This window comes from Lethenteron reissneri, chromosome 36, assembly GCF_015708825.2.
Source record: "Lethenteron reissneri isolate LAM-NWPU_2019-01 chromosome 36, ASM1570882v1, whole genome shotgun sequence".
Taxonomy (NCBI): Eukaryota; Metazoa; Chordata; class Hyperoartia; order Petromyzontiformes; family Petromyzontidae; genus Lethenteron; species Lethenteron reissneri.
The window spans coordinates 1,382,969-1,499,786 of record NC_083814.1 but is presented as its reverse complement, the minus strand read 5'-3'; the positions used below and the strand labels follow the sequence as shown (position 1 = coordinate 1,499,786).

Genomic DNA, 116,818 nt, shown 5'->3' with positions numbered 1-116,818 from the left:
TCTCGCGTGATCTTGTCGTGCAGTGTGAGCGTGTGGGTGCGCTGTGTGCACAGTGGTTCGCCACGTGAGTGAGCGCTGCGCGGAGCTGAGCGCGCGGGTTGCGTGTGGGAACGCGTGTGGTACTGTGTGTGCGTAAGCTCGCGGCGTGCGTAATCGGCGTACCCCAGGTGCGCGATTGTAACGTGAGCGGCCAGCGCGGCGCAGAGAAGCGCAAGAGTGAGTGCCGTACAGAGCTGTGTGTGTGGGTGTGCGCATACGTAATTAACCATGCCTGCTACGCGGACCCGCGGTGGAGTGGAACCCTCGGGCGACGGCTCCCACACCATGGGTGAGGAACTTAGCAGCGGTTCGCTTAGCAGCGGGGGGGCGATTGATGATGCTAGCCCGGCCGTTAGCATTATCGAGGGAGGGATTTCGGGGGCTAGCGACCCCCACAAAAGCCCTACTACGTGTTAAAAATGAACGCATAAATGCCGAGACGAACTACTCTTTTCGGAAACACTTCCAGATAATGTAGTGCATGTTGAACTGTTTTTGCACCATACGTAGCCAACCGTGCTAATCGAGGAAGGACAACAAACTAAAAACAGAACATTAAGTAATATTTTCGGGCCCATAGGGAGAGAAGTCGTGTGTTAGAGGTGCTTCCATTTATAACCATACTTTAATAATCAACAAAAAGGTATATCTTGTGTAAAGATAAACTTACATTGGTTAGATTAATGGCACGGCCTGTTGCACTTCAGGAGAGACGAGACACCATGCATTGTATCAAGTTCCAGTCTATGCTCCCTCTCCCTGCGAGCTGCTTTTTGCACTCCTCCGTCCCTCTATCAACCCAGCTCCGGCACAAATCAGAGGTTGAAACAGCCAATGTGGACCGCTACGGCACGGGAAAAGAAGACCACTCACTCGCTCGCTTACTCTTGGAATACTGAGAGAGAGGGAGAGTCCCTAATTGGCGTAAGCGTCTCATTGACGGTCTGCTGCCTCTCTTACACTCCTCTGTTGAAACAGCTGTGGTCTCCAGTGGTGCGACGAGCCCGGGCACGTCTGCAGGGACCTCTTTTCCCCCGCTGGTTTTGTACTCCCAGAATCCTTGAACGGTCTGCTGCTTCTCAAACATATGTAGTAAAATCCAGGTGACTACGGGGAGAACATGCAAACTCCAAATATACAGGCATACGGGGTCGGGATCAAAGCCACAACCTCCTGTATACCAGGCAAGGTAGTTAACATCTCGCCACAATGGCACCTCGATGAGCATGTCATTCGTCCGTGAGTATGCTAAGCAAACGTAAAACTTTTGCTACTGATTCCAACGCATACTTGTCTTCCTTCGTGAAGAGCAATTTCCTGGAATGCCAATTGATTTGCTTCCTAAGGGCAAGATTTAGAGTATTCTGCTTCTTTTCTTCTACTGCCTCGTGCTTTGAGAAACGTTTCTCTTTATACAAATGAATGTATGGGCCTCAGGGAGGGTGATGGAGTCACCCACAAGTTTCAGTGATAGTTCAGCCAACTCACTTAAGGTACCTCTCATTGCTGAATCGAACATGGCTGATAATGATCATAAATCAAGCCCGGTGTTCAAACGCGGGCCTGCCTTGCCCCACCATATGTCGGCAATCATTGTAACGTGAGAGCGACAGGGCTGCAACCCCACAGGAGTACGGCCAGGGGCGGTTTCTTCATTAGGGCGATTGGGCGACGCACCACCAATCTCATTCAACCACAGAATCATGCTAGCCGTTACTGTGCCTCTGGATATAGTCCAATCAGCGTCATGTCACGTTCTGTGGAGTACCGCCTCTTTTTGGGCGATTTCACTCCGGCTGAGAATCGCCCAGTGTTCCCATAGACTTACATTCAAAGATGTTTTTTTTCGAACGACGGGCGCTGCAATGCATTCTCTATGGCTTCCGGGAGGGCTCGCACTAACGTGCTTACGTCATCATACGTAAGCACGTTTCAGTCAACAATATTACTTGTCGCCACCTAGTGGAATCTTTAATAAAAGAAACTGAGTGGATTGTAATAATATTGAGTATAGAAACAAACAAGATGTATTGTAATAGTCACTTTATTTTTCATTAATATTAAAGAAGTGAAGTTGCCTTTACATGCTTAAGCTGTTAATTTATCCATTGCATGGGTGGACCTTATCCTTATCAATCATCCAGACATTTGCCCCCCCTGAGAGATTTTGCAGGAGCCGCCACTGAGTACGGCCATCTGGGCCAGACAGAGTACACTGCCTCACCCCAGGAGACCGTGTGCACAACGCTCCGGACAATTCTTTATGGAGGTTTTTTTATGTGAGTGAAAACCCAACGATCGCCGGGTATACAATACCAGGGACGACATTCGCATAGAGGCCACGGAGTGACTGGCGACTGAGACAAAATCACCTGGCATGCATCCGAACTCACGAGACCCCAGAAGCTAAGCGTGGTTTGAACCGTGGTGGTGCCTGAATGGACGACCACCAATGCGCACAAGGTTGTCATAGGTGGCCCTGGCTCGTTGTGGAGGGCAATTCAACAATAGTAACATATATAATGTCCTTTCTATACTCCTACGTCGATGCTCGCTGCCTTCAACCCACAAATCACCAGTGTGGTGAAGTATGGCCAAATGACCCCACGACCGGCAATACGTAGGGAGGCCCTAATCCAGAAGTCGAGTTACTGAAGGGCCGTTCATGTTGATCACTGCCGGCTGCAAGTGGAATGTTCGCCCACGTGCGCTGAGTACTGCCCTTGCAGTGCATCCGTTCACACGTGCAGTGACTCCTGCGCAGTTTCAAAGTTTAATTCGTTTAGCCATCTGTGACAAAAAAGAGAGCTTCATAAGCTCATCGGATTCCTCCGAGTCCAAAATAAAGATTCTCATTCTGAAATTAAGAGGCGAGGGAAAGCCCTCATTTTGCCAGTGACCTCAAGTCACCAAAACGGCAAAAAAGGAATACGCAAAGTGTTGTGTACTTCACAAAAAGTGTACTTGTGTGCTGTTCACAAGCTTTGCTTTGGATAATTCATCACTGTTCGGGAAAACCCTTCGCCCACTCTTAGGACTGCGTGTCAGAGGGGTTGCACTACTCTCTGAGGGATCCCAATGTATTCTTCATATCGTGACAAAACACCGAAAACCCAATTGCAATAATATTTGGGGGTGAATACAACAACAACAAATAATGGACGAAAACATTCCTTTTGGGATTGTTGTTTCCCACTTGGGAAAACCCAGGGAGACACCACACAGACAAAGAGGCAACGCTCAACAATCCACACAGATACGTCGGGAAACCAAAGTGCGCAAAGAAGCGATCTCACAACACCCGATTGATTGCTCGGCTGCGATGGGATTTTATGTAGTGAATGCTTTTACACGTTACTTTCACACAGAGTACCATTAACACCAAATAAATATATAATTAAATACATTAATATGTATGTCGATGTTATATCGTGAGTGGATGTCAGCCCAACGTAGCCACAATGCAACGTGACAGCCTCCAGCACGTGCAGGGCAACCACCAGTGCTGCCCGGCATGCCCTGACGGACATCACAGCCGATGGTGCGTCACGGGATGATTACCCACCGCCAAACCAGGCTGTACACTCCACGTGCCGAACCAGGATTCGTCAGGGTCTGCTTCAACCCAAGTAGACGGCTACCTTAACTCGTGCGCGAACAGATTTTGTCGCTATCTCATTGCACACAAAGTGCTTGGCCACAAATGAACCGCAATGCCTCGACGATCTCGTCAAGGAGCATAAACCATCATCACGCGAACTCCGCTCATCCTCGCAGCAGCAGCAGCAGCGGCGGCTTTTGGCTAAGCCATCGAACAAAGGCGGTGGTCACCGCATCGCACAGCGCTTTTATGTGTGCTTCTGCGGCCGTCTGGAACGCTCTTCCGATATTAGGAAGCCCTGGAGCTATGCACTTTTAAATCTAAATGTAAACTCATTTCTTTATAACTGCTTTTTGTGTTTAGTTTGTTGTCCTTCCCCCACACCTCCGATTAGCACGATTAGCTATGGACGGTGCAAAAGAAGTCCAACTCACATCTCAGCAGTGATCATCATTTGAGTAACCGATCACATGGGAAGGGCTGCGACACTGGTAGCAGAGGCAGTAGTCCGAGATGATTCATCATCGATTGTTGGGTTCCAACACGTCATGTTCTGGCCAAATCTGTAGCATTACAAAAAGCATCCACCACCTGACACAGTCACACAAATTAAAATAAATTGTCATGTACTTTCTGTACTCCTACGTCTATGTTCGCTACCTTCAACCCACAACAACCAGCGTAAGTTTAAGACAAATGGTCACGATAAAATGTATCTATTTGAGTTTGTATATGCTGTAAAGGTATTGCTAAATTAGGTTGTGAGAATCATTGTTCAACTTACCGCTGAGTTGAAACAACGGTAATTGTTGTATTGCTAAATGCTTGTACAAGTTGACAATTTAAATTATTTGGCTGTCAGATCATTATCATGATCTGGCCTGGCCCAAGAATAATTTATGAAATATTGGTGTCATGTTGCGCGAGCAGTGCGACTCCGCGTATTAGAGAAGGGCCCACAGAAGTGGATATCGCAGAGCTACCTCTGAGGTTCCCTGAAGTGACACCTGAAGTGACACCTGAAGTGACACCTGAAGTGATACCTGAAGTGACACCTGAAGTGACACCTAAAGGTCACATCTGGTCCACACGGTATAGGGCAGCACGTTCGCACTCACTCTGTTATAATGAGCACTGTCTGTTGCACGACAGGCAAATGAAGGGCAACACCACATTTTAAGTAATTTTTTTGGCGTGCAGTCATTGGATGGACCCGGCAGAATCCATCAACTCGCACGACGCGTAAGAGCCCAGTTTAACGACATCGGCGAAAGCCAGGCTCTCAGCGCTGCCGAGTCAGCGGCCTGACCTCTCAGCCACCCTGGTGCCTCACTATCGGGGAGGCTTTCAGGGTAAAGAGTGAAGTCTGCCTGGCCGTTGCGCAACTCGCGCCGACGCAACTTGGGGTCTGTTACGTTTGCGAAACGCCCTCGGTAAGCGCCACGGGGTAAAGCAGCCCGACCACACGACGCTCAGACTACAGAAGCCATTGGATGGGGAACAAATTAAACCTTTTTTTTATTACACGATTTTATTTAACTCACTCTGTTGTTGTCGTTGTTATATCCTCAAATCTTGCAACTCAATTTTAACCAACTTTCCAATGTGGTATCGACTGCAAACTTGGTATACTTATGTCATACGGATGATAATACTATATTCTATAATTTAAAAAAAATTAACAATATTTTTTTAATGTTATGTTTCGGCGTGGGTCTAATTGTCCACGGTCAACTGACGTTGGCTGTAAATCACCACGGTCCCTCACGTTATGGCAAGCTTCGGGGCCACTTCCTGGAGTCGTGGAGTTCTTCCATTACTAGTACGGTACATCTTCTTGGTTCTTTCGGTAAAGTCACGTAGAAGGGAAATAATAAAATAATAAAAATAAAACATAACAAAATAATTGTATTATGTTTTATATAAAACTAGCGGAAGTACCCGGCTTTGCCCGGGTAAAAAATATATTTCTTAAAAACCTTACAGATGTAGGGCTGTTACAGAGGGGCTGTATGTGTAGGGCTGTATGCATAGGATCACACGGGTAACAAACACAGTGGGCGGGGCTCCGTGAGTACACGGGGAGGTGCCCGAAACGACGTCCGCACCGGGCGGCCTGGGGGGCTGCCCGGGGGGGTTGTGATCCTCCGGGGGGTATAAATGGGGATGAGCCGGAGAGCTCGGGGTTCAGTTTAGAGTAAAAGGGGGAAGACAGAAGATCGACTAGCTAGAGCCCTGGACTCCCCTGGGACGCCGCCCTTGTCAGGGCCGCGCAGGACCGAGCCAGTGGCGTGGTCCCGTGAACCAGAGTTAGTACTCTGGGACTCCGGGTACCGTAGCCCGACTGACCAGTGTCGGGCCAGATAGCCTCCCCTAGCCCGTTAGTGGAGGACTAGGAGGTAGGTCAGGGGTAGCTAGTAGAGTATTCCGAGCTATCCGGGTGAGGGGGCCGATAGACCCCTCTAGTATTGTATGTCCGCAGTGTGACTACTTGTACGAATAAATACGTGTGCCCAACAACGGTGTCCAAGCGTCATCAACGGTACTTCACATATATATACACAGATACTAAGGTATTGTCAAAGCCCGATGGGCTGGTTGTACATTTCTCCACCAACAAATATATAAGAGGCTTTCACAAGTCCAAAAAGTTGTAGAAAGTGTGGGGTAAATAGTTGATGTCAAAATGTTTCCGAAAATTGTGGTCTCCCCCCCCCCCCCCTCAAAAAATATCTTTACCCCTCGTAGGTATATATACTAACAACACCTTACATACAACAGAGGAAGTGGTATCTATTGACTCTGTAGTAGTATCTACTGACTGTACCGTAGTATCTACTGAGCCATGTGTAGCTACTGACTGTGTAGTAGTATTTAGTGACTGTAATAACTACTGACCATAGTAGTATTTACTGGGCCTACAGTAGTATCTACCGACTATATACTCGTAACGACTAACTGTATAGTATCTGCTCACTCTATAGTGTATCCACTGACTATAGTAGTAACTACAAAATCTATAGCAGTATCTACTCACTCTATAATAGTATCTACTGACTCTAGTAGCTACTCACCGTAGCAGTATGTACTGACTGTATAGTAGTATATACTGACTGTAGCAGTATTGACTGACTGTAGTGGTATATACTGACTGTTTTAGTATTTACTATAGCGGTATCTACCAACTCAATAGCAGTATCTACTATCACTACAGCAGTGTATACCGACTGAGGTCGTACCTGCTATCACTACAGCAGTGCATACTGCTGTGTTGGTACCTGCTATGATTACAGCAGTGCATACTGCTGTGGTGGTATCTGCTATGATGAGAGGAGTACATATTGTGGTGGTGGTACCTGGTATGATAACAGCAGTGCATATTGACTGTACTCATCATTCACCCTCACCATTCACCACTCACAACTCACCCTTACCACTCATCCTCACCACTCACCACTCCCACTCACTATTCACCATTCACCCTCACAACTCACCACTCACCAACCTCCCTCACCAATCTCCATCACCACTCACCCTCACCACTCACCCTCACCACTCACCCTCACCACTCACCAATCACCACTCACCCTCACCACTCACTCTCACCACTCACCCTCACCACTCACCGTCACAACCACCACTCACCCTCACCACTCAACTTCACCCTCACTACTCACCATTCATCCTCACCAATCACCACTGACCAATCACCATTCACCACTCTCCAATAACGCTCACCACTCAACCTCACCACTCACCCTCAAAACTAACCACTCTCACCACTCACCCTCACCACTCAGCACTCACCCTCACCACTCACCCTCACCACTCACGCTCACCACTCACCCCTCACCGCTCACCACTCACCCATCACCACTCACAACCGCCACTCACCCTCACCACTCATCCTCACCACTCACCCTCACAACAACCACTCACCCTCACCACTCACCCTGACCACTCATCCTCACCAATCACACCCTCACCAATCACCACTCACCCGCACTGCTCACCCTCACCACTCACGCTCACCCTCACCACTCACCCCTCACTAATCACCACTCATAACCGCCACTCACCCTCACCACTCACCCTCAACACTCACCCTCACCACTCACCGTCACCACTCACCCTCACTACTCACCACTAATCCTCACCAATCACACCCTCAACAATCACCACTCACCCTCACCACTCACCACCCTCACCACTCACTCTCACCACTCACCACTCACCCTCACAACAACCACTCACCCTCACCGCTCAGCACTCACCCTCACTACTCACCCTCACCACTCATCCTCACCAATCACACCCTCACCAATCACCACTCACCCTCACCACTTGCCACTCACCCTCACCATTCACCCTCACCACTCTCCCTCACCACTCTCCCTCACCACTCACCAGTCACGCTCACCACTCACCCTCACTACTCACCACTCACCCTCAACACTCACCCTCACCTCTCACCACTCACCCTCACCACTCACCCTCACCACTCACCCTGACCACTCACCATTCATCCTCACCAATCACACCCTCACCAATCACCACTCACCCTCACTGCTCACCCTCACTGCTCACCCTCACCACTCACCATTCACCACTCACGCTCACCCTCACCACACACCCCTCACTAATCACCACTCACAACCGCCACTCACCCTCACCACTCACCCCTCATCCTCACCAATCACACCCTCAAAAATCACCACTCACCCTCACCACTCACGCTCAACACTCTCCCTCACCACTCATGCTCACCACTAACCCTCACCACTCACCCTCACCACTCACTAATCACCTCTCACAACCGTCACTCACCCTCACCACTCACCCTCACAACAACCACTCACCCTACCTACTCATCCTCACCAATCGCACCCTCACCAATCACCACTCACCCTCACTGCTCACCCTCACCGCTCACTACTCAACCTCACCCTCACCACTCACGCTCACCCTCACCACTCACCCCTCACGAATCACCACTCACAACTGCCACTCACCCTCCCCACTCACCCTCACCACTCACCCTCACCAATCACCACTCACCCTCACCACTCACCCTCACCATTCACCCTCACCACTCACCCTCACCATTCACCCTCACCACTTTCCCTCACCACTCTCCCTCACCACTCACCCTCACCACTCACCAGTCACGCTCAACACACACCCTCACTACTCACCACTCACCCTCAACACTCACCCTCACCGCTCACCACTCACCCTCAACACTCACCCTCACCGCTCACCACTCACCCTCACCACTCACCCTGACCACTCACCACTCATCCTCACCAATCACACCCTCACCAATCACCACTCACCCTCACTGCTCACCCTCACCGCTCACCCTCACCACTCACCCTCACCACTCACCCTCACCACTCACCACTCATCCTCACCAATCACACCCTCACCAATCACCACTCACCCTCACTGCTCACCCTCACTGCTCACCCTCACCACTCACCACTCACCCTCACCACTCACCCTGACCACTCATCCTCACCAATCACACCCTCACCAATCACCACTCACCCTCACTGCTCACCCTCACTGCTCACCCTCACCACTCACCCTCACCACTCACGCTCACCCTCACCACACACCCCTCACTAATCACCACTCACAACCGCCACTCACCACTCACCCTCACCACTCACTAATCCTCTCTCACAACCGTCACTCACCCTCACCACTCACTCTTACCACTCACCCTCATCACTCACCCTCACCACTCATCCTCACAACAACCACTCACCCTCACTACTCATCCTCATCAATCGCACCCTCACCAATCACCACTCACCCTCACCACTCACCCTCACCATTCACCCTCACCACTCACCCTCACCATTCACCCTCACCACTCACCCTCACCATTCACCCTCACCACTTTCCCTCACCACTCTCCCTCACCACTCACCCTCACCACTCACCAGTCACGCTCAACACACACCCTCACTACTCACCACTCACCCTCAACACTCACCCTCACCGCTCACCACTCACCCTCAACACTCACCCTCACCGCTCACCACTCACCCTCACCACTCACCCTGACCACTCACCACTCATCCTCACCAATCACACCCTCACCAATCACAACTCACCCTCACTGCTCACCCTCACCGCTCACCCTCACCACTCACCCTCACCACTCACGCTCACCCTCACCACTCACCACTCACAACCGCCACTCACCCTCACCACTCACCACTCACCCTCACCACTCACCCCTCACTAATCACCACTAACCCTCACCACTCACCCTCACCACTCACTAATCACCTCTCACAACCGTCACTCACCCTCACCACTCACTCTTACCACTCACCCTCACCACTCACCCTCACAACAACCACTCACCCTCACAACAACCACTCACCCTCACTACTCACCCTCACCACTCATCCTCACCAATCACACCCTCACCAATCACCACTCACGCTCACTGCTCGCCACTCAACCTCACCACTCACGCTCACCCTCACCACTCACCCCTCACTAATCACCACTAACAACCGCCACTCACCCTCCCCACTCACCCTCACCAATCACCACTCACCCTCACCACTTACCACTCACCCTCACCACTCACTACTCACCCTCACCACTCTCCCTCACCACTCTCACTCACCACTCTCCCTCACCACTCTCCCTCACCACTCACCCTCACCAATCACCACTCACCCTCACCACTTACCACTCACCCTCACCACTCACTACTCTCCCTCACCACTCTCTCTCACCACTCTCCCTCACCACTCTCCCTCACCAGTCACGCTCACCACTCACCACTCACGCTCACCACTCACCCTCACTACTCACCCTAACCACTCACCACTCACCCTCAACACTCACCCTCACCGCTCACCACTCACCCTCACCCTGACCACTCACCACTCATCCTCACCAATCACACCCTCACCAATCACCACTCACCCTCACTGCTCACCCTCACCGCTCACCCTCACCACTCACCCTCACTACTCATCACTCACCCTCACCACTCACGCTCACCCTCACCACTCACCCCTCACTAATCACCACTCACAACCGCCACTCACCCTCACCACTCACCACTCACCCTCACCACTCACCCTCACTACTCACCACTCATCCTCACCAATCACACCCTCAACAATCACCACTCACCCTCACCACTCACGCTCAACACTCACCCTCACCACTCATGCTCACCACTAACCCTCACCACTCACCCTCACCACTCACTAATCACCTCTCACAACCGTCACTCACCCTCACCACTCACTCTTACCACTCACCCTCACCCTCACAACAACCACTCACCCTCACAACAACCACTCACCCTCACTACTCACCCTCACCACTCATCCTCACCAATCACACCCTCACCAATCACCACTCACCCTCACTGCTCACCACTCAACCTCACCACTCACGCTCACCCTCACCACTCACCCCTCACTAATCACCACTAACAACGGCCACTCACCCTCCCCACTCATCCTCACCACTCACCCTCACCACTCACCCTCACCACTTACCACTCACCCTCACCACTTACCACTCACCCTCACCACTTACCACTCACCCTCACCACTTACCACTCACCACTTACCACTCACCCTCACCACTCACCCTCACCACTCACCACTCTCCCTCACCACTCTCCCTCACCAGTCACGCTCACCACTCACGCTCACCACTCACCCTCACTACTCACCCTAACCACTCACCACTCTCCCTCACCACTCTCCACTCACCACTCACGCTCACCACTCACCCTCACTACTCACCCTAACCACTCACCACTCACCCTCAACACTCACCCTCACCACCACCACTCACCCTATTCCCCTCGATATACCCAGCGTTGCCCGGGGGAAAAATACATTTAAAATCTTCTGAAAACTTTAAAACAAAACATATCAATGAAAATACAACTGCGTAATTAAAATTATAAACCAGACCGCGCCAAGAATCGATTCTCTGAATTGCGAAAAGGAATCGAAGGTTGTAGATTCATTTAGAATCGCCTTAGTTCCGTTTAATATAAGTTGGTTATAGAGTTGATATAAACTGCTATGAATGGGAAATATCCGGCGTTGACCGGGGCTAAAATATAATTAAAAACTCCTGAAAACTTTAAAACATAACATAACAATGAAAATAAAACTCTGCAATTAAAAATGGAAACCTATGCGCCAGGAATCGATTCTTTGAATCGCGCAAAGGAATCATCGAAGGTTGTATATTCCTTTAGGATCGCCCTTAACATTTCCGACACACACATTCACACATTTAGCTTTTACATTTAACATACAAAACGTCAGCATGTACTGCTGTCATCATTGGCAAAAAATGTATACACCCTCAACACTCTCCCTCACTCATCATCACCACTCACCCTCTCCACTCACTATCACTCACCACTCACTATCACTGACCACTCACCACTCACCCTCACCACTTACCCTCACAACTCACCCTCACCACTTACCCTCACAACTCACCCTCACCACTATTCCTCACTACTTACCCTCACCACTCTCCCTCACCAATAACCAATCACCCTCAAGCATACTTGGCGACACGTAAGTAAGTTTTTAAAACGGGAATAGGGTGAGTGGTGGAGGTGAGGGTGAGTGTTGAGGGTGAGTGGTTAGGGTGAGTAGTGAGGGTGCGTGGTGAGCGTGACTGGTGAGGGAGAGTGGTGAGGGAGAGTGGTGAGGGTGAGTGGTGAGGGTGAGTGGTGATTGGGGAGGGTGAGTGGTGATTGGTGAGAGTGAGTAGTGAGGGTAAGTGGTTGTTATGAGGGTGAATCGTTGTTGTGAGGGTGAGTGGTGAGGGTGAGTGGTAAGAGTGAGTGGTGAGGGTGAGTGACGGTTGTGAGAGGTGATTAGTGAGTGATGAGGGTTAGTGGTGAGCATGAGTGGTGAGGGTGAGTGTTGAGCGTGAGTGGTGAGGGTGAGTGGTGATTGTTGAGGGTGTGATTGGTGAGGATGAGTGGTGAGTGGTCAGGGTGAGTGGTGAGGGTGAGTGGTGAGCGGTGAGGGTGAGTGTTGAGGGTGAGTGGTGAGTGGTTAGGGTGAGTAGTGAGGGTGAGTGGTGAGCGTGAGTGGTGAGCGTGAGTGGTGAGGGAGAGTGGTGAGGGAGAGTGGTGAGGGAGAGTGGTGAGGGAGAGTGGTGAGGGAGAGTAGTAAGTGGTGAGGGTGAGTGGTAAGTGGTGAGGGTGAGTGGTGATTGGTGAGGGTGAGTGGTGATTGGTGAGGGAGAGTGGTGAGGGTGAGTAATGAGTGGTGAGGGTGAGTGGTGAGGGTGAGTGGTGATTGGTGAGGGTGAGTGGTGAGGGTGAGTGGGGAGGGTGAGTGGCGGTTGTTAGTGGTGATTAGTGAGGGGTGAGTGGTGAGGGTGAGCGTGAGTGGTGAGGTTGAGTGGTGAGCAGTGAGGGTGAGTGGTGATTGGTGAGGGTGTGATTGGTGAGGATGAGTGGTGAGGGTGAGTAGTGAGGGTGAGTGGTTGTTGTGAGGGTGAGTGGTGAGGGTGAGTGGTAAGAGTGAGTGGTGAGGGTGAGTGATGGTTGTGAGAGGTGATTAGTGAGTGGTGAGGGTGAGTGGTGAGGGTTAGTGGTGAGCATGAGTGGTGAGGGTGAGTGTTGAGCGTGAGTGGTGAGGGTGAGTGGTGATTGTTGAGGGTGTGATTGGTGAGGATGAGTGGTGAGTAGTGAGGGTGAGTGGTGAGGGTGAGTGGTGAGTGGTGAGGGTGAGTGACGGTTGTGAGTGGTGATTATTGATGGGTGAGTGGTGAGGGTGAGCGTGAGTGGTTAGGGTGAGTGGTGAGGGTGAGCGGTGAGGGTGAGCAGTGATGGTGAGTGGTGATTGGTGAGGGTGTGATTGGTGAGGATGAGTGGTGAGTGGTCAGGGTGAGTGGTGAGGGTGAGTGGTGAGCGGTGAGGGTGAGTGTTGAGGGTGAGTGGTGAGTGGTTAGGGTGAGTAGTGAGGGTGAGTGGTGAGCGTGAGTGGTGAGCGTGACTGGTGAGGGAGAGTGGTGAGGGAGAGTGGTGAGGGAGAGTGGTGAGGGAGAGTAGTGAGTGGTGAGGGTGAGTGGTAAGTGGTGAGGGTGAGTGGTAAGTGGTGAGGGTGAGTGGTGATTGGTGAGGGTGAGTGGTGAGGGAGAGTGGTGAGGGAGAGTGGTGAGGGAGAGTGGTGAGGGTGAGTGGTGAGGGTGAGTGGTGATTGGTGAGGGTGAGTGGTGAGGGTGAGTGGGGAGGGTGAGTGGCGGTTGTTAGTGGTGATTAGTGAGGGGTGAGTGGTGAGGGTGAGCGTGAGTGGTGAGGTTGCGTGGTGAGCAGTGAGGGTGAGTGGTGATTGGTGAGGGTGTGATTGGTGAGGATGAGTGGTGAGGGTGAGTAGTGAGGGTGAGTGGTTGTTGTGAGGGTGAGTGGTTGTTGTGAGGGTGAGTGGTGAGGGTTAGTGGCAAGAGTGAGTGGTGATTAGTGAGGGGTGAGTGGTGAGGGTGAGCGTGAGTGATGAGGGTGAGTGGTGAGGGTGAGCAGTGAGGGTGAGTGGTGATTGGTGAGGGTGTGATTGGGGAGGATGAGTGGTGAGTGGTCAGGGTGAGTGGTGAGTGGTGAGCGGTGAGGGTGAGTGTTGAGGGTGAGTGGTGAGGATGAGTGTTGAGGGTGAGTGGTGAGTAGTGAGGGTGAGTGGTGAGCGTGACTGGTGAGTGGTGAGGGTGAATGGTGAGGGTGAGTGGTGAGGGTGAATGGTGAGGGTGAGTGGTGAGGGTGAGTGGTGATTGTTGAGGGTGAGTGGTGAGGGTGAGTGGGGAGGGTGAGTGGCAGTTGTGAGTGGTGATTAGTGAGGGGTGAGTGGTGAGGGTGAGTGTGAGTGGTGAGGGTGAGGTTGAGTGGGGAGCGGTGAGGGTAAGCAGTGAGGGTGAGTGGTGATTGGTGAGGGTGCGATTGGTGAGGATGAGTAGTGAGGGTGAGTGGTTGTTGTGAGGGTGAGTGGTGAGGGTGAGTGATGAGGGTGAGTGGTAAGAGTGAGTGGTGAGGGTGAGTGACGGTTGTGAGAGGTGATTAGTGAGTGGTGAGGGTGAGTGGTGAGGGTTAGTGGTGAGCATGAGTGGTGAGGGTGAGTATTGAGCGTGAGTGGTGAGGGTGAGTGGTGATTGTTGAGGGTGTGATTGGTGAGGATGAGGGGTAGTGGTGAGGGTGAGTGGCGGTTGTGAGTTGGATGGGTGAGTGGTGAGCGGTGAGGGGTGAGTGGTGAGGGTGAGTGGTGAGGGTGAGTGGTGAGGGTGAGTGGTGAGCAGTGAGTGGTGAGAGAGTGGTTAGTTTTGAGGGTGAGTGGTGAGGTTGAGTGGTGAGGGTTAGTGGAGAGTGGTGAGTGGTGATTGGTCAGTGGTGATTGGTGAGGATGAATGGTGAGTAGTGAGGGTGAAGTTGAGTGGTGAGGGTGAGTGGTGGTTGTGATGGTGAGTGGTGAGGGTGAGTGGTGAGGCTGAATGGTGAGGGTGATTGGTGAGAGTGAGTGGTGAGTGGTGAGGGAGAGTGGTGAGTGAGAGTGGTGAGGGTTAGTGGTGAGGGTTAGTGGTGAGAGTGAGTGGTGAGGGTGAGTGGTGATTGGTGAGTGGTGAGGGTGAGTGGTGAGGGTGAGTGGTGAGGGAGATTGGTGAGGGAGGTTGGTGAGTGGTGAGTTGTGAGGGTGAATGGTGAATAGTGAGTGGGAGTGGTGAGTGGTGAGGATGAGTGGTAAGGGTGAGTTGTGAGCGGTGAATGGTGAGGGTGAATGATGAGTACAGTCAATATGCACTGCTGTTATCATACCAGGTACCACCACCACAATATGTACTCCTCTCATCATAGCAGATACCACCACAGCAGTATGCACTGCTGTAATCATAGCAGGTACCAACACAGCAGTATGCACTGCTGTAATCATAGCAGGTACCAACACAGCAGTATGCACTGCTGTAGTGATAGCAGGTACGACCTCAGTCGGTATACACTGCTGTAGTGATAGTAGATACTGCTATCGAGTTGGTAGATACCGCTATAGTAAATACTAAAACAGTCAGTATATACCACTACAGTCAGTCAATACTGCTACAGTCAGTACATACTGCTACGGTGAGTAGCTACTAGAGTCAGTAGATACTATTATAGAGTGAGTAGATACTGCTATAGATTTTGTAGTTACTACTATAGTCAGTGGATACAACTATAGAGTCAGCAGATACTAGACAGTTAGTCGTTACGAGTATATAGTCGGTAGATACTACTGTAGGCCCAGTAAATACTACTATGGTCAGTAGTTATTACAGTCACTAAATACTACTACACAGTCAGTAGCTACTACTGGCTCAGTAGATACTACGGTACAGTCAGTAGATACTACTACAGAGTCAATAGATACCACTTCCTCTGTTGTATGTAAGGTGTTGTTAGTATATATACCTACGAGGGGTAAAGATATTTTTTGAGGGGGGGGGAGACCACAATTTTCGGAAACATTTTGACATCAACTATTTACCCCACACTTTCTACAACTTTTTGGACTTGTGAAAGCCTCTTATATGTTTGTTGGTGGAGAAATGTACAAACAGCCCACCGGGCTTTGACAATACCTTAGTATCTGTGTATATATATGTAAGGTTTTTAAGAAATATATTTTTCACCCGGGCAAAGCCGGGTACTTCCGCTAGTTTTATATAATTTTGAGGCATAATCAATTAGAAAATAACACTTACTACCCAGGAACAAAAATCGTGTTACATAGTGTATAATCACGAGCAGGTGATGTCACTCTACATGGAGCACCTTCCCCCCTAATTAATAATCATGAGCAGGTGACGTCACTCCACATCGAACAGCCCCCTCATTAATATAATCATTATAAGGTGACGTCCTCCAAATGGACACCCCCCCCCCCCATTCATATCAATTAGCGGCTGACGTTACTCCACATGGGGGCCGAGGCGCCTCCTCCCCCCTCCTCGGCGTCAACTTACAACCCTCACTACAAAGGCAGAACCCTCACGTCATCACGCGATCTCCGTAACGCTGTTGAAACATCAAAGTAAAAAGGACGTCATGATGAACAAGAAATTATAACCTTAAAATGAAATAGGTCCGTGTCACCGCGCCCTTACAAATTGCACACGAATCGATGCAATGACTATCACGTCGCGGTTTGCTTTTCGCTTGCAAGCTTCAGATTTATTGCAATTCACCCGTCCGTGGACGGGCAAAAGCCAATTTATGAATAATATTGGTCGCGAAAGCCGACGTGTTAAACTGAATGGAGCTGTTGCGCTGATTCAAGACATCATATCGACTGCTTAGCACCTGAGCCTGGCAGAGTTCGTCGCTCCATACGAGGCAGTCGCCGGGGGTCGAGACGAAGAGGTCGAGAGAGACGAAGGGGTCGAGACTAAGGGCATTGGCAGCCAGAGTAGGGCACCACTCCCGAGAGGATGTCCGCTCGCTCCAGAGGTGGAGCGACGAAATCGATTCGTGTGCAAGTGCGCTGGGCGGATTGATGCACCGCAGGACCGTGGGTGGCGATGTCACGGGGAGGTCTTCATCTAGCAGTGGGTTGATCATGGCCGCTGCTGCTGATGACGATGTAAATGAAATGGATACCACCAGGGAGATGATCCTGCGGATGCCGGTCGCTCCCTCCCTCAATCGTGGCATCGCGTAGGGCACTGACTACAGTGAGTGACTCCTCAGTTCATTTAAACACATTTGGTTCAAGGCCTTTGACCAAATCAATCGAAATTCACCCATGCATCTCGGTCACATTCTCTCGGACACTAAGCAGGGATTGAGCCTGAGAAGTGCTTGCATAGGTGAACACCACGCGCAGAAAAGTATGCTGTGGGCTACTGGAGCGGGCGGCTACGTTGTGTGCAGAGGACAATGAATCAAAACATGTAATTGTACTGCACTCCCATCCCACTGGACATCTGTGATAAAGAGCTTCATTAGCTCATCGGATTCCTCCTGCAGTCTAAATAAAGTTTCTGATTCTGATAAAGATTCTGATACCCCTCACGGCCCGCAGCCGGGCAGGGATGTCGTCATCCAGCAGTGGATTGACAGAAATGGCTGTGCACGCACGTGTACATACATTTACATAGACACGAGGCACAAAGACCCCCACATGTAGCCTTTAACAGACTATTGTGACAAGTGCTGTTAGCGAACACCTATGAAGGCTGGCAAAGCACATGAGGGGGTGGGTCGCCAACACCACACCCGGCCGCCTTTGTCTCCATAGTGACGATGTTTATACATCGCACCAGGCACTCACTTGAGGCTGAGTCGACCGAGGGGGCGGGGGGGGGCAGGACCGGTTCAGACAATCGTCACTGCTCTTGGCCGTGAGCGGGAGTCGATCTCGGGCCGCCGGATTCGTAGCGCAGCGCGAGCCACTGCCACCACGTGTGTGAGTGAGTGTGTGCGCGTCTCACACACTCACTCACACACGTGCGCTTTGTTGGAGACGCCGATGAATGCAAATCCGCTTTAATCAGAATGGCAAACAGGCTGGGGAGCCAGCGGCTTACCCCGCTGGCCGGGCTCGAGATAACAATCTCACAGATAACAATCTCACAGATAACAATCTCGGGGGCTCCGCAGCGTGTGGATAAAGAGAGCCAGGAGCCGGCCCGACAACAAGACTGACCGCCGGCAGGGAGACAATGGCCAACTTAGCAGATGATAATGATAAATAATTATTGACGGCCGTTCATCAAATTTCGGTGACGAATAAAAACATCGGGAAATTCGCCTAAACGTCTCCGAGTATTAATGTATACTCGTTACGTTTAAGGCGGTGGCGATGTGAACGAGTGTGTTGAATGTACAGTAGTACCCCGGAGATCGAACTTAATTCGTTCCAGAAGGCCATTCCAACACCGATTTGTTCGAACACCGAATAAATTTCCCCCATAACAATTAATGTGAATGACATTAATTAGTTCCAGACACAAGAAATATCTCATTATAAAGAATGTTTACACGACGTTTACAGTAATTACATGCATAAAATCATACAAAAAACAAGAAACACAATAAATAAATGGAATAAATGAATAAATATATGGAATAAATTAAATAAATGAACATTGAACTTCACTTTACCTGTAGTAAGAAGAGTTGATGGCTTGAGTGGAAGGTGGTGAGGAGGAGGAGGTGGTAAAACCTTTGTCAGGGCAAGCGTCATGCACGCTGGCCAAACGCGTCTCAGCCGTACAGGTTCTTTCAAGTCGCGATTGCCCGTTCGACCTCCGAATTTCGTTCGGTTTCCGGGGCAAATAATGTTCAGAAATGTCGTTCGAACACCGATTTGTTCGAGTTCTGGTGCGTTGGATCTCCGAGGTTCTACTGTATTCGCGAATTGTGCTTTATCGCAACAACTCCCGACTCGGCATCGCCGACTGTTTGGGGTTGTTTGACCATTCTTCACCATCACGGTCAGCGCGTTTTGGCGACCACGGTGCGTGGGGCGCCAATTGATCACCAGGTCTCATCTATCGGCCATCGTTTCTCCTTCTCGCGATGATGTGTCCTGCCCAAGTCGACTTATCTTAAGAAGGCAACGTGATGTCTCTATCCTTGCGTCTCCAGCTCACCGCTCTCTCTCTTTCCAGTGACACCGCGGTCACGGATGCGTGGGCTCCCCCCACCTTTGGCCAATGCTCTCCTTTTACGCACTTTGAAGAACAGGACGCCCAATGCCACGAAATGCCGCCTATTACATAAACATGAACGTGTGGTGCCACGACCGCGGAGCAACTCCGCAAGCGCCGCGATTGTCCACTTTCCCCCACCCTGAGCACACGCACACACGCACGCAGCACTTGCACCCATGTAGTGTCCTGGCGGATTGCCTGGCATACATCGGGTTTTAATCTGAAGGGCCCCAAGAAGGAAAGTCCCACGGTTTCTCGGTGCCAGGAGATTGGGGACTCCTACAGCCGTTCAGCCGTCCAGACCAACTCCCACCCACTAGCAGCGTCCGTGAGACGCTAGCAAGTGCCGCTATGAGTCGACCCTAGGCAGAGCCCTCTCTGGTCGCCGTCCCTCCGACTCCCACCACGTCTGTGTGACACAGTGAGCGCGTCTGTGAGGTGAGTAATAGAATGGTGATACACATAAGGGATTGGGTAGTAATAGGTTAGGTGCTACTCGTAGAATATTTGCTCCGGGCCATACAGGTTTTTCTTTAAACGCGCCGTTAATAAACTTTAGTATGGAGTATCGGTGCAGTGTGATTTGTGTGTGTGCGGGTGCAACCTCGGCGTGGTGCTGGTAATTGGAGTGTGTGTGCGAAGCACGCGCGTGGATTAAAACACAGACGGCCGCCCACGCGCCCGCGCCCGAGCAGCACGTGCCGCGCGGGTACTAGGGCGGGGGCGGGCTGCGTTAGACCCGCTCGCCGGCGCGCGCGCGTGTTAATGCGCACGTGTTTATGCGCGCGTGCGCGTGAAACGAGCGCCTGCAGGAGAGCGCGCGTTCACGCCACCGCGTTCGTTTGTTGTTGTTGTCGTCGTGAGGTGGTGCACGCGGGAGTGTGCGGGATAACCCCGGGCGGTGGTGAGCCAGCCAGTGAGCGATATCCCTCAGAGAGGGCGCTGGCGCGGGGGGGGCGATCACCCGATCGGGGGGGGGGGGGGGGCCGGCGAGAGGCGACCGACGAGGGGGAGGAGGGAGTGGAGGGGGCGGACATCGCGCCCCGCCCACCCAGCGGGGGCGGGCGTCGGCACGATCGATGCATGATCAAACAACTCCCAGGCCTTCGTGCAGGAGTGGATTTACAAAGGGTTGTGGCTTATCGTTGTGTGTTTCATTGTTTGTAGCAAGTTCAGAATATCAGAATATGTATTTATACTGGATGAATCCGATGAGCTATGAAGCTCTTTTTCGCCGATGTCCAGTAGGGGTGCAGGGTAAGAACGTTACAGCAACAAACGGCACAAACACAAAGTACAAATCACCCAAACTCAAACAAATACAACTAAACCATCCCCATCCTAGCAGGCAAAGCCCAATGAGGTATGAACTTATTTTTCAGATGCAACCTGGCCACAAATGATAGCTCAACAAAGTGGCCCACCATTTGGGCATTTATAACACCAAAATAATCTCAATAATAGATTCGAAGCTTTCGTGACTGCAGTAATTACTCTTTGGTTCTTTCGGTAAAGTCACGTAGAAATAAATAAAATTAAATAATAATATAATACGACGTTTCGATTGCAACACAAGCAACCATCATCAGGTACAAATTAATGCGAAAACAAACATAGTAAATATAATGCAATACAACTCAATTAAACTCCGATTGCTACTGCGCAGGCCCATTGTGATGTTAAGTTGGTCTCATTCGGGGAGACCCCTACTTTTTGTTGTTTCTACGGATGATTTACTAATGAATGACCATGCGACGTGGAAAACCACGTGATTCCCCAATCGCTTGCATTGCTAAAACCCTTGCGATTGAACACACGCTCGTCTTGTAAGCGTGTATCTTATTACATCTGAACAGGTTGAGAATACGTACACAAACATACAAAACTTTTCTCAGGTATATAACTTTCCTCAACCATCACTAACTGCAATGGCGGAGCCAGGATTTTTAAGTACGGGGGGCAACCCCTCCATCAATGAAAAATTTAGTTGTTAGTAAGGAAGGACTTGTCCCTTGCTTTTTATTCGACGCATGTGCGGCGATGGCGCAGCCATCGATCGAGGGTCTAATTCAAACCGCGTTGTGTGATCGGCATCACGCTCGCTGAAGGTGAATGCCTTCAGGGAAGTCGTGTACTGCACACGCAACTGCGTACAATCCTGAGTCTCTTATAACTGCTTTGCCGTTACTTATTAATATGCTACACAGTGGCAGTGGGGGTCGCAAAATGCCGATTTATGACTAATAAACCACAATGATCCGATCGAAATTAGGGATTTCGATCGGATCATTGGGGGGGGGGGGGGGACACGTGCCACAAATTACTGCTGGGTGAGGGCCACCCACGCCATGCGGGCTGCGTGGGTGATTTCATCATACTTCACCAAGCTGTCTAAAACTACTTTTAATTTTACCAGGTAAAGCCCACTGAGCTACACAGCTTTTTCAGAAGCGACCTGGCCACAAATGATAGCTCAGCGAAGCGGCTTATCTTGTGAAAATGTATAGCAGCCGAACAACTGTTAAACGCATGTTGATTCTAAATGTTGATGAGAAAAAGCAGAGGACCCTTATACAAAATCCACATGACCATAGGGAAACCCTTTACAAACTCCAAATGTACAGGTGTCAGGGTCTGATTCGAACCCACGTTCCCCTGCATACCAGGCGAGGTAGTTAACATCTCGCTGGTCAGGCGGGTTGACGAATGCAGGGAGCGTAGACGTGGGAGCATCGACGTACAGGGCAATGGGTTTGCTGCTCTGCTCTCTGCTGCCCACCACGTATCCCCGCGGCTTATAACAAACACCGCGCTGCGCAAGGTGGTCACCTATCCGAGCCGGGCTCCAGCCCGCTCAGCTCCTGAGATGTCGAGATTGGGCACATCCCGGCTGATTTGGTCACAGGCCCACAGCAAGCACCAGCGCACGTTTACACCCCGTACATCGCGAACACTGCCTCACAACAGGGAGGAATATATAGACAAAGACAGGCTGACGTTTCAAGCAATGACCCTTCTTCAGAGCAGATGGATTGACTTAAAGTATCACTTTGAGTGTCATCATGCCGTCAAGAAAACAGCATAACAAGCACCACGCATCATCATCATCAACACGATCCATGGGGCAGATAGTCCGTATGTACCCACTGCACATGTCGTCATTTATTTCCACTTTCCTCTCTCTTGTACCAATATGCTCCAGTAGCAGTGGCCGCATCTCTCTAGCACCAATCTCTGATGCCGCAATCAACCCATTCTCTGTTCGCTCTTCCACTCTTTCCGGTTCCTTCCATTTTCCTGAACATCACCACGCATCAGTTGTAAATACATTGTCAACTGAGGAGGAACTCACTCGCCAGTTCCGAAACCCCAACATGTCTGTGCACTTGATTATAATGCGGCACGCTGAGCGAGGCACATCCATAGCTGGACATGGCGCCCTCTCGCGGGACAACATCGCATTGGGGCACGTCTGTCAACTGGGTTGCACGTGCCAGCTCGCAGCACCACCGCACCCAGCCGATGCATTGTCACGCGGTCTCCCGTCCACCACCACCACCCAAGAGATTCCACCCCAGAATTATCGCCCATACCCATGGATGAGCCCAAGTAGCAACGAAACTCCCATCGCTACCACCGGCTCCCAATCTAATCCAGGATCAATCTCAAGGTCGCACTCGCTATCCTCAACATCCTCCATGGACTCAGCCCTGCCTCCATCTGCCCCCTCTCATCTCACTCTACTCCATTCTCTCTCTCCTGCTACTGCCCTCTCATCTCACTCTACTCCACTCTCTCTCCCACTACTCCCTCTCTTCTCACTCTACTCCACTCTCTCTACTACTACTGCCCTCTCATCTCACTCTACTCCACACTCTCTACTACTCCCCTCTCATCTCACTCTACTCCCCTCCACGCACACTCCTACCTCTCATCTGACTCACAGTCTCCTACCTCTCCCCGCTCATCTCACTTAACTAGCATCCATGCACTTTCCCAATCAGCGTTCACTCAGTGGGAGGTCGTCTCCTGACAACCCCGGTCTGGAACTCTTCCCTCAGCCATTCGTGCTGTCAAACCCTGCCCCTGTTGACATCCAGGCTCAATACTTTCTCCTCCTCCTCTGCCCTTACCCGACTGCCTCACTCTCGCTATGAAACACATTTTCCCACTGTTCCTCCAGTGTCTTGAGATGTGACCACTCATAGAAACGATATATAAATCCAAATTGCATTGCATTGCTGCCGTGAAATATTCTGGTATATGGTGGAGTTGATCATGTCAAGCCTCTGGGCCTTCATTCCACAAACTATATTGGTCCTGAAATTTTTACTTTAAACTTTCGTGACTGCAGGAATTCATTTTCTTTGGTTCTTTCGGTAAAGTCACGTAGATAGAAAAAATTAAAATAATAAAAATACCACGACGTTTCGATCGCAACACAAGCGGTTGTCATCAGGAAAAGAATATCGATTGGTCCTGATTTATGTATGCTTGCTCTTCCACCTTGTCAGTAAACTTCACTCAAGTTTATATTTTTGGAAAAGTAATTCCATCAATTTAATCTGCAGAGTTATTGGCGATATTGCGCCGGGCGAAATTAAACTTCGACCACGGTAGCCACTGTGGAAGCAGAAGACGCCTCGAAGTTTGTGGAGGACTTTCGAGCACACATCTTTCAGAATGGAGGTGAAAAAGCGTCGGCGTGACTTTCGCGAAAATGGCTCTCCAAGCCCACTTGGTGATCTCCTCAGAGACTACGCCCCCCCCCCAATAAACGATTGTCGTAATGCCAATGTTGGTGGAAAGTTGTCGCAGTTTTAGAGTTCACCTGAGTTCCACTCGAACTTTGCCCCATTTTGCAAATTCTGCGGAGCAGAGGAACGTGTTGCTCCGATGGTGGAATGAGCACCCACTCTGTTGGGAAGTCAACAGCGGTTGTCATTTAGAGACTCGCCCCCCCCGCCCGTCATAGGAATGTGGAATTTCAAACACTGGCTCAGGTTTTCAAACAGGTGAGCACTGCCTGAATACTCATTTGAGCAGGACATCGTTTTGAATGGTGGAAATGTTTTATTATTGTCACCATTCCCGCATCTCCGATTAACATGGTTGGCTACGTATGGTGCCAAATAAGTTCCACATACATACATTATTTACAGCCCTTCATCAATCACCTGCTGGGTGAAGGCTTTCCCACGCCGTGCCACTTGTGGAGGTTGTTTGACCATACTTCACCATGCTGGTCAGTGCAGGTCGACAAAAGAGGGAATGGCAGAAATGGCTCTTGTATAATAAAAGTGGCACCAGGCCGTCGTTCTGCCAAGGCGTTTAGGAATGACAGACAAAAAACTCTACTGGAATTTGACTTATTACCTTTATTCGGCCTTGCATATCAAAGTCGATGATTATAAAGTAGAAAGAACACCGCGGTAGTGCAGCACAGAACGGTCCTCACCCAACACATTTCCAGGAAATCGTTTTTCCTCAAATGTAATGTAAAAGGCACCTCAGGAACAGCAAATGAATCGTAAAATGTGCATTCCCTACCCACACACAGGTTACCCTTGCACCGATTACCTCCAAGAACCTATCCAAACTGTAGTCATATCAAAGTAGTCAGCAGAAATGATTGTGGTATGAACATTTTCTTATTTTAAAGGGATTAAGCGAGAGTTTAGAATAATGCTCTTTGGTTCTTCAAATCAAGATTTCAGGGTTAAAAAACAGTAAAACGCATCCGCAGTTCCATTATTCTCGACGTCTGATGTCTACACGGTGGTCCCACCAAATTACAATTCATCTCACTGGCTCTTAGTTGCGCCAAAAAAGTCACAGATATACAATTAGGAAAAATGTACCAGTTATCTATGTTTTGGTGCAGAAAATAATAGTAATAATAAACCTCAGCAAATTGTGTTTTCATTGTTCCCGATTACATGTTAACGTGTAACATGTGTACATGGTAATGTGTAAATACGTGTACATGTTAACGTGTAACATGTGTACATGGTAACATGTAACACGTGTACATGGCAGTGTGTAACATGTGTACATGTTAACGTGTAACATGTGTACATGGCAGTGTGTAACATGTGTACATGTTAACGTGTAACATGTGTACATGGCAGTGTGTAACATGTGTACATGTTAACGTGTAACATGTGTACATGGCAGTGTGTAACATGTGTACATGTTAACGTGTAACATGTGTACATGGTAGTGTGTAACACGTGTACAATGCCACAATACAATGTCCATTATTGTGGCGCCTTGCATTCTACGTCTGTTGAACTTCTTTCACGCCGTACACAGCCAACCGTTGCTAATCGGAGGTGCAGGGGAAGAACAACTAAATAGACTCGATGACTAGATTGGAACGATATTGTATATTCTAAATATGTAAATAAATAACATCGATAAAGAAGTGTTTCTTACGATACGACTATTATGGATGGGCCAGAGAGCTACATGCTTGCCTATGTGTTGTGAAGAAGGGTCATTGCCTGAAACGTCACCTATGACGTGTTATTGACGAATACGCTGAGTTATGTTGTTGTTATTTGAGCGTGTGCACCACTGCCAATACAGTCTTACCAGATCAATTGTTCACTGCGCAGGGGACTTGCCATCTCCTGCCGAGGATGTTTACTTTACAGGTCTTTAGGCTGTCATTTCCTTTTTTTATGGAGACCTAACAGTGAGGAGAGTTGTTTTGTGCAGTAGCATTGTAACGAAGACCACACATCATATATTGAGTCAATTTAATCGACCACTTGCACAGCAATATCACATTTCCGTGAATATAGTGTCCATTAATACTCAAACGAGCATTGATTGGTGCTCATTTCTATTGGCCGCACTGAGCAAAGGGTAACACTCTGGCCATGGAGTCCATTAGGGAAGCCGACATTTCGTGAGAGACATCAAAGGGCTAAAGCCATATACCTGGAAAACGTCAGACTTAAAAACAATCATGTAAAACAACACCTTCATCATCGGTTATGTTCATCCTTTCAAATGATAAACTGAGAAGAGGTTTTCCCCCTTTTTCTGTCAACAAAACAGGTGTTAAGATGTTAAAACACCAAACTGAAACCTTTTACAAGGAATCATGTCTGCATTAACCACAATACTTGTGGTCAGAATGCAAAAAAACTCTAATACAACTCTAATAATATTTGCATTGTCTTTGAACCTGATTGGTCCACACCAGCGACAACGCACTATCAGAGTAATTCAGGCATGGTTCCTTGTAAAAAGGTTTCAGTTTGGTGTTTTAACCTCTTAACAGCTGTTTTGTTGTCAGAAAAAAGGGGAAAACCTCTTCTCATATTTTGGTACTGGCAAAGGAGGTCCTAGGATAAATGATAAACTGTCAAAATCATTAAAACATCAGTTTGTTCCTCTTATTTTTCCAATCGGCTCTTTCTCCGACACCTCTCTTCTTTTGATTCATGACACCTTGAGACTGGGAAAGGTGCCTCATGAGTGCAAATTGCAATTATTTTTTTATTATATTATTGACTTAAAGCTTTCGTGACTGCAGGAATTCATATTCTTGGGTCTTTCGGTAAAGTCACGTAGATAGGTTCAAAGAAAATAACAAAACCTATCTACGTGACTTCACCAATAATATTATTATATTACCTTATTGGAATTTATATAGTGCCTTAATCAAGGCGGTAAACAAGCAATTCTCAATTTGTACATTTAAACGGCATGATGAGATGCGCTGAGTTGATGAGGATAGCAGTGCATGGTGAATATGATGATGCTTGAAACAAACGGTGATTAAAAGAGTGGTTCATGATGATGAGCGAGTGTCATGCTGAATGCATAGGGAAGTTGGGAAGAGGGATAGAGTTACCGATGGGGAAGGGAGTTTGGGTAAGCGAGGGAAAATCAGCGAGTGAGTTTTAAGGAACGAACGATAAATAGATGGTGAGGCTGATTGTTTGACACGTCAGGTCAGCTTGTTCCAGTGTAAAGAGGCCAGAAGCGAGAAAGAAGGGGATGGTGATTGGGGACGAGGAGGAGGGGGAACGGACAGAGACAGAGCTGGGATTGTGAACGGAGAGGACGAGAAGGAAAGTCGAGCGAGATGAGAGAAACGAAAGATATGTAAACTAGGGTGAGGAATTTGAAAGCCGGTGTAGCTGAACGAGGAGAGGTGGTGTGTGGGAGTGGTAGGGGGTGATTAAAGATGATCCGGGCAGCAGCATTTTGGATTTGTTGAAGTGGTTTCATTGCATAGGAGGGAAGACCGAGCGCGAGGGAGTTGCACTAATCGAGTGGAGTGAAAATGAGGGAGTGAGTTCAAAGTTTTGCGGCCGTAGTTGAAAAACCTTCGTCAGCTCCACTTTCCGGCCAATGATACCCGGCTTGTGATTCACAGTGATGTGGGGCCCTCTCGTAACATCAGCACACGCACAGACAAGTGCAGTTCTCATCCCGCTTATTCACAACACAAATACATTGATGAATGTAGGGCCCACGGCCTCTACATATTGGTGACTCCTCTTACCCATAAAAGCATAAATTGGATGCCGATAATAGGAAAAAAAAACTATTTTGGGCCACGCATAATATTGTGGAAAAGGCATTCACTGCATTCGTGAAAGTTCGGCAGTTACAGATATTTTAAAAGAAATTTAAGTTGTAAATCCACCACTTCTGACAAAAAGTATGGCGCGAGACATTTCCCCAATATGAGACCCCTACTGCAAATTGAATTCAAACGTGTTTTTAAAAAGTGATCAGCAGTTGAGTTTTCTACTTAAAATGAGAAAATAAATTCCAACAGCAACAACAACCTTCACAAAGGGGTGATGTACCCTTACAGGTCTTCTGTGTGGAAGTGTTTTATAAAAGGCTCCTCTTGGTCTGCATTCTGCATGAGGTTAAAGTAGAAATGAATTGTCTGTTTATAGTTGTGTAACGAGATCCTCTCATTCACCCCGTGATACCTGCAAATACAAAATATCACATCACGTCAAGAAAATGTCTACGTGATCCATTCACCGTTCATAGCTGTAGGGTACCGAGAACATTTACCAACAATTGAGCTTAATTTAAATATACAATCATAAACATTATCATTTGCAGCCTTTTGTCAATAGACAGTTGGATCAGGCGGCCCCCCCGAGCCGAGTCGGACGTGGAGGTCGCTTGACCATACTTCACCATGACAGTCAGCGAGCGAGAGCGTGGTGGGACCCAGGACTGGGTCAGCTCTCGCTCGCCACCGATGTTAGCCGTTGGATTCGGAGCGCGAGGTGTGAACCACCGCGGCACCACCACGACGACCCTCGCAAGCATCCCCACTAAACAGGCTGACGTACATGAAGGGCCATTGCCGGGCGCCATTTCGGACAATGACCCTTCTTCATGTGCTATGAAGAAAAGGCAATAGCTTGAAACGTCGGAAATTATATTTTAAAAATAAACCATCATTTTAAAGCAGTGTTGTTGACGAATGTGTTGAGTTTTTTTGTCAATTGTGCTTGTGCATCGCTACCAGCGCAGCATTACCAAATCACTTGTTTCAGCTATTCTAAGATATATTATAGTGTGAGTCTGATTCTTTCAGGCCACCAAAAAAACTGCTGGATCACAGTTTTCTGTGGGTGGTCTTGAATTCTATTAAAGCAGACGCAACAACAACCACCTTCCGCAGAGAATCCAGATGACAACAATATGGCCATCGTCAGCATAGGCATCATAAGCTCTATCTTCCGTGACTGCAGGAATCCATACTCTTTGGTTCTTTCGGTAAAGTCACGTAGGTATAAAAATAAAACAAAAAATAATATAGCACGACGTTTCGATCGCAACACAAGCGGTCGTCCTCAGGCGGAAAAAATTATCCAGCAGTGGAACTGCTGAACCAGGAAGAGCTGCTACAACAAGGTTATATATGTGGCGAAGGGCAAGCAGGCGGGGTCTGAGTTGGAAAGGAATTCCATCCCCGCACGCAAGCACATCTGTCGTGTTAATGGGGGAGGTTAGGGAGAGGGAGGTTAGGGAGAGAGAGATTAGGGAGAGAGATTAGCATGAGCTCTACGTTCACAGAAGAAGTGTTTCCCGTTACCTTGGAATATCCTCCAGTTTACTCCAAATTGGTGTGAACCTGTAGAGAGCGCTGGTCAGCTTCTGATAGTGCCTGGTATCCGTGTTGGCAATACAGAGTCCTGGCAGAGCAGAGTTGGTACAAACACATGGCCATGTCAGACTGGGGTCTTAACGTTGCTGCTGTGTTATAATTGTGGCATTATCGTCCGTGGACCTGGTTTCACTGCAGAGGGTTCGAGTTCACTCGTTATACTGCGATCAAATTTCCTAGAACTTACAAAACCCACCAAAATGTTATTTTAAAAAATAATAGCTCGGCTATCAGCTGCAATAATGACACACTAACAGAGGATGGCACTCAAGCCCAACACTTGAAGCTACAACTAAACTTAATTTTGGAGCTTTCGTGACTGCAGGAATTATTCTTTGGTTCTTTCAGTAAAGTCACGTATAAAGATAAAATAATAAATTAAATAATAGCATACTACGACGTTTCGATTGCAACACAAGCAATCATCATCAGGTATAAAAGAAATAGCAACAAAAATCTAACCAGAAAACTATAGACAGACATATAAGCAGGCAGACATCATAAAGATACACAGAGAGAGAACACGTATCGGCACAAAGAGAGAGGTCGTCTCTGTGACGGGGCCTTAAATATAGAGAGGGGGCAGAGAAAAAATTAGCATGTCAATGAGTGGACAACAACGTGGTACGGTACGCAAGCTTGAAAATTAGGAGAAAGACACACTAAAATTAAATAACCTAGTAAAATATCGAAATGTAATGTAATGCAATTACATTACATTTCGATATTTTGGTGTGTCTTTCTCCTAATTTTCAAGCTTGCGTACCGTACCACGTTGTTGTCCACTCATTGACATGCTAATTTTTTCTCTGCCCCCTCTCTATATTTAAGGCCCCGTCACAGAGACGACCTCTCTCTTTGTGCCGATACGTGTTCTCTCTCTGTGTATCTTTATGATGTCTGCCTGCTTATATGTCTGTCTATAGTTTTCTGGTTAGATTTTTGTTGCTATTTCTTTTATACCTGATGATGATTGCTTGTGTTGCAATCGAAACGTCGTAATATGCTATTATTTAATTTATTATTTTATCTTTATACGTGACTTTACCGAAAGAACCAAAGAATACAACTAAACTTTTTTTTATTTTACCAGGTAAGGCCCACTGACCTAAAGAGCTCTTTTCAGAAGTGACCTGCCACCTATAATTGCTCGACGAAGTGGCTTATCACGTGAAAATTCATAGTAGCCAAATGCTATAAATGCGTGTTGATTCTAAATGTAGATACAAAAAACCAGAGGCCTCAGAGAAAAATCCACACGACCACAGGGAAAACATGCAAACTCCAATTATACCTACGATTTCCTGTATACCAGGCGAGGTAGTTAACATATCGCTACCGTGGCACCCTACACGACTTCCCAGGCTCGGGCCATTAGGATTTAGCCCCACAATATTATATAGAATTAAAGGCTACACAGGGTCTACAGCGGGATCTACAGGGTCTTCATACATTGCCAAAGAGTCCCAAAGGCAAAGGATTACTGCGGACCAGATCTGCACATGGCTCCCCTCGTCAGCCACGCACGTGTCACATTCCTTGCTGGCAATTGCACACGCCGCTCGGAATAAAGAGGGTGGGCAAAATTCACCGGTGTATAGCCCTTTGGACACTCAACAAAACTGTAGATTCAATAAAACATCAATCGCACAAATTGGAACAACAAAAACTAGAAACTAAAATATGAATTACTAATTATATTTGCAATAAATAAGAATTAAAATCAAGCATCTAGATTGAAAACTAATTTATTTCGAACTGCTTTTTCTGTTTAGTTTGTTGTCCTTCCCGCACCTCCGATTAGCATGGTTGACTACGTACAGTGTGAAAGAAGTTCCACATATCGTACATAATTTGGAGGTCCTTTCTGACCCCCATATAAAAAAATATATAGTTTGTCTCGGCATCGATGAGTTCCTCCAGTAATCTGCCATTTCCAGCTCTGATCACGCAATGGGGGGTGGGGGGGGGGGGTGGCGAAAGACGAATTGCGACATCGCTCAGGTGTCGATGACAATGGCGTGCTCACCCGGGGCGCTGACGATGTCTGGGAAGGTGTCCGTGATGCTTTTGCTGATTGTCCAGTAGCCAGTGGCAGACTCGTCAAACGGGCTGATCGGCAGGGGCTCCATAGGAGGAGAGGACCTCCAGCTCCACTCGGTCGTCGGCGATGATCTCCTCGGTCAAGCGCAGCACCTGGCGGGAACACAATGTGACCACGGCACTCGCCAACCCGTGCAGCAGAGAGCAGCAAGTCCACAGCCTCTGCACGACACTGCTGCAGGAGACGGTGATCCCATAACCCACGTGACGGCAAGAAGAACCAATGAAAGTTGGGTCTATATAAGAGATGAGTGAAAGAGCTGGAGCATAGACCGTAAGACAGAGATAGACACCAAAGTATGTCGGGCACATTTATAGGCGTGATAGGGAAAGCCTGAAGAGAAGCTATTGATGTTTGGAATTAGGTGAAAGAAAAAGGGAACAGAAGAGGTTGACAGACTAAGATGGACAGTTAGACGGTGTACAGCCTATTCTTCTAGAACACAGTAGTTGCGTTCCCGAAGAACATCGCGTTATAATAAATCTATAATATAGGGTAAAGCACAGTCCGTGATAACACGTGAGATGTGTACGCAGGCTCAACAAAGACTGAGGCACGTGGAAGCATTCAGCAGCATCCCGCCTCGAGTCATTTTACGCCGAGGCATCCGTACAACCACTTATTCCTACTCGCGCGACGTAGTTATGTTCACTCAATCGTGTTATATCCAATTCGCGTTATAGGAGAACAGACTGTAACAGTGTTCTAGAAAAAGCCCAAAATCACAGAGTGGAGCAGCTTCATCCATTGATGAGCAGGAGAGAGACCAGCATAAGTACAATATATAGAGAGGGCCGGCGTGCCACACATGGGCGGGGGGGGGGGGGAACACGGGGAAGCAACGCCAACCCCAAACTGGATACCTTTATTAATTTATTTTCAGTAGTTTACAATTGAAACTAAAACTAAATTAATTATATGCACCCGCGATTCCTAATGTGAGGGATAAAGTTAACACCTGCCACCCCCACCCGTCCAAATATAGAAGTGAAACTCTGCCTGTGGTGCCGCATGCAGACTCACCTCGCTCACCGACTGAGCCGGGTGGATGCGGTAGTTGACGGTGGCCTCGGCGAGCGGCGCCACCACGTTCGGCTGCGGTAGAGGAACGCACGGCAGCCGGCTCAGGGTGAGGCAAAAGGGTTTCGTGCACGAGGTTCTTCAACGACGTTTTCCTGGCCGGCCTCACAATAAACCTTGCGTGCGATCGCGGGCCGTGTGACGGCACATCAGAATCTTTGGAATCAAGATCTTTATTTAGTGCTGGAAGAATCCGATGAGCTATGACGCTCTTTTTCACAGATGTCCAGCAGGGGCAGGTCCGCAAGTATGGGCGGGCAAGCACATCATGGCATCAACATAACGTCCGCACACAGACTCCTATTTTTATCTGAACCGCGTATTTACACGTCTCACATCTCTCCCTTGCCTTCATCTCACTTCTGTTCATCCCTATTTCTACGGCTCTCGCATCTCTCTCTCTCTCTTTCTCATGTATCTCTTTCTCATCTAATCTGTCTTTTTATTTTTCGCAGTCATATATCTCAGCGGGCCACTCCAAGAGCTTTCGCAGGCCAAGTCTGGTCCGCAGGCAGCTCATTGAAGGACTCCGCACAAAGGCTTCGGCTTGCTTCTGCCTCTGCCTTTCCGAACAGGAACATCAAATTAGAAACCCCAGTTCAGAAACTGTGAATTCCCTAAGGAATGACGATCACATGACATAAAACCACAATCCCCAGTGCGGCTGCATTCAACAGCCAAACATGAGACATGGTAATTGTCACGGTGATATGATTGATCATAACACATACAGGAAATCATTGATACTAGACATCTGTAAAAAAATTGCTTGAAAGCTCATCGGATTCCTCCAGTATAAATAGATCAATATTCAGATGTTTGTGTGGAATGGGCCCCACTTGTGGTTGCTCGGTGTTCCCTGTTGTGACTGACGTGATTCCACACAACTACAGAAAGTTCCACAGAGTTCACATTCCCCTATACATTGTTTACACACCTACTGAGAGAGGCTATTCTTTTTAAACGATGTTTTTATTTGACCAGATACGGCTCACTGAACTGCTACGTAACTCTCTGTCAGAAGCGACCTAGCCACAAATGAGAGCTCAACGAGGTGGCTCATCATCACGTGGACATTTATAGCAGCCGAATTCTCGAAACGCATGTTTATAATTGTGGAGGGAAAAAACAGAAAACCTCGAAAAAAATCCACACGACCACGTGGAGAACATTCAAACTCCAAATATACAGGCGTCAGGGTCGGGATCGAACCCATAACCTCCTGTACATCAGGCGATGGATGGAGCGGCAGTGCAGTGGTTGGCACAGTGCACAATGCACCCGGTGACCCGAATTTGATTCTTGGCCACGGCTAACATCAGTGTCGAGTGATATCTGAAGAGGTCCTGGACTCTGACCCTTCCACTAACCAGCACTGATCAGCTTGGTGAAGTATGGTCAAATAGCCCCCATGGCTGGCAAGGCTTTTGGAACACTTGAATTCAGCAGTGGGTTCAGGAAGGGCTGACATAATTAAACCTATGATTGTTTTATTACTGTCCTTAACTTATACCGTACAGTACTTGGAGAACATAGCAAGCATTTTACCTTGACACCTGCGTGGAATTCAGTCACTGCAGTTGTGGTCCTGATTAGGGCATTGGTGGTTGGCTTCTGACCCAGCACCCTAAGAGCATAAAGCGAGACATTGAAAGGACATTTGAAATGTAACGATGTTTAGCTCAAGCGGTTATTCAAGGAGTGCTGCGGTGGCTCGGAGATGTTAACTGCCTCGTCTGGTATACAGGAGGTCGTGCATTTTATCCTGACCCTGACGCCTGCTGCATATTTGGAGTTTGCATGTTCGCCCCGTGGTCACGCGGATTTTTCTCCGGGTGTTCTGGTTTTTTCCCTCCACATTTAGAAACATATGTTTAGAGTAAATAACAAGGTATATGGCCCAAGTTGCCTTCCCTCTGTTGGAGTCAATAAAATGGGTTCCACCCTCTGGACAGTCAACAAAGGCCGTCCTATGGAGACACCGCCTCTTACAAGCTGAATCGCGTTTGTTTTGGAAAATTTCACTACCGAAAAAAAAACTGAAAACCGAGGAAAAAACCCACCCACGTGAGGGAGATACAATCAACATTTCCATCTCCTGGTCACCAAGCACTCTCACACCTACAACATCTGGCAAACTAAGTATGTAAGTATGTACAGTGAGGGAAAAAAATATTTGATCCCCTGCTGATTTTGTACGTTTGTCCACTGACAAATAAATTATCAGTCTATAATTTTAATGGTAGGTTTATTTGAACAGTGAGAGACAGAATAACAACAACAAAATCCAGAAAAACGCATGTCAAAAATGTTATAAATTGATTTGCATTTTAATGAGGTAAATAAGTATTTGACCCCCTCTCAATCAGAAAGATTTCTGGCTCCCAGGTGTCTTTTATACAGGTAACAAACTGAGATTAGGAGCACACTCTTAAAAGGAGTGCTCCTAATCTCAGCTTGTTACCTGTATAAAAGACACCTGTTCACAGAATCAATCAATCAATCAGATTCCAAACTCTCCACCATGGCCAAGACCAAAGAGCTCTCCAAGGATGTCAGGGACAAGATTGTAGACCTACACAAGGCTGGAATGGGCTACAAGACCATCGCCAAGCAGCTTGGTGAGAAGGTGGCAACAGTTGGTGCGATTATTCGCAAATGGAAGAAACAAAAAAGAACTGTCAATCTCCCTCGGCCTGGGGCTCCATGCAAGATCTCACCTCGTGGAGTTGCAATGATCATGAGAACGGTGAGGAATCAGCCTAGAACTACACGGGAGGATCTTGTCAATGGTCTCAAGGCAGCTGGGACCATAGTCACCAAGAAAACAGTTGGTAACACACTACGCCGTGAAGGACTGAAATCCTGCAGCGCCCGCAAGGTCCCCCTGCTCAAGAAAGTACATATACATGCCCGTCTGAAGTTTGCCAATGAACATCTGAATGATTCAGAGGACAACTGGGTGAAAGTGTTGTGGTCAGATGAGACCAAAATGAGCTCTTTGGCATCAACTCAACTCGCCGTGTTTGGAGGAGGAGGAATGCTGCCTATGACCCCAAGAACATCATCCCCACCGTCAAACATGGAGGTGGAAACATTATGCTTTGGGAGTGTCTTTCTGCTAAGGGGACAGGACAACTTCACCGCATCAAAGGGACGATGAACGGGGCCATGTACCATCAAATATTGGGTGAGAACCTCCTTCCCTCAGCCGGGGCATTGAAAATGGGTCGTGGATGGGTATTCCAGCATGACAATGACCCAAAACACACGGCCAAGGCAACAAAGGAGTGGCTCAAGAAGAAGCACATTAAGGTCCTGGAGTGGCCTAGCCAGTCTCCAGACCTTAATCCCATAGAAAATCTGTGGAGGGAGCTGAAGGTTCGAGTTGCCAAACGTCAGCCTCAAAACCTTAATGACTTGGAGAAGATCTGCAAAGAGGAGTGGGACAAAATCCCTCCTAAGATGTGTGCAAACCTGGTGGCCAACTACAAGAAACATCTGACCTCTGTGATTGCCAACAAGGGTTTTGCCACCAAGTACTAAGTCATGTTTTGCAGAGGGGTCAAATACTTATTTCCCTCATTCAAATGCAAATCAATTTATAACATTTTTGACATGCGTTTTTCTGGATTTTGTTGTTGTTATTCTGTCTCTCACTGTTCAAATGAACCTACAATTCAAATTATAGACTGATCATTTCTTTGTCAGTGGGCAAACGTACAAAATCAGCAGGGAATCAAATACGTTTTTCCCTCACTGTAAGTACTTACTTAAGTAGGGAAGTATTTACCTACTTAGCTTAAGAAATATGACACGATCAGACGCATTTAGATCTTTCAGGATTAATGGTTTCATTATTATTAAATATGAAATGCATTCTCCTCTTACGCAAGGCGATCTATTCAGGGGCCAAGTGCCAATGTCGAGGTCTGCTGGCCACGACGAGGGGCTTCTGGAGAAGAATCCATTAACTGGCAATGAAGTTTTATTACTTTAGGAAACGGCAATGCGATCACCACCAAAGTAATCTTCACAAAGCCAACAGTGAACTGAATCGAAGCATTAAAAACAAAACGAACTATTATCACTCCACTCGAACAAATGTTTTGCATTGAAAGGTACTGCCGGTTGATGGACAGTGCGGCAGTTTATGGGGAAAGGTGACATCACCGTGTGTCGCAGTGTACATAACGGTCGAGTTGTCATCGATCTGCAAGTTTTTTTTATAAACTTTTTTCTACATAAGACACTCAGTCCTCATTTGCACACATGCACCTTTGTATAAAGGCCTCACAATGTTAACGTTGAAGCTACAAAGAACTAGATATTTTTTTTGTTTTACCAGGTAAGGCCCACTGAGCTATAGAGTTATTTTTCAAAAGTGACCTGGCCACAATTGATAGCTCAACGAAGTGGCTTATCGCACTGAAATGTATAGCAGCCAAATACTCTGAACGCGCGTTGATTATAAATTCGAGGGAAAAATCAGAGGGCCCGGAGAAAAATCCACACGATCACTGGGATCAGAATCGAACCCATGACCTCCTGCATACCAGACAAAGTAGTTAACATCTCACCAACATGATGCCCTAAAGTGAGCACCGACTTTGATCTCCCTGTTATGGCCCTGCTTACCAGCTGAAAATCGGGCCAAAGAGCCAAAGGTTGGACGTCACCACTCGCATCGGAAAGTTGAACTGCAGCAACAACAAACAAAACAACCTTCATGTGAATCGGAGGGAAACATCAGTTTGCGGAACACCGCGGTAAAAGTTCCATTCCATTTCTAATCAGGAATTACCATCAAGCATGCTCATCAGCATCAACACAAAAGTACTGAAAAGGATAGAAAACTGTTGCTCGACAGTAGTGTCTTGATTTATTTGCTGATAAATAATATAAAGTGGTTAGCGAATTGCGGTATGTACCCGGCCACCCAAGGTCGATTTCCGGCAACGGCCAACACCCACTGAGTTTTACCGAAACTGGTCCGGGCCCTCCACCTCCTGTTCAGCCACCCGCACAAACCAGCATTGAGGCCAGAACTGGTCCTGGCCTCAGTTAACCCACCTGCAATATGGGTGCTGGCACTCAAAATTCAAGTTTGTCATTTTCAAGGTCACACCTTCTGGTTTTGTTTATTTCCCTTTTGAAACTGAAGCCAATGCGAGTTTAGAAACGATCTCTCAAAATTTACAACAATGCATTACAGTCAATACACGCATAGTCAAAGTAGAGGCATATATGCAGAGAAAAAGAGGGGCGAGTCCTGAGCAACACGCAAACAAGTAAATTAGAACGGCATTTTCAGCTGTGGACTTTTACAATGAAAGTAACAAATTGAGAGGAGGGTGTGATCCCACAAACCTGAAGCTTCACTTTTCCACACGCATATTGAAGTGGCAATCCTAACCCACACCGATCGACGCTGGTGAAATGTTGTCAAATATAACCACCACATCAAAAATGGCCTTACCTCAAACCGTGAATTGATAAGTAGCTGTAAAGATTGAATTCACGAGAAAAAATGAACATGTCGGCGGGCACAATGAAGAACCAGCTTCAAATATGTGTGTGAATATCCCCTTTAGGAAAAGCTTTATTCATATAATGTATCAAATGTTCTTTTTTGTAAAATAACAGCATTGCAACAGCACAATGCGTTTAGAGAAGATAACAAAAGTGCAATCAGTAACAGCATCAGGACGGGATGTGAACCGATTAGGTTTGTCTCACTGGAGACGATTGCAAGCGTGTGGGTAATGCACTGACTCACTATAGTCTGAACAGCTGTGCGTCTAATTTCCTTTGTTTATGGCGTGAGTGAGAGGCTGGCTTGCACGACTGATGCGATTGTTATAGGGCAATTGAGGGTATGGCTGCATCCTCCCGTGTGGCAATGAGGTTAATGCTTGACTCACAGTTGTAAGGTTGTGAGTTGAAATCCCGGTCAGTAGATTTTAAAATATTTTTGTTGCTTTGCTTTTCTACTATTGTTTTACAATTTTTTTTGTTCTATCGGTCTCAATGTAACACGTGTAGATATTTTACAAATTATTTGTATAAATAGTAAATAACAGATACTTATTCTAAATGATTACTACATGCACAAGTCGATGCCTGTATCTTTTATAGTGATAATTATATACATTTTAATCAATGTATTGTTACATAGCTATTAGTCAGCCCCTCATCCCCATTAAATATTTTACACATTTAGTACCCCTTTGTGGGAAGTAAATTGTCGTCTTATGGACAGAATGGAGGAAACACTGGCTCAATGGAGTTGGTGCTAAATGAAAATCTTTATTTATTTTTATTCATCCTGGAGGAATGGGGGTGGTGGGAAGAACCCAAGCCCGCTGTTCACACGCTGATGGGTCTTTGTCCCCAATTTACGACCGAAATGTTGTGATGTTGCTATCGTGAACACCTGGACATACAGGGCCCTTCGGCTTTGTAGGTGGTGGAACTTCCTTTTTGTCAAGGACACTTAATTTTGCCATGGGTGAATAGGTATAGCGTTTGACAGACATACCCAGCCCACCCAATCTCGTCAAATCTGAGCATGGTTACATCCGAACGGTACTTTGAACGGGGACCAACATGCCAAAGAGCTTGCTGTGTTACGTGGTAAAGAGCAGAGGCAAGTGCAGCAACATCCGTTGTTGTACTACACTTATATACTCCCATATCTGTGCTCGCTGCCTTCACCAACCCGCACTTAACCAGCGTGGTGAAGTATGGCCAAATAACCCCCATGACACACGGTGTGGGGAGGCCCCAATCAGGCAGTGGACTGACAATAGGTTTGAAGAACAGCTTGTTGGGAAATTGGAGACATTTTCGTTTTTTAAAGGCAGTCATGAGCATTAAAACAGTGGCTATCTCTTGTTTACAGCCCTGAGCCAGTGGTGGAAATTCCATATTCCTATCACGGGGACAAGTCCCTCCATAGGACAACCACTGCTGACTTCCCCACAAAGTGGTTACTCAATTTGGCAACCCTGTTGGAGTGATGTGCTGAGTCAATAAAACCCGCAACCCAGAACCGAACTCGCGATCTTTCGATTGCGAGCCGCTCACTCCACCTCACTCCATCGGTGAGCCAGCGCGGCCAGATTAATAACTTGTGCAAAATGTTTGCATTTCCATTGACACATTCACTGCTGTCTCTGACACAATCGAGCAATGATCGCAGAAAGTGAGAAAGGAATTGTGAGTTGCGTCATCTGGGCATGTCAGGGTCCCATGGTCCAACATTATCATCCTCAGTTTAACACATTGGCTGTCGCGACTAATGTCGATAATAGAGGATTTTTTGGGGGGTTAGATCGCGTAAATATAAATGCGTCATTAAACCCGCCACCACCCGACACAGGCAATTTGTAAGGTTTGTCACGTAAACAAAACATGCCAATTTGTTACTTGTTCAGCACACCGGTGTGTTGGAGAGTAAACCCACAACGTTTACAATTCGAGTACGACGTTTCGCCAGTAATTACAACCAAACTCATCATGCGACAGCCATCCTACATGTGCTGAAACATGTCGATTGTAAACGGAGTGACTCGCCTTCATGCTGAACATGGACAAATCAAGGCACGGTATTTAAAGTCCAGTATAGAGTGAACTTTCAAACATATATATAATGGCGTTGGGTGGGAGGGGATGGGGGGTGTTGCCAGAAAAGACAATACTCACGAATGGAAAACATGTATAAATTAGGCGAACACGTGAAGTGCGCCACCTGTGTTAATTGCTTCTTATTTTTGCCCATGTGTTTGCTAGCACGTTTGCATGAATCACACTGACCCGAAATGAGTTAGGAGCAGCTTAATCATTAAACCAGCATGCTGGCCAAATATTTATTTAGTTATGTTGCAAGCGCAGCTAATCCGCCCATGTATAATCAGAGCTAGCTACGAGTCGTAAGAATATAGGGTACGGGGAGAGGAAGTTGGGTGAGGCAGGTGTCGGACCGGACACCACACAGAGAGGGGATGGGTGTCATTTGTTGGCTCAAAGGTGGTTTCTGACAATCTCCTATTCGAAAACAGGTACAAATATGTAAGAATAATAGGTGTAATCTTGATTTGAAGCTTTCGTGACTGCAGGAATCCATTCTTTGGTTCTTTCGATAAAGTCACGTAGGTAGAAAATTATTAATAGATCACGACGTTTCGATCGCAGCACAAGGGAACGTCTTCAGGTGAGAGAGAGAAAGATACTGAAACAAGGTCTTACGTAGGCCTGAGATGGGTGCAGCCTCAGGGTAAGTGGGTCTTACCTGGTAAAACAAAAATATAATAGGAAATATGAGCAGAGACTGCATTTCTGCCAAAACATACGTAAGAGCTACTGTTTGACAGCAAGAGATAAACAAGCCCCATTGTAAAAAAAGACACGTGTTATTGTTAAAAAATTATGATAATCATTGGATCAAGGATGGCAGTGAATACAAGCCAAGTGTATTGCCTACATCATGAGGTATGTATTTGTTTGTATTGCACATTAGTGTTCCTGTGTGTGTGTGGTTTATATACGCTGTTGTGAAGCCACTTCTGACATGGGTACATTAAAACAAACGTGTAAGTGAGAAGGGCTTCAGAGTACCTGTGATGAGAGGTATTCAAAGAGTGCTCTTTCTGGTCCAGAGCCAAACTGCTGAGGCAAGGGGTTGCTCTCCAGGCTAGAATGCAAAACATCATGAGTAAGACAAAACTTAACTTATAACGGGAAATAACCTTGAGTTTCTCACAATAAATTTGACCCTCTTCTTTTTTATTCTTTCGGCAAAGTCACGTAGAAGGGAAATAATAAATAAAACAGGTGTCAAGATGTTAAAACACCAGACAGAATCCTTATTCAAGGATTCCTGTCTGCATTAACCACACGTACTTGTGGTGAACATGCAAACAAAAAACATGCTCTGATAAATATATGCATTGTCTTTGAAACGTATTGGTCCACACAAAAGACAGCTTTCTTTAGAGCCTAGTCTCAAAGTGTTCGACCAGAGAACGCCAAAAGGCAAATAGTACAAAGACAATGCCACTATCAGGGCATTTATACCTCGGGGTGAGCAGCTACAATATGGGACCTTCCATATGAAACTAAAGGTTTTGAAACTAAAGGTTTCATATGGAAGGTCTCATATTGTAGCTGCTCACCCCGAGGTACTCAGAACTCAGAAGGCTGGGCTGCTATACTAAATGTGTAGAAGTGGGCTCAGTGAGCTGACTTCTATAACACCGTGCTACTGCCCTCTCATTCTCTGTTCGGGAACTCCACACGTGTCCCATATGGGGTCGAGTGAAGGCAAAAGTCGTGAGCACCCTGCGCTGTGAACCCAGGAGCTCTGTGCTTCACTTGTGGCCACAATTAACATCAGCCACACCTTTCACATCCTACGTCCCATTCGGGCTGTGGGTGTTACTTAAACCATACCTCACCACGATGGTCAACTCTGAGTTAGTTAAGGTGGTAGCATAGATATGGTAATATGGAAATACATTACAACAATTAGGGTTAACAAAATCGGACACATTCTTGGCGATGTCACGAGTTTTAGGCACGGAACAGGAAGGTCCTTTTCCAGATGTGAAGGCGGTGGCCCCAGAATGATTAATTCATGCGCTATGAAGAAGGGCAATTGCCCAAAACATCGCCTTTTATAATTTTTTGCTTTTAAGTCCACAATGTAATTGACAATTGCGTTGAAATTGTGATTTCTGATTTTACACCAGTGCCAACATATCATCACTGAACAATGTTTTTACATCTTGACCAAAATATCCCACTTTGGTTAAGATCCAACACTTACGAAGCAAAAATTATGGGATAATTCAAAACAGAAGTAGCGGAGCATACACTCAAGGCCAGGCAGGTGCCCCTGCTATTTTGAATCCAGGCACTGTGGTGCTGCTGAAATCAGACGATATCTATTTGTAAGCGGCATATTAACATATCCGCGGTACACCGGTGTATGGTATAAAAAAAGCTATTTTTTTGCAATCATTATTTATTTTCCAGTCATCCGCAACCCCGGTCACAAAATCTTGCGGGGTGGCAGTCCGTGAAAATCAGTTCTCGCGAGATCAAAGCAGTCGGAACATTAATGTTTATACGAGCAGCTGAACACGAAGCTTCACAGTCTGGTACCATATAGCAGCACCCAGTCTGATCACGACTGGTTGCTCCGTGTTCCAAAGGCAGATTTGACTCGTGCCCTCGACTTGGTCGGATGGTTCCTCAGTTAATTACCGGAATAAATTCTTGGCGGACGGTGGCATCAAAAGATTACGACTCGTGGTGTCACATGTTCGAATGGGAAAGCAGCTGCTGAATCTAAGGCAACTTCTGATGGAGAGTCTGCAGTTCACTCAAGGGCAACAGGGACATCATCAGACTGTTTGTGAGGACCGGTGTGTTATGCTGCACCGGTGTACCGCCAATATGTCCATATGGACTACAGCGTCATGTGGCCTGCAGTGCGAGTCTTGTGGCCTGTAGACTGCAAAGCGCCCACACCCCACCCGCCATGCTCTCATGCTGTGAAAACTATCAAATGTTGTTTGTAAAGTGTTCAACTGATGCTAGTATGGGCTATGCTAAATACATACATATATGTGTGGGAAATTATTTGTGAATCAGATCCATGCCCTGAATCATAATTAATATAATCACCGGGGAGTGAGTTAAAACAATCCTAATGTTCAAGCTTGCGTACTTTACCACGCGTCGTCGTACTCATTGACATGTTAATTTTTTCTCTAGCCCCTCCCTCTCTCCGCTCCCGCCCCCCTCTGTCTATTTAAGGCCTCGCCACAGAGACGATCTCCCTCTCTGTGCCTATGTGTTACTCTCTCTCTATGTATCTTGGTGATATCTGTCTGCTTATATGTCTGTCTATAGTTTTCTGGTTAGATTTTTGTTGCTATTTCATTTATACCTGATGATGATTGCTTGTGTTGCAATCGAAACGTCGTATGCTATTATTTAATTTTTTATTTTATCTTTATACGTGACTTTACCGAAAGAACCAAAGAGTGATGATAAACTCATCAGACACAAATGTGAGTGCAAGCTGGGAACTAGTAAAATCAGTAGTACACAAAAGGAGATTTCTCAACAAGACAAGGTGCGATAGTGAGCATTAGCTCGGTCATCCCATCATGCCTCGCATAACACGACATTACTGTACTGCGTATGGACTGCACACAGCCTTGCTTTATACAACCGACTCTCATATTAGGGCCAAAATTGTGGCCATGTTATTTTATACAAAGGCAGGACAATGAGACAACTGTTTACCACGTTGTTCCTTGTTAGGAATCATCAGTACATTTCATGAGTACAGACATCGTTGCCTGGCTACCACCTCGTGCCACGGAGGCTTTGTGTGGGCCTCCCTCCCCTCCCTGGTCACTGTGGGGACAGTTTGGCAAGAAGGGTAACACCCCCCCCCCACTCACCGCGTGATGGCAGAGGAGAGGATGCCGATGGAACTCTCCCGGGCGGGCATAGAGGAGTGGCCCGTCTCTGTGCGCACACGCAGCCTCAGCATGAGCGAGCCCTTCTCCGACACACCCACCCTGCGAGCAGCACGCAGCTAGTCAGAACCACCAAATTCAGGATTTGCCTCGAGGACGTTACTCGGTTAAATGAGGGACGCATCGAGACACGTCTAGAAGTGTCCTGTTTGAGCAGGACACTTCGCTACAAGGCTACGATGGCTGGGTATGTCGCTAGAAGAGATGAAGGTAGGTGGTCGAGACTAATAGAGTGGTGGTCACGGGAAGGAAAGCGCTTCAGACTGTGTACAATAAAATCAGCTCATGTGCTAGATGGATTGTAGCTTCACAGGACTCTTAAGGGATGGTGACATCTTGGGGAAGCTCCCATCCAGCAGTGGATTGATCATGGCTGCTGCTGCTGATGATACTGATGGACAAGGTTGGAATTTCGCGAGGATTTCAATGTGAGTGGAGCTTGCTGTTGGGGGTTATGGCAGTCTTTACAGATGGACTGCATTCCAGATTCATGGAAGGTTACAGTGCTAATGTACTGGTAATGTACAAACTTATCACAGAATTGCTTAGCAGCTCCCACATGATCTATTTCGTGACTCACACGGCCACTGGTATCTGCAGGCCTGGCACGACCCCATCCAAGATGACCATTCCCTCATCCAGCAGGAAGTCCAACTTGACTCCACGGGATTCCAGTAGCTTTGCAATATTTCGTGCACCTTTGTCTCCCCCGATCTGTCACACAGATATGTTGAACAAAGGGGCAGCCACTCAAGAGGAACGCAGTACAAAATAAGTCATGTAAAGATGAATGAGTCAGCAATTCAAATCAAATCGTACGTTCACAATACGATCCTTGAATTATTATTTCTGCAGTGTGCAGCCCCTTGTCAATCCACGCTGGATAAAGTTCTCCCTCATGCTGTGTCATCATGAGAGTTGTTTGACCATACTCCACCACAGTGATCAATACGTATTCGTGAAGGAGGCGGCCCACTGCACTCGAAGTTGAATTGTGTTTGTAGGAATCAATTATTCAATATTCATTAAAACGTAATTAATGATAATGGGGCGAACAAGGCTGCATGAATAATGCAGAACGCATTCAAAAGGAAAGAAGTGAGGTAACACATTAATCGATCACTGAATCAAATCACCACCAGCATCGTGGACGAGGTAGAATCACGATGTGTGTGTGTGAGCTGTCAACGAAGACTGACACGCACTGCCACGGCGACCCTCTCCATCAAACGCCTGCTCTGCCGCACTAAACGGCGCTACAATGAGGAGCTGCTGTTTGTGCGTACGGCTCCTCCCAAGAGATGCTCACTGCTCATCAGCAAAGACGAGATGAGCCTGTTTGATCTGGATACGCTTCTAAATAAGGCAGACCCTGCAGCGCTGGAACGTCACCGCAGCCAGTTTCTCCCATGTCCCTGCACATAGCCACCGACGCTCCCCGGGCATGACTCATGCCTACATTTGTCCAGTGTCACCCTCTCACAGTCCTGTTCAGCCTGTGCCAACCTCTCGTTCCACTCTAGCAACTCGCCACAGTCCCGCCAAATCGTGTACAGTACATGTCAATTCACTGCCGGATGAGAGCCCTCCTTCTCATGCAGTGCAGGTCGCGGTGGGGGAGAGGTTTACTTGACCATACTTCACCGCTCTGGTGAAGGTGGAAAGGGTAGACGTGGAAGCATAGATGTACTCTACAGCTGCACTTCCCTCTGTTGTTCAGCACATAGAGCCGCATCTTATAACAACCTGCCATGTGTGCATGGTGATCGCCCATCCCAGCAATATCCAGGTTAAAAAAAACCTGCTTAGCTTTCGAGATCGAGTGCATTTCAGATGACTGGATCATACGTGCCATCTCCTTCACATGGCAAAAGTAGCAGCAAATAAGCACTGATGTTATTGCTTGCTCAGAGATATTTTTTTCCTCAGTATGTAGACATTTGAAATTGTTTGAAAAAAAATCACACCGATTAACCCCTAAAAAAAAAGGAAATGCCCATGTATGCAATTCTTATGCATCACGGAGTATGAAATACTCTACAACAGGCGTTAGAGAAAACTCTTGCTGGAGAGTCTTCCGTACCTCCGATGAGCATGGTTGGCTATGTACGGTGCGACAGAAGTTCAACATACATAGAAACACTGATAATACTGTACCCTGATTCACATAAAGAATGCCTCAAATGCACAATACAGGCCAGCATGAGTCCTCCTCACCTCTTCATCGTGTCCAATGCCAATGTAGAAGGTCCTCTGTGGGACAAACCCACGCTGCAGAAGAAGCTCCAACGCCTCCAGAATGGCCTGTACACACGTTTCTAAATTATTTCGTTTAACCAGGTGAAAACTCAAGAAAGTCTCATTGGCAGAGTGACTTAGCGCTTTAGTCTGACAGTAGGGGGCGATGTTTGCTATGTATAAACCCAATTGAGTAATTTGTGGATAACTAAAAAATGTGGACCCTGATAACAACATAAAACACCATCATACACCATCATGCCATAACCATCAAATAGCCAAAAAGCATCCCATTGCATAACCACCATGCTACCAACAGTACTAATTCATGAAAAGTTCAAGCATATAAGCAGAATCCATTGTTTGTCTCCACATGTAAACTTCATTTTACTTTTATTTTTTATTTTACCAGGTAAGGCCCCACTGAGCTCTGTAGCTCTTTCCAGAAGCGACCTGGCCACAAATGATAGCCCAATGAAGTGGCTTATCGTGTGGAAATGTATAGCAGCCAAATACTCAAAACGTAGCATTTGTTTGAACAAGCAAACTCTGGACAGAATTTGAATTTCTGGGTCTCATCAGCAGTCACGATTGTGAAAGAAGATAGCACTGGGAAAGCCAATAAATTGAGCGATGGACAACAACGTATTCAGAGTTATATGTGGTAACACAGAACAAAGTTCTGCTTACACTTGTTTTTTGCTGAAGAAGTTCAAACAAAATTCAATTCACTTAAAAAGGACAATACAATTCTTGGATTTGGGGTTGGCCTTTACACTTGTATATTAAGGCAATTTTTTTATAATTTTCACAAACCCATATCTTAACACTTCAGGTGATCATAAAACACTTGCACAATACCACGCCTATTTCTCAGACTAATACACAGATATTAACAATCCTTTGGAACTAAAATGTTCCACCAAGAATGTTCCACCAATGTACAACACACACAGCTGCATGTATATATTAAGCATACAATGACATCACCATTCATGGGTTATTCTATATGGTTATTATACACCCTTGTGCATGCAATGTTATTTGGTTGTCCTAGAAACGTGTTGTGATTTTATATTCACGTGTGCTACTACAGTACATACGAATTAATCACAGACCCAAACTCACATAGACATCCACAGACTCACGTAAAACGTATTGTGATTCTGAGTTCATGGATTGGTTCTATTACGTGTGTAACGGGTTCGAATTAGGTGCACACACACACAGCTTGGAGGCAACACTATTGATGAGAACAGTAAGTAATATAACACTGTACATAAGGTGGTGACCACCTTCCTCAACTCACTAGCACTATGGAACACTTTACAGCGTGGCCAAGAAAACAAAGGACTGCCCGGTCATGGACGACGACCAGGGACTTGAGGACCAATGATGGCGTCTTCACTTCGGGGGTGAACAGCCCCGCTCTCTGTTCACACCCGCTTATAACCGCTCCGGCGTGGCCGGCTCCGCAAAGCATGCGATGCATCGGCACAGCATGCGATGCATCGCATGCTGTGCTATAGCCGGCCTCCCATAGCAACCCACCCGGTGCTGTCCACGATGTAGGGACATCGCACGCCACGGCCCTCTCGGGCCGGCACCATACAGCGACATCCCCGATGTCACTACACATGTGCAGTACTCTGCACAGAAGCCCATAGACTCACACAGAGATTCACAGACTCACATGTAACGTGTTGTGTGATTTAAAGTTTGTGTGTGTAGTGCTTTGTTCAATTTTGATTTTTTCTTCCCCCAGTGTTTCGAGCCTGTTTTATACCACGCGATGTCAAATAATTTAATAAAAGATGACGGTGTCTTACCATGAGACTGTGCTTGTCATCTATGGTCCCTCGGCCGTAGATGTAGCCTTGGCGAATCTCTCCAGAAAAGGGCGGTACATCCCATCCTTCATGAGAAATTGTACAAACTGTTAAGTAATTTAATGGCATCGAGTGAGTTGTTGAATAGCGCGTCTACTGTGCAGAAGCTTAACATGTTAATCTTGATTGATGGGTGATGTATTCCCCCAGTGACGCCTTGAACCCAAGCACACCTACAAAATGTACTGGCAGTCCAAGAATAAAGCAATGCTTCGTCCAGATAGCAGCCTATAGAGTATTTAATGGCAGACAATTAACCAGAACTGCTTACGGATATAAACACACCACACCGTAATGCAATTATTTAAAATATACCCTGCTACCTGTGCTCCGACAATAACTTCAACACAGTATTCGTGTACACATATTTTGTTTTCAATGGCAAATTGTCACAAAAAAACCTACAGCTGTACAGTAATCTGTGTGAAGTTATTTGTTTGTATTTGGCAGGCATATAGGGGTAAATTATAAACGCAGTGCAAGCTGTGCCATGATTCTATCTTCAGATCAAAGCACGTGATAATGGATGGACGCTTAACTAACACACGTAACATGCGCCATTGACGACGGGGCATGCGTGGGATTGTTTCACAGGAGGAGTGCCGGGGGAGGGGGCTGCTGGCAGGATGCAGATTGAAGCAGCCCTTGCCAATGTGCCCCGAACAATATCATCACGTGTCCCTGTTGCGCTGCAACATCTCAAGAGCACCGATGTGGGCAATTTAAGTTTATTTTGTTTTCCATAATTTGTTGGGAGAATTTTAACATCAAATAATTTGGTAAATGTTAACTCCTCTCAAATGATCTGGCGGACACCAGTCATCGCCAGACCTGCTTGTTGCGTAACAGGTGAACATTCTGCTCCGTGGGAAATTCCAAAGTCACTTTGGTCTTGAGATCACCCTTACCCCGCGGTTCAAACCACCGTAGTTTTTAACAACGAGAAGCCACATCCTCATGTAAATACTGCACGTGATAAAAACTGTTTTGCTTGCAGGAAAACAAAGGTCCGCACATTATGAGTCTTGCAGATTGCAATAAACACAGGCCATATTCCCAGCCAACTAAATATGCAAACACCTCCCAAGGCTGCAAACGTGCTTTGTTAGCAGGCTAGCCTGATGCTCTAGTCGTGGACTAACTGCCTCCAAAATCAAAGTTTGCCACTTTAAACCCACACCCTATTCGTTGAGAATGAGCCTCACATATTTTTGGTGTATAGCAAACCCTTGTTCGACACATATGGGGCTCTGGCCTTGCCGAATTATCCAATATTCCAAATTATGTACAATGGAACTCCTCAGTGCCACCTGCCCCCTATAAAAAATGTGTAATTTATTTTACCAAAAAAAATTTCGGCCTTTCTGGATGTCGTAAAAGGTGCTTGAATTTAAGTGAAACTCTTCACACATCATACGCATTGACACACCTGCATCAATTATATCCAAAACTTTGGATTTATCTCGCAGACTAAGGGATTTAAACATATATAGTGAGTCCAACTGAGTCGCAGACGTTACCCTTTAGAGGCAACACATTTATTGTAACACGTATATACAAATGAGTAACTGCCCCTTTACCAGATACAGCCTAGGGTGGTGACCACCCAGCTAACTACACTATACAGAGGAGTTACAGCTACGAAGGGTCGGACCCTCACTTGGGTCCCCGACCACGTGTTGATGCCTCGTAGGAAGTAGAGCTTCCAGCTTGTAGACGTAGAGCTTCCAGCTTGTAGACGTAGAGCTTCCAGCTTGTAGACGTAGAGCTTCCAGCTTGTAGAACGAAAAGACCCCGGTCCCTTCAGGGACCCACCTTATATCCTCCCGAGTCATGGCCGCTCCACCCTCGGCCCTGCCCACCTTCTCGAGCGTTCTAGCTCCCTCTCGATCTCCCTCGAGAGCTCTTCCTGGACACGTGATCACCCCCTAGCACCCGCCCCCCCCAGCCTGGGGCCTTCTCTGTGGACACTCCAGATCATGTGTCTACGGAGTCAACCAGAGTGCCATGGCCTGGGGCAACTCTGGCCCTTGGCTGACACTCTCCCGCTCCCCTTGTGAGAGCCCCACTACACGCTAAGCGTGGTGCCGACCTGACACAGCAACCCACACGGTGCTGTCCGCGACGTAAGTACATCACACGCCACGGCCCTCCTGGGCCCGTACCATACACATATTTAAAAGTCAAATATCAACAAATAAATGAATTGCTTAGTATATGGCATTATTTAAACTCACCTTTAGTTATGCCACTTCTTTTTCACTTAGGGGCCATGGTTAATGGTAATAATGTACGTCATATAATTCAACGCAGACGGTAGAGGGGTAATGTGAGGAGGGGCTACATGTGAAGAGCGCTTTCAGTACCATAGTCTGGAGCGGGCACGACATCCAGATGGGCAGTCAGCATGTAGGGCGTCCGCCCACCATCAGCGCCACGCACCGTCAGCAGGTGGCTGAAGTTGGCCACAAGGTCGTGGGTCACCAGCTCTGACTCGAACACCACTGGGAATTCTGCAAAGTGAGAGCAGCATCCACAGTGACGAGATGGTAACTACCTTGCCTGGTATACAGGTCGTGTACATTTGGAGTTTGCATGTTCTCCCCATGGTTCGCGTGGATTTCTCTCCGGGACCTCTGCTTTTTCCCACATTTGGCTGTGATACATTTCAATGTGATACGCCACTTCGTTGAGCTATCATTTGTGGTCAGGTCACTTCTGAAAAAGAGCTGTATAGCTCAGTCGGCCTTACCTGGTAAAATATAAAAAAAATTGTTTCGTTTAGTTTACAGCGCTTTGTCAATCCACGCCGTGACAGTCGTGGAGGTTGTTTGACCTCAGGGATTTATTTAATCCGGGTCTGTCTGGGTCTGAAATCAGGATATATTTCCACTCTGTGCACACCACATCTCAGTATACCTATTGCTATGACTATGGCTACTAGTTAAACCCCACTTCCAGACATAACAGACACTTGGATAATTTTTAGTGAGAAATTAATCCATGACCATACTTCATTTTATGTTGGTCAGTGAGGGATTAGCGAAAGGAGGCCCAACATTGGTTCTTCAGTCACTCGACACTGATGTTAGCTGTAGCTGGGAATCGATCACAAGTCACTGGGTCCATAATTACGTTGCGAAAGAACTTGAAAAGACATTATTTTAAATGATCTTTAAGTAATAATGAATAGCTTTGTCAATCGGATGCTGGATGACAGCAAGGGGGCTGTTTGAAAATAATTCATCATGCTGGTTGGATTCACACTGGAACACTTTACTATAACCACGGTTACCATTTAAATTTGCCTTTCATGTTTAGTTGTCATGGCATTGACTAAACATTTCTTTAGACTGCCTATCACCTGGCTACTACATACAATAGAGTACCCGTAGTTTATCAAGTACAAACAAGAAATAGTAGCTATGACGCAATAATCAGTATATAGCATTTCGTAAGACGGGCCTACAAGGACAACATTTTCCATTGCATGCAATTTGTGCAAAATAAATGACTGGACTGGTTCAGTGCAGTTAACACTCATCCGCTGGCCTACGTTGTTCAATGAGACGCAGAGTGTGTGACACCCAGTAGTTATAAACCGTGATTCATATGACTTTAGATGAAAAGCTTTAGGCTCTATTGCTGTAAATTTGTTCAAGTGCAAAGTTTATTTTGTCTCGCTTAGTGAGAAATCAAAAGACCAAGTCTAGTTTGCAAGAGTGACGTTGGTCAATAAAATAACAAAAGCAAAATAAAGTACCGCAGTGAAGCATTGTAGCAATCAAAAGACAATTCTCGTGAGAAATATTGCACGCACATAAATTAATGTTCAAACTAAATATTCCCCTGCAACGCTAAGTTGAATGAACACCACCAAGCCCTTCCTCCCCTAACCTCCCCTAACCCAGCGCCCTTCCTCCCCTCGCCCAGCTTAAATATACGCTGCCAAGCTTGGTGGTGTTCATTCAGATGCTGTTCTTCACCTGAGGACGGCTACTTGCGTTGTGGCCGAAACGTCGTGAGAATTGTATTTTATTATGTTTATTTTTATTATCTTCTTGGTTCTTTCGGTAAAGTCACGTAGAAGGGAAGTAATAAAATAATAAAAATAAAACATAATAAAATAATTACTTTTCGTTGGTGCCACCTGACAATGACAAGGTGATACGCGTGAAATTTGAACCAGTCCACCCGCTTCCCCAATCTGCACCGACCAGCGTAAAGTTTAGTCAAACAACGATTGGGGAGGCTTTCATTCGACAGTAGATGGAGAAATAGATGTTTTTGACAAGTCGGCACACATCAGCCTCGTATCTACCAGGGGAAGCATTCAAAATATTTTCCCTGAATTGTATCTCGAATGTGCGTTCGGCATCATGTCATGGGATGCAGAATACATTTGGAAATCTCATAGAGCAGTGCAACACTTCGTGTCGGCAAAAGTCTCCCAGAACTACTGATTTCCCTTCTAGTGACCTCTGGTCCTCACTGTAGGTGGCAGCACTTTCCCAAACACCCTGCCAACTGACAGGAATGTTCACTGTATGTCAAATTGATATGCTGAACTGTCAAAGCGGGAATTCAGCTAAATTAAGTACATAGTCAAGATTAGCGGGTGTTTTTGTGAAGTTATTAGTCACCGGGTTGGGCCCATAAACTACACTCCAAAACCCAGTTAAATGATTCCAACCCTGACACCTGTACATTTGGAGTTTGAATATTCTCTCCATGGTCGCGTAAATTATTCTCAAGGTTCTCCGGTTTTTCCCTCCACGTTTATAGAAACATGCATTTAGAGTGTGTGAGGGGGATGAGTGGGTGTGTGAGGGGGGGTGAGTGGGTGTATGTGGGGGTTGAGTGGGTTTGTGAGGGGGGTGAGTGGGTACATTCGCGGGGTAAGTGAGTGGGTGTGTGAGGGGGGTTAGTGGGTGTATGTGGGGGGGTGAATGGGTGAGTGGGTGTGTAGAGGGGGGTGAGTGAGTCGGTGTATGTGGGGGAGTGAGTGAGTGGGTGTGTGTGTGTGGGGGTGAGTGAGTGAGTGGGTGTGTGAGGGGGGCGAGTGGGTGTGTGAGGGGGGTGAGTGGGTGTGTGAGGGAGGTGGGTGAGTGGGTGCGTGTGGGGTGTGAGTGGGTGTGTGAGGGGGGTCAGTGGGTGGGTGTGTGAGGGGGGTTAGTGAGTGGGTGTGTGAGGGGGGTGAGTGGGTGTGTGAGGGGGGTGGGTGAGTGGGTGTGTGGGGGGGGTGAGTGGGTGTGTGTGGGGTGAGTGGGTGCGTGTGGGGGGTGAGTGAGTGGGTGTGTGAGGGGGGTGAGTGGGTGTGTGAGGGGGGTGGGTGAGTGGGTGTATGTGGGGGGGGTGAATGGGTGAGTGGGTGTGTGAGGGGGGTGAGTGAGTCGGTGTATGTGGGGGGGTGAGTGAGTGGGTGTGTGTGTGTGGGGGGTGAGTGAGTGGGTGTGTGTGTGGGGGGTGAGTGATTGGGTGTGTGAGGGGGGTGAGTGAGTGGGTGTGTGAGGGGGGTGAGTGGGTGTGTGAGGGGGGTGGGTGAGTGGGTGTGGTAAGTGGGTGTGTGTGGGGGGGTGAGTGCCTGTGGGGGGGGTGAGTGGGTGTGTGTGGGGGGGTGAGTGGGGGCGTGTGGGGGGTGAGTGGGTGTGCGAGGAGGGTTAGTGAGTGGGTGGGTGAGGGAGGTGGGTGAGTGGGTGTGTGTGGGGGGTGAGTGAGTGGTTCGTGTGGAGGTGAGTGAGTGGGTATGTGTGGGGGGTGAGTGAGTGGGTGCGTGTGGAGGTGAGTGAGTGGGTACGTTCAGGGGATAAGTGAGTGGGTGTCTGAGGGGGGTGAGTGGGTGTATGTGGGGGGTGAGTGGGTGAATGTGGGGGTTGAGTGGGTGCGTGTGGGGGATGAGTGAGTGGCTGTGTGAGGGGGGTTGTTGTATATACAGTATAGGCCTTTTTCCAAAAATGTTATATTAAGAATGATTCTGCCTATTTTTTTAAATAATCGATTGGGGTCAGCATAGGGCACGAAAGGGTGAGGCACATCCCCACCCCTCACACCCCAGCTGCCTTGCCACATAAAAGCAACTGGAGGGAAGAGGTCATCTACAAAGCCATTAAATAATAAAACCTCGGGGCAAAGGGAGGTTCATATGAATCTGGGAAATCTCCACGGGTCAAAGGACCATAAGACACGACCTCCACGGACGTTTTGGACAGGTTCCCAAACAAGTCCTCCAGACCCCACTGGCAACTGGAAAAACAGCCTGGTCTCACATCGAAACTTGCTGACACAGCCTTTACACCACCACAGTCGGCTCTCCACGGACGGTGAGTGCCACAGGGCAAACGGACATTACAATGGGCGTTTTTTTTTAAAACGGTAAAAGTTCGAAAATTAGCGACAAGAATAAATCGACATTATAGGACTGCCAGTGCACTCTCAGATTAAGAACCAGAGTAGCAATCTACATTAGTGGCTCTTATTATTACTTATTTTATTTTACCCTTATTCACCACATATATTGCTTCTTATTGCATCTTTCTATCTACGTGACTTTACCGAAATAACCAAATAATATGAATTCCAGCAGTCACGAAAGCTTAAGTCAAAACATAGGTTAAATCTCCAACCTCAGGATATCAAAATATAACTCGAGAATAAGAAGCATGGATCCCTGGCGACACAGACGGAGAACACAATTGAATAAAACCCTCGGAATACCTGTGGTAACAACTATGGTACATCACAAATCTTGGTTAAACATAAACCCAATAATAATTATGAAGTATTAGACCTATATGACGCCAACACCATGTGAGACTAGGCTCTAAGAAAAGCTGTCTCGGGTGTGGACCCCTCAATTTCAAGGACAGTGCATACATTATCAGAGTTGTGTTTTTGTTTGCATTCCGACCGCAGGTATTGTCGGTCAATGCAAACATGACTCCTTGTAAAAAAAGGTGTCAGTTCTGTTGCCAGATAAAAGGGTAAAAAAACAATTATCATATTTTGCTACTGGCAAAGGAGGTTCCAATGGAATATAACAGGTGTTAAATAGTATAAAACACCAAACTGAAACCTTTCACAAGGAATCAAGTCTGCATTAACCACAATGCTTGTGGTCAGAATGCAAACAAAAAACATACTCTGATAATATATGCATTGTCCTTTAAACTGCTTTAACATCTTAGCACCTGTTTTGCTTGCCAGAAAAAAGAGGAAAACCCTATTATCATATTTCGGTACTGGCAATGTATTCATTTGCATAATTACACTAAATAGCATAATTTCGAAAAATTACAAATGTTTTAATGTTCATTAAATAAAAAATATTCTTAAAGACCTAATATTACACGCTTTTATTTAACTCACTCTGTTGTATCCTCAACTCTGTCTGTTGTCGTATCCTCAACTCTTGTAACTCAATTTTAACCCACTTCCCAATGTCGTATCGACTGCAAACTTGGTATACGGATGTCATACTGATAACAATACCATATTCTATCATTTAAAATAATATATATATTTTTAAGCTATTTTTATATCTTATGTTTCGGCGTGGGTCTAATTGTCCACGCTCAACCGACGTTGGCTGTAAATCACCACAGTCCCTTACGTTATGGCAAGCCTCGGGGCCACTTCCTGGAGTCGTGGAGTTCTTCCATTACTCATTAAAGCGTGTTTAAAAAACAAGTATTTTGTTAATATTACTTATATACAACAACAACACACAGGGTGAGTGGGTGGGCCCATGTGCTGCACGTCGTCACCCTCGCGCAGCAGGCTGCCGAACCGCAGCAGCGCCACCTCGTCCAGCGCGCCGGGACCCTCTCGGGAGGAGACCGTGGGCACGCGCACGGCCGCGCGCAGCCTGTCGCGCGCGCGCGCCTCGCGCCTCCCGGCAAGCGGCTCGAGCGCGAGGCGCGGGGCGCGCGCGGCCCGGCCGAGGCGGCTCTCCCCGCCCGGCGCGCGCGCTCCTGCCGCCTCCCGCAGGAGCGCGCGCGCCACCACGAGCGCGGCGAGCAGCGCGGCGCTCGCGGCGAGCAGCGTGGCGAGCAGAGTCCGAGCGCGGCCCATGGCGGCAGCAGCAGCAGCAGCCGGTCACGGTGGAGCGGGGAGGGTTGTTGGTGGTGGTGGGGCCTGCGGCGGGTCGCCCCGGCGGAGGGTGTGGGGGGGGGGCAGCAACAAGTCACGGACGGGGTAGGGGTGGGTGGTGGCCGCTGCAAGGTCACTCCTCGAGTGAACTCGCCAATCGCCCGCGATCTAACCCCAAAAACCTCTAGAATGGATAATGGTCGCGAAAGCCGACGTGTTAAACTGATAGTTTTAACTGGTAAAGGGACTGGAACCCTTAACTCTCGGCGTGTTGACGAGGAGGGTGTCCGCTAAGCGCGTGTCACCGGTGGGGCATGAGGGTCAGCACTTTTCAAACCGAGAACAAAATCCAGATTTTCACAAACGCATTTGTTAATACACTGCTGGAGTCCTCCCTTATGCCGTGTGCGGTGTGGGGGTTCATCTGACCAGACTTCACGGTTATTGGTGTGGGATGGTGAAGGCGGGGGGGGTGGCATGGAAGTACAGTACAATAATGGATTTAGCTTAACTGCCCACAACGTTGACCCACAATCTATCACATCTGTTATTACACACGGGGGTCATGCACCAAGCATTATGCAAGCTCAGCTCGGCTTAGTATCCAAGATTGGGCTCATTCTGGGTGAACAAAAAAACTTTTATTTATTTATTATATCGCTCTTTGTAAAGAAACGTCCTGGCCACAAATGATAGCTCAACGAAGTGCCTTATCGTGTGGGAATTTATAACTGCCAAATCCTCTTAATGTATGATTCTAAATGTGGAGGGGAAAACCAGAGGACCCAGAGAAAAATCCACGCGACCACGGGGAGAGAGGCATGCAAACTAAATATACAGCAGGCGTCAGGGTCGGGATGGAACCCACAACCTCCTGTATACCAGGCAAGGTAGTTAACATCTTGGCACCGTGATGCCCGAGTAGTGGTTACAAAACGAGTTAGTTCCCTGGATAATTGATTTAAAAATGACTTCACCCCACAGTGGATTAACACAAGGGGCTGTAAAGTTATCCATTTCCAAGCAGTGATAACGCTTGCGCAAGTAGTGATGAGATAGTTGGTGCAGGCATCACGCATCTCACAACCTGCAGCATTTGTAATAAATAAAAATTCAGTTGCTTATATGAATCGTAAAATGTACTAGTAAAACCGTATTACCATACAATCACCATGCAATTAAACATGCATATATCGGTTTTGGAATTATAACACCAACAAATGACACCACAATGCCACAAAACGAAATAAGTGTTTAACCTGGTGAGAGTTGGCCGAGCAGGAGACAGTGGCCGAAGCAGCCCTGTCTGTCGGGTTGGCAGTCCGCTTCTGCCACGTGCAGAGCCAGTGCGGACTAAGTGAGGTGCGGGAGTTTGGACTTCGGACTGCCCTTTAGGCAGTGCCGCCCTTCAGATATTGCGGAACAAAGATCAGAATCCAAGGAGAACACGCGGTGTTGGGCCACTGCATGCTGTTGGCATGGCACCGCTACCCACATCTATTACATTTCCATGACCCGCAGATCCCGAGTTGACCCCCCCAGTACCATTGTGTACGTGGTTTTAGTCAGCTGGAGTTGGCTGCCAGAGCCCAAATTCTCAGGGTCCGATTTTCCTTCACGGGCCTACCTGAATTTCCTCCGTCGATGGTGAGATCTTAACTACATCGCATGGTATACAGGAGGTCATGGTTCGATCTCGACCCTGGCGCCTGTATATTTGAAGTTTGCATGTTCACCCCATGGTCGCGTGGATTTTTCTCCTGGTCTTCCGGTTTTTCCCCTCCACATTTAGAAACATGCGTTTAGAGTATTCGGCTACTGTAAATTTCACGTGATAAGCCTTTCGTTGAGCTATCAATTGTGGCCAGATCGCTTCTGAAAAATGTCTATATAGTTCAGTGGGCCATACTTGGTAAAATAAAAATAGAAACATAAAATACAATGGTAGCCCGGAGATCGAACTTAATTCGTTCCAGAAGGCCATTCGAACACCGAATGAATTTTCCCCATAAGAATTAATGTAAATGACATTAATTGGTTCCAGACATGAGAAATCTCTCATTATAAAGCATTTTTACACGAAGTTTACAGTAATTACATGCATAAAATCATACAAAAAACAAGAAACAAATGAATGGAATAAATGAATAAATATATGGAATAAATTAAATAAATGAACATTGAACTTCACTTTACCTGCAGTAAGGAGAGTTGATGGTTTGAGTGGAAGGTGATAAGGAGGAGGTGGTAAAACCTTGTCTGGGCAAGCATCATGCACGCTGGCCATATATACGCGTCTCAGCAGTACAGGTTCTTTCAAGTCGCGATTGCCCGTTCGACCTCCGAATTTCGTTCAGTTTCCGGGGCAAAAAATGTTCGGAAATATCGTTCGAACACCGTTTTGTTCTAGTTCTTATGCGTTCGATCTCCGGTGTTTTACAGTATTTTAAATATTAATACTCTTTTGGGTCTTTCAGTAAAGCCACGTAGATAGAAAAATTATAAATAAAAATATTACGTTTCGATTGCAACACAAGCAATCGTCATCAGGTGAAAAAATATACAGTGTGGGAAAAAAGTATTTGATCCCCTGCTGATTTTGTACGTTTACCCACTGACAAAGAAATGATCAGTCTATAATTTTAATGGTAGGTTTATTTGAACAGTGAGAGACAGACTAACAACAACAAAAATGTTATAAATTGATTTGTATTTTAATGAGGGAAATAAGTATTTGACCCCCTCTCAATCAGAAAGATTTCTGGCTCCCAGGTGTCTTTTATACAGGTGTAGTAAGTTGCAGGAGGCTTGGACGACGTGGTTGGAGGCACACTTATTTATTAATACCAACTTGTGTACAGTAACGGGAATCATATTCTTAGGTTTTTTCGGTAAAGTCACGTAGGTAAAACATCAAAATTAATAAAAAATAAATAAAATAAAACAAAAATCACGACGTTTCGGAGGCAACACAAGTCTCCGTCATCAGGTGGGACCGTCACAGCCGGATTAGCTGCATCAAGTGAGGCAATGATTCAAGATATAAGCCCTTAAAAAGCAAGTTGAGGGGGAGGAGAGGGGGGGGGCTAATCAGAATGTGGTAGCCAATGAATGGAACGTATCGGGAGGGAGGGGGGGCGGGGCTCAAAGACGGCACGGAGTGCCAACGTACAACGCATCGGGAGGGGAGGGGGGGCGGGGCCAAAAGAATGCATGACGGCATGGGTGCTGTTGCTGTTGCACAACGCCAACGCATTGGACAGAGAGGGGGAGGGGAGGCCTGATACACATGATAGAAAAGAACGAAAATTCCCATGTTTATACCAATGCTGGCTGAACAATGAAGAGAGTACTGTTAAACACTGGGGATGTTGTTAATTGGTTCTTTACCCTTCTATCTGGCAACAAAACTGACACCTTTTTGCAAGGAGTCATGTTTGCATAGACCGCAATACCTGCAGTCATAAATACAAACAAAAGACATAACTCTGATAATGTTATGTCTTTTGTTTGTATTTATGACTGCAGGTATTGCGGTCTATGCAAACATGACTCCTTGCAAAAAGGTGTCAGTTTTGTTGCCAGATAGAAGGGTAAAGAACCAATTATCATATTTTTACTGGCAAATGAGGTCCCCATAGGGACTGGGGATGTTAACACTCGGTAAAGTAAAGTAAGATAGTGCCTATCAGATAAGATGGTCCAAAAAAGTGTAATTAAGTCTTTTTTGCGTGGTTGATAACATCTTTCCAATGATTACTAAGTTTGTATCCATCATCACGGTTGAAATTATGTCTGTGTTTGTATATTTGTATGGCTTCGTGTACAAACCTTTGATGGTTCTCTGCAAACCCCCCGGCTACGCACCCCCCCTGAATAAACACCCCATTCCGTAAAACCAACATATATACACGTACCCCGGACGCCCCCCCTCCTTCCGCAAGGGCCCCCCAATGGCAGACCTCACAAAAGTCTGCGCGTTTCGGCACGCGTTCTCGCGGCGGGCCCGTCACAAGGAGCCGCCCCTGCTCGCCCAGTGGCGGGTGTCGACAGTCCGGGTGTGAGAGTGTCCGGCTTCGCTGCTGAGTGACCCCCGACCCCCCCGGGAGGGGTTGGCGGTCGTGGGCACGTCACTCCTGGTGCACCTGGAGATAGAACAGTCGGTGTCAGGTTAGGCGAAAGCAGCGAAGCCGGGGAGTCGGCGGACCCCTCACACGTTTGGCCACGCGTGTGTGTGTGAGGAACACGGGGCGGTGCAATGAACGGTTTCAACCTGGAGGGGTGCACATACCACCGATGCTTCCCCCACTTGACGCGTACACATTGCGGTCGCAAGACCTGTATGACCTCCACGGGCCCCCGCCACGGCCACACCAGCTTCGACGAGGTCGCCAGTGGCACCTGGGGACAGTGCAACCATGCCCTGTCCCCCGGTTTCCATTGGAACACATGTGCCCGCCCCAGCCTAAGCCTCTCATTCGCCCTCTGGCGGAGTTCCGAATTTTGCACGGCCGCTTCCCGCGCCTCTGTTAATTTCCCGATGTTAAATTTAACATGGTCGGACAATTTAGAATTTGCCTGAGGCGCCGAGAGCTTCAGCTGAGTCGTCACAGGCGAGTTAGCCTAGCGGCCATACATTAAGAAGAAAGGTGAAAATCCAGTGGCCGCATGGGGAGCCATCCTGTAGGCTTGCAACACACCCGCAATGTGTAGGTCCCAATCGGTCTGGGATTCCGATACCTGCTGGGACAGCATGGACGTGATAGTCCGATGCAGCCGTTCCACCATCCCGTCAGTTTGTGGGTGATATGGGGAGGTCCGAATTTTCTCCGTACCCAAGAGGCCGCACACTTCGCGGAGGAGTTTCCCCAAAAAATTTTTACCCTGGTCAGTCAGAAGCCGTTCCGGAGCACCCTTGTCGAGGACGTAGCCCTGGACAAAGGCCTCCGCGACGGCTGCTGCCGACTGGTTGGCCAGGGGCCAGGCCATGGGCCATCTCGTGAAATATTCGACCCCTGTTAATAAGTACCTATTTCCCCTGGGTGTAGCGGGAAATGGCCCGAGAATATCCAGAGCAACGAGCTCATTAATCCGGGAAACCTTTATCGACTGCAGCGGAGGGTTGGACCCCCTCGCTGGTGGCTTCCGCTGCGCGCATTGAGTGCACGACCCCAGGAGATCCCCCACGTCCTTTGCCATGCCCGGCCAGAAGAAATCGAGCTGGAGCATGGCAAGCGTCTTGTGAGTCCCCAAGTGCAGGAGCCGCTCATGCGCAGCCCACACCACTTTATCCCTCAATGCTGAAGGCACCACCAGCCGTTGGCGGCGGGATTTCCCGTCCCAGTGCATTAAAAGCCCCTGGAACAACCCCCACGAGTCAACGTTCGCCGCCCCCTGACCAACCCCCCCGATGCGATGGCGCAACGCGAGGAGGGAGGTGTCCTCCATTTGGAGGCGTCCCCACTCCGCAACGGACAACCCCAGCAAGGAATCCCTCCCTTCTTGCTCGATAAGACCCGAAGTTGAAGGCGCATCGGCGGCGGCCACAAGGACCGAATCCGTGGTCACGTTCGGAGGCCTACAACGCCCCGAACCCAAGAAGCAAGCGCACTCTGAAGTGGGCGGCAACCGCGACAGAGCGTCAGCGTTCGTGTGGCGGACGCCCTTACGATATGTGGTGACAAAATCGTAGTCTTGGAGAATCTCCAACCATCGAGACAACTGTCCCGATAGTTGTTGAATCCGCAAGGCGTACTGCAGCACCGCATGATCTGTACGGACGGTGAACCGCCGACCGTACTGCTGAATGAAATAAACGATCGCCAATAGTTCACGACGGGTAACGCAGTACCGTTGTTCCGCCGGAGACAACACCCGACTACCGTAAGCCACCACATGCTCTATGCCACCAATGAGCTGCGACAGCACACCCCCAATGCCCGTGTTACTTGCGTCTGTATCGAGCAAGAAGGGTTGTGAGAAATCGGGATAATTCAACGGCGGAGCCCCCACCAGGGCATCCCGGAGGGAGCGAAAAACAGCCTCCTCCTCCGGTCCCCAACGAAACTTGACTCCCTTGCACGTCAAGGCATGCAAGGGTTTCGCGATCGTAGCGAAGTCAGCCACAAACCGTCGGTAGTAAGACGCGAACCCAATGAAACTCCTGACCTCCCCTACCGAGGTGGGAGTCGGCCAGGAGCTGACGCATTTCGTTTTGGCGGGATCAGGGGATATCCCCGAGCGTCCAACAATATGACCCAAATACCGCACGGATTCGCGGAGCAAATGGCACTTCTGTGGTTTAAATTTCAAATTGGCAGCCCGCATTTTGAGGAAAACAGCACGCAATCTCTGGAGGTGTTCATCGAATGTTTTGCTAAAGACGATGACATCGTCCAAGTAAATTAAACACAAATCTCATTGCAAGCCCGCCAAGACCAGTTCCATTAACCGCTGAAAAGTTGCCGGCGCGGAATGTAAGCCCATCGGCAAGCGGTTAAATTGGAAAAGGCCGTGCGGTGTACGGAAAGCAGTCTTAGGTTTAGATTCGTCATCCAGAGGAAGCTGCCAGAATCCAGAAAATAAATCCAGGGTGGAAAAGAATCGCGCCCCCGCCAAGGCATCAAGCGACTCATCCATTCGAGGAAGTGGGTACGTGTCGGCTACTGAAATTTTGTTCAACCGCCGAAAGTCGACACAAAACCGCAGTGAGCTGTCGTGTTTTTTCACCAAAACGATCGGTGCGCCCCACGGGCTGTTGGAAGGGGATATGATATCGGCGGCTAGCATGTCGTCAACGGCCGATTTGACATGATACTTTTCGGCAGGACTCAACCGAAAGGGATTTTGGCGGATTGGCGCGCTGTCACCCATGTCAATGTGGTGTCGCAGCAATTTAGTACAACCAATATAAAATTTGTGTTGACTAAAAACGTCGGCAAACTCTTTCAGGAGAACTCGCAGCCTCTCACGCTGTGAGTCGGACAGGTCCACTGATCCCGCGCAAAGCGCATCCAGCCATCCGTCATCACAGTCCGAATGCGGTCACGACGGAGGATCGGTGCTCACCTGACCCACGAGCGGTTCCTCATAGGGTGCCAGCATTGCATGTGCAAGCACGGTCCCTTGAGGAACCACGGCCGTTCGCGATCCCACATTAAGGACTGCAATGAAGGGGTCCCCATCCCCTTTCACCATGGTCTGAGCCGCTAGCAAATCGGGTCCATTGACCCCGGCTCGAGATGGTCCCAACAAGACCCCCCGATCCGCAACCCCCTCAGCAAACGTCCGACGCAACCTAAGAGGGACGAGCATCTGAGTTCCCGGGGGTACGCGTACAGTCCTTGCCACGAGCGCCTGCACGGTCGCAAATGCCCGACGCTCCGTGGCGGAGGAAGACAAAAACGTTACACGTCGGCCCGACGGGAGTTCGATGCACCCCTAGTCGATCAATATACGGATAGGCATTTTGGCCAAGAAATCCATCCCCAACAGGCACGGAACCACCAGCGAGGAGGAAACCAATACCGGCCCGGATAATTTGATGTCCCCAATGCAAATTTTGGCACGGATCTGCCCAATGATGCCCAGCGAGCACCCATTAGCAGCATAGCATGGCACGTCAATGGGGAGCAAAGGATGTCAATTAAAATCCGCACCTCAACCCCATCAATGTGACCGACCACGACCAACGACCCCGCCGACGCTGCAACGACACGATGGGCGAGCTCCGACCACTGGCCCGGTTGGAGCGCTCGCCGCATTTCAGAACATTCCGACGCAACGCCCGGCGATTTTCGAACCCTGTTTGTTTCAGGGAGTGAGTGTGTGACAGATGTGTGCACGGGCCAAACGTGTGAGGTGCCACGACTGGCCATATTTCTCTGCTGGAGCTTGGGTGGAGGCGGCGCGGCGTCCTGACAAGGTGTCGCCCCGCGCTGACGAGGAGCCCGGCATCCTGAAGCCACGTGGCCTTGAAGGCCATAATTGTAGCAGCGTGTGAGCGCCCCAGATGGCCTGGGCTGCTCCTGGCGGCTCGGTCCATTCCGAGCCTGTGGTCCCGCATATCTCCATTCCCCCCGCCGCTCCACCCCACAGACCTCCTCCGATGGGAGGGTGGGAGCCACCATGGCATGGCCGGCCACCCCCTTGGCGGCCTTGCGACTCAGGGACCGCAAGCCCCCGTGGATGTGGCGCGCAACCAGCAAGGAAGACATCTCTGTGTCGTCTTGAGCCAAGACAGCGACGTCCAGCTCGTCCGCGAGTAGCAACAGCTTTTCCGCCACCATAGCGTCCACTCCCTCCTCGTCCATCCGCAAAAAAGCTGCCTTTGCCAGGGCCAGGAGAGCCGTCCGGAAAGCCAGAGGCGATTCGTTGGCGCCCCGATGGCGATCGTGGAACAGCTGCCTGCAGTCCGAAGGTGGGCCGTAGACAGCGGACAGCAGCTGCAGCGCCAAGTGCAGCGTGGCGCGCTTTTCCTTAGGCGCCGAGGTGAGGGTAGCCAGGGCGTCGTTGTCCAGCATCGCCGGCAGCGCGCGTAGTGCTTTGCCGTCCGTCCAGTTCGCCATCTCCTGATGAGCGAGGAACCGTCTCTTGAAGCCACCCCAGTCCCCGTCCGCGTCCATGAACTCTTTGAGAGGCGGCAGTCGCTGCTGTAACGCGACGTCCATGGTTGTGGATCGCGCTCCGTCGTTCCCGGCACTCGGTACAGTGCGGGCGGGCTGCGCGTATGGCATCGCCAGTCGCTCCGTTGTTGACGCGCTGGCCAGTGTTGATGATGTCACGGCTTCTGCTTGGCCCTCGGCGGTCACCTGACGTGGGCCGGCCCCGCCCTCTGCTCCCACTGTAGCGATGGCGGGAAATTTGACTGCGAGCCGCGTCGGGGTGGCGGGAAACGGCACTGCGCATCAGCTGCCGTCGTCGTCCCGCGCAGCCTCTCCAGCCCCCAGCCGCGTGATCTCCAACGTGGCGGCCGCAGCGTAGAGCAGCTCCGCTACGCGGGAGTGAGCCAGCCGAAGTCCCTCGGCCGACGCACCCCACCCTTCCTGTCGTAGCGGCGCGGGTGTACTCGGCCCCGGCTGCTAGGATCCGACCTCGGTCATCTCTGGTGCCGAGCCGGCCGAAGTGTCCTCCATCTCCGGCTCCCTGGTACGCGTCGTCCCTCGTGTGTCCATTGTTGAACGATCACTTCTGACCCCAGATGTAGTAAGTTGCAGGAGGCTTGGATGACGTGGTTGGAGGCACACTTATTTATTAATACCAACTTGTGTACAGTAACGGGAATACACAGCACTTTAAGTGGTATCGTCCCCTTCACTCATCTAACAGGGAGACTCAGCGTCTAACCCCGCTAACCTACGCCCGAGTCCTCCACTACGGAGCTAGGGGAGGCTACCTATCACAGCCCTGGTCAAGCTGGGATCCCGGCACCCTGAGTCTCCAGACCGGCTCTTATAAGAACGTCAGTCTGGGCTCTCGGGGCCACGCCACCGGCTTGCCCTGGTCGGTCCTGACAAGGACAGCGAGCCAGGGGAGCTCTGGGGCCTATTCTAGCTGGTCTTCACTCTTCGCCGGTTAAAGCTTACACTCGACCTCGAGCCCTCCGGCTCACCACCTTTTATAGCACTCGGCCCCCGGGAGGGGCCCATGGGGGATGGAGGTGCGGACGTCGGTGTGAGCACCTCCTCTGTGTACGGCCCTAACCACGCCCCTTGTTTTTGTTACCCATCCGTGCCCATACATCTTTACAATTACACCTCTACACAGGTAACAAGCTGAGATTAGGAGCACTCTCTTTAAGAGTGTGCTCCTAATCTCAGCTTGTTACCTGTGTAATGGGTTCCGGAGACACTTGTAGAGGTAACTTCTTTATTACAATCCAACACTCCAACAGTCCTGATACTCTGTTACAGCCTAGGTACACAGCCTAGGTACACAGCCTAGATACACTACTCTGGCTACGCTCTGGAACTCGCCCTCACTTGTTGAGGTAACTTCTTTATTACAATCCAACACTCCAACAGTCCTGATACCCTGTTACAGCCTAGGTACACAGCCTAGGTACACAGCCTAGATACACTACTCTGGCTACGCTCTGGAACTCGCCCTCACAAGGACATAGAGCCGGGAGTTCCAGAGTCCCACCACTGGCCCTCACAGCGTCCCAGGATCCTCAGATGGCTGGTCTTGGGTCTTGAGTCTTGAGCTACAACTGGCCCTGATCGCCCAGGGAGTTCCCCTTTTATGCCTAGTCCCCAACGAGGGGTGGGGCCGTGTGCGCCCCCAAATATCCCATGGAGCAAACACAGCCCCTCCCCCCCCCGTTGGTGGCGCCAAGGGGCTTAAGCACCTGGGTCGCCCGGGAACCCAGCGCCTGGCGCCAAGGGGCTTAAGCGTCTGGGCCGCCTGGGAACCCAGCACCCGGCGCCAAGGGGCCCAAGCGCCTAGGCCGCCCAGGGTCCCAGAGCCCCCCAGCAGCCCCTCCCCTCCCATGTCACTACACCTGTATAAAAGACACCTGTTCACAGAAGCAATCAATCAATCAGATTCCAAACTCTCCACCATGGCCAAGACCAAAGAGCTCTCCAAGGATGTTACAGACAAGATTGTAGACCTACACAAGGCTGGAATGGGCTACAAGTCCATCGCCAAGCAGCTTGGTGAGAAGGTGACAACAGTTGGTGCGATTATTCGCAAATGGCAGAAACACAAAAAAACTGTCAATCTCCCTCGGCCTGGGGCTCCATGCAAGATCTCACCTCGTGGAGTTGCAATGATCATGAGAACAGTGAGGAATCAGCCCAGAACTAAACGGGAGGATCTTGTCAATGATCTCAAGGCAGCTGGGACCATAGTCACCAAGAAAACAGTTGGTAACACACTACGCCGTGAAGGACTGAAATCCTGCAGCGCCCGCAAGGTCCCCCTGCTCAAGAAAGCACATATACATGCCCGTCTGGAGTTTGCCAATGAACATCTGAATGATTCAGAGGACAACTGGGTGAAAGTGTTGTGGTCAGATGAGACCAAAATGGAGCTCTTTGGCATCAACTCAACTCGCTGTGTTTAGAGGAGGTGGAATGCTGCCTATGACCCCAAGAACACCATCCCCACCATCAAACATGGAGGTGGAACCATTATGCTTTGGGGGTGTTTTTCTGCTAAGAGGACAGGACAACTTCACCGCATCAAAGGGACGATGGACGGGGCCATGTACCGTCAAATATTGGGTGAGAACCTCCTTCCCTCAGCCAGAGCATTGAAAATGGGTCGTGGATGGGTATTCCAGCATGACAATGACCCAAAACACACGGCCAAGGCAACAAAGGAGTGGCTCAAGAAGGAGCACATTAAGGTCCCGGAGTGGCCTAGCCAGTCTCCAGACCTTAATCCCATAGAAAATCGGTGGAGGGAGCTGAAGGTTCGAGTTGCCAAACGTCAGCCTCGAAACCTTAATGACTTGGAGAAGATCTGCAAAGAGGAGTGGGACAAAATCCCTCCTGAGATGTGTGCAAATCTGGTGGCCAACTACAAGAAACGTCTGACCTCTGTGCTTTCCAAAAAGGGTTTTGCCACCAAGTACTAAGTCATGTTTTGCGGAGGGGTCAAATACTTATTTCCCTCATTAAAATGCAAATCAATTTATAACATTTTTGACATGGCATTGCCCTTGTCGTCTGAGAGGATGAGTATGTCATCTCTCTTTTTTAGTTGAGAAAGCTCAAAGCGCTCATCATTGCTGATGTTGCTAATAGGTGTCTTAGTGTTTTTGAGGATTGCAGTGATTTCCAATCTCAACCGTTGGGAAAGAACGATCTAAGGACCCAATTCAAACCATCACTTTGCCATACATAGCAGGGGTTACCAAAAAGATTTCCAAAATCATGAGCAAACACAAGATCCAGGTTCGATTCAACACAGTGCATAGAATTCGTGATCTGATCCCATCTGTGAAGGATGTGATCCCTGACATGCAATACCCCCCGGCGTCTACAAACTACGCTGAGCCTGCGGCAGTAGTTACATTGGGGAAACTAAGCAACATGTCTCGGACCGTGTTCGTGAACATAAGGCAGATCTGAAACACGGTAGGACCAATACCTCGGCCGTGGCTGATCATTGTTTTAACGCTGTGGGCTCACACGAAATATATTTTTCCAAGACGAAGGTACTCTGCAAACCCACTGGCTAACAACAAAGATTCGTTCATGAAGCCATCCAGATATATAAAAACAGACACAATTCCCACCGAGAAGATGAGTACAAACTGAGCAATCGTTGGAAGGACGTTATTAACCAGTTTAAGCCATAACTGGCTGTGATGTTTCCATCCTACCTGCCGTTGTTAGCAGTTATTTCCGACTCTCTGAGCTACATTACCAGGTTAAATGTCTTTACATTAACAGGCTAAATGTCTCACTAACACAGCCACCACTGCGGTGGTTCTCTTACATTGACATGCTAATCTCTCACAATGCAATGGCCACCTACACAGCTTTATTGTCCTTGATGTGGCGGTGGCACCCGGTTTTCTTACATTGACATGCTAATCTTACATTAAAAGGCTAAATGTCTCATTAACACAGCCACCGTTGCGGTGGTTTTCCTACATTGACCTGCTAATCTTACATTAACAGATTGACATTCTAATCTCTCACAATACAATGGCTACCTCCACAGCTTCGTAGTCGTGGAGGTATATCAGCTCTCCGATCTTACATTTACACGCACATTCCATCTCTAGCCCTGCCTACTTACCCTTGGGCTACACCCATCTCAAACCTATATAACACCCTGCTTTAGCAGCTCTCCCACTATATTTTTTCCTGCCTCAGCAGCTCTCCCGCTATATTTTTTCACCCGATGACGATTGCTTCTGGTGCGATCGAAACGTCGTGATGTTTTTATGTTTTATTATTATTTTTCTATCTACGTGGCTTTACCGAAACACCCGAATAGTATCTATTCCTGCAGTCACGAAAGCTTTAAGTCAAGTTTAAATACTCGTCCGGGGGAAATTGGGAATATGCAAAAGCGGACTCACTGCTGAAATCAGATTTTCATCATTTCTGGGGTTTCTCTGTAACCCAACGTATGAATTGCCATGCTGTGTTATTAAACAGCAGAGGTACATACATGCACGTGAGTTCGTGATGAATGCTGAAAACATAATAACGTGTAAACACAATCATTACAAACCATTCTCTTTATTTAAAGACCTCACAGATCAGTTCCACCACTTTGATCCAGTTGTTTCACAGATTCTGCTACATTTTGCATTACTGGTTACGATTAAGGCTAATTATGTTTTATGTCACGGTAATTCTTGGTGAAATTCATGGCCAAATAATGTGGGGGGGGGGGGGTAACCACTATTTCATGAAAATTTTCGAGTGAGTAGCCGAATATAGCGTACATCACTTGCCATTTCTAACATTTCACAGAATTTATTCGAATCCCCAATTTCTGTGACATCCATGAACTCTGACAAATGGTAGCCTTAGTTATGAGTGGGCCCAGAGCCCTCCTGAAGTGGAATGTAATGGTAAACACAACACAAGTGTTTCTGGGGTTGGCACTGCCACGACGGAGTCTGGCACTTTTTTTTTTAAGTGTGCCACCCCCCACCCCCAGACCATAGTCTGAGAACTCATGACAACATTGGCCAGCTCATGACGTCATTGGCCAGCTCATGACGACATTGGCCAACTCATGACGACATTGGCCAACTCATGACGACATTGGCCAACTCATGACGAAATTGGCCAGCTCATGACAACATTTGCCTGCTCTTCATGCTGTGGGAGGATGCAATTCCAGCACGGGCAGGGTCCGGGCGCTGTTTAACTTTGTGAAAACAAAGCGAGGGAGAGGCCCTGTTCCTGGCTAAGGGTATAGGTTGTATGTATGGATATTGAACTTCTTTGACCACAAACTAAACACAAAATGCAGTTTAAAAGAAATGAGTTTTAAATCTCATTTCTTGGATGAGAGTTGAGCATTCGAATTTGTTTCAAGAAGAACACGAGGAACATGAAGGATGCATCCCCTCCCCCCTCATGTCCTGGTCGACTGGCATTTAATCACCCTTATTGATAAACACTGTCTTTACTATTTGCAATTCGTGTCGTCCTTGTTGTCTATTTCACCCTTACCATTTGTTTCGCATCACTCACACAACTTTACGTACAAAAATATCTCCACTTTAAACACATTTTTCAACAGTTTAAAAAAAACGTCACGCAAAAAACTTGTGTTCTGTCTGTATGCCAATGAAACTCCATTGCTATACCCAGTTTTTAAACGTAACATGTAAATGGAACGTATTTAAATAAGTGCACTCAATCCACGTGCATCATGAACACTTTTGCAAATAGAATCCACAAATTCACAAAATTCATTCCGTGCAGAAGAACCGTACACTCAATCGGTTACGCTCGGTCATTGTGTTCAGTTGGGAAACTTGCGTTAATGCGCAACGGCATTTCTTTTATCACACCGCCACCAGGAGAAGACAATTCGTGAGCAATATGCAGATATGAAGCCCTTATATCATCCACTTTATATAACTTCTACGTAATATGTACAATTGACAGTACAGCCCTCACATCAACTTCCCCCCTGACTTGACCAACCGCTACGGACCGGTGTAGTGAGGTACGGTCAAATTGAGGCCTAAGAGATCCCTCATCCAGCAGCGGAATGACAACAGCGCTGCACGTGTACCAGTACAAGAGAAACATAAACAAGACTCAGATTAACATAACACAATAACACACTACCTTGTATACACTCGCAGGGACCCTTGGCCAAAAAAGCTCGTGGACTTTATCGTCGCAAAAAAATAATAATACAGGAACGATTTTCAGATATGCCTCTTTTGTCTTGTACCAAGTGTGAACGTTTGGCTGATGCATGGTGACAAACGTGCCCATGCTGTACCACGGACGCGGGAGCAGCTCTCATCAATGCATCTCGCTGCACCGTCAAAGCAGAGGAGGAGGAGCAGCGGAGAGAGTTTTGGCCGGCGAGTTGCCACAGACAGAACACGTCAGCCGGCATCGGGGGCAGCATCAGCTGGCGTCGGGCAGCTTGCTCAGCGGGAAGGCGACGGCGACGTCGTAGGTGGGCGGCGGGGTGAGCGGCTCCACCACTATCCTCTCCTCCCGCGCGTTCCCCTCCTCCCCAGGCAGGTTGAGCGTCTTGCGGTGGTTAGCCGCCACCTCCGACTTGATCCTGCGGATCTTGCCGTGGTCGCCCGTCGAGGCGTTGCCCCCGGGGTGCGGGTCGCGGGGATCGCCCGCGGGGGCCGAGAGGTTCTCCGTGGAGGTGGCGATGTCGTACGACGGCAGGTAGACGTCGTCTCCCGTCGCGTCGCTGGAGCTCCGGTCAAAGGCGCTCGCGTTCACCACCTCCTCGTAGCGCGGAGCGCGGAACAGAGAGCCGTCCCTGCAAAGGATGAACGGGGTCACATTGACGTATCACGTGGACGCGTCCCCGACGCACGTCTTATCTTACTTATGTTACTGAGCTACGTAGCTCTCTTTCAGAAGCGATCTGACCACAAATGATAGCTCGACGAAGTGGCTTATCACGTGGGCATTTATAGCACGTGATGTTGATTCTAAATAATTTTCTTATTTATTTAGCGCCTTCACCAAGGTGCTGAACAAAGAATTATCAATTTGTATATGATTATGCATGAAATAAACGATAATGAAAGTGACGGTAAGTGGTTAATGATAATAAGTGAGTGATGATGAATGAGTAGGGAAGTTGGGAAGACTGATGGTGTTAAGATGGGAGTGGAGGGAGAAGAGGAGTTTGGGTGAATCAGGCACAATAAGGGAGCTTTAAGGAAATAATGAAAAAAGAGACACGTCACCCATTGCACAATAGGCAATGATGTTTTTATCTAGAGTGCCACAGTGGCGAGATCTTAACGACATCGCCTGGTATACAGGAGGTCATGGGTACGATCCCGACCCTGGCGCATGTATATTTGAAGTTTGCATGTTCACCCCATGGTCGCGTGGATTTTTCTCCAGGTCCTCCGGTTTTTCCCTCCACATTTAGAATCAACTTGCGTTTAGAGTATTTGATTGCTTTACATTTCTACATGATAAGCCACTTAATAGAGCTATCACTTGTGGCCAGGTCGCTTCTGAAAAACAGCTGTATAGCTCAGTGGGCCTTACCTGGTAAAATAAAAATAGTTTAGTTTATCTATGGTGATGGCTTTATTCATCTCCTCACTAAACAAAGGATGCCGACCGACTGACTATATAATAAGCAGTACGAGCATCTGCAAGGGCAAACATGCGTTATACAATAGTCCTGTGTTGTGCTGGTTTGTCTCCCCGTTTTGGTCAATGTGGTTGGTTCTCAACAGGTGATGTCCCTAATAGCAACACAACCCTCTACTACAGTTCTGTTTATTGGATCGTATTTGTGAGAGTTATCATACCCCCCCACTACCTCCATGCCTGTTATGGGTGGAGGGCTAATTCGCGAAAGCTTTCAACCAGAGTTGGAGACCGCTAATAAAGTCGGCGCGCGCGACGTGTCAAGGTTTGGAGAGCCACTCCCTTCAACAAATGGCACGCGACTTATGGGAAGAAAAAAATAATTGAGATGCGATTCTCATCAAAAGTAACTGCTCAAAAGGGACTGCATTGTACCCATTGGATGGGTAATTCCAATAACATGTCGATACGTCGACAAAACACATTACATCTTCACGTAACGTTTCTCCACCGGCGTCATTACAGCTTTGCAGATTGCCGCAAAGTGAGTGTGCATCAAACACCACGTTTACTATTTGTCTCCTTACTGAATACTGTACCTTGTCTGGGAATTCTGCGAATCCAAACTCCGACCCGGGTCTTACAACAACAACATTCAGGTGGGTATTTGGATGAAACTTTAATGTACGTTTCCATTCAGCCATCACCGTCAGCCACGTTTCTATTCACCGCTGGGTGATGGCATCCCAACGCAGTCACCATCCGTCACCATCTTGCGATGCCACAATCCATCTCACTGCTGCTGCTGCTGCCCATGGGCTAATCCCTTTACAACCCTGTGTTTGCAATTCCATCACCCGGTCTCATTCACCGGCCCCATCTCGCGATGATTTGTCCTGCCCTAGTCGACTTACTTACGTCTCTAACTCACACTCTCTAAGGATACGAGCCATAGAGGAGTGGGAAACCCACCTTTGACCAATAATCTCTATTCGTGCTATGAAGATGTCACAGGTTTTAGGCACGAAACAGGAAGGTCCTTATCCAGATGCAAAAGGGGTGGCCCCAGAACGGTTCAGTCATGAAGAAGCATCATTTCCTGAAATGCCGCTTATTATGTGTTTTAAGGCTGCAGTGTTATTGACGAATGCGTTGACGTTCTTCATTATTGGTGATTGTGCACTGCTGCCAATATAGCATCGCCATGTAATTTCATTTTTATTTTTTGGAAAGATCCGTTTCATCTTTAAAGAAGTCTGGGAACTGTCTTATGGAGAACGGCGTTGTGTAATAAGGTGGCCCGTCTACCGCAGAACATCTGGACAAAACTGTGCCAAAATTCCTTTGCTTGCGGTTGTGCCAATGCTCCTCATACTAATGGGTTCCAGCAGGTCGAATCACACGTGTCCGAGGTTCCAGGTCTGAGCTGAACATATTGAGATTAATATTTGTCTTTACACGCACGCGCGTGTGCATACATAACGCCGATAGAGACCTCACTTACGTAACCACAGCTACTTAGTGCATCAAGAGCTCATAAAAAAAAAAGTACCACTTTGCAGTAAGTAAATTGTGGGTATACTATGGATATGCTGGCCCCAGTCACAGGAATGTGGTATTTATATTCTACACGTCATAGCAGGTAACATGTGAGACTAGGCTCTAAGGAAAGCTGTCTCGGGTGTGGACCAATCAACTTCAAGGACAGTGCATACAGAGTTATGTTTTTAGTTTGCATTATGACTGCAGGTATTGTGGTCTATGCAAACATGACTCCTTGTAAAAAAAGGTGTCAGTTTTGGTGCCAGATAGAAGGGTAAAAAAAACAATTATATTTTTTACTGGCAAATGAGGTTCCAATGGCAGAATTTGAAACCCGCACCCTTCCGATTGTGAGCCGCGAGCCTCTGCCACTGCGCACAGCGTTAAAGTGTAATGTGAGGATATATCCGGGTCGTTGACGGATTACAACTCGTCACGACGATTGGCTCTGCCGGTCCTGGTCCATAGCCAATGGGGGGAAGCCTCGGGGCGTGGCCCTGACGAAATGGAAAGGTGACAGCTGTAAGTAGAGGATTGGTTCTGCTGGCTTTAGCCACAGCCAATGGGGAGACGAGTCAGGGGCGTGGTCCCGGGAGCCTACGGTGAAATCTGGAAGATTCCATAGAGGCTAACCAGGATTGGTGGAAACGTACCACGTGACCTGGGTATTAAATAGGGCTGGAGACGAACAAGACGTGGTCAGAACGGGAACGAACGAAGGGAAGAAGCCACGCGAGAGTGGGGGTCCAGGCTGCCACGTGGCTGCGCGCGTCTCTTTCTATCCCTCTCACGCTGTCTGTCAGCAGCGTGAAGGAGTGTTGTAATGAAAGACGAATAAAGACCGGATTCCAGAAGTCGCTTCAACGACCTTTATTACAAAATGATGCTTTCAGGATGAGCTCACCGCGTCGACCCAGCACTGACCTGTCCATGATGACCCCACCGTCGGCGATTGCCTCCGCGCGCACCTCCGGGACGGGCGGCTGGCGGTGGCGGGCGACGCACACCGACCAGGTGATGCCGATCACCAGGAGGCATCCCCCCACCCCGCAGAACATCACCACGGTCCGCGTGGACGACTGGCCGATGGACGGCGTAGACGGCTGGTCGACGGAGGTGCCGTTCCAAATCCGGTCCGGGTTTTCCACGGCTCTTCAAGAACATGTGGGGGAGCACAAGGCGGTGTAGGACATCACTCTTAGGGCAGACTGTGCTGGTCGCTCATTCTCCTCTGCCATCCCACTATGGTCTGGAATTCCCTCCCCGCAGAAATCCTACCTACCTTTTACCTACTAACTACCAATTTTTATTTCACCAGGTAAGGCCCACTGAGCTATGTAGTCCTTTTTTAGAAGCTGCCTGGCCACAAATTATAGCTAAACGAAGTGGCTTATCATCACGTGGAAATGTTTCGGAGCCAAATACTCTAAAGGCACATTTATAAATATGGAGGGAAAAACCGGAGGACCCAGAGAAAAATCCAAGCTACCACGGGGAGAACACGCAAACTCCAAATATACAGCAGGCGTCAGGGTCAAGATAGAACCCACGGCGTCCGACGCACCAGGTGAGGTAGTTAACACCTTGCCACCGCGGCTTGTAAAATAATCAAGTGGCCTTTAAACATCAATGAAAAAAAGTATCGAAATTATTCGGGGGTCACAAACCTCTGAAGGACCCCCCACGAAACAATCGTAAGGGCCATATTCCCCTGAAAAACGTCCATGTGAGCGGCATATGTGAGACGCGTTTTTTGCTTGTGCACGCCAGTGCAGAATGTACACCATAATATAGGTAATTTTTTTGGGATGATATTGGCGCTCCGTTACATAACCGCTCTCACCTCCAGGACAGCATGAGGATGCCAAGCATGAGGATGCCGATGCCCAGGGCCAGGGTTGCGTAACGAAGGCCAGAGCACTTCTCTTGAGACATCGCCAGCTTGTCTCTCGACCCCTTTGATCTACGGGGTGGGGGGAGGGGAAGAAAGCAGCAAAAAAAACGAGGATTTGAACGTTCGCATGAGCTCCGGTGATGTAAAAAATATCTGAAATCGCCGTGACATTGTGTAACTCTGCAAAGAATCCTACGCTTGGGATGGGTTCACACTGAGAGGTGCACACGGCAATGTGAAACACATGCAGGTGACGACCAAGGCAAGTGGGATGTTTTTATTCTTGTTTATTGATTGCAACATTTCACCTGGATAATCACCTGATATGCAAAGTCTCATTTGCAAGAATGGCCGAGGGATGGCTGACTGATGCGTAACATCGCAAACACGCAACGGCACCCACATAAAACACATTAAAATCTACCGTATACACTGTATACATTTACACAACCTTAAGTTTACAAAAAAATGTTTTTATCTTACCAGGTAAGGCTCACAGAGCTGTATAGCTCTTTTTCAGAAGCGACCTGGCCACAAATGATCGCTCAACAAAGTGGCTTATCATGTGCACATTTATAGCAGCCAAATACTCTAAACGCATGTTTCTAAATGTGGAGGGAAAAACCAGAGGACCCGGAGAAAATTCCACGTGACCATGGGGATAACATGCAAACTCGAAATATACAACAGGCGTCGGGGTCGGGCTCAAACCCACAACCTCCTGCATACCAGGTGAGGTAATTCACATCTCACCACCGTGGAAATATGTCAACAGACGTCACCTCACTCATGCACAGCACAACATGCAGCAAAACCCACTGTTGTACTATACTATGTGGCAGTGGCAACTGGTTTCTCTTCAGTCTGAGCCTCCAGTAAACTTAGTTCAACATTAGTAGCGACTGGTGCAGGATCAACAATTGGGGAGACAAAGGCGGTCGGGAGTTGGCAGCGCGACCCCACTGCCACGTGGTTGGAGTGACGCGTGCAGTACCCCATGCAGGCTGAGCGGGGCAAGTTTGCGGAGCTCGCTACGGTCCACGCCGCGTGTGTGGGAGCTTCCAGCCCGCTCTGTGTCTGCGAGTCTGTAGCGCCGTGCGTCCAACAGGTGTCATCGGCTGCGGCAGGGGGTTGCTCGTGCTCTGTACAGCAAGGCCCGTCGTTGTACCGTACTATGCTCTTGCGTCTATGCTCCCTGCCTTCACTCTGCCACGCTGACCAGCGCGATGACATTGTGCTGAAAGTCACCCCCCCTCACGACCCCGCAAACTGCATGGAGATGGTCCTCATTCAGCAGTGCTTTAACTCGAGAGTTATGCATGTACACACATGTACATGTACACACATGTACATGTACACACATGTACATGCTATGGTACAACTTTCAGCTGGAGGAAGTGAGAACCAATCTGAGGAGACAGCGTGGGCGGGCAGGTCGGGTTCAAAGATTCAAAGATGTCGAGGTGGCGGTGTCATCAGCAGAGAAATGTGGCGCCACGGTGGCTAGGAGATGTTAACGACCTCGCCTGGCCTACAGGAGGTCGTGGGTTCGATCACAACCCTGACGCCTGCTGTATATTTGGACTTTGCATGTTCTCTCTCCCCGTGGATTTTTCTTCTTGTTTTCTCTCCACATTTAGAATCAACGTGCATTTAAAAGTCTTTGGCTGCGATACATTCCCACGCGATAAGCCACTTTGTTGACCTATCACTTTTGGCGAAGGTTGCTTCTGATAAAGAGCTGTACGGGCGGCCCTCGTGTTAGGAACCTAATTCGTTCCTGAGGCCCGTTCTTAAGTCGAACGGTTCGTAAGTCAGAACACATCAATGCACCGTGTTTAAATGATCAGCGGTATGAAATATGTTCCGGTTCAACAAAAAGGGAAGCATAAGCAGCGCCCATGAAGGCAATTAACACTGTAAAAAATGTCGTGCAGTAAATAAACATAAAATAAAGTAACATAAAGAGAAAAAAAACTTATATTTTCACTTACATTGAGCCCTGATGCTATCTTGTCACAATTGCACACACACAAAGATCCCCCGTGTAGCCTTAACATACTGTGGGGGCAAGTGCTGTTAGCGAGCAACACCTATGAAGACCGGCACGGCACACGAAGGGGTGGGTGGCCAGCACCACACCCGGCCGCCTTTGTCTCCCCAGTGGCGACGTTTACACACCGCACCAGGTACTCAGTTGAGGCCGAGTCGACCTGGAGGAGGCCCAGGTCCCAGTCAGATAATCGTCACCGGTGTTGATCGTGAGCGAGAATTGAACTTTAGTCACCAGGTTGGTAGGACAGTTCGCGAGCCGTTCAACTATCGCTTCCCCCAATACCATCACCCACCATTCGCCACTAAGTGGCAGCCATGTCACCACGGCGCCTGTGCCAGGCGAGGTGCACTTTGAGGCCAATTTCACACACACACAGGAACTGGTGTTGGCTGTGAGCAAGAATCGAACTCGCGTCGACGCTTTTGTATTGTAGCGTAGCGCTGACCGCTACACTACCGCTCCCCACACACTCACTTTCACACACACACGCGCAAACACTCACTCATGACACCTCGCGGAGGATCACTCCTCTGAATAAAATACCTCTGCGGTTCAATTTCGAGGTCGCGTTTTAAGTGAACGCGTTTTAAGTGTGCGCGTTCATCGGTCGAGGATTGCCTGTATATCTAAGTGGGCTTTACCTGGTAAACATTTCTAGTGTAATAGTTTACTTTGGAAATCAAGATGCGTCATCGATTGTTGGGTTTGGCGTTCATCAGTCGACAGCCAAACGAATAAAATAGTCACGTAGTGCACAAGCATTGAGACAACGTGCCAGTTCCTATTGCTGCAGCTCACCGGCAAGTTGTGGAGCACGCCTCACAAAAACAACATTTTCGCAAACAGTCCCCTTTACAAACGTGGCAATGAGGAGATTGTTTTGTTGGTTTTCTGCTTCTGAAGAATTCTCATCCACTGACCGCCGCGCTGGGACAGCGAGAATCAACGCGTCCTGACAAACGATTCGCTCGCGTTGTGGCGCAGGCCTTCGACGTGCCTACACCCGTTAAGTTATAGAACTTACGCGCATTCAGTTATAGACCCCAAGCGTGAAGTTATAGAACCTCCATGTTAAGTTCTAGAACCTACACATTAAGTTATATACCCTAAGCGTTACGTTATAGAACTCACGCGCCAAGTGACAAAACTTACACGTTGAGCTATAGAACCTACTCACTAAGTTATAGAATGTATGCGATACTTCATTTGCTTTTGAAGGCATATCCCGTACAGCATGGGCTGGGGATCGCAGTCACCCGCAATGTGTGCCAACTCGGTAACGTTACACGCGCAACCGAACTTACTCCGACTTTCCTCTCAACAGCCGATTGAATGCTGTGAAAGGGATGGCTCCCGTGTCTCGCCGTGGTGGAGACTGTAAACATTGTGTAATGAGTGTTAACATTGTGTCATGAGTGCATTGAGATTGGTCGGTCAAGGAGTAATTTGCTGCTCACAGGAGCACTGGGATTGGGAGACAAGTGAAAGATTTGGAAGTACAAGTTGCTTTCCCTTCAGGTGCTGCCTATCACTCGTGGCAGGTCTGTGATGGATTAGCAGGGTTGCAGCGTGTGTGCATCTACTTATGTACGTGTGTACGTTGAACCTCTTTCGCACCGTATGTAGCCAACTGTGCTAATCGGAGGTGCGGCGAGGGGGACAACAACTAACAAAAACAAAGTGTTAATACTCACGCCTTAGAGCAACACATTCCTGGGCTCGATTATAAACTCAGGCGCGTTCCTGTGTGGCGTTTGGACGTTCTCCCTCTGTTCTGCGTGGGTTTCTGTCTGGGTTTACATGTTGGTCTTTACTTGGGTGTCTGTGTGGGTTTCCTCGCGGTTCTCCAGTTTCTTCCCCCATAGCTAAAACAAAAACAAAAAACCCATGGCGATGTAACTGGTATCGGCTAAACATTCCAAAGGGCGAAAAATAAAATACCCACAACTTACTCAATTGGGATAAACACACAGCAACGGCAACACAAACATCACCCCCCTCTCCCTAACTGCTAAAAACACCTGGCAAGACCCTCTTGACAAAGGGTCCTGAGACTCGGTGAGGCTTCCCGGGGTAAAGAAGTGTAATAACAACAACAACACGCGTAGTTCATCATCTTGAGACTTCGGTGAGAATTCAGGCGGCGCTCAACAGCTGACACGCGTGTGCTTATAAACGTTATCGTGCAGAGGCAAACAGTTCAGATGGAAGTAGAACATGGATTGTGAGGGCAAAGTGCGACCCCCATTACAGGTTTCAACTCGAGTCTCGTATAGGCCCAGTGATGGCACGCAAATCGCTGTCGCCACCAGCAGGGGAGGCCACGCTGATAATTTTCGCTATTTGAGAAAACGGCAAATAGTGGCAAATCGCCCGATGATGCTGGATGTAATTACCAGCTAAACGTCATACTCAGTTTGTAAATGTTGTGGATTCACTCCTCAACACACCGGTTGGGCTGAAGTAGTAACTATGTGGTATTTTTTTACGTCACAAATCCCTTAGTGATTGGCAGTGGTGGGTGGTGATGGAGGGTTTCGACACATTTATACTTATGCATGCAATCATACCCAAAAACCTTTATTATGAATAAAATTGGTCGCGAAAGTCTACGTGTTCAACTGATCTATAATTGACTGTTGTTTTTGGGTTATATCACGTAAATATAAATGTGTCATTAAACTCGCCACCACCCGACACAGCCAATTAGTAAGTTTTGTCATGTAGTAAGGTTTGTTTACGTGCCAAACCTTACTAATTGGCCGTGTTGGGTGGTGGCGGGTTTCACGACACATATTTAGGCGATCTAACCCGTCCCCAAAAAATAAACCTCTTATGGAGAATACTGGTCGGAAAAGCCTACTACGTGTTCAACTGCAGATAATGCGCGCTGGGACTTTTACGTCAGAAATTCGAGTGGCAAATTCAAATACAAATGTGAGGCACGCGCGCGAACCAATTTGAACTGCACCACTCCAGTTCCCACGACAGAAACGAAGCTGAATCACGCGGGAGCGCAAACAGGCTGCCTCTTTCACCAACCCACACTGACTGGTGTGGTGAAGTATGGTCAACCGACGCCAACCTCTGATTAGAAGGGGTGGCTACGTACACTGTGATCCAGAAACTGTGGAGGCAGCAGGGGTTGGTGGATCGCACACAGATGTTTTCTCAGAGCGCTCCGGTTTTCTCCAACGTGTACAAATACAACTTTGTACGTACGTATGTTGAACTTCTTTCGCACTGTACGTAGCCAACCGTGCTAATCAGAGGTGTGGGGGAAGGGCAATAAACTAAATACAAAAATCAGTTAGAAAGAAATGAGTTTTCAATATGAGATTTAAAAGTGCACAGCTCCCGCTGGTTTCCTAATATCGAAGGAAGAGCGTTCCAGACGGCCGTAGAAGTGCATCTGGAAGCGCGAGATGCGGTAAAAGTCTTTGTTCGATGGCCAGCCAAAATCCGTTGCTAGAATGACCGGATTTTGGGTGATGGTTATGTTCCTTGACGAAAAAATTGATTGGCTAAAACACCTTAATATATAGAGGACTTGAGAACTTGGGCAATTGTTGGAAGCGCCGGCTCACCGCCTTGCTACTGCCTTCCAGCTCGTCTCTGTGGTTCCTCAGCGATGTAATTTGCATGAACGATGACGCGATATATACACACAACTCAACATCGTTAACTGCGAGGCTCAGGAGTGTTGAGGCACATTTGTTCGGTGTACTCAAATGACTCCGGGAGATAGGCAGCGCATGTACAACTCACACACACGACCCACGTCCATCGTGGCAGAGATTTAATTATAATATGTAACTTTATTACATTTGTATTTGGTATCTAAATTACACATCTCAAAGTAATTGGTGATCTGCATCTAGACAACTTGCCATGTGAGTCAGCCGTAGAGCATGCAGGCTCAGCAAGCAGGCTCAGCAAGCAGACTCAGCAAGCAGGTTCTCAGCAGTCAGAAGGTTGTGAGTTCCGATCCTGGTTGGGGGTTAATACAGCCTTACAAATAAATGTTAATTATTATATGTATCTCCATTTTGTGGTTAAGCAGGCAGTGAATCACTCCGATCCACCTCTACCATATGAATGTGGAATTGACACCACTGGCTCAGGGCTATAAAGGAAAATAAAAAAAACTATTTTTTATTTACCAAGTAAGGCCCCACTGAGCTATGTAACTCTTTTTGAGAAGCGACCTGGCCACAAATAAGAGTTAAACTTAGTGACTTATCACGTGGACACTTATAGCAGAAGCCAAATACTGACGTTGATTTTAAACGTGAAGGGAAAAACAGGAGGACCTGGAGAAAAATATATGTGACTACAGGCAGAACACGCAGACTCCAAATATACAGCAGGCATCAGGGTCGGGATCGAACACACGCCCTCCTGCACACAAGGGGAGGTAGTTGACATCTCCTAGCCACAGCAACGGCGAAGAGCACCGCCTTAACCCTCATTTTGAGCAGGGAACTCGCTTCAATGCGCATCCAAATTACACCGAGACACAGTGAACCAGTAACTAGTTACTCACACCACATTGCGGCAGTGATTTGTAATTTCAATTACAAATCCGGCCCATGCTGGGCATCTGTGAAATAGCTCATCAGGTTCCTCGACTATAAATAAATGTTCTAATTCTGAATGTATTTTTCCCGTCTTTACGTGGCAGTGGAGGTTCCAGCTCAGCCACACAACGTCCAGAACTCTGGGGGGCGGTGGGGGGTGGTGGGGAGTAGGGGGTAAGTGGAGGGGGCTGTCGATGGAGCGAGAGAGATCAAGAGTGACTTCCTAGACAAAGCGGAAAGGTCACAGACTTTGCATTAACCCGCAAGGTTCCTGTGCACCAGGTACCTCTGACCCCATCTCTTCAGTGCAAGTAAACACAAACGGGGTTGAACGGCCGTGTCAGCCAGGTCTCTACACCCTGCCGCTATAAACGGGCGTCACGTTAGATAATTTCCCCCCACGCGCACCCTGCCCTTCCGCCCCGGGTGCACTTGATACCACAGACCCAGGCAGTTGTGTAAAGGTAAAGCAGCCAGGAGCGAGGATAGATTGACTCAAGAGCCGGGGTTACTGCCTTCATCCTGTGACACATGTCTCACCGCTCAATTTGCATAGGCAGAGGAGACCCCATGTCACAAACGTTACCGGGAACATTTCAGAGTTTGGGGTGCGTTATAGAACCTGTCTCAGACAAGCGGAGATAAGTCGACTGGGATTGGCTGGGGTAGGATGCGTCGTGACTCGAGAGGAAAGCCACATTGGGGTGAGAAAGGTGGAGACCGAGGCCTGAAGAGAGAGAGAAAGGTGGTTCTAATCGGTGAGCCAGGATGCGGAGTGAGGAGTGGACGTGGAGATGGTGGCCCAGGACAGCAGTAAGTGGAGAAAGAGGAGCAGGAAGGGAGATGCCACATGAGTGGGTGGAGAATCCCAGAAAGAAGTATAATCTCGCACACCGAGTAAATCCTTGCAACGTAAAGCAACCTTGAACACTCCTCCTGCTTTCATTCAGCATTGGGTAGAGTACGGCGAACGATGATGACATTGCGAATGTACATAGCCTCTCAAGATTTCCCAGATGAAACCGCGAGTGGCAACCCCGGCAATGTAAATAATGGCACGGATCACCTTCGTTCTCGCCGCAATGCTTGCTCCTCGGTGTCATTGACTTGTGACCCGCCCGCTGGCCATTCCCGTGTTGTTTAGCAAACGGCGTTGTCTGGGGTCTCTCTTGCAACAGAGCTACCCTTTCTCAATAGACTCAACGCGATAATTCATTAATTGATAGAGCAAACACCGCCCCGCCCCCCACAGACACCTCGGCAAACAGAGCTCTGATTTATTAAGCTCATATTTCCCGTGAAAACACACGCCCGTTTACACTGCTGTCTCTCAGTGCCAGCGAGTTCAGTGCCGGATTATCCTCGGAGCAAAAGTAGCTACGTATGCTACGGGCCCCGCATTTTCAAGGGCCCCGCACTAAATGCTTTCAATCTATCAATTCCGGTTCAGTGATTCTGCACTTGCTCTATTACTATATACTCGCCTTTTGCCCGTCCAAGGACGGCTGTATTTCAGTAAATCTGAAACTTGCAAGCGAAAATCAAACCACGACGTGATATTTATTGACAGACTTATTTCATTTAAAGGTTATAATCCCTTGTTCATCATGACGTCCTTTTTACTTCTATGTCTCAATAGCGTTTCGGAGATCGCGTGACGTGAGGGTTCCGCTCATGATTATTAATGAGAGCGGGTGCTACATGTGGAGTGACGTCATCCGCTCATGATTATTAATGAGGGGGGGGGGTCCATGTGGAGGACGTCACCTGTTCATGATTATTAATGAGCGGGGCTGGCCGACGTGGAGTGACGTCACGTACGGGACACACAAACATTCTTGGCTCATTATAGTAGTAAATGCTACAGGCCCCGCACGAGCTTAATCCGGCACTGAGCGAGTTGTAACAATGGCGTGCCTCGTGGGTTTGCACGACGAACCCAGCGACCCGCGTTTGATTCCCGGCCATGGCTAACGTCAGCGTATGTTGAACTTCTTTCGCTGCGGAGAGGGATATCGACCCCATCCCTGGCTCACACATTCACCAAAGACAAAGATCCCCCGTATAGCCTGTAACAGACTGCTGGGGCAAGTGCACGTACACACAGATACAACAAAGATACCCTGTATAGCCTTAACAGACTGTTGGGGCAAGTGCTGTTAGCGAGCACCTATGAAGGCTGACACGGCACATGAGGGGGGTGGGTGGTTAGCACCACGCCCGGTCGCCTTTTTCTCCCAAGTGGCGACGTTTGCACACCGCACCAGGTACTCATTTTAGGTCGAGTTGACCTTGGGAAGGCCTAGGAGCGGTTGAGATAATCGTCACCGGTGTTGGTGACCGTGAGTGGGTTTCAAACTCGGGTCACCGGGTTCAGAGCATAGTGTAGCCGATGCGCGCTACACTGACAAGCGTGGTGAAACAGGGCTGCCACACTCTTCCCACTTACAGACCAAACCTGGACAACACTGCAGCACGCTGCAATAAAGTTCAACACGATGCCACTAAATCACGGTTTCAAATCAATTGCTGCCGACCTCATGAAGAATCCATTCTGATCTCTCGCAGCGTAGCACAACCCCCCCCCCCCCCCCCGTGTTTAGAGAGTGGCCCACAGAAGCGGATATCACAGAGCTGCCTCTGAGATCCCTTTTACGTGACCTTCACTTCACCCTGTAAGGGGCAGCACTTTTCCCATTCTCTCCCATCTGTGAAACCTTTGCTGCTTCTTCTCCCAAAATCTTTGTTTCTCCTCTGCCACCATTTGCCCGCACTTTCCCTGGGGCCCGCTTGAGTATCCGCACCGGGTAAGTGACCCCTGCGGGGCCTGCTTGTGCACCGTCTGATCGACGGTGCACAGAATGACCAGACACGGCATTTTCATCCTGTTTTACTGCTGGACTTTTCCACTGGGATGTCATTAGATCTCTGGGCTTTGATGGCTGCTGCTCCACTGTGTGTGTGTGGCTGTTTGTTTTCCCTCCCCAAAACAATCCCTCGTTTTTCTCCTCAGCAGTTGTGAATCACTCCTGAGATGTGGTCTCAATTCCTTTATCGGTATCTAGCAGGACAGTTCAGTGATGCCCAGAGCTAAGGCAAGACACATTAACTCTTCTCTAATGCTTAACTCGTTTCACTTTGAGTTGTTAAATAATTTCTTACTTCAGCTTCAACCAAAAGCGCGTTTTCATATGAAATCTGGATTACTCCTTCACCGCAAGGCCACAGGGTGCCAACGTTGAAGCGGTCTGAGCCAGCAAGGGCCGCCACATCTGCTGACGAAAAAAAACTTGAATATTCATATTCACGCTGTGGCATCCACACAGACGCACACGGCATTCTGTCCCCACCGATCACCGATTTGACGTTCAGATCTACCGACGACAAGAAAAATCCACGACTGAAATAAGGGTGACCCATCCAGTCTGCTCTCCTGTAATGCCGCGCGTCGTTTTCATAACGTGAATTGGAAACAATGCGATAATGAATGTATTTGGGAATGCATCTTGTTCATAACACGGATATGAATTTGATATAACGTGATTGAGTGAACGGAGCAAGCATCATCACACGAGGCATTGGGGGGATGCTGATAAATGCTTCTAGATGCTACCCACGCGCCTCAGTCTTTGCTCGGCCTGCATTTTGCATCTCACGTGTTATCGTGGACTGTGCTTTACCCTATATTATATATTATTGATTATGACGCGATTTTTTAATAATGCGGTGTTCTTCAGCAACAAGACTACTACTGCTTTTCGGAGAACAGACTGGGTTTGGGTTTGGGCCACACGTGGTGGTAGCTTCATTCCAAAAGTCTTTGTCATTAGCCCTCCACCGCCCGACAAGACTGTCACGTTAACACAGATGTCATCATCTTTTTTATTATTATTGATACGTGGACCAAAGTGTGGATCAAGTTGTGACTGACAACACTCCTCATCCTCACCGGTGGCATGAGACCTCTCGCGACCGTGCTCAACGTCAACGTGCGACGACGTTTACACCCTCAGACTGCTCTGAGCTTTGCGAGGTAGTGAAGCTCGTGAATGGAGTGGGCTGCTTCCACCTCTTGCACCGTGCTCCTTGGGACCCCGCCCTTGCACGTGACCTCTACGACCGAAGAATGGGTCGAGCTTCTCAGTAATAATAACAACCACAACAGTGCAGGCCAGAAAAGCCATACGTTTTACAACAACATCTTGCCACGGTGACAGGAGGTCGTGGGTTCGATCCCGACCCTCACACCTGCTGTATATTTGGAGTTTGCGTGTCTCTCTCCCCGTGGTCGCGTGGATTTTTCCGGGTCTTCCGGTTTTCCCCTCCACGTTAAGGAACATGTTTTTGGAGTACTTGGCTGCTATAAATTTGCACACAATGAAAAGCCACCTCGAACTACCATTTGTGATAGCCAGGACACTTCTGAATAAAGAGCTATACAGCTCAGTGGGCCTTTCCTGGTAAAAAAATATATAGTTTATAGTTTAATAGCTTAGTGTTTAAAAACGTGTCAAAGCACCAATTGAAAGTTTAACCATTAAGGCTGCTCATTTCGCGTGCTGGGATTTATCGGCGTAGGCTGAGTCCGTGGGTGCGTGCGTGTTGCCCCGTCTGTCCCTCTGCCACCGCACACCACGTGGGATCATTTCACGAGGGCGACAAATCTCCCCCCAAAGCCATTCACGGCAACGTCTACCACACAGCTCACCATTGCTATTTCTCAGAACTAAATGTCTGGGTAAGACTGGGGTAGGAGGATATGATGGGGGCACGTGTGGGGTACATGTTAGGGTGCGACCTGCGTTTCTCCGCAATGGGGGTGCCACGGTGGCGAGATGTTAACTACCTCGCCTGGTATACAAGACGTCGATTCGATCCCGACCTTGACGCCTGCTGTATATTTGGAGTTTGCATGTTCTCTCTTCCCGTGGTCACGTGGATTTTTCTCCAAGTCATCCAGTTTTTCCTAACCACATTTAGAATCAACATCAGGCGTTTATAGTATTTGGTTGTTGCTGTAAATGTCCACATGATGATAAGCCACTTCGTTCAGCTATTAGGTAAGGCCCACTGAGCTATACCTGGTAAAAATAAAAATCGTCTGTAGTTTATTTTATAGTATTAAATCACCGTGGGATGTCGGAGGCAGCCCGCCCGCTTAGCCGCCTATCTCGCTGATCGCCCGGCCCCGCGTGCGTCGTGGTGTTCTCTTGCCCCCCCCGCCGCCTCCTTCTCAGTCACCGGTGTCGTCATCTCTCTGCCGGTCTGATGAGTCAACTCCGGCGAGCACCTCTATTTCCATCTCTCTCGCAACGCAAGTTTTTATTCTCCACCAGCTAGTCGCAGCGTTTCGTCTCCCCCTCCCCCATCCTCCGCACTCTTAAATTCTCAGGATCCCTCAATGGCCACCCGATGACAACTCGATTCAACGTCAATCGCTCTCCGCTCTCACATCTGTCGCGGGTTTGCGAGTGGTTTTAGGTTGACCGTCGGTCCAGAAGCTTCTGTCGTCAGCTTCCGCGAAACATCACTTCCCCCACTGGCAGCACGACTAAACCTTTGCAGGGGCTAACTCTTGAGTTACTACCTCCGAATTCCTCTTTAGCACCTCCTCTTCTTCTCCCTCCAACACCCACCTCTCCTCCTTATCGCCTTTCCCTCCCTCCCATCCTCCTCTTTCTCATTCTCTCCCTCTCTGCTCCAAACAAGACAAAGTCTCTTCCCCTCAACCCCGCACACTTCTGCCCTCTCCCTCTCCTCCCGATTAATTTCAAACCTGGAGGACAATCCCTGTCATCTCGTACACTTGGAGTGGGGGACAGTTTTTTTCCCCCTTGCTCCAGGCGAATGCCGAAATCAATTGCACGAGATGTCTAGATTCCGTTATGTCATCTAAATTCTTACACACTCGCATCATGCCTGGTGATGCCTGCCCTCCAGCAGACACTCCCTAAATATCACCGCAACCGTTTACCCAATAACACTTCGCGTGGATGCTTTCTGAGAACTTTAATAGGGCTGCAATGTCGAGGCTCCAGATAAACACAAACTAAAAGTTTATATGCGAGGTTTTTTGCTAAACAGGTTAATCTACGGGGATTGTTGCGGGGGCAAATCTACGGGGAATTTTGAGATGAGTGGATCCGGAGCACTTTTTGGAAATCTGAGATCTGAAAATAAGCAGAAGAATCAGCAGCAGTAGTGGCGACATCGCAGCGTGCCCAGAGAAGGAGGGGATGTCTCTGATCAGCCAGCGCACGACACGGGCTGCGGACGTACAGATGAGAAAGAAACATACGAACGCCGACAATAAAAATGGAACCAATTTTCTAAAAAGTGAGCAGAGAAGGAAACTGGCACTTTTTGGACACACCTGTAGTGGGATGGACGACAACAGGGGAATTAAAAGTGTGTTGTGGTTCGGAAAAATGGAAGGAACTGGAAAGAGAGGAAGACCTAACAGGGAATGGCTTGACGACGAGGACGACATAAGAGATTGGTGCCATAAAGATGTGGCCACGAGATGGCTAATGGGATGGCAGCCAGAGGAGGGAACACGACCGACCAACACCGCTACCGCGGCGACATCGGATTGTGGCGCGGCACCAAGTCGGATTGTGGCATCGCGGTGCCGTGCGGGGGATGGCGACAGTGTGGGAAGGGAGGCCATCGTCCAGCAGTGGATTGAGCACGGATGATAATGACGACGATGGTGACGACCAAACGTATAAAAAGAAACTCGTTTTCTGTCAAGTAAGACAGGATCTGACTGAGCACGGCAGCCGTGTTCACACAGCCAGCGGAGGCGAGGGGGCAGCAAACATCCACGGAATTCCCTTCCAACGGCCGAGCCGTATTGCCTCGAAAGTGACAATCAGCCAGCCGGCAACGATTCTCCAATCGGTGGCGTTTCAACGGACAAAGATCCCCCCGTGTAACCTAAACAGAATGTAGGGGCAAGTCCTATTAGCGAACGGCACACGAGAGAGGGTTGGTGGCCGGCACCACGCCCGGGCGCCGTTGTCTTCCCAGCAGCGACGTTGACACATCGCACCAGGTCCTCATTTGAGGCCAAGTCAACCTAGGGGAGGCCCGGAACCGGTTCAGATAATCGTCACTGGTATTGGCCGTGAGCGGGAATAGAACTCAGGTCGCCGGGTTCTGAAACGCAGCGCTCCCCAACACACACACGTGCTCGCGTCCTCGGCTCTTCTGTCATGGGGGGGGGGGGGGGTTATTTGACCATACTTCTCCACGCTGGTCAGTGTGAGTTGGTGAATACTGTGGGGGGTGGTGGGGTAGAGGGTGCTGTATCGCATAGCGCACGGTGAGCATCGGTGATAGTTCAACCGGGGTTGTGGCCTGGTCTGGGTTTGACCCGGGAAGTCTGGGAATTGGAGAACGGTGTTTGGGTGACAGCAGTTGATTGATACCGAGATCCCACACCAGTATTTGTGTTGCACAGGAATTGGCGTGTTTGGTCTCCCTGCTCACTACGTAGCTACGCAGCCTATAACCATCTGGGCTGCCCATCCAAGCACCATCCAGGCTCCAGCATCCCCTGGCACCTCCGATTAGCACGGTTGGTTACGTACGGTGCTAAATAAGTTCAAAACACATACGTGCAAGCGTGCTTCGCTTCTGAGATGTGACGATTTTGGGAGGCGCTGGTGGGTGATTTTTAGCCGCGTGCAGACGGATTACACGGATAAGTCCATGGGGGGGGGGGGGGGGGGGCAAAGCGCGGGTGAATATTGCGGTTTCTACAAAGGGCCAAGGAATTCACGAGGCAGACTGCGTACGAAAGAAACCACACGCCGATGCTCCATCGAGGCGGATGTTTGTGTGTGGCAGGGGAGCAGCACAGACCGGAGCCACTCAGCGCAGACCGGAGACACTCAGCGCAGACCGGAGAGAGTGCGCGTGAAACCAGAGCGAGGCGAGCTGCACGCCCTGCTGTGCCAGTGACCCCACGTGTCCCACCGCCACACAATACGACTACACAATACTACACACTACGACTACACAATACTACACACTACTACTACACTATACTACACACTACTACTACACAATACTACACACTACTACTACACTATACTACACACTACTACTGCACAATACTACACACTACTACTGCACAATACTACACACTACTACTACACTATACTACACACTACAACTACACTATACTACACACTACAACTACACTATACTACACACTACAACTACACTATACTACACACTACTACTACACAATACTACACACTACTAGACTCTACTACGCACTAGTACTACACAACATTACACACTACTACTACACTCTACTACTACTCAATACTACACACTACTACACTATACTACTACACAATACTACACACTAATAATACTACACAATACTACACCACACTACTACTACTACTACACATACCACCCCACACTACGACACATACCACCCCACACTACGATAAACACCACCACAGACGACTCCACACACACAACACACATCACAGCACAACACAAGACACAACAACCCCCACCACACACACCGCGACTCTGTCTGCCCTGTGTCGCAAAGGCACGCGTCTCATTTCTTCTGTAAAAACAAAGTATTCTTACTTTATCACTCTCGCGCTATCGGCGTGACGGCAAGACACCAACGATCCACTCGGAACTCTCGCAGAGAGAATGACCCACGGAAGTGGGTATCGCAGAGTTACCTCTGAGATTGCTTCAAGTGACCTCTGAGGGTCACACAGTGAGGGCAACGCCTTCCCACCTGCCCTGTGACTGAGAGTAATGTCCCATCGCACCACAAAAGCGATTCTTTAAAAAAAATTCTAATAGCTGGGAAAATATCTGTGCAAACCAAATGTAGTAATATGGGTTTTTGTTTGTGGTTACAATGCGAGAAAACACCACTGGGTTCGCCACAGTGGCTAGGAGATTTTAAATACCTCGCCTGGTATGCAGGAGATCGTAGGTTCGATCCCGACCCTGATGCCTGCTGCTGTATATTTTAAGTTTGCATGTTCTCACTCCCCGTGGTTGTGTGTTTAGAGTATTCGGCTGCTATAGATTTCCACATGATAAGCCAGCCATTTGGTTTAGCTATCATTTGTGGCCAGGTCGCTTCTGAAAAAGATATACGTAGCAGTTCAATGGGCCTTCACCCGGTAAAACAAACAAACTGTTGAACAGTTTGAGTTTAGAACCCAAGGCGTCAGCAGCCACCCGGTCACCGCCTCCAGTAAATACCAAGCAGCCTAAGATGAGCAAAGAGCCCCCCCCCCCCATCCCACCCAGCCCACTGGCAGAGAGGCCGTCGTTTCCTCCCACTGCATCGAGGCATCGTCGTGAGCCCAGGAGCCTCCCCGGGTCACCACAAGCGTGGAGGGTAACTGATGGCAGCGACTGTACCCTCAACGCACGCACACGGTCGCCGCTTGTTGTACTCGCAACACAAAAGCACAACGGGGGGGGGGGGGGGAGTGTGTCACGGGTTTAAGCGCCTCAAAAGCGTTGACGTGCTGCAGACAAACCGATTTACGAAAAGACTGTCGAAAAAAGCCCTCACTGCCGAGGAGACACTGCATGTTTGCTGCTGAAATGATGCTCTTCCAGAAGGCCGTGCGGCTGATGTGATGTGTAGAGTACTTTTATTTGCTATGTAGAGGGACAGGTACGTGGAGGAGGCATATTGCCTGCTTATTATAGGCATTGTGGGGCAGTGGTAACACTTGCGCCTTACAGCAAGAAGTTCCTGGGTTCGATTCCCAACGCGGGCACTTTCTGTGTGGAGTTGTAAGCTCCTCGTGTTCTGCAGAGTGAGTGTGGTCTGCATGTGTGTGTGTGAGGGAGTGTGAGAGTGGGCGAGTGAGAGAGGGTGCGAGTGGCAGCGGGCGTGAGTGAGTTGTGTGAGTTTGGAAGTTCTCCCCCCGGTCTACGTGGATTTCCCCTCTGGATTATCGAGTTTCCTCTCGTAGCTAAGAACAAAAAACCCACACAATGGAACCGATATGAGTCAAGACATCCCAATGCTTAGAATTTTGCCTTCAAATAACCCGATGAGGATAGCACAAAGCACCAGCAACATCGCTCCCCTTACTCCGAACAAAAAAACTAAATAACTTCGCAGCATCCTTCTGAAAAAGAGCCTTGATGATCAGTGAGGCTTTCCTGGGTAAACGAGCATCATGCAAGTAACAACAACAACGCATATTTTCTTACATTTGCTGATGCTGACAGGGCAATAGAGACGCATTTCCTCCGAATAGCCTAAACAGGGGCAAGTGCTGCTGAGCGAGCACCGATGAAGTCCAGCACGATAGACGAAGGGCGTGGGTGGTCAGCACCACATCCGACCGCCTTTGTATCCCCGGTGGTGATGTTTTTACACATCGCACTAGGTACACATTTGAGGCTGAGTCGACCTACGGGAGGCCCAAAACCATTTCAAATACTTGTGACTGGTGTTGGTTGTGAGCGGGAATCGAACTCTGCACACTGGGTTCACAGCACACCGCACTAATCGTGAGCCTACCGCTCGATGGCTAACACACGCACACACGCACACACGCACGCTCTCCCCCGGTCGTGCGGATACCAGGGAGCAGTTACGTGACTGCGGATGAAACCATCGCCTGTGGCCTGCGGGAGAGGAGGAGAAGGAGCAACGCGACCCGGCTGGCTCGCCACTGGCGCTCGGCAAACCACGGAGTGGCTCTCGATCAAAGCCGCTTAGCCCAGTTATAGTAGAAGCGACACCGCGGCGACGCACGCGCCGCTCCCGAGGCGGCTGTCTGGCTCGACTGCCTCAACGTGGCGCTGCGGTTGTTGCTCTGCATCCACCTCCATCAGCCGTGCAACAAGGAAAAGAGCGGTAGAATGCGACTGGAAACAGGGCAGCAGCCACGGCACCTGGCACCAGAACATCCACCACTTGGAACCTCGCTCCTCTGCTAAACGGTGACAAACTCAGCAGGCAGTGTACAGGCCGGACACGAGAGTAATAATGCAGAACACACGAAGGGTGGTTCCTAAACTCGTACAGCCCCCCCGAAGAACAAGCCGGCAGTAGGCAACAATGGCTATGCTGTACTGATGATTCCTAACAACCATGTAACACGATTCATCGTTGTTCTTTTGGTTTAGGTCATCGCAAAAAAAATGTGTCTTACGCTCTCCTCCACCCGACACAGCCAATTCATCTAAAAACTACTCAACTATATTTTTTATTTCACCAAATAAGGCCCACTAAGTTGTGTAGCTCGTTTTCAGACGTGACCTGGCTACGAATGATAGCTCAACGACGTGGCTTATCATGTGGACAATGACAGCAGCCGATCACGAATCTCGTCACACACAGTGCTGCTGATGCAGTGACACGCAGGGCTCGACGGGAGAACTGTCCAGCCTCTGGTCACAACCGCTGGCCCTTGCCGTGCAGAGGTCACCGTGGGCGGCAGTAGCAGCGGCAGCTTTATTATTGTTGTTGTTGCTATGACTACTCTCAGCAGAATGGGGAGAAGACCGGCGGCCTTGATTCGCTTGCCTCACTACCCCCGTGCAGAGTCGCGGAGTGAGCCCCAAACCGTAGCAGCCTGTGGAAGGACAGCGCTAGCATCTGGTTACGAGTCAACCGCTCGACCCTAATTTGTGTGTCGACTCTCTGCCGTGCCTGGGTCTGCTCCTCTCTCTCTTGTCCCTGAGCTGTCCCCCGGTTATTGAGACGATGTTTCCGCTCCTGATGTTCTCGCTCCGAATAGGTGCTTTCTTATGTCTGCTGCTCCAGTAGAGAGGGGTCAGCTGCGTGCGTGTGTGCATGTGGGTGCCGACTGCTCGCTTACGCTCGCCAAGTCTCCGCGCCCATGTCGCTGTGACGCTTTGACCGCAGTCGTTCTCCCAGCGTCTCTCCGCTGTGTTGGGCTGCGTCCGAGTGCGTTGGCTGCTGAGACTCGCGTTCAGTGCGCGAGTCCGTCCGTTTTCACGGACATAACGAGGCTTCGCAACAAGGCGACTCGTGATACGCACGTCGCTTTGAGGGCAGGAAAAGTCAGTGATTTATCATTGAAGCAAAGTGTCTCCAAATAATAATAAATAAGTGTACACTTGTAAAGCGTATTTCATCCGTAGATCCCAATGCGCCACGGTGTTTGGACAGCGGGAAACAGAGAGAACCTGCGGGGTACATGGCAAGGACCGGGGGGGGGGGGGGTAAAGGCAAATTTAAAGAGGTGAGTTTTTAAGATGGGACTTAAATATATCTTCCTCTATACGAGTCTATGGGTCTCTATGAGAGTCTGTGGGTCTCTGTGCGAGTCTGTGGGTCTCTGTCAGCTGAGGAGACGACATTCTCCACCGACACCGTCTCGTGGCAACAAAGCCGGCGGGGGCTGGTCGTACCCACCCAACCACAGGGGTCGTCGTATCCACATACAAATACGTACAATGCGTGGGGGGGGGGGGGTACAGACGCCTGAGCATAGTACAGTCCAACTAGGGATTCTGCTGCATGGTTTCTGCCGACAACAAGAGCAGCCTATAGCGCCTGCGTTATGAGTGGCAGTCACCCTCTAAGCACTCATCAGGCTAATAATACTGGTTAGCTTGACATCAGATCACAATCAGCGCCATTCCGGGCAATTTTGTCAGAGGTGCATGATGTCATCAATGGAAATTTTGATGCGGAGGGCGGCAACAATCGGTGACCAATTCACAACAATCGTGGCCGCTCCACTCGACATCGGACAGAGCAGCGGGGGCTCCTGAACCTCCGCCCCCAGAGTCTGGCCGAGCCTCACCTCCCCCCCACCACCCGTGTCGTCCATCGTCGCGTGCCGCTCGCGTTTCGTGCGCGCTCACGGTGGCTTGAATATCCTAGGCAGTCGCGGTCACCGACCCCGCGTGGCGGCGCGGAGTCGATCTGCAGTGTTTTCTGCGCTCGCGTCGAGCGTGGCGAGTGAGCCGGCGAACGCCTTCAGAAGCCTCGCGGGGAACATGAGAAACCCTGCCGGCGAACGCTCGAAGCGGGCAGTGGCGTTATACTGTGTGGGCCGTGGTGTGAGACGTGGACCCGCACAGAGATTCATAGACTCACCAGAGACCCACAAACTCATATGGAGACCCACATACTCACGTAGATTCATAGACTCACACAGAGACCCATAACCTCAAACAGAAACCCATAGCCTCACACAGAGACCCATAGACTCACACAGAGACCCATAGCCTCACACAGAGACCCATAGCCTCACACAGAGAGATCGATAGATACATGATGGAAATGGGCAGCAGTGTTACTCTGCGATGAATGCTTCGAGATTGGTGATCACCGTTGCGCTATGGACGATCCTGGCTTGTCCGTCGGTGCATGAGATATAGCCGAGAAGATAGCCGCATCTGCCTTGTAAAGACGTTCCAAACTAAACTAGGAAAACTATTTTTATGTGACTAGATAATGCGCACTGAGCTATGTATCTCTTTTCAGAAGCGACCTGGCCACAAATGATCGCTTCAGAAAGTGGCTGATCACGTAAAAATGTACAGCAGCCAATCGCTCAAAACGCAGGTTGTTGATTTTAAATGTGGAGGGAAAAACTGGAGGAACCGGAGGACCCGGAGAAAAATCAAAATATACAGCAGACGTCAGGGGCCGAGATTGAACAACCCACGACCTCCCTTATACCAGGTGAGGTAGTTAACATCTCGCCACTGTGGCCGCCCCCTGCGTCTGCAGGATCGGCCCGCTCAGCATCGTAAGGCAACATCCACGTTCCAAACCCCCCTCGCCCCCCAGCTTTGGAAATCGAGGCAACGGAAATAATGAGCCAGGTCAGCGAGGCGATTACTTTGTACCTCTATGTTGTGAGTCACCACCCAGCAATTGGCTCCGCCCCTCCCCCTTACATCATCTCCAAACATTCCTGAACGTCACGCGATGATTTATATCCCTCTGAGTAAGAGGCGATGATGGCACTCTCGGCGGTTACGAGTGATCTTAATGATTTTTGTTAAAATGTTTTTATTCCGCGTTGCGGCTCTAGATAAAAGAAAAGCAAACGCGCAGCCCTACGATGTCTTGCTGCTCACGCCGCTGCTGACCGAAGGTGTCTCCACTCGAGCTGAACCCTCGACAGTCCCGCTGGAGGGTTTTTGGCCTACTCTGCCAAGCGAGACCAGACATCCCGGAAAGTTGGGGAGTACCCACATTGTACCCCACCTCCCAGTAGACAGAACAGTCCTCTAGTCGTACCCCACGTGCTACACTGATTGGTGGACACAGGCCACGGCGGTTATTTAAGAAGCGTGCCCCCCCCACTCAACTGCCGCGTCTGGAGATCGAGTCGATGCGGTGTGCACTCGGAGTACCGTTCCCCCGTCACCCCCGGGGAGAGCCGTTCCCCAGTCACCCCCGGGAGAGCCGTTCCCCCGTCACCCCCGGGGAGAGCCGTTCCCCAGTCACCCCCGGGAGAGCCGTTCCCCCGTCACCCCCGGGGAGAGCCGTTCCCCAGTCACCCCCGGGAGAGCCGTTCCCCCGTCACCCCCGGGAGAGCCGTTCCCCCGTCACCCCCGGGGAGAGCCGTTCCCCAGTCACCCCCGGGAGAGCCGTTCCCCCGTCACCCCCGGGAGAGCCGTTCCCCCGTCACCCCCGGGGAGAGCCGTTCCCCAGTCACCCCCGGGAGAGCCGTTCCCCCGTCACCCCCGGGAGAGCCGTTCCCCAGTCACCCCCGGGAGAGCCGTTCCCCCGTCACCCCCGGGAGAGCCGTTCCCCAGTCACCCCCGGGGAGAGCCGTTCCCCCGTCACCCCCGGGAGAGCCATTCCCCCGTCACCCCCGGGGAGAGCCGTTCCCCAGTCACCCCCGGGGAGAGCCGTTCCCCAGTCACCCCCGGGGAGAGCCGTTCCCCCGTCACCCCCGGGAGAGCCGTTCCCCAGTTACCCCCGGGAGAGCCGTTCCCCCGTCACCCCCGGGAGAGCCGTTCCCCAGTCACCCCCGGGGAGAGCCGTTCCCCCGTCACCCCCGGGAGAGCCGTTCCCCAGTTACCCCCCGGGAGAGCCATTCCCCAGTCACCCCCCGGGAGAGCCGTTCCCCAGTCACCCCCGGGAGAGCCGTTCCCCCGTCACCCCCGGGAGAGCCGTTCCCCAGTTACCCCCGGGAGAGCCGTTCCCCAGTTACCCCCCGGGAGAGCCATTCCCCAGTCACCCCCCGGGAGAGCCGTTCCCCAGTCACCCCCGGGAGAGCCGTTCCCCCGTCACCCCCGGGAGAGCCGTTCCCCCGTCACCCCCGGGAGAGCCGTTCCCCAGTTACCCCCCGGGAGAGCCGTTCCCCAGTCACCCCCCGGGAGAGCCGTTCCCCCGTCACCCCCGGGGAGAGCCGTTCCCCAGTCACCCCCGGGAGAGCCGTTCCCCAGTCACCCCCGGGAGAGCCGTTCCCCAGGCAGGAGTTAATGCTAAGTCCGATGCCAAGCCAGTAATGTGTGCATGCTGTGTTTATTTATTGCCGGGTGTGGTTATGTAAGCATGGGCGTGCTACTCTGCTTTGTCACACGCACACAACACAAAAATATACAGTACACACACACACACAGGGTGCAGATTCACAGCACACACAGCACGAAGATACATAGACACACAGCATTGGACACGCACATGTGTGCATGCCAAGCCACTCCATTGCAATTTGCGGGGTCGTGTGGGGGGGGGTGAATTTCATCGCGCTGGTCAGCGTGGCAGAGTGAAGGCAGGGAGCATAGACGTAGGAGCATAGTACGGTACAACGACGGGCCTTGCTGCACGGCGCACGCGGAACCCCCCGCCGCAGCCGATGACACCTGTTGGACGCACGAAGCTACAGACTCGCAGACCCAGCGGGCTGTAAGCTCCCACACACGCGGCGTGGACCGTAGCGAGCTCCGCAGACTTGCCCCGCTCAGCCTGCACGGGGTACTGCACGCGCCACTCCAACCACGTGGCAGTGGGGTCGCGCTGCCAACTCCCGACCGCCTTTGTCTCCCCGACGCCGAGACCAGTCGCAAGTGTTTTTTTTTGTTTAAACGAAGTTGCCACACGCGTGAGTACTTGTTGCGGCTGCAGAGGAACCGGTTGACGCAGTGTGCGTGTGTGGTCATGCAAACGTTTAACAGGGGGACGCGACGCGCACGGACAAAGAATGCCCAGAGACAAAGATCCCCCGTGTAGCCTTAACAGACTGTTGGGGCAAGTGCTGTTAGCGAGCACCTATGAAGGCTGGCACGGCGCACGAGATGGTGGGTAGCCAACACCACGCCTTTGTCTCCCTCGTGACGATGTTTAGACACCGCACCATCTACTAGTTTGAGGCCGAGTGGATCTAGGGGAGGAACGACAACGTAATCACACACACCACGACTCACACACAAAGACCACACGACACACAATCACACACAACAAGGCATGTATAGAAAACACGCTTCGGACACACAACGCGTACACATATCCCCGTATAGCCTTAAACAGATTGTTGGGGCAAGTGCTGTGAGAGAGCACCTATGCACACACACAAACTTAACCGCTGGCATGCATCACTGTACGTGGTGGTGATTTTACTCCAGTGCTTGTGCCAGGCTAGGTGCAGACTTAGCGCACACACACACAACAAAATCAGACCAATTGTACCATTTCACACAGCCCCAACAGCGGAATTCCCACGAGCACACACACACACCGCCAAGACAAAGACCCTCACAACTAAGAGGGCGCTGTGGAACCGCCGCCTACGACAGAGACTGTCTGTGGGCGACGCGTTGTGGAAGCCGGCTCCGACCACCTGGTGGTGCCCGGAGCCACGAGTCACGAAGGCAAAGATCACCCCGTATCGCCTGCTCATGCTGGTGGCGCTGTTAGCGAGCTCCTGTTTTAAGGCCGCGACGGCAAACCACGGGGGCGCGTGCTGTGGTCAGCACCACGCCTGGCCGCCTTTGTCTCTCCGGTGCTCATGTTTACACACCGCACCGGGCACGATACTCATTTGAGGGCTGAGTCGACCTAAGGGGGAGGGCCCCGGAGTGGTTTCCGTGAATCATTGCTGGTGTTGGCCGTGAGCAGGAATCGAACTGGGGGTCGCTGCTGCACTAGCCCAACGTGAGAGAGGGAGGGTGGAGAGGAGTGGTCGGATCGAGGCATTGAGGCGAGAGGCCAGGAACCCCTCAAGAGACCCACAGAGATCCACCCCTCAAGAGACCCACAGAGATCCACCCTGAAGAGACCCACAGAGATCCACCCTCAAAAGACCCACAGAGATCCACCCTCAAGAGACCCACAGAGATCCACCCTGAAGAGACCCACAGAGATCCACCCTCAAGAGACCCACAGAGATCCACCCTCAAGAGACTCACAGAGATCCACCCTCAAGAGACTCACAGAGATCCACCCTGAAGAGACCCACAGAGATCCACCCTCAAAAGACCCACAGAGATCCACCCTCAAGAGACCCACAGAGATCCACCCTGAAGAGACCCACAGAGATCCACCCTCAAGAGACCCACAGAGATCCACCCTGAAGAGACCCACAGAGATCCACCCTCAAGAGACTCACAGAGATCCACCCTGAAGAGACCCACAGAGATCCACCCTCAAAAGACCCACAGAGATCCACCCTCAAGAGACCCACAGAGATCCACCCTCAAGAGACTCACAGAGATCCACCCTCAAGAGACTCACAGAGATCCACCCTCAAGAGACCCACAGAGATCCACCCTCAAAAGACCCACAGAGATCCACCCTCAAGAGACCCACAGAGATCCACCCTGAAGAGACCCACAGAGATCCACCCTCAAGAGACCCATAGAGATCCACCCTGAAGAGACCCACAGAGATCCACCCTCAAGAGACTCACAGAGATCCACACTCAAAAGACCCACAGAGATCCACCCTAAAAAAACTCAGAGATCCACACTCAAGAGACTCACAGAGATCCACCCTCAAAAGACCCACAGAGATCCACCCTCAAGAGACCCACAGAGATCCACCCTCAAAAGACTCACAGAGATCCACCCTCAAGAGACTCACAGAGATCCACCCTCAAGAGACCCACAGAGATCCACCCTCAAGAGACCCACAGAGATCCACCCTGAAGAGACCCACAGAGATCCACCCTCAAGAGACTCACAGAGATCCACCCTGAAGAGACCCACAGAGATCCACCCTCAAAAGACCCACAGAGATCCACCCTGAAGAGACTCACAGAGATCCACCCTCAAGAGACCCACAGAGATCCACCCTGAAGAGACCCACAGAGATCCACCCTCAAAAGACCCACAGAGATCCACCCTCAAGAGACCCACAGAGATCCACCCAGAAGAGACCCACAGAGATCCACCCTCAAGAGACCCACAGAGATCCACCCTCAAGAGACCCACAGAGATCCACCCTCAAGAGACCCACAGAGATCCACCCTCAAGAGACCCACAGAGATCCACCCTCAAGAGACCCACAGAGATCCACCCTCAAGAGACTCACAGAGATCCACCCTCAAGAGAACCGGGCAACTCCCACAAACACGGTGGCGGCGATGGCACACCTTCAATTTCAATGCCAGATTCCGTGACGTAAGCACACAGCTTACGTGACACACACACAGTGCACGTGACACACACACAGTGCACGTGACAACTCCTATCACACAGGTGGCCTGGCACACGGAGCGCGTGGCAGGGTCCCCGTCGTCCCTGTGCGCGCCCTCCCGACCCCGTCTCGCGTTTTTCATCCCCGTCACTCCTGGTGCGGGGACACAGTGGCAAGTTTGTCTCCCCGTGTCTCTGTGTCTCCCCGTGTCTCTGTGTCTCCCCGTGTCTCTGTGTCTCCCCGTGTCTCTGTGTCTCTGTGTCTCCCCGTGTCTCTGTGTCTCCCCGTGTCTCCCCGTGTCTCCCCGTGTCTGTGTCACCCCGTGTCTCCCCGCGTCTCCCCGCGTCTCCCCGTGTCTCCCCGTGTCTCCCCGTGTCTCCCCGCGTCTCTGTGTCTCCCCGTGTCTCTGTGTCTCCCCGTGTCTCTGTGTCTCCCCGTGTCTCTGTGTCTCCCCGTGTCTCTGTATCTCCCCGTGTCTCTGTGTCTCCCCGTGTCTCCCCGTGTCTCCCCGTGTCTCTGTGTCTCCCCGTGTCTCTGTGTCTCCCCGTGTCTCTGTGTCTCCCCGTGTCTCTGTGTCTCCCCGTGTCTCTGTATCTCCCCGTGTCTCTGTGTCTCCCTGTGTCTCCCCGTGTCTCCCCGTGTCTCCCTGTGTCTCCCCGTGTCTCCCCGCGTCTCCCCGCGTCTCTGTGTCTCCCCGTGTCTCTGTGTCTCCCCGTGTCTCTGTGTCTCCCCGTGTCTCCCTGTGTCTCCCCGTGTCTCCCCGCGTCTCTGTGTCTCCCCGTGTCTCTGTGTCTCCCCGTGTCTCTGTGTCTCCCCGTGTCTCTGTGTCTCCCCGTGTCTCTGTATCTCCCCGTGTCTCTGTGTCTCCCCGTTTCTCCCCGTGTCTCCCCGTGTCTCCCCGTGTCTCCCCGTGTCTCTGTGTCTCCCCGTGTCTGTGTCTCCCCGTGTCTCTGTGTCTCCCCGTGTCTCTGTGTCTCCCCGTGTCTGTGTCTCCCCGTGTCTCTGTGTCTCCCCGTGTCTCTGTGTCTCCCCGTGCCTCTGTGTCTCCCCGTGTCTCCCCGCGTCTCTGTGTTTCCCCGTGTCTCTGTGTCCCCGTGTCTTTGTGTCTCTCCGTGTCTTTGTGTCTCCCCGTGTCTCCCCGTGTATCCCCGTGTCTCCCCGCGTCTCACCGCGTCTCCCCGTGTCTCTGTGTCTCTGTGTCTCCCCGTGTCTCTGTGTCTCCCCGTATCTCCCCGTGTCTCCCCGTGTCTCCCCGCGTCTCCCCGTGTCTGTGTCTCCCCGTGTCTCCCCGTGTCTCTCCGTGTCTCTGTGTCTCCCCGTGTCTCTGTGTCTCCGTGTCCGTGCTCACCTGGGCTGTGTTCGTGGTCTCCTCGCTTCCACGGAGCCGTCCTGCTCTGTAACGCGAGGGAGGGGATCCGCTCCCACACAGCAGCAGCTGCACTTGGGGGTACAGCAGGAAACGCCTCGCCCCAGCCCCTGCTCTCACAGCTGCTGCCCAAACCTCCCAGCTGCCTGCAGCTCCTACGGTCCTCCTACTGCTCTTCCTCTCAGCCTCCTACTCGATACCCCAATCTATTCCTCACTCTTAGCGCTCACGATCACTCTCGTCCTCGCTATCCGACTTCACCCCGAACTCTACCCACTGCACCTCTGTCGCCTACTCCGCTCTGCTACGACTCGCCCCACTCTCCTCTCTCTCCGCACTCTACGCACTGATTTATTGATGCCGTGTGCCGTCTGCTCTGGACTTGCCTCGGGCTCACAAAGACGCCGCCTCTCCCCGCCACCCACACCACTCGCACAGGCAGCCACGTCCGGCCACTCCCCCATCCGCCAGAGAGCTCCCCTCGGGTCTCTCCCCATCCCCTCGCCCCCTCCCCTTCCCCCCTCGCCCCCTCCCCGCCCCCTCCCTGCCCCCCCCCCCTCCCCCCCTCCCCCCCCTCGCCCCCTTCCTCCCCTCGCTCTCTCTCCCCTCGCTCGCGGTCTCCCTCCCAGCCGCGATGCACTGCCGCGACGCCGCCTCCGCCTTCACCACCACCACGAGGAGAAGTCTCCCGGGGCGCTCACACAGCGAGCGCAGTCAGCCAGATCACAACAGGATTCAGCGATACAGTAGACAATGTTTTGTTGTTGACCAGGTAAGGCCCACGGAGCTATATAGCTCTCTTTTTCAGAAGCGACCTGGCCACAGATTAACCAGATCACAGCGTGGTTTTGACTTATTTATTTAGATTTACTACGCAGGATGATCCATGTAAGCAGTTGCCCCGCTACTTTACACGGAATATCCGTGGTACCGTGAGCACAGCTACAACAACAAAACGTCCATTGGAATATTGCACAAAATGGTAAGTCACACCACAATGTGGTTAGCCAGCTGACGAAATGGTTAGCCGGATCACAGCGTGGGTAGCCAGCTGACGAAATGGTTAGTCAGCTCACAACGCGGCTAGCCAGATGACGAAGTGGTTCGCCAGATCACCGCGTGGTTGGTTACACAGATGAAGTGGTTAGTCAGATCGCAATGCGGTTGGATCACAGCGCGGTCAACCAAGACATTGCAGCACTGCTCCTCTGCCTGTTTACCCAGCTGCTCCCGTTGATATTCCAGCACGGCGCTGCCGAGATGTGATCTCGGGTTGCGCGCAGTGCGAGTGGCGCGAGATGCCACGAGCGAGCAGTGATCAACTGCTGCTCTCTCTCTCTCTGGCATAATGGCAGGAGCAACGTGTTCAGGAGTTAGATGCCAATGTCCGCCGTTAGCCATGATGAGAGAGCTTTAGCAGAGAGAGTTCGTGTAGTTGTGCTGTTCCTCCTCCCTTGAAGGAGCGCATACTACGATACGGTCAATAGTTTGGGTCGCATTGTCACAATCGCACGACTGTGGCTTGCGTCTTGAATTTCCCATTCTGAAAGATGTCCACATCGACCTGTCGATTTTCTAATGCGGTTGATAGTTACACCAGCGGTGTGGGTGGGCGAGCGCGTGAATGAGGGAGTAAGTGGGTGGGTGAATAAGGGAGTGAGTGAATTGATGGTTACACCTGTGGTGAGTGGGTAGGTGAATGGGTGTGTGATGAATTGGAGAGCGAGATGGTTCTACCAGTGTCTTCGAGGGGGGAGGTCAAAGCCAGGAGGTGCGACGTTTGAGTCTCCAATGGAGGCGTTTTATTCTGAACGCCCGCGTTGTTCCACCGTTTCGCCAGCGACCTTCTGGATCCGGGTGTGAGTCTTGGATGGTGACAGCAGCGCGACCCCAGAAGGGATGGGATCGACACTTGAGTAGTCGGTGGTGAGGGACTGTGGATGTCTTGATTGATGGATAGGCGGTTGTCGTTGGTCAGAGAGCACGTGTCAATTCCCGTGCCGATTGCGCGCCTCTGCGGATATTTGGTGGCTGGGTGGCACAATGTTCGCCAGAACAGTGGAGCCAGGGGATTGGTATCGGTTCCGTTATTACTAAGCCTGGTCACCAGGAAAGCCTCACCGAGTCACGAGAGTCCTCTGCCGAGTTCATACGGACGTGAGTAAATTTCAATGAATTTGCAGGGATTCTTTCGTTATTGGAGATGTTTTTGGGCACTGCCAGTAAGGTTGAACGAGCTTTTGTTTTTAAGCTATGGGAGCAAACCGGAGAAAACAAGGGGGCTAACATGCACAATACACATTTTTAAAAAAGAAACCAGTCGGGATTGGAACCCATGTGCTTCTTTCTGCAAGGCGCGATCGCTCCCATGGCGTGTAAGGGCTAAAGGAGCACACCACGGGGGATGGATCCACAACGCGAGATCCAAACTCAAACTCAACGGCACAGCTCACGGAGGAGGGGGGCGCCACGGTGACGCGATGTTAACTTCCATGCCTGCTAGACATGGGTTCGATCCCAACCCTGACGCCGGTATATTTGGAGTTTGCAGGTTATCCCCGTGGTCGAGCGGATTTTTCTACGGGTCTTCCGGTTCCCCCCCCCCCCTCCACGTTTAGGAACATGCGTTGAGTGTATTTGGGTGCCATAAATTTCCACACGACGATAAACCCACCTCGTTGAGCCATCATTTGTGGCCAGGTCACTTCTGAAAAAGAGCTACATTGCTCAATGTGGCCTTACCTGGCAAGAGAAAGAAAAGAGTTCGCGACTCGGGTCGCAGAGGCAACGTGCGGCCTTCCATGTGGTCTGCAGGGGCCAGTGCAGCAACCAACCATTGCACTACTCCATAGTCGAGTGTATTATCCCACCAGCCCGTACTGACCAGCGGTGGTGGTGAAGTATGGCGACCTCTCCCCCCTCTCACAGCAGTGGAGTGACCCCTGGACTGGCGGTGTGTATTACAATCTCCGCGGGGCGAGCGACTGCCTCTGCACGCCGTCTGCAAAAGCGGACCCGAGGTACCCACGCGCCGGGCTGGCAACTCCATCTGCACAGCGGACTCTTGCGATAGAACTGTGGCTTTACTAGCCATCACCGCATCTGCAGTCGTCTGGGAACGCTCGTCCGATATTAGGACGCCACCTGGGAGCCGTGCACTTTCACATGTATATTGAAAACTCATTTACTTAGAACTTGTGTTTAGTTTGTCCTTCCGCACCCCACCCCCCCACTTTCGATTAGCACGGTCGGCTAACCTACGGTGCGAAATAAGTTTAACAATCAGTACTTACGAACTTTAAGCTACGAATTAAGCCGAGACTGCAGCGCCCTCTGGTGACCATACCCACACCGTTCGTGTCACAACGCGACTGGGAAAAACATCGCGAGGGTGATCACTGGACATTTGCGAGCTGCTTTGTAACTTATCGCCTTGTATACAGAAGGTCGTGGGTTCGATCCCGACCCTGGCGCCTGTATATTTGAAGTCGGTCTCTCTCCGTGGCCATGTGGAATTTTTTTCTCAGGGTCCTCTCCACATTTAGAAACATGCGTGTAGAGTACGTGGCCGCTGCTATACACATTTCCACACAAGCCAGTACCGTTGCGCCATCATGTGGCCAAGTCGCTTCTGAAGAGCTATATTGCTCAGTGGACCTTACCTGGTAAAATAGAAAGTTTGTGCTTAAATGAAGCGCTCTTGGGCAATGGTCCCTGACGACACAACAGTTCAACGGGGGTGGAGCACTCGGCCGCTCTGGCCTCCTTCGTTGCCCACCGCTGCCAAAGCAGCAGCGTCAATGGTGTAACGAATAAAAAAGTCCAAAAATCCCGATGCGAACCAAAATAAACGTTTAAAAAACGGTTTTATTTTAAAGTGCACTTAAAAGTAAATAACGCGATTGGACAAGGGGAAGCGGACGACCTCTGGATTACGAGAAACGCGGCGCTTGCTTTTTGTGCGAGCCAATTCCAGTTAGGTGAAAACGCTGCGGTCGACACAAAAATATAATTAATATGCCGTCCATGGAAAATGTAATTGCTTGAAAGGAGGAATTTATGCAATTTTAATTAGAGGCATGCATTGTCACGGGATCAGAGTTCGTGTGCAAAATTTGGAATGGATTGGACAACAGGAAGTAGACAAAATTTGTATTACAAGATTTGAGCACGACAGCTTTCAAGTTAAGCAAAACAGTTGAAAAGAAATCGCCTAATTTCTGCCGAGCCGGGATTACGCTGTAACATCGCTACCCCCGTTGCAAAAACACGTGGCAGGACACCTTCCTGAAGTCAACTATGCGAGGTTTTCCTGCGCGCACAAGCATAATAAATAATTAAATGGCAGCCGGCCACACGTACCGTCCTGGCATGGGAACCTTGTTCAGGTCAGCATCACCACGAACACTTGGTTCACTCCCCAGGTCGCTTGTAGGACGAAGGCTCCGATTTAGAAAACCTCCCTATAAAACACCCCCCCCCCCCCCATCCTTCCCACGAAATCTTTCGAGTTCCACATCCTTCATCGGTACCTTACTTAAAAAAAAATTCTCTTGGGTGGAGGTCCCGCGTCCCCTGCGTAACCCCTACACCCCCCCCTCCCCCTACACAAAGCTAATGATGTACCGGTATACGACCCAGTCGACAACGTTGGGTGTGGCCGCCAGATCCTTGCATTCGAGCAGGAAACAGCCAGTGCAGAGGGAGACGCGACGATAGATGCGTGCAGGAGCTATGGGTAACTAGGGCTGCACAATGTCAGATCGCCGGATCTGGCTTGGGTGTGGTCAGTTGGATGCAGTAGATTGTTTTATGCAACCCACCCTGGCCACGGGTCAGAAATATCACCCCCCTCCCCACCGTCACTGCAGAGTAGTTGCTCTTCTTCTTACCAAAAACTTGCAGCTATAAACCGTAAAATTGCCCAACCACCCCCCCCCCCCCATTATCCTGTCATCATGCCCTCTAACGGTAGAGTTCTCCAGGCAGTTGGAAGACATTTTAGAAACACTATTTGGTGAAAATACTCAAAAAGTCTGACAGTCATTGACCTGGTGGGCATGTAGTGGCACAGCAGTTGGCATGGGATCTGGTACAAGGAATTGATCAATTGTGCCCTGGCAAATTTCGTGCTCCTTCTGCAGCACCATCTAGAAAACTGCACTCCCTCCAAGCCCCACCCCCCCAACGCACACTTCCCAGGAAGCATTCCAACATTGCACGTTCCTTGGGTCTATAGCATGAGACACAGGTTTCCATCGAAAAGTCATAATGAAAAGGCCCCATTCGGGTAAAGCAGTCAAAAAACTTTATTTCACAAATCGTCTAGGTTTCCGCTTTGGAGGGGTTACGGAGGCACTGGAAGCAGACGGTGAACTTGAGCACGAGGCCCAGGACCAGGAGGACGAGGGCAGCCAGAGCAGCGCCCCACAGCACCCGGCCGTCCACGGTGGCCCCTGCACACAGGGGAGGAGACGGCCATTGACGGCATCACCACAACCACCACTGGTCAGTGCGAGTCGGTGTGGAATAGACAGAGGGTGTGGTACATGCAGTGCAATTTGTCGAAGTGCCCTCTGCTGTTCACAATGTAGTTAGCCTATAACCCCTGTTATACATAGTGGTCATCCACCCAAATTGCCAATTAATCTTCAGACCTAAAAAAAGCATGTACAGTTCGGTTTGTCCAATTACTAAATGGTGGCGGTGGGTTGTCAATTGGCAGGTAGAGGCCAAGGTAAGCACAGCAGGGGTTGGGCATTCAGAAACACTGCACGAATTTAGCGCCAAAAATTGTGGAAGTGTCACCACTTGGCTTCCATCATGGAGCCAGTTCTGGGAGAATAATTAAGAAACTGGGCGTTACAAAAAAAGGATCAGAAATGTTAAGACAGAATTCGGCCACCTAAGCCACAGCCGTCAGCTTGACTTTAAAACCAAGTAAAACTCACGGCCAGAGGTCTCGGCGTCAAAGTGGAGAGGGCCACGGCTGACGATGTAGATCGGCGTTTCCACTAACGTCAGGGGGCTGCGCTTGGTTCTGGGAAGCAGACATCCCTGGTAGCACCTGGAGCCAGCTGAGGACCTCTTGCAGGCCATGACGGCACAGTGGATGTACACCTGGGAGCAGAACAGAGCTCGCACTGCTTAGAAGGAAGTTTGGAGCACGGGGTGAGGTATGGAAAACATTTCGAGAAGTAGCTCGGCCATCTGGGTTTTCCTTGCAATATTTAGAAAGCTACCTAGGGCTGCCCTAAAGCTATATTTGGAAAAAAAAGGTTCTTTTGAACCACTTTGGGTTTGGCTAGTCTTTCTCCTGCACCTCCAAGTTTGCACAGTTGGCTACATAACAGTAGGAAGGGTCATACAAGCTTCAAAATAGCGTGCCTAACGTAGGTGGTGCTGTGTTCGTAAACTTGATGCAGAAGAAACTGCCAAGCAGGAGGGTCACCAGCAAAGTCCAGCCCTCTTACCAGCACTGCTGCCCTATAGCTATTGGATAACAGGACCTAATGATTCAATCGTTAGGGCCCTCCAACAGGTGCCATGGCAGGATCAGTGACAGTCTACAAACCAACACTCCACGGTTTAGCTGCCACCCCAGATTAGGTTGAAGTGCCATGAGGTTGTCTTGGTACGGAAGCGTTACCGACAACTACACCAAGCAAAACACAAGCCGGCAGCACAGCTGTGCTGCTCCCATCTCTTAAAAATGCAGTTGTCGAGCACATGTCTAAAAGAAGTCCAAAAGTGGCAGTCGATTAGCACCGAGACTAAAAACAGGTAGTCTTGTAGAGGTCAACACCACACCGGGCAGAAGACTCGAGTGAAGCGCATGAGGATAGCGATGATACCACGACAGCGAGCGATCAGTTCCGGCGAGGTGAGTGAAGGGAGCACGGCTCACGTTGGCACGATCGGTCGCGGTGAAGGCAAACATCCTGAAGCGGAAGTGGAGCTTCGCGTCCACAGTGGTGAGGTTCGTCATGTCCGCTAAGAGACACCTGCAAAAACAAACCACACCGTTTGTCACCCCCATCACAGCACTAAACTAGAGGGTTCCACCCCACCCCCCTTGTGTAGCAGCAGAAAATGAAGCAACCCCCACAGGACAGCAGGTCGACTGGGGGGCCCCCCCCAATCGTCTTGATTGCATGGAGGGGGTGTGGTGGTAGGGTACCATACCCGTCCTGGATGAGGTAGTATTTGTTGGGGTGCTGGGGGCTGCTGTCAGGGGTGGCGTAGCAGTCCACTGCGAAGATGGTGACGTTCAGGGCACTCCTCACAGACACCTGCAGGTGCATCGCGGCTCCCAGGGTCACAAGGAGTGGGTACTGGCTTGGCAGGAAGGGAGTCCCAAACCCAGAATCCGTGAAAAACTCCATGCGCAAATCCAGGAGCGAGAACACGGTCTGGTTGAGCACTAGGGCTAGTGCGGTGGGCTCGAGAGGCCCCCGACTCAGCAGCTTCGTCCGTGGAACCTTGCAGCTATAAGAGAATCGGAGGGAAACAAATCAAGGGGCTGGAATGTTTGTAAAAGGGGGAGGTGCAGTTGCAGATAGTCTGCAGTAAGTATTTACAACGTCAAGGGGGAGGGGTCATAGAGTTCCTACTGAAACGAGCATTGGTGCACATCTCTGCTGCAAGTTCCACATTTATAATGGGGGGGGGGGGGGGGGGGAAGTGTTTCATAAAAAAAAGTTGCCAGATTGCATCTGTGTCTACCAGGTGTTCAAAACAAAAATTTCAGGCCACAATTCTAACTTTCATACAAGACCAATGACAACATTCCCCCCACCAGTCATTTGTGAAAGAGCAACACCTCAGGGTGGCCCCTTATCTGGGTGAAAGTTTTAAAAGCTGTTAGTTTAAGAAAAGGTCCTGTGCAGCACTGGACAAACATCTCCAACGTACGTGCAGTTGACGAGGACACACTGGTAGTCGTAGGTCACGATGTAGCTCGTGCTGCTGGCCAGAGACACCATCTGTGTGAACACCAAGTCAGTGTCCGTCTCCTGCAGGGACAGAGGCCACACGGACACCATTAACAAAACTGCCAAGCATCCAACTAGACATTGTTACAATGCACTGCACTCAGCCCATGTTTTGCAGAGAAAGTGTTAGTATGATAGCAAAGGGTGCATTTTTGAACACGTGCAGCACTTTTGGTCAATCTGCTGGACGAGGGCCTCCCTACGACACACAAAATGGGGGGAGTACAAAGATTGCACTTCACCACAACGGTCCCTGAAATTCAAGGTTGAAGGTGTGCTGGTATCAGGTATAGGGCATATTTATGGATTTTACTGCCCTCTGCTGACAAAGTCCGGCAGAGCAAACATTTATCACCTTCACAGCACAGTTGAGTGCGGGAGACTCGCTCAGGACAAACCCGAGAAGCCACGAACTGGGGATCCAAGGGCAGACACCACCAAGGGCAGATGAGCATGGACGAGGCTAGAAGCGTCGGCAAATGGAAGCATTAACATAAACGTAATTTCATTCTTTTGGTAAAGTCGTGTAGAAAGAAAAATAGAATATGAAGTGTCATTTGTACCTGCCCGGTTGCAATTGAAACGTCGTATTCTATTAACTAATTTGTTTCTTTCTACAGGACTAACCGAAAGAACCAAAAGAGGAATTCCTGCAGTCACGAAAGCTTCGAATCTGGCGTAATTCGAGTTCATCGTCTCCACGAGTGGAGCGTGGCTACACCACGAGGACTTAAAATCAGAAGTTGTGAATTCTCTACAAATCCTGTGTGCATGCACGTGACCAGACTTGCACAACTGCTACTGGGCATGAGTATCAGACTCTTTGGAGACCCTAGAGTGCAGTGGAGCCCATCCATCATGGGTCATTATGCAGAGCTAGGTCAGGGGGTTGCAAAGACCCAAAAGGTGACAGTCGTTTGCCAACCTCAAAAATTGTGCCACAGGCACCGAAGGAGATGTTAAAGGTGACGAACTGCTGCTCGTCCATCAGGTTACAGCCTGTGGCCTGTGTGTTGAGCCTGAAAGAGGACGCGTTGTAGCCAAAAATGGCTCCTTTAGGGATCTTGACGATCATGTGCTCGTTCACGCAGCTCACATTGAAGGCATCTGCATGACAAAAAACAAGACGAGAAAGTTCAACTTAGCTAGTCGATGAGCAGCATCACAAGCCACACGTGCAGCACAAGTGGACTGGCATGATCAAAGCAAAAGTCTTGGGAGTTGCAGACCAAGCACTACAAACTTACATGGTGGAGACTGTATTTTGCCAACACTGAGAATGTTCCCAGCCTGAAAAACTTACAGTAAGATGCTAAACTTGGTGGCCAGCCAAGTGCAAGGGCGGCAAAAAGTGGCATTGACATTATGCAAAATGTGATTTCTAGAGCCGGCAAGAGGCTTGGTTGTGTTCAGCAGGACCAGGTCTTCCATACGGCCAGCATGTTGCAAGGGTGGCATAGCCATCGAGCACGCAGGTGGTACAACTGCTCTGGGCCCACAAGACATCTGGACCACCCTGCACAGCACACCTAGGAATCCCCTCCCACCATCTCCCACCACGGTGGGGACCGGCAGGATCCAGTCGCAAGCGTCGTGCGCAGCAGAGTTGAGCCGTTGGCCGGGAGTGGTGAACACGTCCTGTGCCACGCCCGGGTCCAGCTGCAGGCAGCAGCGCGCACCCAGGGCACCCGCAGGAATGTCAAACGTCATCACGTCCCCGGGGCCCTTTTTCACCAGCTTCTGGTCGGCAGCATCGATCTTATAAACCAGAGCACCGCCCTCGACCAGGTGGAAGCGAATGTATGCCGTGGGCAGGGCCGGGACAAACTGGAAATGGCAAAGGGAAAAAGTGTGGCGTTAGGCAAGAACGATCACACGCACTGTGGGAATCGGAGCTGGCACATATGATATTGTACAGTGCAACAGTTTAATATTAAATGCACTCTGACCAAGAGGAGCAGAGTACTAGGTAGACGTGGCACAGCCAACATCCTGGGTTCTCATCCAGACAATAAAAAACTGGGTTCAAGTATTGGACAGTTGACAAATTAAGTTCCATCTACAGTGGTGCCTTACCTGGTAACATAAGCATTTCATCTATTATGGGCCATCTGGCCTGCGAGTCGACAATTGACAAGCTGATGGACACATGGATTATACATTATTGCTCTCAATTGAAACTTCGGTTACATTAACAGCACAACAGGAACCAGTACCACCTGCTGATTGAAGAAAATGGTGAAGTCCATTGCCCCACTCTTCTGAACGTTAACGCTGAAGTGCAGGGCCATAAGTGTCGTCGGCGCTGGGGTAACTTTAATAATGGCGGCTCGCAGCCTCTGCAGAGGATCGGGGACACCTGCGGGTAATGACGAGTCATGTGAGATTTAAGCATTGGAGGCACAGCACTAGCTGGCTAGTAGTCACTTAAATCCCCACAAAATCAAGGGACGTTTCAAACCACAGAACTCTACATCCATTACAAAAAGCAAATGTACAAGGTCTGCAGTGCCACATATATGCTTTACAAAAAGCAAGTTAAGTAAATGTGGTAAACTGTGTTAAATCACACATTAAAGTACATTGGTAGATCTCCCTCTTTAGAAGGAGTTCTCATTCCTACCCCCCCCCCCCCCCACTCGTTTCCCTCCCCCTGGGTGGAAATTCACAAAATAGCAACCCCCCCCCCCCTTCCAAAATCAGCAAGCTGGTGGGTCGTACCAACCCCTACCATAGATTTGACACTTTACACTCCACCAATTCAGACATTAGTTACCCTTAGGTGGTAACTTTGCAGTCAGCAAGACAGGACTCGCAGGTTCAATCTAATCCAGAAGGCAGTGATGCAGCTACACACCTACAGGGCCACTTGGCACAACGATGGTGATGCAGCGCAGCTCACCCTGCCATCTGGAAATACATGGATGTGCATCAGAATGTCAAACGATTAATACTGCCAACCAAATCATTCAGGGTGGAGGTGGTACAGAGCCTAGGAGGGAGTCAAACCACCAATAAAAAAGCCATGTTTTCGCAGGGGCAGTCACCCGTCCAAGGTCAGCGCATAGAAGCACGTCCAGCGAGCCCCCGCGTCGGTAGCAGACGGAGTCCAGAGCAACAAGGTCCGGTGGATGTGCGCGTCCTCTGGCGCCCTCTCCAAAACACCGACAGGGACGCCCTTGCCAGACAGCACCACGATCTCCAACGAGATCACCCTGGAAAAAATGGAAGCCAGCAGAGGCGTTAGAAACCAGGACATGATCAGAGCAGCACCAGCCTCTTAATAGCAGTATGCTGCAAGGATGCTAAGATTTCAGAAATAAAAAAGTGCAGTATTGCACGAAAATAAGTTTCAGCCTTGCACAACACCTCTGGCTGAAAAGAATGTAACATGGTCATTGGCCAACTGAAAATTTGAGAATGTAAAATGACCACGCAGTTCGAGCTTCAGCATTGTACACCTTTAGAGGCGTTTTAGCCACATTCTCCAGCCTGCATTGATGGCTCCGTTGTCAAAATGCGTTTACAGGTTTAAAAAAAGAAACGGTGCAGATTTACAGAGTGCGAGGCATGGCACGCGGCAACAGAGTAGAGACTGCACGAACTGCTCACATTTCGAGGTTGCTTGAAGCTCTGACCTTCACGGCAATGGGAATTTGAAGGCGAACTCCGACGCGGGCATTCACCACGGCACCCTGGCTCGGCGTGGGGCCGACAAACACGAGGCTGACACAGGCCTCGGATGCTGCAACTGAAGTGGCGGTGACAGACTGATTAGAGCTAAAAAACCTGCCACAACACCGTCTCCCAGGATCAAATTGTCACACTCAAGCGAGAACAGACACTGAAACAGGCCTGGGCTTCAGGAGAACTTTGTCATTGGTAGTGCAACATGCAAAAGGTGCTATGTTGGAAAGATCTTAACCATTTCCTGGTACACAGGTCGTGGGTTCGATCCAACTAACGCCTGTAAATTTGGTGTGCAGGTTCTCCGTGGTCGCATGCACCATAAGGATTTGCGATAGTTAGGTTGCTTCTTAAAGAGTTATAGCTCAGAGAGCCTTGCCTGATTACAGCCACTGGGGAGTGACCTATTAGAAAGGTTTCATGATAAGAATTGAATTGCATTATGGACGCTACAAAAAAAAAAAGAGTCCATCAGTTTCCACACATTTTGGTCATGGAACCAAGACAAAAGCAGCATTGGGTACACTCACCACATTGTTACCATGTCCCTGCTACCCACTAGAGCTCAAATGATGCATCCTCACCCAAGACGGAGAACTGCAGCGTCACCGACGACAAGCAGTCCACTGGCGTCCTGTAGGTGCCCTTTGTCTCAATAACTGCAGTCGGGAAGTCCTCTACCACCACCATGACGCCAAACTGCTTTGGGAGTTGGTCAGTCACCTGTCCAACAAACTCAAACTCGCAGCGGTCCTGGGAAAGCAAAAAAAAGGAGCGCAGCAGTCAGCATCGAAGTAATATATATACACACACCGTTACATCCAATACACGTTATGAAAAACGTGCACGAGGAGAACACTTTGTCAGCATCAAAACTCTGGCCAAGCTGCGATTAAAAACAAACATTGTTTACCCCTGCCAGTGCCACAGGAAAATACCACTTTAAAAATGTTTAAGCTCATCACCAATTAATGCATAATTTGGTGCCATTAGGCACAAAGATGATATTTGGGACAATTGGCAGACTGCTACTATTCATCATAACTTTGAGGGAGTCTGCCAAAAGTCCACTCCCAGACTAATCAATGCTTGGCCCAAAAAGGCTAGAAATCCCACGCTGGAAGACGCACTTGCACTACAGGTTGTAGCAAGGGGACAACCACAACGTACCTCCAAGAGGCGGGCGTTGGGGAACGTGCCACAGATGCCACCATGACACTCGGGTCCTCTGGCATAACGGCACCTCACAGTGTCTCCGTCGGGGTCCGAAACGTGGATCTTGACGTTCGTCTGGCACTGGTTACTCACTCTGCGTGACAAGCAGACGCACCTCGGGTTCAAACATCTGCTTCGGCCAATGATGCGACACTTGAGATGGTCACACAACCTTCAAATATGGATCAAGTTGCAACAGAGGGCTCGGCCCAGGGAACGCGGCGTGCCGACAGCCCCGCCCATAGGGCGTGGCCCGTTGGTTAGCCCCACCCAGAGGAACACGAGGCCCAGGGGACGAGACAAAAATCCAGATTTTGTTGAGACATCGAGAGAACTCGGAAAGTGGGAGAGTCCAGTCAGTTTAAGCCGCTGTCAAGCACGAGTGCCATTTAAAAACGAAATTAAAACCATTTTACTTTACCAGGTAAGGCTTGGAGCTATATAGCTTCAGAAGCGACCTGGCTACAAATGATAGTTCCAATGTGGCACATTACCCCATGTGGAATTTATAGCAGCTAAACTAAAACGCGTGATGTGGAGGACCCAGAAAAAAAATCCACGCGACCAAGGGGCGAGGACACGCAAACTTCAAATATGTAAATATATAGCAGGCGTCAAGGGTCGGGATTGAACCCATCCACAGTACCTGACGAGGTGCGCGATGCTGGCCCTCGGTGAGCTGTTGGGCTGGCCCGTGTCGCTTCTGGTTCTTAGGTCCACAAAGGTAGACAGGACAAAGTCGACACTTCTCTGCACGGTCACAAAGCCAGACTCAACGAAGTAGTCGCTGTTCCAACAGCAAGACCTCTGCCTAGAGACGAAGGCAAACAGTTGGGCGTTCAGACGGGTAGAGTGCAGCGGGCCATGGATAGCTGCTCAGAGGCTGGTTCGAAGCACCTTCAAATATTCAAAAGGGTCTTTGGTTTGCAAAAACTTCTATTACAGACCAATTGTGCGATTACATTTTGTCAATGTATGCATGTTTAACTTATTTTCGCACGGTACGCAGCCAACCATCCGCAGTGGTGGCTGTTAACATCCGAAATGCAGCATGGGTATGTGGATTACATCGTGAATCTCCCTAGCCCCAGCTATCGAGGTGACGAGCCAGGGTACTGCGGCAGGGCAAAACAGCACGTGAAGTGCTGTAATCGCCATATGTACGGGGAGAG

General features: G+C 49.6%; 3 protein-coding genes across 3 annotated transcripts; all 3 read right to left on the bottom strand.

Annotated features, from left to right (window-relative positions):
* Window positions 1-26,099: 26,099 nt before the first annotated feature.
* On the bottom strand, window positions 26,100-56,483 carry PM20D1 (peptidase M20 domain containing 1). The gene is given in 14 exon segments (XM_061565933.1): window positions 26,100-28,314; window positions 29,439-29,538; window positions 31,540-31,639; window positions 31,641-31,706; window positions 32,638-32,709; window positions 34,243-34,321; window positions 37,333-37,394; window positions 41,314-41,389; window positions 44,175-44,294; window positions 44,833-44,966; window positions 46,470-46,556; window positions 48,320-48,405; window positions 50,746-50,892; window positions 56,143-56,483. Coding segments are annotated over 14 exon segments (1,566 nt in total). The 5' UTR covers window positions 56,450-56,483; the 3' UTR covers window positions 26,100-28,184.
* An 11,392-nt stretch (window positions 56,484-67,875) lies between these two features.
* TMEM51 (transmembrane protein 51) lies at window positions 67,876-106,363 on the bottom strand. Its single transcript, XM_061566326.1, has 5 exons — window positions 106,353-106,363; window positions 102,733-102,819; window positions 76,097-76,216; window positions 75,178-75,405; window positions 67,876-71,914 (listed from the first exon to the last, which is right to left on the bottom strand). The coding sequence occupies exons 1-5, from the start codon at window positions 106,361-106,363 to the stop codon at window positions 71,539-71,541; spliced, it is 822 nt and encodes a 273-aa protein (XP_061422310.1). The 3' UTR covers window positions 67,876-71,538.
* A 1,689-nt stretch (window positions 106,364-108,052) lies between these two features.
* LOC133351086 (ZP domain-containing protein-like) lies at window positions 108,053-111,820 on the bottom strand. The gene is made up of 6 exons (XM_061566016.1): window positions 111,670-111,820; window positions 110,665-110,765; window positions 109,936-110,238; window positions 109,658-109,754; window positions 108,702-108,870; window positions 108,053-108,206 (listed from the first exon to the last, which is right to left on the bottom strand). The coding sequence occupies exons 1-6, from the start codon at window positions 111,817-111,819 to the stop codon at window positions 108,076-108,078; spliced, it is 951 nt and encodes a 316-aa protein (XP_061422000.1). The 5' UTR covers window position 111,820; the 3' UTR covers window positions 108,053-108,075.
* Between the last annotated feature and the right edge of the window lie 4,998 nt (window positions 111,821-116,818).

What these genes read in the sequence shown, in the direction of transcription:
- TMEM51 (XM_061566326.1), bottom strand. An exon ending in AGACCACGAACACAGCCCAG is followed by an intron (nt 76,217 to 102,732) that starts GTGAGCACGGAC and finishes CCCACCCCGTAG; the next exon opens with ATCAAAGGGGTCGAGAGACA. An exon ending in ATCCTCATGCTGTCCTGGAG is followed by an intron (nt 75,406 to 76,096) that starts GTGAGAGCGGTT and finishes ATGTTCTTGAAG; the next exon opens with AGCCGTGGAAAACCCGGACC.
- LOC133351086 (XM_061566016.1), bottom strand. Translation starts at nt 111,819, where the DNA reads ATGATCGTCAAGATCCCTAAAGGAGCCATTTTTGGCTACAACGCGTCC. An exon ending in CCTGTGGCACAATTTTTGAG is followed by an intron (nt 110,766 to 111,669) that starts GTTGGCAAACGA and finishes CTGTCCCTGCAG; the next exon opens with GAGACGGACACTGACTTGGT. An exon ending in TACTACCTCATCCAGGACGG is followed by an intron (nt 109,755 to 109,935) that starts GTATGGTACCCT and finishes TTGTTTTTGCAG; the next exon opens with GTGTCTCTTAGCGGACATGA.